This window comes from Engystomops pustulosus, chromosome 2 (genome assembly GCF_040894005.1).
Source record: "Engystomops pustulosus chromosome 2, aEngPut4.maternal, whole genome shotgun sequence".
NCBI classification, from domain to species: domain Eukaryota; kingdom Metazoa; phylum Chordata; class Amphibia; order Anura; family Leptodactylidae; genus Engystomops; species Engystomops pustulosus.
Genome location: NC_092412.1, coordinates 197,450,191 through 197,572,086, shown reverse-complemented (window position 1 = coordinate 197,572,086; position 121,896 = coordinate 197,450,191). Strand labels below are relative to the sequence as shown.

Here is a 121,896-nt window from a genome sequence, read left to right as displayed (position 1 = left end):
CCAGTATACAGCCAGCCATCCCCCAATATACAGCCAGCCAGTCCCGCAGTATAAAGCCAGCCTGCCCCTCAGTATACAGCCAGCCGACCCCCCACTATACAGCCAGCCAGTCCCCTCCAGTATACAGCCAGCCAGTCTCCCCAGTATACATCAAGCCTGTCCGCCTAGTATACAGCCAGTCTGTCCCCACCATATACAGCCAAACTGTCCCCCCAGTATATAGCCAGCCTGCCCCCCAGTATACAGCCAGCCTGCCCCCAGTATACAGCCAGCCTGCCCCTCAGTATAAAGCCAGCCTTTCCCCCAGTATACAGCCAGCCATCCCCCCAATATACAGCCAGCCAGTCCCGCAGTATAAAGCCAGCCTGCCCCTCAGTATACAGCCAGCCAACCTCCCACTATACAGCCAGCCAGTCTCCCCAGTATACATAAGCCTGTCTGCCTAGTATACAGCCAGCCCGCCCCCAGTATGCAGCTAGCCACTGCCCCAGTATACAGCCATTCTGTCCCCCCAGTATACAGCCAGCCCACCCACCCCCCTCCAGTAAACAACCAGCCACCCAGGTTATATAGCCAGTCCCCTTTATATATCCAGCCAGCCCCTGTATATGGCCAGCCAGTCTCCCTAGCATGCATCCAGTCAGTCCCCCCAATATACATCCAGCCAGTCCCCCAGTATACAGCCAGCCTGCCCCTCAGTATAAAGCCAGCCCCCCCAATATACAGCCAGCCAGTCCCCCAGTATACAGCCAGCCGACCCCCCACTATACAGCCAGCCAGTCCCCTCCAGTATACAGCCAGCCAGTCCGCCTAGTATACAGCCAGCCACAACCCTAGTATACAGCCAGTCTGTCCCCCCAGTATATAGCCAGCCTGCCCCCCAGTATATAGCCAGCCTCCCCAGTATACATCAAGCCTGTCCGCCTAGTATACAGCCAGCCCGCCCCTAGTATACAGCCAGCTTGCCTCCCCCCAGTATACAGCCAGCCCACCCCCTCCAGTAAACAACCAGCCACCCAGGTTATATAGCCAGCTTGCAACCCCCAGTATACAGCCAGTCTGTCCCGCCGGTATACAGCCAGCCAGACCCCCCTCCCCCCCGTATACAGTCAGCTAGCCTGCCCCCCCTCAGTAAACGGCCAGCAAGCCTGCCCCCTCAGTATACAACCAGCCAGCCTGCACCCTCTCAGTATACAATTAACCAGCCTGCCCCCTGAGTATACAGCCAACCAGCCTGCCCCCCTCAGTATTCAGCCAGCCAGCCTGCCCCCCTCAGTAAGCAGCCAGCCAGCATGCACCCCTCAGTATACAGCCAACCAGTCCCCTCCCCAGCACATGCATATAATAATAAATATAAATAATAATATATATAATAATATATAAATGTGTGTGTACAAATATGTATATTTTTAAGGGGGGGCAATCAGAAGGCTGCTGTGGGACCTTCTATTAACCCCTTCTGGCACCAATCGCTGGTGTTAACTTTTTTTTATTGCAGCCAGAAAAGCTGTCGGATGTATTTAACTGGTTCGCGCCCGCCCGCCCGCCGCGTATTCACGGCGGCGGACGGGTTCTGATGCATGGAGAGGGCTCACAGGCTGAGCCTTCTCCATAGCCGGTAAGTCTCTGCTGCATATTGCAGCAAAGGCTCACCGGTAACACCCGCGATCGGTGCTAGCAAACCTGCTGGCGGCTTCAAACAGTGCGCCGCCATCTTTCCGAGGATCGTCGATCCCTGTGACATCATCGGGGAGTGTCGATCCGTCACCATGGCAGCCTCAGGTCTTCCGAAGACCCGAGGCTACTTCGTTTTAACCCTTTCATTACAATGTACTATCAGTACATTGTAATGAATGAGGAGTAATATCCCCATATACTGCCATACTGAATGAAGTATGGCAGTATATGGTAGGATCGATCAGACAACCTAGGGTTAAAGTACTCTAGGGTGTCTGAAAAATAGTCAAAATAAAAATAAAAAAAAGGTAAAAAAAAAATTATAATAAAAAAACCTAAAAATTCAAATCACCCCCCTTTCCCTAGAACTGATATAAATATAAATAAACAGTAAAAATCATAAACACATTAGGTATCGCTGTGTCCAAAAATGCCCGATTTATCTAAATATAATAACGGTTTTTTACTGCGTTTAACCCCGTAACGGAAAATCGCATCCAAAGTCAAAAGTGGCACTTTCTTGCCATTTAAAAAAACATTTAAAATTCTATAAAAAGTGATCAAAAGGTCGTACAGTCCTAAAAATAATATAATTGAAAACATCATCAAAAGTCGCAAACGAAGTATGAAAAAGTTATTAGCGCAAGAAGACGGCAAAATCAAGAAAAAAATTTTGTACATGAGGTTTTAATTTTTGTAAATGTATGAAAACCTTATAAAAACTATACAAATTTGGTATCCCTGTAATCATATTGACCCAAATAATAAAGTAGACATGTCATTTGTGGCGTGAAGTGAAAGCCGTACAATCTAAGCCCACAAGAATACGGCGCAAATGCGTTTTTTCACCATTTTCACTGCATTTGGAATTTTTTTCCCGCTTCCCAGTACATGGCAGGGAATATTCAATGCGATCACTATGAAGTGCAATTTGTTACGCAGAAAACAACCCGTCACATAGCTCTTTACGTGTAAAAATTAAAAAAGTTATAGATTTTTGAAGGTGGGGAGTGAAAAATGGAAATGAAAAAACGGGAAAGGGCCCGGTCCTTAACCGGTTTAATCAACGTGGTACATGTGCACCATCACCTACATGCAAATGGTGCTGCACAACACCAATTTGTGGCGGATCATCGCTGGTGGAGGCTCTTAAGTTTAGGTTCAGCTGAAATCTCCAATCCTTCCACTTCTGACATCTGTATGTTCCCATGTATTTGCCACATCCAGCCAGTGTTAAAGGAAATCTACCATCAAAATCATAACAAACCATGGATCTATGAGTAGATCCAGTCACCATGGCTGTGGTAATTTTCTTATATTTGTTATCCATGGTCTCCTTCCTTCTAAAATCAACTTTGAAATTGATTGTAATGAGTCTGAAGGGCTTTAGGTGTTGTTACCAGGGCCCCTCAGTGTGGCAAATTCAAAGGCTTTTAGATTGTGCTAGAACATTTCCCTCTCCTACTGTGTCCTGAAACTTCCTGTGCTGCAGGAAGATTACATCAGATAGGGGGTGGGCATGCAGAGGGGGAGATAGTGTAACAGCTTCTGCAGCTGCAGCATGAAGGGGCTCTGGAAACTCCCCCAGGAGCCCTTCGGGATAATTAGCATAATTTATCAATTTGATTTTGAAATGATGGAGGCCATATATAGCAAAACATGAAAAGATTACCACAGTCACTGTGCCTGTATGTATGAGTAGATCCATGGTTTATTATGATTTTGATGGTAGTTTTCCTTCAGTGGCTGGATGTGACAAATACAAACAGAGGACAGAAGTGGAAGAAATGGCTAGACATGAGTCTATGAGTAAGTGTCCCTTGTTTATCCAGGCATGATTTTGATGTTAGATTTCCTTTCAAACTTTCCTCTGGTGGGCCGTATTAAACTATGCAAATATATGGAAATAGTGTGTAGATTTTTTTATTCAATGCATGTACATTTACATATCATGGTGCATGAGATACACGCCAAGCAGATGATAAAAGTAGAATTTGATACTTTCTCTACTCATAAAGACCTGAAGTGGGCATGCTGTAACTATTTCTGTACATGGCTCAGACAAATAGAATTTTTACCGTTTCTTTTAGAACAATTTTCTTCCCCTACAATTTTTAAACATGACACTGTGTGTAAGAGGAAGCTATGCATCACAAAAAAATCATCAAAGTGAAAGGCTGTGTATGTCCTGTAAAGGAACATCTGTGAATACACACATTTGCACATAAAAGTCACAAATACTCTCTTGGTCTGTTTAAAATCTATCTAAAAATACACCTACCAAGTCCAACTCCAAGGACAAATGAGGCGCAATATTGAAGGGGATCTCTAGTTACAGCAATTCAGTTTTATTGGTTATATGAAGAATAGTTCTACAATTTTTCTATATACTTTTTGTATCGATTCATTTACCATGGCTTATAACAGGGGTGTCAAATTTATTTTCCATGGGGGGGTGGGATTGGTAGTTCTACTTATACAACATTACCATTACAATCAGCCATTGGAGGACAACCACAAGAGACACCATCATGGCCAGTATGTGCCCCTACAATAGTAACACTGCCAACACATAGTAGTCGAATTGCTCCTCTTCATGGTAGCTAGTAGTCACAGTGCCCCATACGCTACCCAGTACTCGAATTGCCCCTCTAGATGGTAGCCAGTAGTAACATTGCCCCTCCACATGGTAGCCAGTAGTCACAGTGCAAAACTCTCACATGCCGGCTCTCAATATGGAATACACAATGTGATTACATCATCACATCTGCCGGCTTCAAAGCTGACACATACAGATGCCACACACAGGAGAGAAAAAATCTGCTAAGCTCGGAAAGGTAAGTATTTGAGTACATTATGCTCCCATCTAGCGCAGCTTAGGAGCAGGGGGAGGGGCCACACAACACAAGGCAGATTTGACTTGCGGGCAATGTGTTTGACACCCGTGGTTCAATATCTATTCATGATAATATAATGTCACACAGGTGCACAGCTCGTTATAACACACAGTTCTGATTACTTTCTGTCATACTAGGGAACTGTGCTCCTTTGTGACATAACATGACCATGGACAGATTATTGTCCAATGAAACTAACCAATATAACTATTAAATATCTGCAAGTAGGGATCTAGAAAATCATGAGCAATGTATAAGGCAGTATAAAATAACATTTCATCATACAAAACAATAACAAATATTTGAGAAAACAAGGCAACCCCACTAATCCAATGATATTCTTTATTCTGTATCTAATTCTAAAAGGAAATCTACCACCAGGATCAATGATTGTAAAACATGCATGTGTAACCCCTCTGTTTTAGCTTCTTAAGATTTAAATTTTACAAAAACAAGGCTTTTAAACTTATGCAAATGAGCCTGAGGGGCTCCAGGCTCCATAAGGGTTAATGAAGCCTGGAGCCACAAGCTCATTTGCATAATTTTTTAAGACTTTTTTTTATTAAAAGCAAGAGCACAAGAAGCTGAAAAAAGAGCAGATCCTGCCAGATGGGGCACAAACCAGCGTCTAAGTGTGCTTGGTTTACAATCCTTGATACTGGTGGTAGATTTCCTTTAAGGGGATATTCAAGAATTTTGTTATAGTGGGTGTTTGCTGTATAATACAGCAAACAACCACCACTCACATGCGCAGTTGGTTCTGACAGCAATCACAGGTATTAACCGGAGTCTCTATGAGATTACAGATGTAATGCAAAATCTCCATATACTACAATTCAGCTGGTTAAAAGTACTCTAGAGGGGCTAAAAATATAGTACAAAAAAAGTTACTTTTTTTTTTTTTTTTTTTAAACTACAACTTTAAAGCAAACCTCACACCAGGAATGTTAATTTTAGCTGGTGATGTGAAATAAAGTTGTATAAAGTATTGAAATGATTAAGAATGTTGCTGAATAGCATAGGCAACTGAAATCTATCACTGGCTAAAAATTACATTCCTGGTGACAGGTCCGCTTTAAATAAACCAACCATAAAAATGAAAAACATGTTAGTTATCGCTGCATCTCAAAAGTCCCTATCTATCAAAATATAAAAACGGTTATTTCCTGGCGGTGAACCATGTAATGTCCAAAACACCCCTTTTTTGTCATTTTGCAACTCATAAAAATTTTAATAAAAAGCAATGATTTTGTACAGGCCCACAAATGATATCAATTTAAACGTCATCACATCCTTCAAAAAATAACACCTTACACAGTTTCATACGCCAAGGTATAAAAAGTGATTAGCCAATAATTTGGCAAAATGAAGACTTTTTTTCATACAAAATGTTTTCATTTTTTGAAACCTAGTAAAACCTATATTCATTTCATATCCCTGTAATTCTACTGACTCCAAGAAAAAAGGGGAGCACACAGTGAACGCCACAAAAAGCATTTTTTTACTGCTTCCCAGTACATGGCATGGAAAATTAAATACCACCAATCTGAAATGCAATTTGTTAAACAGAAAACAAGCCATACTGGAGCGCCGTACATAGATATATAAAATAGTTATGGATTTTGAAAGAAGGGGAGCAAAAATGGAAACAAAAAAAAGGCATTGGCGGGAAGGGGTTAAAAGAATTGGACTCCAGAAATCTATATAGGCATTATGCAAGCGGTTAGGGCCATACAGCACACAGAGAAATACCATTATGAAAAACAAAATGAAAGGTTATTTACCTAGTATAAGTCTAGTCCCATCAGGTAGGGTATGAAACATGTTTTCTAGATTTCTCGTATAGTCAGGCAAATATGACTCTTCTCACATTTTCACATGTCATAAGTCAAGTTTAGTGCTTGCCCAGAGTAGTCTCTATCTTCTGTTCTATGGCACCTACAAACACGGTTTTGTCATATTAAAGATACAAGTCTCGTGTTTAAAGGACACCTGTCATCAGGTCTCTGCCACTAGTCCTGTCACCTCTACCTGTTGGAGCAGCTCACAAGGATCCCATCCCAGCCTTTATCTAGTTATTTCATACATTAATCATTATAAAATCATCTATTCTTTATCATATAAATGAGGCTGGTCACATGGTCAGAGGCAGTGATGTCACCCCTCCCCTCTCCTCCCCCTGCTCATGTCTGTGTGTAATGTACAGTAAAGCATGGCTAGTTTCTGTGCTTTATCTGCTGACATGCTGCATCCTCCTAATAAACAGGTGAGAGACACAGACATCAGTCACACATGAATCTGACATGTTCTGCTGTAACATGACTGCCTGGAGCTGCTGTATCTCTCCTAAACACACACACATGCACACACAGGCTGCAGGGGGCGTGGCCACCAGCACCAGGAAGCACAGCATTATACAGCCTCACATCATTATACAGGCTGTCAGTCAAACACTGGGGGTGTGGCTGTACCTCCCACTCATGAATAGAGTGGACAGCTTGAATATGCTAATGCTTCATTGGACATTTCACAGGTCATTTGCATACAGCTTTAGGACCTCATTGCTTAGGTTTACAGGCATGTAGAGGGACAATGAAGGGATAGAGGCAATGCTCTCTAATGGCAGTCTATGAAAATATATTTAGTTTAGGGGGGTTATTTTGCATGACGGGTTCTCTTTAAGATCAGATCTGGCTTTTGGTTCGGTGATCTACAGGCAGCTAAAGACAAAGTTGGAAATGAAAGCTGCAGATAAAGACCCAATTTCCACATCCCATATATACTTGAGTATAAGCATTCCCAAGTATAAGCCGAGGCGCCTAATTTTACAAAGAAACCTGGGAAAACATATCGACTCGAGTATAAGCCTAGGGTGGGAAATGCATTGGTCACAGCCTCCAGCCAGTATAGAGCCAGCCAGCCATCTGCTGACATCAAACCACTGGAAGAAAGAAGAAGACCTGCCAGGGGCGTCAAAAATGTGAGTATTGCTGCTAAACTCTGCTTATACTCAAGTATATACAGTGGACCACAACTATCACTTTTGTGCGCCTAAGTGTAGTAGTTGCGCCTAAATTCTGGCGCCCTGTTTTGCCAGAATTATCACAAGCTACAACCATCGGTGATAAGTTAATTTCCTGCCTCTTATTAATCACTTTACTTTAACACAGTTTAGGTGCAATTTTGGCGCAGTTTCAGCGCAATGTTAGATTCAGGCACTTACATGTGATCCTGCTACAAGCTCCTCTCTGCTTCTCCCACATCCCAGAATGAAGATAACACTCACAGCAGCACTCAGGTGTGTGACACCCAGCACCCAGTGATCTCCTCAGCAGGGGCTTCTCCTGGAGGGGATCCCCCAGTGCTGGTCTCCTGCTGCACCCCTGTAATATATCCCCCTCAGTCACACTGGTGATACTGTGCAGAATTACATTACTACTGTGCAGTAGTTTCTGCAACATTCTGCAAAGATCTGAGCTCTTGCTGTGAGCTCAGGGTTTTGCAGAATGTTTTGTAAATACAAGGTGATGAACTGTAAATAGAGTCTGCAGCTCCTGTCTGCAGAGTATCTAATGTCTGTATTAGGGTGCATTCACACAGCGGTATGCCCGCCGTGCGGGCATACCGCCGTGTGCTGGAGAGGAGGAGGCGGCCCCTCCTCCCTCCATAGAGAATAGCGGCGCACGGCCGCACACACGCCGAAAGATGGAGCATGCTCTATTTTTTTTGCGGTGTGCGGGCCGGATCGGTGCCACACTTGTATCTGCGCCGCGCCGCTATTGCCGTCTATGGGGACGTACATGCGGCCGCAAATTTGCGGACTCATGTACGTCCCTGCAGACGGCCATGTGAATGTGCCCTTATATGTTCTAGTGTCTGGCTGAGCTTTGCTGATAGAAATGAGCTGTTCTGCAAAGGGGCTCAGTGCGTTATTCTCAGTTAACGCCACCTTCGGGCTGGAGTGTTTTTGCGCCCGTTTTTGCGCCTAAATGAAAACGTTGCAAGGGATGAATATCATTAGGCGCAGCAAAACATCTGGATTGGTAAGATAGATGAGGGAAAGCTGCTTATTTTAGCTGCACGGCTAGTTTGACGTTTAGTCGCAAAAATGGCACAAAAACGGTGCGTCTGAATGAAAAGGCGCAAAAATAACAGAAAAAACAAGTGATACATGTGGGCCAGTAGTTTTTAACTGCCTGCATGTTTAGTTCTGTATTTCACAGAACCATAAGCTTGATGGGATCTAAAATTTAATATTCTTATACTTAATATAACACAATAAGCATGTAAAAATGGGAAGAGTCATGTCTGCCTGACTTTGCGGGATACTTTTTTTTAATAGGTAAACAGGAGAGATTTTACATAAAAGAGGGAATTCTAGAAAGGACATTTCATACCCTACCTGAGAGGACAAATAGTCAAGTTGGGAAAAATCTGGTGACAGATTAAACAGCAGTTGTTACTAGACAGTTGCATAGTATTACCTTAGTGGGTTTGTCATCAGTACAATGTATTTTACAAAATATTATATTTTAATGTAAGATCACATCTAGCCAAAGGTATGTTCTGTTTCATGTTTGAACATCCTGTAGTATACTGCCCTCTGGAGGAAATAATGGTATCCTTAGAAATACATCTAGAAAAAGATAACAGATAATACACACATTTCTATATGCTTTCTATATGAGCAAATGTGACTTTATGTTGTAAAATAAAAATTGACTCACAGCTTGTAATTTAATGTAGTCTTCCCTAGCAATTGTAAAAGTTGTGTTCATTGTTTTGTTCTGTTAGCATAACTATTCCTTTTCAGCAATCATCATGGAAATCTGATAGTCCCTAAGAATTGTAACATGTTTGCAGAATGTCCACAATATTAATAATTTGTACAGTGCTTTACTGGTTCCTATATTGGCTTATTTATTTTAATAGCGTAAGGTTAATATTCATTTTACAACCAATAAAGTAGGACGTGTTTTTTTCCAAATAAATGTGGTCATGTTTTATATTTTCATAAAAGTGGAATTTTCTCTCAATGTGTAAAATGAAATTTAAACATAATGAGCTTGAGAGCTGGAAGGCAGCGTCGAAACTAAAGGAGTTGGACAGCTGCGACGTTCTGAAATCAAAACAGATGTTTAGAACAAAAAGAGAGAACGTACTAGCAACAGGGGCCCTCTGCTTTCTGACTAATGGAAACACTGTTGTATAAACATGAAAGTGCACCGAATTTCAAAGGATGAGCGTGTTTTGTTACAATCACACCAATGAACACATATAGAGGGTCATGTATCAATAGTGTCTTCTGCACGACACATTAGCATTTGTGGCAATGCCAATAAAAGTTACAGCATCTATAACAAATGCTGGATATACTGTGACATCCTGAAGTACGTATGGAGGATGTGCAAGGAAAACCAGAAAGTCAAAGAGTGCTGAGTATTGGTCTCACTTCGGTTGAAAGAATAGTGAATAAATGGAGACAGGGGCTCCAACCATTGGGACCCCCAGTCATTGGCAGAATGAGAAAAACAAGTCTCCCTGAGCTACTCTTTACAGAGTAGGACTTCTGGGACGGCTTATAGGGCTGCCAATCCCACAAGCTCTAGCCCCAGCATGAAATTTAGCAGTACTTCTATGCCCCTTTTCTGACGAAAAGCACTAAAACAATCGCAAATTCCTACACAATGTAAAAAATTGCGATTATTATCATGACTACGCCACCTCCACGCCATGTGGGTGTGGAGGGGGCATGATAGGATATGGCCACCAGGGGAATACCCCAGAGGACAAGAAAAATACAGTCATTCTTTGCTGGGATCTTTACTGTAGCACTATGGAAATATTATTGTTGATCTGACATGGCATAGTTTTGATTCAAAACCTGTAAACATTCACAGCGAATGTTCACAGGTTTTTACTCAAAACTTCACCAGGTGGGACCACCATTAATATTGCCATGGTGCTATAGTAAAGATCCCAGCAAAGAATGACTGTATTTATGTTAAATATATATAATATATAAAGCTGAGTGTATGTGTGAAAGTGCGCATGTCTGCTAAAGGAATCTGCACAGTTGCATTTGCAATCACCAAATTTTGCACAGCCGCTCTCTGTGACTCAGGGAACTTCATAGACTCTGTTTTGAGCTGAAAACTCCCCCCTCCCCCCCCCCCCCGATTTCCAAAATCCACTACTTAGCCATTGTCTGCTCTGCTGCTGTGGCAGTTGGAAGCTGAGCCATGATTGGTTGCTATTCTTCCACAGATCATTAATATGAGCTCTGAGCTTCAATTGGTTATTATAGGCAATGAGTATATGATGCTTAAGTGTGAGGTAGGATGGATAGGGATACAGAGGGGGATATTTATCAGAAATGTCTGAGGTAAAACTGTTCCAGTTGCCCATGGAAACCAATCAAAGATCAGCTGACATTTTATAAACAACTGTGCAAAAATGAAACTTGAGCTCTGATTAGTTGCCATGGGCAAATAGAGCAGTTCTTCTCTCAGACACTTTTGATAAATGTCCCCATAGACAAAGTCACAGTCACTCAAAAAAATGGTCAGAGATAGTCACTTAAAGAGATGGTCCCTGAAAGAGATGGTCAGTGACAGTCACTGAAAGAGATGAGGAAGAAGAGTGAGGCTAACTGAGTATATTTGATGGTGAGCTTTTGAGAATACTAGCTCTCTTCGTCAGACATGATGTTATGTATGAAACAGAAAAGAGAGATGGTAAGAGACAGCCACTGAAAATGATAGTCAAAGACAGAGACGGTCAGAGACAGTCCCTGAAACAGATGGTACGAGACAGAGATGATCAGTGACAGAGATGGTCAGAAACCAACACTGAAAGATATGGTCAGAGAAAGCCATTCAAAGGGACGGTCAGAAACAGTCACTCAAAGAGATGGTCAGTGACAGATACAGAGGTGGTCAGTGACAGAGATGGCCAATGCCAGAGATGGTCAGAGATGGTCACTGAAAGAGACGGTCAGAGACAGAGGCGGTCAGTGACAGAGATGGTCAGAGACAGTCAGCCAGAGAGACACAGAGACACAGAGAGAGTCAGAAAGAGAGACCGTCAGAGAAAGAGATACATATAAAATATTTTTTGCTTACGCATTCTATTGACTCAGGCAATGTCGTAGACTCAGCTTTCATACAAAATTTTTGCTGTGCTTTCCAAAATCCACGTATTACGCACCATATACAGGAGCCATTGTCCGCTGCTGCTGTGGCAGTTGGAAGCTGAGCCATGATTTATTGCTATTCTGCCACAGGTCATTAATATGAGCTCTGAGTTGTGATTGGTTACTATAGGCAATATAGATCTCCCCATAGACAAAGTGACAGTTGGAGCCCGAGACAGTAGCTGGAGTGAGAGTGTCAGAGACAGACAGTCACTGGAATAAGAATGTCAGAGACAGACAGTCACTGGAATAAGAGTGTCAGAGACAGACAGTAGCTGGAATGAGGGTGTCAGAGACAGACAGTCAGTGACAGAGACCTTCAGTGACAGTCTGAGACAGTATATAGATAATAATAAAATTAAATTCCGTCGCACATTACAAATACATATAAAATATTTTTTAACCTATTCTATTTTGTTGTAGCTAAGAGCAGTTATTTACTATGATGGCCAAGCCCGGGAGCTACAGCTAGTAATATATAAATCTGAGTGTATGTGTGTGTATGTATATCCGCTAAAGTCGCGTTTAAAATCACCAAATTTTACATAGCCGCTTTCTCTGACTCCACTTATTAACCATCATATACAGGAGCCATTATCTGCTGCTGCGGCAGTTACAAGCTGAGCCGTGATTGGTTGCTTTTTTGCCACAGGTCATTAATATGACCTCTGAGCTTTGTTTGGTTACTATAGGCAAATAGTATAAGACATCTTATATGTGAGGTATTATGGATAGAGAAAGGGAGAGTAAGTGACAGAGAGGCAGGCAGAGAAAGTAAGAGACAGGCAAAATATGCAAAGTTTTCCAGGATGGGATAAAAACCACACCTCTTTTAGCTACCTTATTAGGAAACTCCCTTGACAACAAGCAGGAGTTTCAGGAAGTCTTATGATACAATGCAGGATTAAACCCAAACCAGTATATCTATTTCAGAATGAACAGACTCCCAACTGTAGACAGTACTGTGTCAACCTGGTTGGGTCTCTTCAGTACAGCATACAGAACAGGTTTGGCTGACTGAGAGGCTTGTGACTAGGGTCGGGAAGCAAGAGATCTCCTTACGGAGACTGCCAATTAAGGCCGTGTAGACGTCGATGCTCTGCTAGGGTATTCTGTAAAAATATGCAAAGTTTTCTAGGATGGGAAAAAGAAAACCACGCCTCTTTTAGCTACCTTGTAAGGCAGCTCCCTTGACATCAAGCATGACCTTCAGGAAGCCTTATGACATAATTCAGGCTTAAAAAAGAACCAGTATATCTATTCCAGAAGGAACGGATTCCCAACCGTAAACAGCACTGTTTTGACCTGGTTGGGTCTCTTCAGTACTGGGTCTCTTCAGTAGGCTTGTGACTAAGGTCAGGTAAGGTAACTAAGTAACTTATTTTTACTGTCCCATTAGGGGACTTACACTACTGTATTGCTATGTTGTATATCTGTCAGTGTTTTACTGACAGTTTGCCAATTAGACCCAGCCTTGGACTGGGCCTAGAAGGCCACTGTACATGGCAGACAGAACCCCAGAACCCTGTGATTGGGGGAGTGTCTCTGTCCTTAGCTGTTGCAATGGGCTTGATCATGGTAGTTAAGGGGTTCAACTTTTATTCAACAGCTTTTGAGTACATCAGAAATTTATGATGCTTCATTCTGCATCAGGAAAAACTGTCCATGTTAAAGAAATCTTTTGCTAAATTTTTTTTTAATCATCTATTGCTGTCATTGTCCTTGACTGTACAGTTAAATATAATATATTGTAACCTTTTCTTGAAGGTAAGAACTTACCTTTTCAGCATAGGTTTTAATAGGAAAACAGGCATTTCTGAAGTGCATACACTGATTGGCTGTAGCACTTCCCTACTGTACAAGAAAGTACAACTCTATACTGCTCATTCTTGGGATGAGCTGTTTTTGTAGACATCATGTATATGTAATCGTGAAAAAAAGCAATCTCTAGATTTCATCAGCTATTTATACCCTGTATAAGTAAAGGCTAAGTGTGTCTGGACTACTTATTTAGTCATTGTAATATTGATGCCCTATTGGACTTCAGCGCCATCTTCTGTCCATAGAGTGTGGCTGAGAATGCACTGTCACTTTGTTTCATTCTGTTCTTACTAGTCTTAAATATGGTTTACTCCTTTTCTAGCAGTATCAATTGATTTCCACTACACCGGTCTGTTTCCTGAGAACTTTGCACTGGAATTGCAAACAGTTAATCCGCTGTGATAGAAAAAATATCCCTGCACTCATGTTTCTTCCCACTCTGGATGTCAGAGAACTGATCAAATACTCTTTTGGAGTGAGCCTCTTATAAAAGGCTTGCTTCCTATGGTTTTATTTTGAAATAGATGGTGTCTATCTTGACTACTATATCTTGGATTCTTTGACCCTCTGTCTGTTTTCTGACTATCCATTTGCCTACCAATTTTGTACTGCATTTGTTCTATAGGTTCAAAACCATATCTTGTCGACTTCTTTTTGGTGTTTGCACTTTGGCACAGGAAGGGAACATTCACCTATTGCTTAGGGTAGGTTAGGCAATTAGGCAGGAATAGCTGGTAAGGGGTTCTAATCTTAGGGATTACTGTCCTTGTCTGCCTTTCTTATCCTTCCACCCTGTTCCCTAATGCTGCATAACAGTCATTATATGTAATCTCCATTTTTCCTTATTGAGAAGGGACTCCTGGAATGACTCTTTCTATTAGTTCTGATGAATTTTTAACTTCAATTACAATCATCCAGTACAAAATACGGTTGACTATGATTCACAACCTGTAGAAAAAAAAATATTTATTATGTAAGAAATGTGCATATGCCACTCTTGAATACGTTTATTGCTTGTGCCAGTCCAATAATGTATGCCAACCTGCTCTGTTCCACACAACCTACAGTCCAGTTCCAATTGTTCATCCATTATTTTCAAAAATATTAAATTTGGGAATGAAATGATTAAAAAGACATAGAGGAATAGTTTGTACAGAAAATAATGATAGTGAGCGCATGGTCCATACACCGAAACATATTCAATCTGGACCAGAAATGTAATGCAGCCTCAGAAAATCCTTAAAATAAGAGAATACTTCATTATCATTGCACACCGTATGACAATAGTATTGTATCACTTTATATTTAATTCACAAATAACACATAATAAAAATAAATCACATAATTTGATGTCCATTAGGCTTTTGCAATTCCCAATCCAGTTGTCTGTTAAATGTGTCCCTAAGAATTACATTCCTCACAGTGACAAGAAAGAATATAGCGGTATGTGGCGGTGAGCCGGATTCCTCCAGAACAGCGAAGCCTTATTGCTTTCAGCTTAGAGGTTTGTGGCCGGCAACAATGACACGTGGAGCGAAAAGGTTGTTTTAAAACTGTGCTGAAGGAAACAAGAGGGTCCGAGCGTGATGTCTGACTGCAGCGTCCTTCACACCGGGCCAGCAGTACCATCTACAGAAAAGAAAAGAATAATAAAATGAATGATAACTTTTACATTCTATCAGCTTAGTCAAGGAAATATATTTACATTCCAAAAAACTTGAGAATATATGATATTTTAGCATACTGTGTATACAGCTCCTATGCAGACTAATGTGCCTTAATGGTTACAGACTACAAATGTTGTGTATTTTGATTCTGCGTATACATATTACTCCCATGAAGCATGAAAATGTATATTATACTGTTATATTAACAGTAATTCCAAATTATAGTTCATTCTACATTCACTGCTTTTCCCTATGTAAAGTGGTGGCGGTGGTGGAATCAAGGGCCCTGGGTACTGGTTGTCAGGGGGTCAAGTCACTTGTTTGTATTCGGATACATTTGTTCTGGGTTAAGAAAGTCCAACTTCAGCTAGGACATTGCTGATCATTCATTAAGTAATCTCTTTATAGCATACAATACATTGAGAAACATTATTACAATGCATGCATTGTTCTGTAATATTCCTAAAATAAAAGTCTTCACATTGCCACCTGGTGGATACAGCTGGTTATTTACTGTGGTTTTCTGCAACATACTGTGGCATATCTAAAAAATTTTTTGGTTCTTTCTTTTCACAACTCTTTTGGCCACAGTGTTAATTTTGCATTTTTTTGCACCCAAGACAACCACCCTTTAAAGTTCACCATTTCCCTTTTTCTACATTATTGCCTAAATTACCAAATGATTCCATATTTTTTTAATGTAACAAAAAAAGTTGCAAATTGTTGTGGAAAAACACTTTAATCCCCACCAGGTGTTGGCAATAAATTATCGTTGCTTACTTCGAGCTAATTAGCATAATTTTCTATGTTGATTTTAGAAGGAAGATGGCCATGATTATCACACTAATGGTGCCTGGATCTATGAGTAAGTGTTCCTGGTTTATCATGATGGATTTCAATGGTAGATTTCCTTTAAAGGGAAACTGCCATGCAGATTTTCACTATTAAACCTGTCACAGTCTGTCTGTTAGTCCCTGTCACAGCCAGTCAGTCCTTGCCACAGCCTGTCTGTCTTTATCCATCTTACCTCACACATAAGTGTCTTATACTCATTGCCTATAGTAACCAATCAAAGCTGACCTATTGCAGAATAGCAACCAATCACGGCTCAGCTTCCAACTGCCACAGCAGCAGCAGACAATGGCTCCTGTATATGGTGGTTAATTAGTGTATTCCCATCCCACCATGCTAACTAAAAATGCATACATTTTATCACCAGAAAACAAACTTTGTAAATCTGCCTTACCAGAAGAAACAGCAAGTCATAAGGGGTGAATTACTGTGTGTTGTGACTCTGCCCATGTGTCCGGCATCACCCTCATTCCCCCCTCCCTTTGGGAGAGCAGAGCATAATGTCAGCCAAAAGGAGGGATGGATAAGAGAGATGCTGAGGCTGAGTTACACATTGAGTGACACATGAAAAACACACACCCTTTATGACTCCCTGCTCCTTCTGGCAGGGTGCCAGGTAGGCTTACACACTCACTTTCAGGGAATAAAAAGTATAAATTTTTTTAGCAAAAAAAACAGTAAGGGTAATTGTTAGTATACTGCTATAGGAACCTGTCATTAGGTTTATTAGTGAAAATCTGTTAACAGGTTCCCTTTAAAAAAGCAGATGCCTTTACTCAATTCTTGCACAAGGGCCCTCTGCTGTGTCTGCCCCTGTCCTGATACATTATACACTACTTCCAGTGTTTACAAATACTATAGTCTAGTTATTTAGCAATATTGTAACCAGAGAATCTGACATGTAAAGGACCAGCGCACAGTTCTTATCAACACCTAGTAAATACCTGGTGGGTACTTTGTAGAATTTGCCCTGATAGATAAATTATCTAGAAACTACTTTGGGTACACAAATCATAGAAGATGGGCAAAAATATTCCACCCTTCACTTCCTTAATTTTTTCCATCTCTTTGTTCCCCCCAGCACAGACAAGGAATCCCAGTAATTGCCTCCAATATTCTATTACAGGGAAGTGCTTATAATTCAACAACTTTAGAAAATTATAATAACCACATTATTTTTCCTTCTCAAAATTGCTTCTTACAATAAGATGTACCTGATTTTGTAGTACATACTAATTCATTGCGTGAAACATAAATATTTTGTCCATGATGCTAACAAACCATGTAAAATAGCACCAAGAAAGCAACATACAGGATACAGAATTCAGACCAAATATTGAATAGCAGAAAATAATGGGAAGCCGACCACCTGGTGTCCCTGTACAAACACAGCTTACAAAGCAAATTCATATGTGAATGGCTTTTATTGTGAAACCCTCTTTGCATTTAATAAGACTCGATATTAGTGTTGACTTCCAATAAATCAAATATTTTTCATATCTATCCGCTGTCATTTCTATTTGTACATGAAAGTCTTATCAGTGGAAAATGTTACAGGAAATAGTATCTTATAAAAAAATAGAGCATGTCATTAAAATAAATAGTCAAATGGAAAATTGAGAATCGCCCTATTATCTCATCCCCATTAAGAGCGGAAAATATAGATAAAAAGAGCAAAAATATACATTAACTGGATTTATCATGTCAAAGAATTTTTATATCTATAAAGCCTTACATTGAAGAAAAGATGTTCAGCAACTCAGGTTTCATTGGTGCTAATATATTCTATCCACTTGTGTACATATCAGACTCAAGTAATCATTAAAAAAATAAAAAATAGGAATAAAAATTTAAAACATTCTACTTTTTCCTATAGAACAAGCCTACAATAACTGCTGTGTAACTATCAATAGGAACTAATGTAATGTTGCCTTCTGTTAAAAGCCTCATGTACCAGGCTTTATAAAATCTCCATGTAACCTCCAGATGCCTTGGATTTCATACACAGACAGACAATTATCCTGTATGAATCTAACAAATACCACCAAAGAATCTTTTATTAAGACAAATAATAATAATCTTTCTTTATATAGCGCCATCAAATTCCGTAGCGCTTTGCAAAACAAATATCTCCTAAAGTACGATATTAATGTACAAGAATTAGAAAATGCTTTACAAGCTCCACGCACACAAGCTGCATGCCAGCGGCATTAAAGCGAGGCCCCCGACATTTTGGGAAGCCGCAGTATTTTCAATTCCACTGGCACCCACCAGCAATGATCGTGGTACAAGTGGGGGGGATCTTAGTGTTCTCTAATTTTGATCAGTGTTCTTTAAAATGATTTTATTTATATTTTTATAATGGTCTTTAGAATATTTGCAGTTTATGAAATGAGCTTAAGATACTTCTATTTTACACATGTCAGGATATATATACACGGCTGTCTATATATGGTCATCCTTGGTTCGTTTTGTGTGGCTGTGAAGGCTTTGGGGGAAGTATAACGATTAGAGATGAGCGAACATGCTCGTCCGAGCTTGATGCTCGGTCGAGCATTAGGGTACTCGAAACTGCTCGTTACTCGGACGAATACTTCGCCCGCTCGAGAAAATGGCAGCTCCCGCCGTTTTGCTTTTTGGCGGCCAGAAACAGAGCCAATCACAAGCCAGGAGACTCTGCACTCCACCCAGCATGACGTGGTACCCTTACACGTCGATAGCAGTGGTTGGCTGGCCAGATCAGGTGACCCTGGGATAGACTAGCCGCTGGCCGCGCTGCTCGGATCATTCTGTCTCTGGATGCCGCTAGGGAGAGAGCTGCTGCTGGTCAGGGAAAGCGTTAGGGTGTTCTATTAGCTTACTGTTAGGCAGGAGTGATTCTCAAAGAACCCAACAGCCCTTCTTAGGGCTACAATAACGTTCTACTTTTTTTATTTTAATTTGCATCTTTTACCATTTTGTGAGGAATTAGCAGGGGGACTTGCTACCGTTGTGTTTAGCTCTTAGTGGCACACATATCCATAGCAAAGACCGAAGTGGGAAAATTCAGTAGGGGTTGGATTTCTATTAGGCAATAACTCAGTGTCATCTCATCTGGCATAGTAGTGTGCTTCCTTTGATACTTGGCTAGAAAATAGCCATAGGAGAATACAAACAGCTTCTTGAAGCCTACAGTAGCGTTCTATATATTTGATTTCTGGTTGATCTGCTGGTGGCTGTAGTTTCTGCAGTGCATGTACTTGCCAATTCTGAGCAATTTGTAGTGAGACTTGCGACCGCTGTGTTCTGCGCTTAGTGGCGCACATATCCATAGCAAAGGCCGAAGTGGCAAAATTCAGTAGGGGTTGGATTTCTATTAGGCAATAACTCAGTGTCATCTCATCTGGCATAGTAGTGTGCTTCCTTTGATACTTGGCTAGAAAATAGCCATAGGAGAATACAAACAGCTTCTTGAAGCCTACAGTAGCGTTCTATATATTTGATTTCTGGTTGATCTGCTGGTGGCTGTAGTTTCTGCAGTGCATGTACTTGCCAATTCTGAGCAATTTGTAGTGAGACTTGCGACCGCTGTGTTCTGCGCTTAGTGGCGCACATATCCATAGCAAAGGCCGAAGTGGCAAAATTCAGTAGGGGTTGGATTTCTATTAGGCAATAACTCAGTGTCATCTCATCTGGCATAGTAGTGTGCTTCCTTTGATACTTGGCTAGAAAATAGCCATAGGAGAATACAAACAGCTTCTTGAAGCCTACAGTAGCGTTCTATATATTTGATTTCTGGTTGATCTGCTGGTGGCTGTAGTTTCTGCAGTGCATGTACTTGCCAATTCTGAGCAATTTGTAGTGAGACTTGCGACCGCTGTGTTCTGCGCTTAGTGGCGCACATATCCATAGCAAAGGCCGAAGTGGCAAAATTCAGTAGGGGTTGGATTTCTATTAGGCAATAACTCAGTGTCATCTCATCTGGCATAGTAGTGTGCTTCCTTTGATACTTGGCTAGAAAATAGCCATAGGAGAATACAAACAGCTTCTTGAAGCCTACAGTAGCGTTCTATATATTTGATTTCTGGTTGATCTGCTGGTGGCTGTAGTTTCTGCAGTGCATGTACTTGCCAATTCTGAGCAATTTGTAGTGAGACTTGCGACCGCTGTGTTCTGCGCTTAGTGGCGCACATATCCATAGCAAAGGCCGAAGTGGCAAAATTCAGTAGGGGTTGGATTTCTATTAGGCAATAACTCAGTGTCATCTCATCTGGCATAGTAGTGTGCTTCCTTTGATACTTGGCTAGAAAATAGCCATAGCAATAGGATAGGATTGTTTGGTTTTAAAAACTCAAAAAAAAACAAAAAACACAAAAAAAAAAAAAACACACAAAAAAACACCAAAAAAAACAAAAAGAAGTAAAAAAAAAAAAAAGTTATAACTCTCATTTTAAAAATGTTTAACCCGAGGGCTAGGGGTAGAGGACGAGGGCGGGGACGTGGGCGTCCAACTACTGCAGGGGTCAGAGGCCGTGGTCCTGGGCGGGGTGAGACACCACCTGCTGATGAGGGAGCAGGGGAACGCCGCAGAGCTACACTCCCTAGGTTCATGTCTGAAGTTACTGGGACTCGTGGTAGAGCACTGTTGAGGCCAGAACAGTGCGAACAGGTGATGTCGTGGATTGCTGACAATGCTTCGAGCAATTTGTCCACCACCAGTCAGTCTTCCACGCAGTCCACCCATGTCACCGAAATCCCCACTCCTCCAGCTCCTGCACCTCAGCCTCCTCCCCCCCAGTCTGCCCCCTCCCAGGAAAATTTGGCATTTGAACCGGCATACTCTGAGGAACTGTTTTTTGGACCCTTCCCACAGTCACAAACCACTTGTCCGGTTGCTGCTGAGCAATTTTCCGATGCCCAGGTTTTCCACCAGTCACAGTCTGTGGGTGATGATGACCTTCTTGACGTAGTGGAAGTGTGTAAAGAGGTGTCCGACGATGAGGAGACACGGTTGTCAGACAGTGGGGAAGTTGTTGTCAGGGCAGGAAGTCCGAGGGGGGAGCAGACTGAGGGATCGGAGGATGATGAGGTGACAGACCCAAGCTGGGTTGAGAGGCCGGGTGAACACAGTGCTTCTGAGACGGAGGAGAGTCCTCGACCTGAACAGGTTGGAAGAGGCAGTGGTGGGGCCAGACGGAGAGGCAGGGCCAGAGCTGGTGCATCAGCGCCACTGTCAACTAGTGAAGCTCCCGTGGTGAGGGCTCTTGCGGCGAGGGCTAGATCTTCAGAAGTGTGGAGGTTCTTTAAGGAAACACCGGATGACCGACGGACTGTGGTGTGCAACATTTGCCAAACCAGGCTCAGCAGGGGTTCCACCACTACTAGCTTAACTACCACCAGTATGCGCAGGCATATGAATGCTAAGCACCCCACTCAGTGGCAACAAGCCCGTTCACCTCCGGCCGTGCACACCACTGCTCCTTCCCCTGTGTCAGCTGCTAGTCAGCCCCCTGCCCAGGACCCTGGCACAAAAACCCCATCGTCGCCTCCACGATCCTCCACAGCATCCACCAGCGTTCAGCTCTCCATACCCCAGACGCTGGAGCGGAAACGCAAATATAGTGCAACCCACCCGCACGCCCAAGCCCTTAATGTGCACATCTCCAGATTGCTTAGCCTGGAGATGCTGCCCTATAGGCTAGTAGAGACCGAGGCCTTTCGCAACCTCATGGCGGCGGCCGCCCCTCGGTATTCGGTCCCCAGCCGCCACTACTTTTCCCGATGTGCCGTCCCAGCCCTGCACCAGCACGTGTCAGACAACATCATCCGTGCCCTGACCAACGCCGTTTCTGACAAGGTCCACCTGACCACGGACACGTGGACGAGTGCTGCCGGGCAGGGCCACTATATATCGCTGACGGCACATTGGGTTAACTTGGTGGAGGCTGGGACCGTGTCTGACCCTGGGGCTGCTCATATACTGCCGACGCCGAGGATTGCGGGGCCTACCTCGGTCCAGGTGTTTCAGGCCTACTATGCCTCCTCCTCCTCCCACCCCTCCTCCACCTCCTCCTCCGAACTACCATCCGTGGGCACGGCGCCATCAGTCGGTAGCTCTAGGCACAGCAGCAGTGCCGTCGCTAAGCGACAGCAGGCGGTGCTCAAACTGCTGAGCCTAGGCGACAAAAGGCACACCGCCCAAGAGCTATTACAGGGCATCACGGCGCAGACTGATCTGTGGCTGGCACCGCTGAACCTCAAGCCGGGAATGGTTGTGTGTGACAACGGCCGTAACCTGGTGGCGGCTCTGCAACTCGGCAGACTGACACATGTGCCATGCCTGGCCCATGTGTTAAATCTGATAGTGCAGCGTTTCCTCAAGACATACCCCAATCTGTCTGATTTGCTCACGAAGGTGCGCCGCATCTGTGCGCATTTCAGGAAGTCCAGCCCAGATGCTGCCACTCTCAGGGCAGCGCAGCGCCGCCTCCAACTGCCCGCTCACCGACTGTTGTGCGACGTGCCCACGAGGTGGAATTCAACACTGACCATGTTATCCAGAGTTTACCAGCAGCGCAGAGCGATTGTAGACTGCCAGATGTCAACTTCCACCAGAACTGGTAGTCAGGTCAGTCAGCTTCCTCAAGTCTACAATGAGGAGTGGACGTGGATGTCTGATATCTGTCAGGTGCTGAGTAACTTTGAGGAGTCAACACAGATGGTCAGTGGCGATGCCGCCATCATCAGCCTCACCATCCCGCTGCTTGGCCTGTTGAAAAACTCTCTGGTCAGCATGAAGTCGGAAGCTTTGCGCTCGTCACAAGAGACGGGGGAAGAATATTCCCTTGTTGATAGCCAAAGCACCCTGAGGTCTGTTTCTCAGCGCATATCGGAGGAGGTGGAGGTGGAGGAGGATGAGGAGGAAGAGGAGGAGAATGTTGGCGAGACACAAGAGGGGACCATTGTTGAGTCCTTCACTGTTCAGCGTGTATGGGCAGAAGAAGAGGAGTTGGAGGAGTTGGAGGAGGAGGAAATGGACAGTCAGGCCAGTGAGGGGAGTGAATTCTTACGCGTTGGTACTCTGGCGCATATGGCAGATTTCATGCTAGGCTGCCTATCCCGTGACCCTCGCGTTCAAAGAATTTATTCCAGCACCGATTACTGGGTGTTCACTCTCCTGGACCCACGGTACAAGCAAAATCTTCCCACTCTCATCCCTGGAGAGGAAAGGAGTGTGAGAATGCATGAATACCAGCAGGCCCTGGTGCACAAGCTGAAACAGTATTTCCCTTCTGACAGCGCTAGCGGCAGAGTGCGTAGTTCTGCGGGACAAGTAGCGAGGGAGAGTAGGCGAGCAGGCAGCTTGTCCAGCACTGGCAAGGGTACGCTTTACAAGGCTTTTGCCAGCTTTATGTCACCCCAGCAAGACACTGTCACCTGTCCCCAGTCTCGGCAGAGTAGGGCTGATCTTTACAGAAAGATGGTGAGGGAGTACGTAGCTGACCATACCATCGTCCTAAATGATCACACAGCTCCCTACAACTACTGGGTTTCAAAGCTGGACATGTGGCACGAACTGGCGCTGTACGCCTTGGAGGTTCTTGCCTGCCCTGCCGCTAGCGTCTTGTCCGAGCGGGTTTTCAGTGCAGCTGGTGGCATCATCACCGATAAGCGTACACGCCTGTCGACTGACAGCGCTGACAGGCTGACGCTTATTAAAATGAATAAAGGCTGGATTTCTCAGAATTTCCAATCTCCACCAGGTGAAGGAAGCTCAACCTGAATAATTGATCCACTCCTCCTCCTCCTCCTCCTCATTTTCCTCCTTCTCCTCCTCTTTGTACAGTAAAGCAGAGGAAAATGGCTATTTTTTGACAGGGCCCACTGGCTCTTGCTATAGTACTTCATGCATTTAATTTTTCTGGAGGGCCACCTACCCGGTCCTCTGTTTGAAACAATTTTTGTGAGTGCCACATACAGGCACTCAATCTATTCCATTTTTCTGGAGGGCCACCTACCCGGTCCTCTGTTTTAAAAAATTTTTGGGACTGCCACATACAGGCACTCAATCTATTCCATTTTACTGGAGGGCCACCTACCTGCTCCTCTGGTTTGAAACATTTTTGGGACTGCCACATACAGGCACTCAATCTATTCCATTTTACTGCAGGGCCACCTACCTGCTCCTCTGGTTTGAACAATTTTTGGGACTGCCACATACAGGCACTCAATCTATTCCATTTTACTGGAGGGCCACCTACCTGCTCCTCTGGTTTGAAACATTTTTGGGACTGCCACATACAGGCACTCAATCTATTCCATTTTACTGCAGGGCCACCTACCTGCTCCTCTGGTTTGAACAATTTTTGGGACTGCCACATACAGGCACTCAATCTATTCCATTTTACTGCAGGGCCACCTACCTGCTCCTCTGGTTTGAACAATTTTTGGGACTGCCACATACAGGCACTCAATCTATTCCATTTTACTGGAGGGCCACCTACCTGCTCCTCTGGTTTGAAACATTTTTGGGACTGCCACATACAGGCACTCAATCTATCCCATTTTACTGGAGGGCCACCTACCTGCTCCTCTGGTTTGAAAAATGTTTGGGACTGCCACATACAGGCACTATCCAAATTAAATTGTCTCCATAGCAGCCTCCACACGTTGTCTCCATTGCTACCTCCAAAAGTCGTCCATATAGCTGCCTCCATACATCGTCCCTTTATCAAACGAGGTGTGTCAGGCAGAAATTTGGGTTGTTTTCATGGATTCCACATCAAAGTTGTTAACTTTGTCGCCACCCTGCTGTGTTATCCACAAAATATACTGGCAAACTTTTACCATTTAGGGATATTATTTCAGCGCTTCTTGCGCATCTGTTTACATTCCCCTCACCCGGCATATCCTAAACTTATAAGAACGCTACTACACTTGATCTTATACAAAAGGTTCTTAGAAGTGCTGTTTGGGGAGTAGCCTAGAGACAGGGGCTTGGATTGGCGAAAGCTCGCCTGGCAGCGGAACGCCAGCTCCATGCGCATCATGCGCTTCTTGCGCATCTGTTTACATTCCCCTCACCCGCCATATCCCAAACTTATAAGAACGCTACTACACTTAACTTGGTGCAGGCTGGGACCGAGTCTGACCCTGGGGCTGGTCATATACTGCCGACGCAGAGAATTGCGGGGCCTACCTCGGTCCAGGTCTCAAAGGCCTACTATACCTCCTCCCACCCCTCCTCCACCTCCTCCTCCTCCGAATTACCATCCGTGGGCATGGCGCCATCAGTCGGTAGCTCTAGGCACAGCAGCAGTGCCATCGCTAAGCGACAGCAGGCGGTGCTGAAACTGCTGAGCCTAGGCGATAAAAGGCACACCGCCCAAGAGCTATTACAGGGCATTCCACATCAAAGTTGTTAACTTTGTCGCCACCCTGCTGTGTAATCCCCAAAATATACTTGCAAACTTTTACCATTTAGGGATATTATTTCAGCGCTTCTTGCGCATCTGTTTACATTCCCCTCACCCGCCATATCCTAAACTTATAAGAACGCTACTACACTTGATCTTATACAAAAGGTTCTTAGAAGTGCTGTTTGGGGAGTAGCCTATAGACAGGGGCTTGGATTGGCGAAAGCTCGCCTGGCAGCGGAGCGCCAGCTCCATGCCAAGATCCAACTAACATAGTTTTAACTGCAGCACCTTTAATCTACTACTAGTTCACTGCCTCCATACATGGTCCCCTTATCAAACGAGCTGTGTCAGGCAGAATTTTGGGTTGTTTTCATGGCTTCCATGTTAACTTTGTCGCCACCCTGCTGTGTAATCCACAAAATATACTGGCAAACTTTTATCATGTACCGATATTATTTGAGCGCTTCTTGCTCACCTCCTTTGGTTCCTCTCTGCCACCCATTGGTTTGAAGCCTGAGTCCATTTAGGGTATGTCGCCATGCCACTCTCTAGCCTGCCGCTGCTGCCGCTGCCTCTGCATGCCGTCCCCTATAGTGTCAGGGTCAATTATTGGATGTTTTAGATGCTATCTAGCTTCATTCTGTCACTCTGTCATGGCCATGCTGTTGGCCATAATTTTGGCATAATGGTGCGATTATGCAGCCTCAGAGGCATCCATGCATGCTGCCCCTGCTGTTTCCTGTCCATTTCCGTGGTGTTTCCATCCTTTTCTGAGGTTCCCAGGTGTTTGGCCAAGCTTCCCTGTGCAGAGCCTTGGTCCCCTTGAAAAATGCTCGAGTCTCCCATTGACTTCAATGGGGTTCGTTATTCGAGACGAGCACTCGAGCATCGGGAAAAGTTCGTCTCGAATAACGAGTACCCGAGCATTTTAGTGTTCGCTCATCTCTAATAACGATCTATCTATCTTCCAACATCAGACACAATGATTAATCTGGTGCAGCAGAGAAGTGTCTAGTTGTACTCTGAACTGTACATTTCTACACCTCCCCCACTGAGTTTACCTTTGCATGTCAGTGTGCTACTGTTTGTGTACACATGTTTCGCTTACTTGCTGTGCTACTTTGATTGTTTCAGCACCTACACCTGTTCCTGCAGTGTTAACCCTTGATGATTGACAGCTTCATACTGCTCTGTGCTCTCTGAATCTCTGAGCACAGGCCTAATCATCCTGGAGCCCAGGGCTTTGAGATCACATATTAGTCCTGCTTACAGCTAGTCCAGTGGTGGTTTTATTCTTACCTAGCTTCATTCTTTTGCTTGTGTCTGCTTTTCTTTTTTTGGCTGTTTAGACTTCTCTTCTGTATCTACATCTACAATTTTTGTACCTTTTTTTTTGGGGGGGGGGTTGTGTCACAATCTCTGTTGTAACTCAAGATAGTTTACCATACTTGTGTGTTTGTGTTATCGGTCATGTTGCACTATGGTGTAAGGGGGGAATAATGCCCACTTACAACCACTGTTTAAGGTGGACCCAGTAAGCAGGCAGGAAAAGGTAAGCAGTTTGGGGGGCTCAACAATAGGACTCATTTTAGGAGGTTTATCATCAAGTTTCTGAGGTAAAACTGTATTAGTTGTCCATGGAAACCAATCAGAGCTCAGCTTATGCTAAATCCTTCCCATTGTCTTTGTCCAGTTATTACATAAATATATAACTTTCATATATACAGTATAGCATGTGCTATATATTCAGATCTGAGGCCTAGGAGCTCCTCATGTGGTGAGAGCTGGGCCTAGAGAGATGCTCTTCTATCAAGAGCTGGGGACTAAGATGACTTGCCCCTTCCTGTCCAGGGGTTTTGATATTCCCTGGTCAGGTGGTGGCTCACTCTCCAATCACACTCCAGTTTACAGATAGGACTACAATTGGATGACAGTAAATTAAAACACATACCCTGTTAACCCTTGCTGTACAGGCAGGGTCTACCACTGCTAATTACCTTCCAATAACTGTATTACCCTAAAAGTGAGTTGATCAGACTCCTTTAGAGGGATCCTACAGATAAAGGGCCTTATTCACAAGCACTCCCTTGCCTACATATTGGCAGAGGTATTGCACATGTATATATTTATTTTCATGAAATAGAGTGGAATTTAGAGTGGATTTTTTGTGATTTGGCTGGTTTAGCCTGAAGGAGGGAAGTTTGTTGAGCCAGTTTCTTGTTATATCTAATGATGTTTGTCTAACTTGTTCTACAAGTCTACATGATGGAATAAGATGGATTCTGAAATCAAATACGCCTGATTGTTTTTTTTCTTCCTACATAGGCTGGTTCTACCAAAATAATTGGGTTTGGTTGATCCTAATCTAATTTGTGTGACTAATTGTATTAATTAGTAGAGACAGGCAGGCCTCAGGTGTTAATGGTGTGGGAAAGGGGGTGGGTTGGTGAGCCCAACGCCAAACCCAAACTTCTGTCTGAAGTCCGCTATTAATAAATTCCTAAAATACATCACATTATAGGAGAATATATTACTAGATGTAAAATTAAGGAAATATATACCAAATGCAAAATTCCAGCCTTGCAACCTAAATCATAAAGTACATTGTCTGTAACTCAATACACAGCACATCCCACAAATCAGCAACTAGAGGTTTGCTTGTCCTTTATTGTTTGGGTATAATCAGTGGAATATGTATCTATGGCCACATCCTTCTCTTGGAATTATTTAATTTTTAAATTGCATAGGGGATTTTGGGGAAACCTCGAAACCACATTTTAATTGCTTAGATTCAAGCATTACAAATGTAATCCTTAATTGCTATCATAGCAATGCTCGTCTATATTATACAGGGGATTTTGTAGGATATAATTTAGCATTTTGTATTTGAGCTCAGTTTCAAAAAAAGTTTAATCTTTTACTGGAAGCAGCTGGAATGTTTATGACAAAACTAATTATTGTGCCTCGTTGTTAGATTGGACTTTTCATTAAGTAAACTGCTGGTTTAGATTATAAATCCGCGCTTGGACAATACTCTGTAGGGCTACATGGTCTAATTCTTTAGCTGAGGATTTAATTAGGAAACTTTCACCTCTTATTTGTGTAACTATTTTTGTTTCTGAATTATTCTATTGTTTCCTCCCTAATTGAATTATTTCTTTAGATGTGATGGAGAAAGCTAGGGGATGATTTGTAGCACAGACTAATGCTGTTGTCAGCTTTTTTTATATTGTGTTTTGCCTTAGAGGAGTGTACCAGGAATCATCTTTTTGGGCCTAAAATAAAATAAAAGGTTATAAATCATATTCCGCCACAAATTTAGGTTGTAAAGATACAATGCTCTCTGTATATAGTATATAGTTGGTCACAAATTTATTCACACTTACAAGTAATATCTAAATGTATATACACCATCTATAACATAAAAAAACTCTTTGTACCATGTATATTCTCAATGAATATTTCTAGATATGTACCTGTTTTTACAAGTGGTGTAAAAACACTTCTTTTTATGGGTGCACCACAGATAGCAGGTAGTCCCAACATGGAGCACTCTGCAGGTAAGTAAAAGGACTGTGAAGCTGCTTTGTAGGACTGTGGATTGGCACCTGTACACAGTTACTTGCTGGTGCACCACAGGTTCCCGGTAGTCCCAGCAGGGTGCACTTTATAGATAAATATGGGAGCTTTAGAGCCACTTTATAGCTTACATTGCTGGTAATGGTCTCAATATATATATATAACATTAAAAGCAATTGATCCTGGTGCTGTCTATCACCAGTCTTGACACCCTGGGAACACCTGGAAAAGAAAGTTATGACAGACAGCACAGAGCGCAGGGATGAAATATCTGGTGCTAAGGGCTGCTAATTATGCAAGCCCTCAACACCTCCCCCTCCCCTCCCTTCTCCGTAGGGCCCTGCTCCCGCATCTAAAGACGTCTCTTCAGACTCTGGACCTCTGGACTTTAAACGTCAGCGGGCGGTTCGAGAAGAGTTAAGTCAAACCTCTCCTTTAAATATTGAATGCATTAATGGAAACAAAATCTGACCTTTTACACATATATAGTCAGTCTTGGGCAAATCTAATTTGTTCTTCAAATATATCACATCATAATGGAACTTATTTACTTAGGGTCGCGGAGCGCACTTTAGTCAGACTGTGCACCTTTTTCGGGGATTAAATGGCTTGCACAGGTATTTAAGAAGTGTCTGCACTTGGGTTGTGGTGCACGAGACCCTTTTGTGGCATAGCTGCGCTCACAAAATTAGGGGACGTGCCATTGGTCGGTCTGACTGATTCGGACAGAGCATGATATTTAACTTTCAAATAGTTGTCGCACTCCCTATGTTAAAGATGCACCACAAAAAAGTGGTCGGACCCTGTCGGACCTGACCGGGGAAGCGACACATTCATGATTTCAGGCGCACAATCATAGTGAATCGCCACATGCTGTATTATAGACGGACAATGCACTTTCAGTGAACTCCGGAGACCCTGTAAGTAAATGTGCCCCAATGTGTGCATCAATGGACCGCAGTTTTCTCTTGTACATTGCGCAGTGTGCTTGATAGTGCTGTCCAATTCTTGGTGCTGAATTTTGCCAAGAGAATCCACAACATCTGTGTATAGTTATTTATGACTTCAATTTAATCAATTTTGGTTTTGTCATATGTATTGTAAAATCATAATAAAATGCATGCACTTGAAGAACAGATGTTAGATGCAAAAATCAATGTAGCTATGAAAGCAAGCAAAAGTATCTGTTTTTAACAAATTTTAGTACAACATAAATCCTATATAATTAGTCTATGTTCCTTACCTAAAAGATTTATAGTATCTACGTAGATGTAATCATCATATCAAGTTGAGGGCATTAGATATATTGCATTATCTTACATCCAGGTCCAAAGCATAAAATTGTATTTAAAAAAACGTTTGTTTCTATTGGAGACACAGGGGGGAATTCATCATTACAATTTGTCTTTGGCTTGGTTGTGTATGCTCAATTCCTTTTTTGTTTTATCTGAATTCATCATTTGCGTTTATCGCAAAATCTTTTTTTTTTTTTTTTGGTGCACATGTCCCCCTAAGGAGCAATTGGTCTTGATTAATTTGGTAGTGGTTTTTCTCCTATTTCTATGCATGGTGGAGACTGGAGTTATTTTTCACCAAAACATTCACCTAAACAAAAATTAGCAATTCAGTTCAGTATTGTGAAAGATAGTTTAAGCAAATAATGAATTTGGCGCATTTTAACTGACGTGGCGCGATATAGAAAGTCACAGATTTCAGGGGGAGTGGGTTGAACAGGAGAATTTCCTAACCCTCTGTTGTAAAGATACATTGGGAATCCACTTGACATATCTTTTACTAAGGAGAGCATTAACAAAATGTATATATAGTCTTACTGTTACACACATTTTCTTTTTACCTATGGGATATAACTTGTCTTATGAAATTGCAAGGATTGTGAAATTTTATGTCAGGTTTTTTGTGATCATACCTACTTAACAAGCTCTGTTCTCTTTGTGAAATTAGTTATAGTAAAGTTGGGCATCTTTCCTCCAGCACCCTCCCTGACTGCACTATGCACTTTAGGTAAATATTCTTATCATTTTCTTCATGGCCAAGCTACTTGTATTCATATGTATGCACATTTATTAAGGTTATTTTTGACTGTTGTTAGTCTTGTGCCAAACCAGGTTTCATGGCCTGATATGTACATCATATTCACTTCTCATTTTGCATTGAGATCAGGGTTGGTTGCTGGACCACAGCACATTCAGTGCCTTTTAAGTGTTTTTATGTATTTTTTTCATTTAATAAAGGATTTGTTACAATTCATATACATCCTGTCTTGTTTCTGCAATTTACTATCTGAATTTGGGATGTTTTTGCTGGGGCCTTCTTTGCCCAGCTTTACTTTTTTAGACCCTTCTTTTGTCAAAAGTAAAGTTGAGCTTATTGACCGATATCAAGCAAGCATGTACTGTAGCTTCATTATACGGGTATTCCGGGAATGTGAACTTTTAATGCTATAAATGCTGTGTCTGATGCATAAAGTATATGTCCACAGAATTTTCTGCTAAGGGAAGCACAACTTTAAATAAATACTAATTACATATTAGCTAATATTTTAAGGACCCATTTGTGTAAGAATTATGCTGATTCCTGGAATACCCCTTTAACCTGAAGACACATTACATTGAATGATTTTGTATGGAGCGAGAGTTGAGCATACTAAATAAATGCTGCCTTAACACAGCGGTGTGGATATGATGGAATATAGAAAAGGCAAAAAACATTACAGCACTTTCTCTATCCTTCTGCCATAAACTTTTCTTCGACCTGAGATTTATTGTCCCAAACCTGTCCACCAACAGCGCAACCACAACCAGACTTGGCGCTAGCTGTCACACTAGATAAGTGGCAGCAAACTCTCCTGTGATGTTCCTGCGGGCTAAGGCTCTGCCTACAGGCAGGACAAGGGCGAACCTGCTATCAGGAACATTACTGTCCTTGAGGGTCCCTGAGTGACCCTACAATGTGCCTTGGAAGACTTACTTTGTTTGACATCTCCTGGATGGTGGAGCAAATAGGTAACAGGAGATCAGAGATAGACCAGTGTTCACACTAGTCTAAAAGTATAAAGCAGAGTTGGACAGAACCAGGTCAAAACCAAGATGGCGATAGCACAAGAAAAGGCAAGGATAATGACTGTAATAACCAGAACCTTCTCAAGGATCTAGTCAAAATATAGAGGGAACAATGGATACTGCCTCCATGACACTGGTTCAGTCATCCATCACTCAAGCCACAGCTGCAGACAAAAGAAGCTCAAACTCACACCCAACTTTTCCAAGGAAAGATCTTGAAAGGGAGCTGTCAATCACAGGCAGCTCTGGGTGTGGTTTTCATGCACGCAAGTCTTAAACCTGATCCCATTCACAGCAATTTGCGTGTTCTGACATATACATAAATACAATTAAATATCTGAGGTAAACTGTTCTAGTTGCCCATGGTTAACCAGTTAGTGCTCAGCTTTAATTTTAAAAACAGCAGTGGGAAAAGGAAAGCTTTTGCCATAAGCAAAAAGAACTGTTCTGTTCACAGAAACGTCTGATAAATCTCCCACATGGCACTTATGTGTCATAGTAGCTTAGGCATGTTCTTCTTTCTACTCCACACTTTTCTGTGTCTGTTAGATAACTGGCTAAAGCCCAAGTCCTTTTTTAAGTGGGCCTCCAAAATTTCAAAACCTTTCCGCTATGGATAACCCCAGAATTATAATAGATGAGATCTGTGGAAGATTATCTTCTGTATTCTATGTAGAATATATAACCCCACTTAATATATATATAAACATTAACTTTAGGGGTCTTTAAACTAATATATCAATTTAAAAAGAACGAAGGTTTTGAACCTTCTGCGCCCTCTCTATAGCCAGTAAGTCTATGCTGCATATCGCATCAAAGACTTACCAGTAACACCCGCTATCACCATCAGCAAAGCCGCCAGCGGCTTCAAAGAGATGGGGGGCACCCGAGCTTGTTGGAGATCGTCGATCCCCATGACATCATCCGGGAGCGGCGATTTGTTGCCATGACAGCCTCGGGTCTTCGTAAGACCCGCGGCTGTCTGGATTTAACCCATTCATTACTATGTGCTAATTGCACATTGTAATGTATGAGCATGAAAATCCCCATATAATGTTATACTGTAGTATGGCAGCATATGATAGGAGTCTGAAAAATAATATAGTATAAAAAGTATAAAAATTATAATAAAAAAACCTAAAAATTCAAATCACCCCCCCTTTCCCTAGAACTGATATAAATATAAATAAACAGTAAAAATCACAAACACATTAGGTATAGACACATCCTAAAATACCGATCTATCAAAATATACTAAGGTTTTTTCAGTGTGTTTAACTCCGTAACGGAAAATAGCACTTTTTTGCCATTTTGAAAAATATAAAAAAAATCAATAAAAAGTGATCAAAAGGTCATACAGTTCTAAAAATGATAGCATTGAAAACTTCATCAAAAGTCACCCACAGCTTCATATACCAAAGTATAAAAAAGTTATAAGCGCGAGAAGATGGTAAAATTAAAAAAAAATCTACACAAGTTTTGAATTTGTGTAGATGTATGAAAACATTATTAAAGGAAACCTGCCATTTAAAATGGCAGGGGTAAGCTGTAAGTACCGAGCACCAGCTCAGGGTGAGCTGGTGCCGGTACTTACTTTCGTTAGTGTTATAAACCGCGGTATCGCGGTTTTAACACTTTTTAAACTTTAGAGCAGGAGAGGCTTCGGCGCTGCGCGCGACCATGCGCGCGCAACATCTCCGCTGTTTCCTATGTAGGCGCGCGCACCAGCTCACCCTGAGCTGGTGCTCGGTACTTACAGCTTACCCCTGCCATTGTAAGTGGTAGGTTTCCTTTAAACCTATACAAATTTGGTATCCCTTGATCACACTGACCCAATGAATAAAGTAGACAGTGAAAGGTGTAAATTCCAAGCCCACAAGAATCTCACTGCATTTGGAATTTTTTTCCTGCTTCCCAGTACACGGCATGGAATATTCAATACCATCACTATTAAGTGCAATTTGTTATGCAGAAAACAAGCCGTCAGCTCTTTATGTGTGAAAAGAAAAAAAAAGGTTTTTGATTGTGGGGAGTGAAAAATGCAAATGAAAAAACAAAAAAGGGCGAGGTCCTTAAAGCGTTAAAGAGGACATTACAAAATAATTATTTACTTCAAATCAATCACTTTAAGTGCATCCATAAGGACATATAAAAAGCAGAAATCTCTACCCATCCTTGTTTTATGAGGTAATATACTAAACATTCTTCTAGGTGAAATCTAACAATAACAATACTTTCCTAAAGTGGAAGAACATTTATGTGTAGCGATGCCAGCATGTAGCCAACTTATTCTAACAGAACCCAGAGGAAACAGCCAAGCTTAACCCTTACAGGATGTATCTGGGGTTTTATACACGCTGATAAGTGGTTGACTGGGTACTTAGAAAAGTCGATTCACATAACAGAAAATTTGTCCATTAGGACCTTTGTACCCATTGGTCAATAAAACTTAACTTTTAATTCGGTGCTTAAAAATGGACCACCCAAAAAACCAAGATAAATGTTTAAAATTTCTCACACAGTTCTTACTGAAGGCGGTGTGTTTAGGGGCATATAGCAGTTAAAATGCCCCACGGTATTTGTGTGGCTATCGTGCTGCTCCGTATGGCTCTCCAATGTGATCACTGTGGTAGCCACGGGGCAGGGTTAGTGCTCGATGGGTGTGTGGACCTTATCCCACATAGCCTCTTCCCCTTCAAAGATCGCACCATGCAGGAGCTAGTTGAGTGCCTGTCTATCCTGACATGCGGACTAGGTGTGCTAAGGGGAGGAGGGAAGGGAGTATTCCTATACACTTGCCCTAATAGCTGAGCACTCACTGCAAAAACACACATTCAAACGTAAATTTTAAAGCTGCCAGAAAGAACTGATGATGCTAAAAACATTCACACAGACGCCCCCCCGACATGTTTCGCCACAGGCATGTGGCTTCCTCAGGGGTACCGGGGCTGTGAAGCGGCACTTCCTATCATTCTACTCTTTATAAATTTTCTGAGTATACGTCATGGTGGAGACTGCAAACGGTGTCCAATCAGTGAGAGGTAGGCTTGGTTCAAGTTACCAATCCCCTTTGGACTGTGACGTGGCGTCATTTGCCTAATTATTCGCGCATGTCCGTGAACTTACGGCCAGAGGTGTCTGTTCATGGGAAATCCTACAGCGCATGTCTGAAGACTTAGTGTGAACTCGACCAGTCCGATGGATTCACTGCGCATGTCCGAGTACTCTGTGCATTTCACGAGCAACTCTCTGCGCGTGCCCGGGGACTTTGAAGATGGACCATATGGAGTCACGATCGCACGGTGAGTATATGTGTCTATGGGTTCAATCAATGTCTCCTTGGACTTAGCCCATGTCTCACATAATATATTTCCACTATGGGACTGTATATTCTTTTAAGTCTCCGCTAGTGAAGTATGATGGAGAGGGCCAGGTTGTGGTGATCATTTGCTTCTCCCAAAAAGAGCTTGGGTCTCGGGTCGAAGTATGTATGTTTTTGTCACAGGGGACAATTCTTTGACCCGTTTACGGGCTGGGGACAGTACAGTGAATAGAGTGGCCTCTGTTCATATATTCACAAAAGATAAAAAGTATATATATACAAGTGACAGAAGTAGATGACTGATGTAAACAGGAGTGCCTGGTTTTTGTTAGGTCCTAATGATGAAGATTTTCCTTAATTTCAATGCTGATTCAATCCTCTGGTAGCTAGGTCATGGCGGGTCAAGTTAGGTGAGAGTAACGCTTTACGTAACTAGTGGAAGCAGAGTGGAAACTACAGAAAGGACGCATAGTTAAAGCCTTCATTTAATCCCTTAGGGCTAAGGGTTCCCAACTTGTAGATCCATTTGGCTTCTGTTTGTAGGAGTCTACGGTCCAGATCTCCACGTCTAACGCCCGTCCGTAGGCAATCGATGCCCCAAAAGCGTAGTTTTCCAAGGTCTCCCTTATGTACAGACCTCATATGTCTAGACAGGGGTGTATCCTTATTTGTCCTGACTGTACTCAGGTGTGAGGACAACCTCTTCCTCAACTCCTGTACTGTCTTACCTACGTATAGTTTTGGGCATGGGCATTGTGCCATATAAATGACACCAGATGTCCTACAGTTAATGTAGTGTCTAATTTGATACAAGCGATTATTATCAGAGTCTGAGAATTCTCTCATTTTGGGCATATATTTACAGAATGCACATGTCCCACATGGGAACGAGCCTAGAGTGCGGGGTGGCAGCCATGTAAGGTGGTTTGTTCTAGTTTCAGTGTAGTGGCTGTGTATGAGTAAATCCTTGATATTTTTTCCCCTACGGTATGTTATTGAGGGGTGTGCTGTGACGGCACATCACAGCACTGGAAATAGCAACTTATTTGCTTGTTGTCTTGACTGATCTTCCATGAATGGGTGAAAAACTATTGTTATGTTTTGATGCAATTTGCTGGCAGGGAGCCAGGTATACTTTTATATACTTTTAAAAGTGAATGGAACCATGCCTTTAATCATAAAGGGCGGTCCCCTACTTAAGAACACTTGACAGATGACCCCTTGTTACAAACAAACCTCTGGATATTGGTAATTTACTGTACTTTTGCCCTAGGCTACAATAAAGAGCTATAACGGTTATCAAAGGTGTCAGTTATTGAGCGTTATTGTTACTCCTGGTTCTTATGACAACCCAACATTTTTAAAATCCAATTGTCACAGAGACCAAAAAAATTCTGGCTAGGGTTACAATTTTAAAATATATAGTTGATTTACATACAAATTCAACTTAAGAACAAACCTACAGAACCTATCTTGTACGTACCCCGGGGACTGGCTGCATTTAAAAAAGTGTGTCCTTATGAGACAGGTTCACTTTAACAGCAGTATCCCAATAGTATTAGCCAAATCAGTCTCATCCATATCTTTGGTAGGCCTTATGCTTTCTGATGTTCTAAATGGATCCCAAAGTACAAATGGCTGAGGATCAAGATGCAGGGTCATGCCTCACTTCTCTTTCTTAAAAAGATGGTAATAGGGGTTATAATTTGTTATGTGTTTGTTTTGTGGACCAAGGCAAGTATAAATATTTGGGGGGGTTTTGACAGGCATGGAGAAAAAAATTAACGGTGATTTGGGACATAAAAGCACTATTCCATAACCTCCTGTGGGTGGTTTAGTGTCCCAAATTGCCCTGACAGTTTTCCTTTAAATTATTACTACTTTGTAGATCTCAAATATTTTTAGGAGGTGTGTATTTTAATGTCTGACTCCCTGTGGTTGGGACATTGGATAAAACTATTGAACAAGAAGAATACAAGAAGATACATGGCAATAATTTTGTTGTGAGACCCATCCCTGCAAGAAGGAATCTGCTTCAGGACGTTTCAGGGTAGGGTTGTGACTTGAGAATTAAATTGTAATGACAATGTTTTTTTACATCTAAAGCTAAAATATTGTTTGGTTATGATAATACAACAGAATATTATGCATACTTAGTTTCAACAGTATATTGGTTTGTTTGGTCATCTGAAGGATGATGCACTGTGAAATGCTCCTCACATGCTATAAACTTTAAGTTTGTACCAATTAAATATGATGAGAAGCCAAAAAATTAACCGCTTAACACTGCAGCCTCTTTTTTTTGCATTTTCGTTTTTCACTCCCCACCTTCAAAATGTTTTTTATTTTTCCATGTACAGAGCTGTGTTATGGCTTATTTTCAGCGTAACAAATTACACTTCAAAATGGTGGTATTTAATATTCCATGTCGTGTACTAGGAACCGCATTTGTGCAGTATTCTTGTGGGCTTGGATTTTACGGATTTCACTGTATGCCCCAAATTACATGTCTACTTTATTCATTGGGTCGGTACGATTACAGGGATACCAAATTTGTATAGGTTTTATAATGTTTTTATATATTTACAAAAATTAAAAACTCCTGCATAAAAAAATTTGAAGGGATTTTGCCGTCTTCTGGAACTAGTAACTTTTTTATACTTTGGTGTACGGAGCTTTGGGATGTGTAATTTTTTGGCGGCTTTTGATGACGTTTACAATGTTATCATTTTGAGGACTGTACAACCTTTTGATCACTTTTTATAGAATCTTTAATTTTTTTTTTAAATGGCTGAAAAGTGCCATTTTCGACTATGGGCGTGATTTTCCGTTACAGGTTAAACACAGTGAAAAACCGTTATTATATTTTGATAGATCGGGCATTTTCGGACGTGTCAATACTGAATGTGTTTATGATTTTTACTGTTTATTTATATTTATATCAGTTCTAGGGAAAGGGGGGGGATTTGAGTTTTTAGGTTTTTTTATACTACTTTTCTACTTTTCAGACTCCCTAGGGTACTTTAACCCTAGGTTGTCTGTACGATCCTATCATATACTGCCATACTACAATATGGCAGTATGTGGGGATTTTACTCCTCCTTCGTTACAATGTGTTGAAAGCACATTGTAATGAATAGGTTAACCTGAAGCAGCGTTGGGTCTTTGGAAGACGAGGCTGCCATGGAGACGGATCGCCGCTCCCCGATGACGTCACAAGGAGCGACGATCCTCGGAAAGATGGCGGCGCATGGGCTTTTTGAAGCCGCCGGCGGCGATCAGCGGGAAAACACCCGCGGAGACTTACCGGCTATGGAGAGGGCTCAGCCCGTGAGCCCTCTCCATGCACCCCGGTAAGGGGTTAAAGTAAATCATGCAACAATAATGTCCTAAAGAAGTATCCTTAACCCAATCCCCATATTAAAGGTGACTATAAATGGATTTTGAAAACGGAAAAAAAATTGGAAAAAAACATTTTGGGTAGAGTTTATTTTAAGAAAAAAGGGAAATAAATGCCATGGTGTCCTCATTTATATCATGTTTTGGGAATTTTCCTGTCTTTGCTGGTTTCTGTAAATATAAACCTTGTTTTTAGATATTATCTGAGGTTATCTAAACAGTGTATCAAAGTTGCAGTGTTTGACATCTAATGGCCCACATTTACTAAAAACAGTGCAAACTACACTATGTGCAGTCTGCCTGCATTGTGTGCAGAGGGCGCCAGATTCATGATTTGTTGTGTCCGTTCTTCTTGAATCTGCATTGCCCTGACAGAGGGAACCAACTTTATTTTGGTGCACCTTTAACAAAGGGCGTACGATACACTTCTGTTGGACTTTGGATAAATGTGGTGCACGGTCCAACTTTGCACTGGAAAGCTCCTTTCAGTGCAGAAATTTGTGTAATGCGAGGAATAATGCAGCCATGACACAAAAGGGTCTTAGGCAACATATAGTTTGCAGATGAAAGAATATGCATTGTCTGACAGATAACTGGAGCACATCCTTTAGTAAATCTGGGCCAGTATGTTGTTAAAGGAAATCTACCACCAGGATGAAGGATTGTAAACCAAATACACTGACATACTGATGTGTGCCCTCTCTTCTTGTAGCTTCGTATGCCTTTGATTTTAAGTAAAAGAGCCCCGGAGGCTCATTTGCATAATTTCTATTGCAAAACAAGTTCCTAAGAAGCTAAAAGAAAAGCAGAACCTTCCAGAGGGGGCACTCACCAGTATGTCAGTGTGCTTGGTTTATAATTCTTTATCCTGGTGGTAGATGTCCTTGAAGTGTCACATGAGAAACCCTGACCAGCTACACCATTGGGACAGCTGGTGTTGGGATAGGACTCTAATTTAGGCTGGGTTCACACCTTTTTTCTATTTGTTTTAAGAACTCGTTGAGTGGATTCCCAATGTGTCCTTACAACATACAGCACAGACATATCACACTGTATGTTTATACAGTAGGATATGTTGCCCGGTGATCCTCCTCCCCCCTGCTGAAAGACAGCAGCTGGCATTGGCTGCTGCAGATGTGGTGTTTCCCCAGTGATGTCATTGTCCTTATATGGACAGTGAGATCACCAGTGTTTTCCCTCCTTCTGAGCGATGTATCTGCTCAATAGAGGCTGGGGGACTTTGCTTTCTCTCCCCATAGGCTTCTGTTGCCTCCGCTGATCGTATTATGTCACTCAGCAGGAGGGAGCATCCTTTCTTTTACAGAATACGTCAAATACTGAGCAGATGGAGGCAACAACTAATGGGTAGGCTCACCGTGTACATTTGGAGATTTCCCAACATATACTCTGAGCTTATACTAAAAACTAAGTGTGAACCCTGCCTTAGTCACTCACCTCCACACCCCTTGTTCCTAAGCCAATAACACCCCACCCCTATGTGTTTGTTCTGGGGTAAAAGCCATTTCTAGATTTTAATTTCAATTCACTGCACAAATACTTTTAGATGGTAGTCCGAAAGAAGTTTGTTTGTAGATTAAGGGCGGCACGGTGGCTGAGTGAGTAGCACTTCTGCCTTGCAGCACTGGAGTCCTGGGTTCGAATCCCACCCAGGTCAACATCTGCAAAGAGTTTGTATGTTCTCTCCGTGTTTGCGTGGGTTTCCTCCCACACTTCAAAACATACTGTTAGGTTGTTTAGATTGTGAGCCCCATGGGGACAGGGACCAATTTGACATGCTTGTGCAGTGCTGCGTAATCTGTGTGCACTATATAAATAAAGAATTATTATTATTATTTATTAGATTATGAGAAAGGTTCCATGTTAAATGCAATTCATTACCGCAGTATATTTAATAGAATGGCTCTATCATAATTATTGTAATGTAGCATTAACGTACATAGTAAGATAAAAGTATATGGTCACTTTACCTTTGCAGTGCATTTGTGCTGTGGATGATTGATAGAATCTACATAATGGTGCCTCATACATCGGGCTGGGTCAGATTCTGTGAGGAAAGCGTTACTTTTTTTAAGATCAGCCTGAGCTAATATTGCCATCAGTGACAGTGCAGTAATCCATAAGAGTAGAACATACTTTCCCATTGTTCTTAAATTTTTTTGAAGACAGAAAATGAGGACCTTAAAAATGTAGGATCCAAAAGTACAAGTTGTGTGATGGATGAAGACTGATATCAGCTCCTTTCATTATCTTCCATGTAGCCATTGGTCTTGCTGCTTTAGTTGGATAATGAAGTGGTGATCCATGGTTGCATCTGCTGCAAGGTTTAACAAAGAAACTGTTATTATATATACATATGTATAGATATGCACATTTTTGAAAACAAAATGATTATGAAAGTATCAGAAGACAAATATTTGTATCTATGTCACATCAGCTTATGACCTAACCAAAAAATAGACATTTTACTTCCAGTGGCGGATTAATACTGCCATGGGCCCTTTTCTATATGAATATTACAGCATCTACAAGTCAGGAACTAATTTCCTACATATGATACCAGAGTCAAGCTTCTTAGGGAATGGATAATGCTGCCCTTTTGCCTAATTTCAAATCTGTGGTTTCAGGATTTTGGAGGACCTTCAAAGGTTCTGAAATGGCACTTGTGTACGTGTGTATTTAGTGTAGGAACAGATGTGTAAGAATTTCATTGGTAAAGTCACACAACAAAATTTGGTGGATGGTTTGGGTGTCCATGGGTTCCCTACCACCCAAACCACCTATATTACATATCCACTATTGTCTACTTCACTATCTAAGTTACAGGTACCAACTTTGACTCTTACTCATTGGAAATTTATCACACCTAGGATGGATTTACACGAAACGTATGCCCGTTGAGCCATAGCTGGGCGGGCATACCTCCGGCGCCATGGAGAGGAGTAGGGGTGAACCCCTCCCTTCTCCCTAGCGATCTATTGTGCACGGTGCCATAACACGGGGAGAGATAAGACATGTCCTATCTTTTCCCCATGTATGAAGCAGTATGGTGCCGCACGTGTGTGGCATTGTATTGCTCTGTGCGCCCATTGCTGGCCTATGGGGGCGTGTGTATAGTCATGTAGTCTTAGTCCTCCTGCACGCGTCCTTTGCTTTTGTTGGTGACTTTGCCACCTATTTAACACCTCCCGTAAACAGATGAAGGATCAGGAATGTTCAATGTCAATGTTTCCATACCTATTTAGAATGCAGGCACACTTGACCAAATCAAGCATGTATGTTTTTTAGAGTCCCGGTATGCTTATTAAAAGTGAATGAGCACCTTTATAACTGTACGTTAACATTGTAAGAGAACCAAGACACGTTGTAAACCAACCGTATCATAAAAACCTACTGAGATGCTATTATTGCTTACAATGGGAATATATTCATTACTAAAAATGTCAGGAAAAGTTGAAGTGTTCTTCAATATAAAGTAGATGACATTGCATATATATGATTGAAATGCTTACAAGATTGAATAACTGTGTAAAACACCAAACTCAAACACATTCTTCCTAATACCAAATCCCTTGTACAGCATATTAATATTTTTTTGTAATTTGCCCCATATGCTCTCAAAACCTATAAACTGCTTTTTATTAACTCTTGGCAAACATGTGAGTTTGGAATCTGAGAGAACAATATGGGTGTACATATGAATGAAACAAACACTACCACAAAACTCTAGGACAAAACCTTCTCCAGCTTAAAAACAGGATCGTACATGATCTTTGCCCGTTGGCACTTCCGCACTTTTGATGTGTTAAGAAGTCATGTTACAATTAGAAACAGATGAATATAAATGATTAGCTTTGCCAAGCCTTTAAAGCATAAAGATGTATTATGTAATTAACCCTTCATATGATACCAGAAGAGTTTTTTTAGTTTTACTTTTACTGAATTAAACTAGAGAAGTATTTATCTATAATTTGGGCATTTCTTGGGTTTAGGCAAGAAAAGTGTAATTATTTATACTGCTGACCCCTTTTATATGCCGCAACACAAACTTTTCTACCTGTATTAAATTAGTATTTTTTCTAAAGATTACCCAATTTCTTGGTCACCTTGACTGTATATTAGAATATAATCCTAAGTAGCTTTAAGTAGCTTAAAACCCTATGTACATTTCTGTATCTCTTTAATTCCTTCCTGATGTTGAAGCATATTGATAGATATCATAAAAGTATTTGCCTTTTAAATGTATACTCTTTCCACTGGTCTGCTGGGACCTCCACTATTGATGAGAATGGGGGAGGGGTGGCACCTGTACCTGTGTAAGTGGAGTCTAGCATGCATGTTTTCACTCCTTACATGAAATTGTCAGAGATAACCTCGCAGCACCACTAGGTTATCTCAGGTGGTCCATCATAAAATGAAAGGTGAAGATGAAGTGGCACACCCACATGACTTTTACTCCACTTAAGATGGGTTTAATATTGGGGCCAGTAGGAGTTCTATTGGTTGAACTCAAACATTCCCCAACTTAGCTCACATTCTGTACCTCTTTATTCTGACTGCGCACCAAAATAATTCCCCAGACCTGTCATGGTGGAGGTGCCAAAAATGTAAGTTCGCAAGCCACTCTCACTGGCCTCTGTGCTATATAATTCCCCCTAAGTGCCCCCCACATAGTATTATTCCTTTCTTCCTGTAAAACCACCCACTTATAATGCTTCTTTTCTGTTGCACCCACTTATAATGACCCTTTCCTAAAAGCCTCACTATATAACGCCCCATTTCTGCAGCGTCCTCCTTATAATGCATTCCTTACTCCCTTAACTTGAAATTCTTATTTTCTCTAGCCCCCACATATAATGCCCCATTTCTTTGGTCCAACAGAACCTCCCTTCTGTAACCCACTGATTCATGTCCCTTTTCCTGCAGCACCTCATCTGCAATGTCCCAGCCATATATTAATAATAAACTTTTTTGTAAATAATGTCATTACCTTATATACTCGAGTCAAAAAAATAAATATATCTAAACTCACCTTTCCGGCGACCCCTGTATATCTTCTGTGTGATCTGTCCGGCAGCGGCGGCAGGCTATGTACACTGGGGCAGGGTCTGGCAGGCTATATACACAGGGGCAGGGTCCTGTAGGCTATATACACTGGGACAGGGGCTGGCTGGCTATATACTGGGGAAGCTGTGACCAATGCATTTCCCACCCTCGGCTTATACTCGAGTCAATAGGTTTTCCCAGTATTTTGTGGTAAAATTAGGGGCCTCGGCTTATACTTGGGTCGGCTTATACTCGAGTATATACGGTATATTCCACAGCACTTTACTAAACTGCTGAAAAAGAGAGTAAAGAGAGGACTGCTGCAGAGGAACAGGGAAGGTAAGTATGTGATCATGGCCTGGAGGTTGGGAACCCTTGCTGTAGATAATAAGTTGCATTGACAAAAGAAATACTTTAAAGGATTTTTCCAGTTTTGGAGAAAGTGCAAATTGAGCTTTTGTGGGTAAAATACAAGAAAAACCTATACTTACACTGGCTCCATTATTGACCATCCACTCCTTGGCACGTATGTTGCTGACAGCTGTCAGTGAAAGGTAACATTCATTAAATGTTTAATGTCTAGGTAAATCCCTGGCCTTTACCACCACTTCTGAATCTGGGAATTGATCAAGATGTCAGCTGCCCAATGAATGTTACGTGATTACCAACACTCATCAGGTTCAGCGCCAAGGAGAAGATGGTCTCCCAACAAAGCAAGGGTAAGTATAGCTTTTTAGTTTGTTCTTAATGCTGGCCCTTAGGGGAAACTACAAAAACTGAAAACCCCTTATTTAGCTTCTAGTGAAACCAGGAAAAATGTACATTATGGTGTTAGCTTTGGTGCATTATACATGATATAAAATGTTTTCCATTGGTAAATATGAAATTTATTCATCATTTATCTGCCTACTAAAAAATTCTTTATTTGAGATGGGATGTTGCTTTATTGCTGGTTTTGTTTAATAGAATCTGCTGTCAAATGTCGAGTTGATGGGTATCAATCACTTCATAATCTACTTATCCGCTTTCTCTGAAGACAGATGACATCTCAGGTTGCCAGAATTCTGAGATTTTATTGATTATCTCTAAATAGCTGTCTACAAGCTGGAATTTTGGCTTTACACCATTAGCTGGGCTGGGCTTCAAACACAGCATGCAGTGGTCTCTCTGAATTAATTTTCTAGCAGTGCTGATAAGATTTATGCTCTGCTCAAATCTAACTTTAAAGTTGGGAGTTTTTAGTATTTTTAAGTTAGACATTAAATATGAAGTAGAATTGCATATCATTTTAAAGGGTGTTTATTGATGACATTTTTCTGTGTACAGTATAGGACCAGATTGAGAATTACCTATACCCTTATACAGTGTGTAAAGTAGGAACCTACATATGCCATTCTAAGTCTAGATGCCTTTAAGAAGTCAACTTCTGCAATTAAATTTAGTACAGATTGCACTTTAAATTTATATCTCTGGACCCAATGGTGCTAAATCCTTGGGAACTGTGATCCTGCGATGATACCGAATCCAAAAATGTAGTTGACCTTTGACTGAGATGGAACATAACCCCATAACTGTCCCTAACCAATTTATTGGTCTGATATTTTTTATGACTCATTGTCAATTGGAAAATCTGTTTAAGCCCTTAGGAGTCGCTGCGGCTGCAAAAGGTGTTAGTTAACAGCTGCCCCCTACAGAGCCAGAGTTCCTCTGCAGCCTTTGTAGTTATAGATAATACTCTAGCTAGCTCCATTAGGCTAATTACCACTGTAGAAAGAAATTGGAAAACATGTACTATGCCTTGTCCACCAGGGTTAGTGCTTAGTTGGACCAGGCACCTCAATTCTGTCTGACATGAGCCACAAATCTGCAGCATGAGCGAAGTGCACCAAATAGAAATGGTGCACACTGCCGGAGAACTGCAGGGTGTGACAGATTCATAAAGAACGTGCACCACAATTCATGAATCAGGTGCACCCTGCACTGTCTACAGGCAAACTGCAAATAGTACAGATTTAACTTTTGATAAATGTGGGCCTATTCAGTACAGACCAAAAGTTTGGACACACCTTCTCATTCAAAGAGTTTTCTGTATTTTCATGACTGTAAAAAATGTAAAAAACTATGAATTAACACATGTGGAATTATATAGTTACCAAAAAAGTGTGAAACAACTTAAAGGGAACCTGTCACTAGGAGACCCATTTTTAGCACTCCCCCAGTCCCCACAGAGCATAGTACATACACTGCCAAAGTGTTTTGTATAAAAAATAGGTTTTACAGAAAAAAAGATGTTATATTGTACCTTTCATTAGCATCTGCTGTGTGACTAGGCAGTTGCCAATTGGGAGGGTCTGGAAAGGAGCAGTTCCCCCCCACCCTTGGGAAACATGTGACCTTTTCAAATATATGAATAACTCCCCACACTCGGGATTGGCTGTAGAGGAGAAGGGGGGCGTCGCTAAGCCCAGTGATGGGTGTTTTCATATATTTGAAAAGGTCACATGGAGTAGCTGTTTCCCAAGGGTGGGGGGGGGAACTGCTCCTTTCCAGCCCCTCCCAATAGGCAACTGCCTAGTCACACAGCAGATGCTAATGAAAGGTACAATATAACATATCTTTTTTTCTGAAAAAACAATTTTTAATACAAAAACACTTTGGCAGTGTATGTACTATGCTCTGTGGGGACTGGGGGAGTGCTAAAAATGGGTCTCCTGGTGAGAGGCTCCCTTTAAAATATGTCTTATATAGGTTCTTCAAAGTAGCAACCTTTTTTCTTTGATTACTGCTTTGCACTCTCTTGGCATTCTCTTGATGAGCTTCAAGAGGTAGTTTCCTGAAATGGTCTTCCAAGAGTTTTGAAGGACTTCCCAGAGATGCTTAGAACTTGTTGACACTTTTGCCTTCACTCTGCGGTCCAGCTCACCCCAAACCATCTCAATTGGGTTCAGGTCTGGTGACTGTGGAGGCCAGGTCATCTGGCATAGCATCCCATCATTCTCTTCCTTGGTCAAATAGCCCTTACACAATCTGGAGGTGTTTTTGGGGTCATTGTCCTGTTGAAAAATAAATGATAGTCCAACTATACACAAACCGGATGGAATAGCATGCCACTGCAGAATGATGTGGTAACCATGCTGGTCCAGTATACCTTCAATTTTGAATAAATCCCCAACAGTGTCACCAGCAGAGCACCCCCGCACCATCACACCTTCTCCTCCATGCTTCAAGATGGGAACCAGGTATGTAGGGACCATTCATTCACCTTTTCTGCATCGCGCAAAGATACGGTGGTTGAAAGCAAAAATCTCAAATTTGGACTAATCAGACTAAATCACAGATATTCCACTTGTCTAATGTCCATTCCTTGTGTTCTTTAGCCCAAACAAGTCTCTTCTGCTTGTTGCCTTAGGGACACTTAAGGGAAAAACAAGTTTTTCAAATTTTTTGAACTGACTGGCCTTCTTTTCATAAAGTAATGATGGCCATTCGTTTTTCTTTGCTTAGCTTCTTTCTTCTAGCCATAATAAACATTCTAACAGTCTATTCAGTAGGACTATCAGCTGTGTATCAACCTGACTTCTGCACAACACAACTGATGGTGCCGAACCCATTTATATGGCAAGAAATCCCACTTATTTAACCTGACATGGCACACCTGTGATGTGAAAACCTTTTCTGGTGACTACCTCTTGAAGCTCATGAAGAAAACATCAAGAGTCTGCAAAGCAGTAATCAAAGCAAAAGATGGCTACTTTGAAGAACCTAGAATATAAGACATATTTTCAGTTGTTTCACACTTTTTTTTGTTAAGTTTATAATTCCACATGTGTTAATTCATAGTTTAATGGGAATCTACAATGTTATCGTCATGAAAATACAGAAAACTCTTTGAATGAGAAGGTGTTTCCAAACTTTTGGTCTGTACTGTATATCCCTGGGGATTTAAAACATAAAAAAATGCATGTAACAATATAAAAATATACTCAACTGCCATTGTGCCATTGTACACAGAACAAACAGTCATATGGAACAATAGGAGTGAGGGCCCTGCACACAAGAGCTTACAATCTATGAGGATGAGGGTGTTGACACAAGAGGTTGTATAATGGTCCAGCCATTTTTTTTTATAAGGGAACAATATTAAATAATTTATTAAATAAGTTAATAAATAAAAATTCTGCTGCTTGAACCATCCATTAGCCGCCATTTTATTTACAGGGTCCAAGGTGAAAAAGACTGCAGAGAAGCCTGGAGCTTGGTATATATCTGGTGTTTACCAGATAACAGACGGGAGATAGGACATAGGATGGATTAGTAAAGGGAGAGTTGACGTTTCATGCAGTTATCGAGTGTGATAGGCTTGCCTAAAGAGATTGGTTTTAAAAGCATGTTTGAAACTTTGGAGGGTGGGTATTAGTCTTAGAGTCCAGGGAAAGGCATTCCAGAGAATTGGAGCAACTCAGGAGAAGTCCTGAAGACATGCATGAGAGGTTCGAATTAAGGTAGAGATTAATCTAATGTCACTGGCAGATCAAAGAGCATGAGAAGGGCGAAAGACTGAGATGAGAGAAGATAGGTAGGTGCAGCATTATTCAGAGCTTTGTGGATGAGGGTTATTATTTTAAAGTGAATACGGAAGGAGATGTGCAGCCAGTGCAGTGATCGGCACAAACCAGATGAATCCGTGTAGTGTTTGGTCTGAAAGACGAGCCTGGCTGCTGCATTATAAATAGATTCTTGAGGAGAGAGTTTAGCAAGTGGAAGACTGATTAGTAGGGAGTTACAGTAGTCTAGTCCAGAACCATCTCAAGGAGTATCAGAAGGATATGGACAGCATGTTAAATATGAGTGTCACAGCAAAGGGTTTGAATACTTATGAGCATGTGATAGTTTAGTTTCTCTTGTTTAACAAATTAGCAAAAATATCGGGTGCACAGTGTACATTAATGAGCAAAAAAAATATTTTTATATCACACACTGCTCTGCTGTCATTTCATGTGGTAAAAGTGATGACTGAAGTTCCAAATGGACCACAGTTTAAGACTAACTGCACACGAACGTGTTCAGCCCGTGGAAACGAACCCTTATGTTGGTCCAATCCAACACACTGAACACAGTGATCAAGAAGGGAGTACTTGCATCATACTATCATCTAAGTAACTTTGATTTGTTGAATGCTATTGGAATCAGATAAATCTGTCAGTGTATTGTACCCTCTATTTCTTTCTAAATCAAAGACATAAAATTGAAACTTACTACTAGTAGTACTACAATGAATATTATTAATTTTACTAATTTTACTAATTTACCCCTCCTGAAGAAGTGGTAGCGAAACGTGCATTGGGGTGAGGGGAACCACAGCATGCATTGATATATTAAAAAATAATTGCCTTGAGCCATATCAGAAACCGTGCATTTGAGAGATTAGGATAAGGATTAAGTAAACCAAATGTAATTATCTATTACCGGTATACTATCTAGTATGGCTTATAAATAGGGGTGCCCAGAGAAAAACCTGGAGAGGACTTTTTAAATTCTTTTTGAATTTGTGTATTACAATTTATATTTGTGCTTCTAAAAGAGAGGTCAATATAGTCCTACATTCAGGCATGTGCAACGCTGCAATAATTTGATTTAGTACACGTTTTTACACATATTTTCCATCATACATAATATAGCTAGATTCCATCGAAATTAACTACGCACCTAGGAATCACTGCAGTGTTTGGAGAATAAAATTATAGTGGCATACCTCCTGTACGTGAGAAAGTCAGCTTTAAGAAATCTAGCTGCAATTTACATCATATACTATATAACACATGATTAATATATAACAATCAATCAAAATGCTGCATATGTGTTTTATAGAATTATATTACTTGCTTTTTCATGGTTTATTTTTTTTGGGTCATGTGGAATATAGTGGAACAGAAATGGGGTCAAAGAAAGTTCTCAAATCTTATTCTCCTAGTGATGTTTACACAATAAAGATAATTTTTTAACCCACTTACTTTAGAATTTTACTCAGTTGTTTTGCAGCTTTGGCTCCTATCACTCAGTGATGGTCAGTGTAAGATTCCAGAGTCTGAGCCGGGACTCCCTAAGTAGACACTTCATGATCCCTCTGTGCTGTAAGATGCTGTGGTTAGATTATCAGGGTACAGCGTTTATCTACAAATTCATTGAGCTTCTGAACATTCTACTAGTATTTGACATAGAAAAAGTTAGATGAGACAGATCAGAGATTAGAAATGATGAGATCCATGAAATGCATATAACACACAATGGGGGATATTTATCTTTATTTCTGGTAGTTTGTCTATTTTTTTGTTGTTTTTGCAACTTTTGCAACTTTTCACTGTGAATTTTGCGCACACAGATCACGCAGCGCTGCACAGAGCTTGCCAAATCAGTCACTGTCACCAATTTTTGTGACTTATTTCACATGCTTTCAATGTTTAAAATTTTGCACATAAACCTGTTGGGCATTGAAAGTTAGGTTTTTTTTTAATTCATACATTTTTGCATTCATATTTTATTGAAATATATTGGTTACTTCTAAGGGTGAGGTCACACGTTGAGTTAACACATACGTTTTCAAAACACATCACAACAGTTGAGCAGGGTTGCCTAATTACATTACTGTCAACATCTTGTTTACCAAACGCATGAATTAATGCAATGTTAACACATATGTATAACCGCATTTTACACTATGTTAACATATGTGTAAACATCTTGTTAACATATGTATTTTGTAAATGCCATGTTCACAGCAATGTAATAAGGCAAATCTCCCCTTCTCAGCTGTTGTGATGCGTTTGAAAACGTAATGTAGATACCAAGTGTGACCGCAGCCTCATATGGGGTAATCTCCCTGGGGTGTGACTATACCACTTAAAAATGCAGGCCATGGAGTCAAATCCAAAATTTACAGTAGTGTCCTCTCTTGTACATATCCCCCTGATATGGCTTGTGTCTATGTGGATTTGAGAAATTTAAAAAAAAAAGTCTAAAAAAAAAGGCCAAAATTTCCACCTGCCAGGATAGGAAAAACTAAAGATGTATCACAACAAAAAAGACATGATTATACATAAGGCGCAAAAAGGACCTGCCAAAATCTCAAATATACCAACACCAAAGAAAAAAAAAATAAGATACAATGACACTCTTACCGTATCTATAAAACACACAGTCGGCCCTGTTATAAAGACCTTATCTGTCTGTAGCTTGTAGAGTAAGGCCCCTTTCACACTTGCGTTTTTCACGCACGTTTTCTGCGCGTGCTTTTGACGCGCAGACCTTGCATTGCGCTCTGAACCATTGTAATCAATGGTTCTTTTTACACTTGCATTTTTTGAAAATGCAAAACGCACCATACAAGTCTATGGAGATGCATCAAAAACGCATTGCACTCTGAGACACATGCAAGTCCAATGCAAGTGCAATGCGTTTTTCACGCATCAATTGCCACAGAAAAGATAAAGCTCAGTCCTGAGTTCTTTCACGCGCATTACCTGCGCATGAAAAACGCATTGAAATTGCATTGAAAATGTGCATGAAAAACTGAGACACTGGACAAACTCTGACTGAAAACTGATTGCACTCTGATGCAAAATGCGCGTTTTTCACTGACCAAACCCTGATCGTACCCTGATCAAACTCTGATGTGATCTGCAACACAAGTGTGGAAGGGGCCTTAGTCGATGCACGCTGCTTGCTGGCAGGTAGTACCTGTGTCTGAGCTGATCTTGTAGTGCAGTGGGGGAGGGGTAGCAGTCAGAGAGCACTGCAGTGCACAGATAAAAGAATTTGATCACAGTCAGAAGATTTACGGTCGTATCCAGAGACAACCAAAATTGTAAACACGAGGACTGATAAAGACAGGTTGGATTTATATCTGTGAAATTCTGGGGTCTGCGACCCACACTGGAAAATTGTATATGTTTATACCAATCCTACAAAGTGATTGCTCCTTTATGTACTATGCTGAATAAAATATGTATTTTTGTTAATGACAGTTAATTAGAGAATGTGTTAGAGAATGACAGCCAAAAATTTTTGAAAACCCATCAGGACAAAAATGTATTTTTTTATGGAGCTACAATTTCCCACTTACATACAATTTCAACTTAAGAAGAATCTTTAAAAACCTGTACAGAATATGCTCACACATAAATAAATAGAATACCTTGACTAGCGCTGACTGTGATCACAGCCGCATAGGAACTGTTTCCGGCTATGTGTAGAGGAGTGTTGTATGGGCTAGCAAACTGGTAGTGATAGTGAAAATGGAGAAAATGCTAAAATATTGCTGTTAGTTTGGTGAAAAGAGAGGTCCACAGCACAAATACCTGAGATTCAGGCCTATTGCCCACAGGTGAGTTTGATGCAGAAGACTTGCATTGGTTGCCTGCTAGAATGTCCCGCCTGAACGCTCATAAGCCGTAACTGAGCTCAACACCACTGTTCAGTTCTGCTTTATGAGCGTTTGGACTGGACGTTCCGGCAAGCTTACCATGCAAGTTTGACGCATCAAACACACTTGTAGGCAATAGGCCATAAGATGAGATGTTTCACAAAGACATTATTTTTTTTATTGGCAGTACATTTTACATGACCATGAACTGATCTATATACCGGTGATAAGGCACACCGGACTATAAGGCACATTAAGAAAAAAGGCCAGCTAAGAAGTCTAGGTGCATACATAAAGCGCACCGGATTATAAGGCGCAGGCGGCTGATTGCGGTAGAAGGGGGCCCGGGGGCGTGGTTTGGATGCCGAGCGGAGAGGTCGCATCCAGCTCCCCACCAGCTCTGGTAAAGCGACTCTCCACAGCAGTGATCCGGCGACTGTCAGCACCCCGAGTGCATACCTATTACAGGGGACATGACGAAGACAAAGAAAGAATGCCCCAGGCCCCCGCAAACTCACGGACTTCTATTGAGAGCCGAGCCAAGATGGCGCCGATCACCTGCACACACGAGCGGCAAGGTCACAGAGAGCAGCCAGGACGGAGGAGAATATGAGCGACACCCTGAATAGCTGCAGATCGTATTCGGCACTATCCTCCCCAAGCAGCAGCAAGGACACAGGGAGAAGACGTGAGCAGTCAGACAGGGAGATGATACTGGGTTAGGTGGCAGATGAAGAAGTCCAGTGGTTCGCTCTTCCCATTTCATATATAAGGCGCACTTTAGATTTCTACGAAAATCATAGGTTTTTTTGTGCGCCTTATAGTTTGAAAAATACGGTACTGTGAATATAAAAAAACAAATATCTACTGTTAGATATTATGGTTAGCCCTTATATTTTGAACAGGTCACCAAGCACATATGTCTTTTTTATCTCAATGTGGATCTATTTATGATTTTGCGCTAATTGTGTCCCCCATGATTTAAGTAACATGTGTATGAAGAACCCCCCAACTCAACTTCAAGACTATCACTGACATAGGAGCACACAACTGCTATATATCAGCTAGTTATCCAACAGAGAAATACATCTAACAATAGTACGACAGAAATTAAATTAAGAAAACATTTAAAGTGACAGGCCTAATGTAATACTGCTGGTATATCTGTTTAAAGTCAGAGTATTGGATCATCAGAACCAATAATGTTCTGTTTTCTTCTTTTTGAGCTCTTTATCTTTAAATTGATCATAAATGGAAAAATCAACCAGAGTTACACAAACCCTTTTATGAAGTAACACAAGATCCTAGGAAATATCTGAAGTTATTTAAACATTTGCTTTAAAGGAACTGTTTTATGTTAAATCAAAATTTATTACGAATTTTCAGGGAAAGAATAAAACAAGTTAAATGAGAACAAAGATCACACAGGACCAAGAAGATGATGAAAAGGTGGGGAGGGGATACCAGGATTCTAGGTCGCCAAGAAGTTGTGTAATCAACAGCCAGGAGGGACCTAAGGTCCATAAAAGTGGTTGAGCTATTCTCCTAAAGCAGGGGTGTGCAAGCCATGGCCTATAGACTGCATGTGGTCTGCAGAGCCTCAGGTTGTGGCCCGCAACCTGCTGCCCTCACATCCCAGTACAACAGTGGGGCCTTTCTGACATGAGGCATAGCAGAGCCCTGAGGGACGCAGCAAAACCGCAATAAAACGTATGCAGTAACTGTGTGAGGATGGGGTAGCAGACCTGGGGGAATGGGGGTCTTGCAATGTGAGACCAGGGAAAAGGTGCTACCTATGTGAGGAGGTTGGACCAGACTTATATATTATCCAATAATATAGCCTGCACTGGGGTCTCCAGTATTATAGTCTGTTCTGGGGGTCTCCATTATTACAAGCATGTCTGCAGTGGGGTCTTCAGTATAATAAGTGCCTGCTCTAGTGAAGTTTCCAGTATTATAGCCTGCTCTCTGGATCTCAATTATTATATGTCTGATATGGAGTCTCCAGTATTAATTGTGCCTGCTCTAGGGGCATGGGTCTCCATTTTTATTATCTGTGTCCGACAATTTCCATAATCGTTTTTATTGTCTGGTTTGTGCCCTGTATTTGTAGTCTGCTCTGGGGTCCATTAGTTATTGTACAAATGCAGTATTATGTAGTAGTTGTTTCTGGGTTGGCATTCAGTGTTGTACTAAGATTGTAGGCGCATCTAGGGTTCTAGTTACTAGTGCAGCCCCTTGAAGTTGACAATGCAGCCCTCATACTGATACAGGTCGTGCACCCCTGTCTTAAAAGAACTGTTTAAAATCCCCTACTTGAAGGAAATCCACCACTGGTTTATAGCTGTATTCACCCTTAATGCTGCCAGATGGCTCACAGTAGTGTAAATACAACTTGAAGTTTATTATGAGCTCTGCTACTGTAGTTTGATTGAAAATTTACTTTAATCTTCATGTTATTGAAGTTAATGTATGTTAATTAACTTGTCTGACAGGGGTCTCTCCCCAATGTTGGCTTCTCCCCCTCACCACTCGGGGGTGCCAATCACTGTCATTGCAGCCTTGAGATCTGATCAGGACCCCAGGAATGTTTCATAGTTTATACGGTTGAAAAAAGACACTTGTCCATCAAGTTCAACCAAGGAAGGGAAGGGAAGGGATTGAATGAGGAAGGGATTTAGGGGAAACAATTCTATAAATGTCCTCAGGCAGTGATTGTAAGATCCTTATAAATAAGTGCAAAACCTATTAGACAAAGTTTACCACTAAATGAAGTACAACGTGTGAGGAAAAATCAGTCTCATAACAGTGTAACCAGTTATAACCATACAAATGGGGCAGAGCCTTAAGCTATAAACTGGTTACGTCCTTAAGGGGTTAAAGTTCAAATTGGGATTTTTGGCATTAAAAAGTGATTTCACGATTCCCATTTTTTTATTTCGATTTTGCCATTTGGGTGCTAATTTCCTCTACTGGGTTCCCTGCAGGGAATAAACATTTTGATAGCTCAGGTATTTTTGGATGTGGTGATATTGAACATGTTTATATTTGTTTGTTTTTTAATTTTATTTTTTACTTTTTGTAATTTTTTTTTACTGTATTTCTAGACTCTCTTAGTGTATTTGTAGTCTAGGTGGTCTCATAACTTATACAATGTACTGCAAAACTACAGTATTACTGTATATTGAAAACTCACTAGACCTTTTACAGATCCTGCCATGGAACCCTTGGTTAGGGTCCTGGCTGTCATAGCAACTGGCTGATACCCAAGAGGATATCAGTGGGTGTGCTTGCTGGATCCAAGATGATGGTGCCAATGCAGCAGGGGTGCAGAGGTTGCGGTCACACCAGGGCCCAAGAGGTTTAGGGGGCCCTCATGTTGTCTCTTTCCCATATGAGAAAACTATTCATATAAACCCACACATTATAGTTGAGGCCTGGCACAGACTTTGCACTGGGGCCTATCAGCTTCTAATTACGCCACTGCTATGCAGCACTGATCTGCATGTGTATGAGGCAGGACATTGAGCTTGATCCATACATGCTTAAAGAAAATTTACCATTCAATTTGATGCATTATGAAAAAAACATACCTTGAGAATGCTGTAGCTACATTGATGCAGAAAAATATCCTGTTAAATCCCTGAGCTGAATGGTTTTGCTGAAAATACTATTATAAAATTATGAAAATGAGGATCTGTCGCTTCTGTGCCTGGCTCCGGTGCTTCTCCTCTTACATAAGTTATGCGCTGCTCCAGAAAATGATGTAATCACTGTGTTGTGCCTGACAGGCAGAAATAATCAATCGCTGCACCATCAACCCCAGCTGCTGTGTATAAGTGAATCAGCTCAGGTTGATTAGTCTTGTCAGAACCGCTCAGGAGGCTCCATGTAATGTGTTTATGAAAGCCAGGCTGAATGCAATCCATCTTTCCCAAGATGCTAAATGTTATAATAATTTTTTCAGCAAAACCACTAATCAGGGATTTAAAAAGATATGTGCATGCATTAGTGTAGCTACAGCATTGTCAAGGAATGTTTGGTTCACAATGCTTGAAATCAAATCGTAGATTTCCTTTAACCAACATGTGATTTACAAATGCAAAGCACCATACCATGTCTAAGAGTAATTTACTGTAATCTTATTGCAAGAGGAAAAGATAAACTAAGATTAAGTTCAAGTACTTGTAACAAATCAGCTACAGGTAACACAAAAATAATAAATGACAAATATACTTTTAATGTGGTGCATAAAAAAGTGCTTTATGCCATAGTTTCTAACCCATTAGTAAAATAGCTTTCAATACCCTGTTTAGTTTATCATACATCATTTATGGTGACTTCTAGCACCACAATATGAGCACATTGGTTTACTCAATATATCATACTCTAAATTCTGAGTAAATGACTAAATACTAAGTAAATGACAGATTGTGAAAAGGGCAACCTGAACAATCTACAGAGAAAAAGTAGTGCTATTGTTTTACAAAAATGATTTATTTAGCTAGAGCTCTCATTACTCTAACTTTAATATATATGCTTACATAGATTTTTCTGGACACAAGAGACTTGGTTCAGATCCCTGAATAAAAATAAATACATGGAAGTCACTTCACCAACTGTATAGACATGTGCAGAGTCATATGGCTCCATTGACAGAACTCGTTCAAGGTATTAGCCAAATGTTACCATCTTAATACCTTGGTAAAAACAAAATGACAACAACATAAAATAACTCGAATTCTACATAAAGTTTCTTCAGAGTTATGTTTCTTATTATTTATCATCTAAAAGCATGAAAAATGTAATTCACAGCATAATTATCCAATACATATGTAAAGTGTGAAATGATGAGTTGCAGAGGTTGTCTGAGATGCTTTATGGATTTGGGTCTGTTATGATGTCTTGCGCTTTAACATGCACATAAAATCTTTGGCACGCTGGCCTATGTTTGTATCTATAAAACAAGAAAGATCATAAGATATGAAATGTTTACCCCTCTAGTACGTATTTAATATTGTGTCCATAACCATTGTAGAAAACGTGCATTCTATCTAGCGTAATTTATGTGCAATGTTTTTTGTGTTTTTGGTTCATGCTAGTTGCTTGAAGGAGTTTCCAGTTTTAGTCCTTTCTATACAGTTTGTATTCAGTCTTCCCTTGTTGGCATATTTACAATATTAGAGGTATAAAAGTATAAAAATAGCATTGGGACATGGGAGGGGGAGGATTAATACCACCATGTTTTAAATATCCAAACAATAATCGTAGAAAAGGAGAAATGAATGGTTGGCCAACAAGAAATCCTTAGGCAGACAACTGTTTTTGCATTTTATTTTTTTTTTACTCTAAATCTTTTAGAAACCATAACTTTTTGTTCTTCCAGTTCCATATAAATATAATATAGTACTTACTAAAGGCATAATTTTATGTAACTCTCATTACAATGTATTTACATTACTAATTTTAATACAGAGAAAGTAACAAATAACCTTTAGTGGACCAGTGCATTTACAGCAATTCCAAAATCATCTTATTTTTGTAATGTTTTAATACTTAACTAAACCTCAAAAATAATAACACAAGTGATAAAAATCTTGTAATATACATTACTATTATAAAAGATTATCTTTCCTGTTTTTGCTCCTCCTTTCTCAAGTAGTAAGTAGTTTTTCTGAAGCAGTTTTGAGACCACTACACCAAAGGCAGATAAGGAAATAAGGCTAGCCATTAACTCATTAAAGACCTGGATAATATTTCATTAGGAATGCAGTTCTGAAAGGAGATCTGGAAGTCTAGTGACTGTCTGTAAGGAGTTAAGACACAAGAAATGTTAACAACCACTCCTAATCTCCCAGCTGTCCATGTATGAAAAATAAAGCTGATAAAGATAAACTGCCAATTGCGGGAAAAAATAAGAAAGAAACATTGTTCTCCAATAAGGTAGATACAAGGGTTACTATTAATCATCTACATTATTGATATATATATGTAAAAAAAATATTGCATTCTCCCACCCTTTTCCATGCACAGGATATCCACAGGATGTATATATATATATATATATATATATATATATATATATATATATATATAAAACAATACAGCAGATAGAGGCAATTCAGCCTGTCTGACCCAACAGTCGAAGCCTTGTAGCAGCTTTGGGCCAAGCCAGGTTGACGCATGTTCTTTCCTTTGCACATATGGTGGTGGTGCAAAGGTTCCTGGCCAACTAAACAGACCTGCTAGAGCTGCTTCTTATAGTGAATGGCATGTGTTCACATTTTGGGGTTTCACAACTTGTTGCTGCTTGTCTGTATGCACTACAGAGGAACTTTGGACTGCCCACCCCATTCCCCTAATATGTAATGTACCAACTAGATGGGAAAGGGTGTGTGAGCATCAGGAGGCAATTGTTGAATTCCATTTCCAGAGCACCCGGTTGAGTCAAAGAAGTAACCAACAGCACTTCTCCACTAACGACTGGGCTGCCATAAGGGACATTTTTTCCAATGCTGCACTGCTTCCAATATGCTGCCAATATGCTTATAGCTGAGGATGCCATTGTTAGAGCTACCATCCCACCATCCCTGGCTATTCTGGCCTTGATGGTGGATGTAATGGTAGCACAGGATGAAGAAGAAAGGGAACAGGTGTCTGGCCAGTCTACACAACACTTGCAAGGTGGATTGCTGGACCAGGGGTCACTTACTGCACCGTCCAGCACGGGACACTTTTGGAGGAGGAAGATGAGATTTCCTTAGGGAAGGATGACCCCTGAAGCAGCTCATAGGCATCAATAGATCATTGCTGAGAAGATGTAGAGGAGGAGAAGACCCCTCCCACCAAGGACAGCTTGCTCTGGGCTGACAGCGCTTCAACATGCTCAGATATATGCAAATGCATAGATGAGCTGTTGTGTCTAGATTAAAATTCCCTCACAAAAAAGCACCTTCACAATTTAATTCCAGTCTTAACGCCCCTCCTCCCCCGCCAGTTCCCAGCTTGCCAAATACATATTTCAGATATAGTCTATGGCATAGACTATAGTTCACACCCCTGCCCTCTTTGCTCAAAAATGTTGGTAATGGAACAATAAATTGGCATACAAGACATGTTAAATTACCTTCTCTATGTGACAACTACAACAAAGGGACCTAAAGTAGAACATAAAATCCTCAAGGAAGACTGACTTGAGAACACATTTTGTTAGTTTTGTAACATCAAAGCAATCGGGAAAAGGACCAAAGAAACAGAGCTAGTGAGAAATGTTAAATGTCAATCTCACAGAGTCTGCATGTGGTCTCTAGCACTCCTGTATCCTCCACTACTTTACTGTCTGGGAAGTAGATGAGTCCGAAGGGAGTCTGTGGAATAATTCTAATTTTATAAACTTCATTGTTTGTGTATTTAGAATCATTTACTGAATAAGTAATGTTAGATTTTTGAGTCTTGTATTGAAATCTTGTGTTTTTTCTTCTTTCCTTATGTCAACATTGCAGTGTTTGAAACCACCCAGCATGTGACTTGGTAATGTTTGTGCTAGTTTTGTATAGTGGACACATGTGAAATACATTAGTATAGCACCTAAAATGGAAGCCTATCCCTTTTCCCTTTGCTCTGGAGGATCTCTTTGGGGACAGGGAAGTCAGCAGAAGGGGGCGGCGGGGGAAGCAGCTGCCTTTTCGTTTTCACGCAGTTCCAGTAAAGGTGAATGAGGCTACATCTGTAACTAACTATGATGAATTCTAGGAATGCACACATTCCAGTCTTACACATGTGTCAAGTTAAATGTACACTAATGACAATTGCTATTTGAAGGAAATCACAATGACTCGGACAACTCAATGCTGATGTCTTGTGGATTCTAGCATATACCTGTAGACATGTATAGGCTATGGGCTTCATGTGCTCATGATTTCATGCTCCAACTGATTTTTCTTTCAGCTGAAGAGAAATATATTTCTGAGTTGAATTAGATGTGACATGTAAAAACTGAAAAGCACCAATACACAAATTACTTTCAGCCTACAAGTATAGTGTATCATATTAACAGGTCAGGTTACGCAATGACCCAATGAGCCATATGTTATAAAGTAGTATTTTTATGATCAATATGGATACACTATGGAAAAGTGCATACAATTCTGAACATAGGTTTTTGGTATCAAGGAGCTTTGACAGGATTATAAAATAAATGGCTTCTTTCTTTAACCCCTTAACGACCTGGCCCTTTTTTGTTTTTTTATTTCCATTTTTACACGTACAGAGCTCTGTGAGGGCTTGTTTTCTGCGTAACAAATTACACTTCATAGTGACGGCATTTAATATTCCATGCCGTGTACTAGGAAGCGGTAAAAAAATTCCTGAAAATGGTGAAAATGGTGAAAAAACTATACCAAATTTGTATAGGTTCTATAATGTTGTCATATATTTACAGAAATTAAAACCTCCTGTACATTTTTTTAATTTTTTTAACGTTGCCATACTCTGCAACTAACAAGTTTTTAATTCTTCGGTGTACGGAGCTGCTGATGTTGGTAATTTTTTGCAACTTTTGATGATGTTTTCAATGCTACCATTTTTAAGGACTGTATGACCTTTTATTCACTTTTTATTTATTTTTTTATATTTTCAAAATGGCAAAAAAGTGCCATTTTCTACTTTGGGCGCTATTTTCTGTTACGGGGTTAAACACAGTGATTTGAATTTTTAGCTTGTGAGCCCTTTCCATGCATCCTCACCCGGTGCGCATCGGGAAGGGCTTAAAGGAAATCTACCACCAGGATGAAGGTTTGTAAACCAAGTAAACTTACATGCTGGTGTGTGCCCACCTCCAGCAGGATTTGCCCTTCTTTTAGCTTCTTAAGCCATTGTTTTTATGAAAAAAAAGGTTTCAAAATTGTATTAAACATTTGTATCATTTTTACAACCTTTTTTTCGTAAAAACAAGGGCATAAAAAGCTAAAAGAAGAGCAGATCCTGATATAGGGGGCACTTAACTGCATGTAAGTGTACTTGGTTTACAAACCTTCATCCTGGTGATAGATGTCCTTTAAAGAGGACCTATCACCTGTAAAAACGGCATTAGGAGTTGCTTACTAAAGTAAACAGCTACAACAGATGCAACAGTATTACACTGCTAGTGTTTTCGGAACCCTCCGATAACGGTAGCAGACACTGCCACGCTGTACAGAAACGCCACACCGCATTGTAAGCGATTAGGCGTATTCATAAAGGGACAGGTTTAAGGGCGGTGACTGTCAAGCTTCATGAGGCCTATGGAGTGGGAGGGGCAGTCTGGGGGAGAAGCAGCAACTTTGAACATTCCCTCATGAATACGCCCGACCGCTTCCAGTGCAGTCCGACGTTTCTATTGTACATTGCGGCAGTGTCTGCTAGTGTTATCGGAGGGTTCTGCTGCATTTTTTAGTTTAGTAAGCAGTTCCTAGTGCCGTTTTTACAGATGACAGGTGCTTTTTAAACAGTATCAGGCAATCCACAGGTTTTCTATTGTGCTCTTGTGTTAAGTCTTCAGACATATGCACTACTCTATCCATGCACCTGTATCTGTACATTCACAGAGGCTGTGGGAATCTTAAGCCCATTGTAGAGATAAAATTAGATCATAGGGGGGGATTAAATTTGCTGGTATCAAGCCTCATGTGTGTCATGAAGAGTCTGTTGTTCATAAACTTAGCAGCTATTAAACTTTGGGCCACATGTATCACTCGTTTTTTCTGTTGTTCTTGCGCCTTTTCATTCAGGCGCACCGTTTTTGCGCCATTTTTGCGACTAAACGCCAAACTAGCCGCGCAGCAAAAATAAGCAGCTTTCCCTCATCTATCTTACCAATCCAGATGTTTTGCTGCGTCTAATGATATTCATCACTTGCAACATTTTCATTTAGGCGCAAAAACACTCCAGCCCGAAGGTGGCGTTATCTGAGAAGAAAGCACTGAGCCCTTTTGCAGAACAGCTCATTTCTAGCAGCAGAGCTCAGCCAGACACTAGAACGTATAATAGATACATTAGATACATTGTAGACAGGAGCTGCAGACTCTATTTACAGTTTATCACTAGAGATGAGCGAACACTAAAATGCTCGGGTACTCGTTATTCGAGACGAACTTTTCCCGATGCTCGAGTGCTCGTCTCGAATAACGAACCCCATTGAAGTCAATGGGAGACTCGAGCATTTTTCAAGGGGACCAAGGCTCTGCACAGGGAAGCTTGGCCAAACACCTGGGAACCTCAGAAAAGGATGGAAACACCACGGAAATGGACAGGAAACAGCAGGGGCAGCATGCATGGATGCCTCTGAGGCTGCTTAATCGCACCATTATGCCGAAATTATGGGCAACAGCATGGCCATGACAGAGTGACAGAATGAAGCTAGATAGCATGTAAAACATCCAATAATTGACCCTGACACTATAGGGGACGGCATGCAGAGGCAGAGGCAGCGGCAGCAGGCTAGAGAGTGGCATGGCGACATACCCTAATTGGACTCAGGCTTCAAACCAATGGGTGTCAGAGAGGAACCAAAGGAGGTGAGCAAGAAGCGCTCAAATAATATCGGTACATGATAAAAGTTTGCCAGTATATTTTGTGGATTACACAGCAGGGTGGCGACAAAGTTAACATGGAAGCCATGAAAACAACCCAAAATTCTGCCTGACACAGCTCGTTTGATAAGGGGACCATGTATGCTTACAGTTCATGCCAGTCGCTGCACTGGCTGCCAGTCTCCTTTCGAATACAGTTTAAAATAATAATAACCCTCATCCATAAAGCTCTGTATAATGCTGCACCCCCCTACCTCTCCTCTCTTATCTCAGTCTATCGCCCAACCCGTGCTCTTAGATCCGCCAGTGATCTTAGATTAACCTCTACCCTAGTGCGGACCTCCCACTCGCGTCTCCAAGACTTCTCTAGAGCTGCACCAATTCTATGGAATGCTCTGCCCTGGACTATCAGACTAATACCTAACCTCCAAAGTTTCAAACGTGCTCTTAAAACCCATTTCTTTAGGCAAGCCTATAACACTCATTAACTGCATGAAGTTTTAACTCTTCTACTAACCCGTCCTGTGTCGTCCTCCCATCTGTTATCCAGCAACCAACAGGCACCAGACTTCTCTGCAGTCCCATTCACCCTGGACCTGGTATATAAGATGACGGCTGAGTGGTTCAAGCGACAGCAATTCCATTTATTATATTTTTTTCTATTCCCTAAGAAGAATGGCTTGACCATTAAATATTCTTTTACCTCGTGTTACCCCATCATCTTCATAAACCGTAAGCTCTGGCGAGCAGGGACCTCACTCCTGTTGTTCCATACAAATGTTGTGCTCTGTTACATTACATTTGTATTTGTTTCCTATGATTTGTAAAGCGCTACAGAATATGATGACGCTATATAAATAAAGATTATTATTATTATTATTATTATGGAGGCAGTGAACTAGTAGTAGATTAAAGGTGCTGCAACTATGTTAGTTGGATCTTGGGATGGAGCTGGCGCTCTGCAGCCAGGCGAGCTTTTGCCAATCCAAGCCCCTGTCTCTAGGCTACTCCCCAAACAGCACTTCTAAGAACCTTTTGTATAAGATCAAGTGTAGTAGCGTTCTTATAAGTTTAGGATATGGCGGGTGAGGGGAATGTAAACAGATGCGCAAGAAGCGCTGAAATAATATCCCTAAATGGTAAAAGTTTGCAAGTATATTTTGTGGATTACACAGCAGGGTGGCGACAAAGTTAACAACTTTGATGTGGAATGCCCTGTAATAGCTTTTGGGCGGTGTGTCTTTTATCGCCTAGGCTCAGCAGTTTCAGCACCGCCTGCTGTCGCTTAGCGACGGCACTGCTGCTGTGCCTAGAGCTACCGACTGATGGCGCCATGCCCACGGATGGTAATTCGGAGGAGGAGGAGGTGGAGGAGGGGTGGGAGGAGGTATAGTAGGCCTTTGAGACCTGGACCGAGGTAGGCCCCGCAATTCTCTGCGTCGGCAGTATATGACCAGCCCCAGGGTCAGACTCGGTCCCAGCCTGCACCAAGTTAAGTGTAGTAGCGTTCTTATAAGTTTGGGATATGGCGGGTGAGGGGAATGTAAACAGATGCGCAAGAAGCGCATGATGCGCATGGAGCTGGCGCTCCGCTGCCAGGCGAGCTTTCGCCAATTCAAGCCCCTGTCTCTAGGCTACTCCCCAAACAGCACTTCTAAGAACCTTTTGTATAAGATCAAGTGTAGTAGCGTTCTTATAAGTTTAGGATATGGCGGGTGAGGGGAATGTAAACAGATGCGCAAGAAGCGCTGAAATAATATCCCTAAATGGTAAAAGTTTGCCAGTATATTTTGTGGATAACACAGCAGGGTGGCGACAAAGTTAACAACTTTGATGTGTAATCCATGAAAACAACCCAAATTTCTGCCTGACACACCTCGTTTGATAAAGGGACGATGTATGGAGGCAGCTATATGGACGACTTTTGGAGGTAGCAATGGAGACAACGTGTGGAGGCTGCTATGGAGACAATTTAATTTGGATAGTGCCTGTATGTGGCAGTCCCAAACATTTTTCAAACCAGAGGAGCAGGTAGGTGGCCCTCCAGTAAAATGGAATAGATTGAGTGCCTGTATGTGGCAGTCCCAAAAATGTTTCAAACCAGAGGAGCAGGTAGGTGGCCCTGCAGTAAAATGGAATAGATTGAGTGCCTGTATGTGGCAGTCCCAAAAATTTTTCAAACCAGAGGAGCAGGTAGGTGGCCCTCCAGTAAAATGGAATAGATTGAGTGCCTGTATGTGGCAGTCCCAAAAATGTTTCAAACCAGAGGAGCAGGTAGGTGGCCCTGCAGTAAAATGGAATAGATTGAGTGCCTGTATGTGGCAGTCCCAAAAATGTTTCAAACCAGAGGAGCAGGTAGGTGGCCCTGCAGTAAAATGGAATAGATTGAGTGCCTGTATGTGGCAGTCCCAAAAATGTTTCAAACCAGAGGAGCAGGTAGGTGGCCCTGCAGTAAAATGGAATAGATTGAGTGCCTGTATGTGGCAGTCCCAAAAATTTTTCAAACCAGAGGAGCAGGTAGGTGGCCCTCCAGTAAAATGGAATAGATTGAGTGCCTGTATGTGGCAGTCCCAAAAATGTTTCAAACCAGAGGAGCAGGTAGGTGGCCCTGCAGTAAAATGGAATAGATTGAGTGCCTGTATGTGGCAGTCCCAAAAATTTTTCAAACCAGAGGAGCAGGTAGGTGGCCCTCCAGTAAAATGGAATAGATTGAGTGCCTGTATGTGGCAGTCCCAAAAATGTTTCAAACCAGAGGAGCAGGTAGGTGGCCCTGCAGTAAAATGGAATAGATTGAGTGCCTGTATGTGGCACTCACAAAAATTGTTTCAAACAGAGGACCGGGTAGGTGGCCCTCCAGAAAAATTAAATGCATGAAGTACTATAGCAAGAGCCAGTGGGCCCTGTCAAAAAATAGCCATTTTCCTCTGCTTTACTGTACAAAGAGGAGGAGAAGGAGGAAAATGAGGAGGAGGAGGAGTGGATCAATTATTCAGGTTGAGCTTCCTTCACCTGGTGGAGATTGGAAATTCTGAGAAATCCAGCCTTTATTCATTTTAATAAGCGTCAGCCTGTCAGCGCTGTCAGTCGACAGGCGTGTACGCTTATCGGTGATGATGCCACCAGCTGCACTGAAAACCCGCTCGGACAAGACGCTAGCGGCAGGGCAGGCAAGAACCTCCAAGGCGTACAGCGCCAGTTCGTGCCACATGTCCAGCTTTGAAACCCAGTAGTTGTAGGGAGCTGTGTGATCATTTAGGACGATGGTATGGTCAGCTACGTACTCCCTCACCATCTTTCTGTAAAGATCAGCCCTACTCTGCCGAGACTGGGGACAGGTGACAGTGTCTTGCTGGGGTGACATAAAGCTGGCAAAAGCCTTGTAAAGCGTACCCTTGCCAGTGCTGGACAAGCTGCCTGCTCGCCTACTCTCCCTCGCTACTTGTCCCGCAGAACTACGCACTCTGCCGCTAGCGCTGTCAGAAGGGAAATACTGTTTCAGCTTGTGCACCAGGGCCTGCTGGTATTCATGCATTCTCACACTCCTTTCCTCTGCAGGGATGAGAGTGGAAAGATTTTGCTTGTACCGTGGGTCCAGGAGAGTGAACACCCAGTAATCGGTGCTGGAATAAATTCTTTGAACGCGAGGGTCACGGGATAGGCAGCCTAGCATGAAATCTGCCATATGCGCCAGAGTACCAACGCGTAAGAATTCACTCCCCTCACTGGCCTGACTGTCCATTTCCTCCTCCTCCAACTCCTCCAACTCCTCTTCTTCTGCCCATACACGCTGAACAGTAAAGGACTCAACAATGGTCCCCTCTTGTGTCTCACCAACATTCTCCTCCTCTTCCTCCTCATCCTCCTCCACCTCCACCTCCTCCGATATGCGCTGAGAAACAGACCTGAGGGTGCTTTGGCTATCAACAAGGGAATATTCTTCCCCTGTCTCTTGTGACGAGCGCAAAGCTTCCGACTTCATGCTGACCAGAGAGTTTTTCAACAGGCCAAGCAGCGGGATGGTGAGGCTGATGATGGCGGCATCGCCACTGACCATCTGTGTTGACTCCTCAAAGTTACTCAGCACCTGACAGATATCAGACATCCACGTCCACTCCTCATTGTAGACTTGAGGAAGCTGACTGACCTGACTACCAGTTCTGGTGGAAGTTGACATCTGGCAGTCTACAATCGCTCTGCGCTGCTGGTAAACTCTGGATAACATGGTCAGTGTTGAATTCCACCTCGTGGGCACGTTGCACAACAGTCGGTGAGCGGGCAGTTGGAGGCGGCGCTGCGCTGCCCTGAGAGTGGCAGCATCTGGGCTGGACTTCCTGAAATGCGCACAGATGCGGCGCACCTTCGTGAGCAAATCAGACAGATTGGGGTATGTCTTGAGGAAACGCTGAACTATCAGATTTAACACATGGGCCAGGCATGGCACATGTGTCAGTCTGCCGAGTTGCAGAGCCGCCACCAGGTTACGGCCGTTGTCACACACAACCATTCCCGGCTTGAGGTTCAGCGGTGCCAGCCACAGATCAGTCTGCGCCGTGATGCCCTGTAATAGCTCTTGGGCGGTGTGCCTTTTGTCGCCTAGGCTCAGCAGTTTGAGCACCGCCTGCTGTCGCTTAGCGACGGCACTGCTGCTGTGCCTAGAGCTACCGACTGATGGCGCCGTGCCCACGGATGGTAGTTCGGAGGAGGAGGTGGAGGAGGGGTGGGAGGAGGAGGAGGCATAGTAGGCCTGAAACACCTGGACCGAGGTAGGCCCCGCAATCCTCGGCGTCGGCAGTATATGAGCAGCCCCAGTGTCAGGCTCGGTCCCAGCCTCCACCAAGTTAACCCAATGTGCCGTCAGCGATATATAGTGGCCCTGCCCGGCAGCACTCGTCCACGTGTCCGTGGTCAGGTGGACCTTGTCAGAAACGGCGTTGGTCAGGGCACGGATGATGTTGTCTGACACGTGCTGGTGCAGGGCTGGGACGGCACATCGGGAAAAGTAGTGGCGGCTGGGGACCGAATACCGAGGGGCGGCCGCCGCCATGAGGTTGCGAAAGGCCTCGGTCTCTACTAGCCTATAGGGCAGCATCTCCAGGCTAAGCAATCTGGAGATGTGCACATTAAGGGCTTGGGCGTGCGGGTGGGTTGCACTATATTTGCGTTTCCGCTCCAGCGTCTGGGGTATGGAGAGCTGAACGCTGGTGGATGCTGTGGAGGATCGTGGAGGCGACGATGGGGTTTTTGTGGCAGGGTCCTGGGCAGGGGGCTGACTAGCAGCTGACACAGGGGAAGGAGCAGTGGTGTGCACGGCCGGAGGTGAACGGGCTTGTTGCCACTGAGTGGGGTGTTTAGCATTCATATGCCTGCGCATACTGGTGGTAGTTAAGCTAGTAGTGGTGGAACCCCTGCTGAGCCTGGTTTGGCAAATGTTGCACACCACAGTCCGTCGGTCATCCGGTGTTTCCTTAAAGAACCTCCAGACTTCTGAAGATCTAGCCCTCGCCGCAGGAGCCCTCGCCACGGGAGCTTCACTAGTTGACACATTTGGCGCTGATGCACCAGCTCTGGCCCTGCCTCTCCGTCTGGCCCCACCACTGCCTCTTCCAACCTGTTCTGGTCGAGGACTCTCCTCCGTCTCAGAAGCACTGTGTTCACCCGGCCTCTCAACCCAGCTTGGGTCTGTCACCTCATCATCCTCCGATCCCTCAGTCTGCTCCCCCCTCGGACTTCCTGCCCTGACAACAACTTCCCCACTGTCTGACAACCGTGTCTCCTCATCGTCGGACACCTCTTTACACACTTCCACTACGTCAAGAAGGTCATCATCACCCACAGACTGTGACTGTTGGAAAACCTGGGCATCGGAAAATTGCTCAGCAGCAACCGGACAAGTGGTTTGTGACTGTGGGAAGGGTCCAGAAAACAGTTCCTCAGAGTATGCCGGTTCAAATGCCAAATTTTCCTGGGAGGGGGCAGACTGGGGGGGAGGAGGCTGAGGTGCAGGAGCTGGAGGAGTGGCGATTTCGGTGACATGGGTGGACTGCGTGGAAGACTGACTGGTGGTGGACAAATTGCTCGAAGCATTGTCAGCAATCCACGACATCACCTGTTCGCACTGTTCTGGCCTCAACAGTGCTCTACCACGAGTCCCAGTAACTTCAGACATGAACCTAGGGAGTGTAGCTCTGCGGCGTTCCCCTGCTCCCTCATCAGCAGGTGGTGTCTCACCCCGCCCAGGACCACGGCCTCTGACCCCTGCAGTAGTTGGACGCCCACGTCCCCGCCCTCGTCCTCTACCCCTAGCCCTCGGGTTAAACATTTTTAAAATGAGAGTTATAACTTTATTTTTTTTTTTACTTTTTTTTGTTTTTTTTTGTGTGTTTTTTTTTTTTTTGTGTTTTTTGTTTTTTTTTGAGTTTTTAAAACCAAACAATGCTATCCTATTGCTATGGCTATTTTCTAGCCAAGTATCAAAGCACACTACTATGCCAGATGAGATGACACTGAGTTAGTGCCTAATTGAAATCCAACCCCTACTAAATTTTCCCACTTCGGTCTTTGCTATGGATATGTGCGTCACTAAGCGCAGAACACAGCGGTCGCAAGTCTCACTACAAATTGCTCAGAATTGGCTAGTACATGCACTGCAGAAAGTACAGCCACCAGCAGATCAACCAGAAATCAAATATATAGAACGCTACTGTATGCGTAAGTAAGCTCTTTGTATTCTCCTATGGCTATTTTCTAGCCAAGTATCAAAGCACACTACTGTCAGATGAGATGACACTGAGTTAGTGCCTAATTGAAATCCAACCCCTACTAAATTTTCCCACTTCGGTCTTTGCTATGGATATGTGCGTCACTAAGCGCAGAACACAGCGGTCGCAAGTCTCACTACAAATTGCTCAGAATTGGCTAGTACATGCACTGCAGAAAGTACAGCCACCAGCAGATCAACCAGAAATCAAATATATAGAACGCTACTGTATGCGTAAGTAAGCTCTTTGTATTCTCCTATGGCTATTTTCTAGCCAAGTATCAAAGCACACTACTGTCAGATGAGATGACACTGAGTTAGTGCCTAATTGAAATCCAACCCCTACTAAATTTTCCCACTTCGGTCTTTGCTATGGATATGTGCGTCACTAAGCGCAGAACACAGCGGTCGCAAGTCTCACTACAAATTGCTCAGAATTGGCTAGTACATGCACTGCAGAAAGTACAGCCACCAGCAGATCAACCAGAAATCAAATATATAGAACGCTACTGTATGCGTAAGTAAGCTCTTTGTATTCTCCTATGGCTATTTTCTAGCCAAGTATCAAAGCACACTACTGTCAGATGAGATGACACTGAGTTAGTGCCTAATTGAAATCCAACCCCTACTAAATTTTCCCACTTCGGTCTTTGCTATGGATATGTGCGTCACTAAGCGCAGAACACAGCGGTCGCAAGTCTCACTACAAATTGCTCAGAATTGGCTAGTACATGCACTGCAGAAAGTACAGCCACCAGCAGATCAACCAGAAATCAAATATATAGAACGCTACTGTATGCGTAAGTAAGCTCTTTGTATTCTCCTATGGCTATTTTCTAGCCAAGTATCAAAGCACACTACTGTCAGATGAGATGACACTGAGTTAGTGCCTAATTGAAATCCAACCCCTACTAAATTTTCCCACTTCGGTCTTTGCTATGGATATGTGCGTCACTAAGCGCAGAACACAGCGGTCGCAAGTCTCACTACAAATTGCTCAGAATTGGCTAGTACATGCACTGCAGAAAGTACAGCCACCAGCAGATCAACCAGAAATCAAATATATAGAACGCTACTGTATGCGTAAGTAAGCTCTTTGTATTCTCCTATGGCTATTTTCTAGCCAAGTATCAAAGCACACTACTGTCAGATGAGATGACACTGAGTTAGTGCCTAATTGAAATCCAACCCCTACTAAATTTTCCCACTTCGGTCATTGCTATGGATATGTGCGTCACTAAGCGCAGAACACAGCGGTCGCAAGTCTCACTACAAATTGCTCAGAATTGGCTAGTACATGCACTGCAGAAAGTACAGCCACCAGCAGATCAACCAGAAATCAAATATATAGAACGCTACTGTATGCGTAAGTAAGCTCTTTGTATTCTCCTATGGCTATTTTCTAGCCAAGTATCAAAGCACACTACTGTCAGATGAGATGACACTGAGTTAGTGCCTAATTGAAATCCAACCCCTACTAAATTTTCCCACTTCGGTCTTTGCTATGGATATGTGCGTCACTAAGCGCAGAACACAGCGGTCGCAAGTCTCACTACAAATTGCTCAGAATTGGCTAGTACATGCACTGCAGAAAGTACAGCCACCAGCAGATCAACCAGAAATCAAATATATAGAACGCTACTGTATGCGTAAGTAAGCTCTTTGTATTCTCCTATGGCTATTTTCTAGCCAAGTATCAAAGCACACTACTGTCAGATGAGATGACACTGAGTTAGTGCCTAATTGAAATCCAACCCCTACTAAATTTTCCCACTTCGGTCTTTGCTATGGATATGTGCGTCACTAAGCGCAGAACACAGCGGTCGCAAGTCTCACTACAAATTGCTCAGAATTGGCTAGTACATGCACTGCAGAAAGTACAGCCACCAGCAGATCAACCAGAAATCAAATATATAGAACGCTACTGTATGCGTAAGTAAGCTCTTTGTATTCTCCTATGGCTATTTTCTAGCCAAGTATCAAAGCACACTACTGTCAGATGAGATGACACTGAGTTAGTGCCTAATTGAAATCCAACCCCTACTAAATTTTCCCACTTCGGTCTTTGCTATGGATATGTGCGTCACTAAGCGCAGAACACAGCGGTCGCAAGTCTCACTACAAATTGCTCAGAATTGGCTAGTACATGCACTGCAGAAAGTACAGCCACCAGCAGATCAACCAGAAATCAAATATATAGAACGCTACTGTATGCGTAAGTAAGCTCTTTGTATTCTCCTATGGCTATTTTCTAGCCAAGTATCAAAGCACACTACTGTCAGATGAGATGACACTGAGTTAGTGCCTAATTGAAATCCAACCCCTACTAAATTTTCCCACTTCGGTCTTTGCTATGGATATGTGCGTCACTAAGCGCAGAACACAGCGGTCGCAAGTCTCACTACAAATTGCTCAGAATTGGCTAGTACATGCACTGCAGAAAGTACAGCCACCAGCAGATCAACCAGAAATCAAATATATAGAACGCTACTGTATGCGTAAGTAAGCTCTTTGTATTCTCCTATGGCTATTTTCTAGCCAAGTATCAAAGCACACTACTGTCAGATGAGATGACACTGAGTTAGTGCCTAATTGAAATCCAACCCCTACTAAATTTTCCCACTTCGGTCTTTGCTATGGATATGTGCGTCACTAAGCGCAGAACACAGCGGTCGCAAGTCTCACTACAAATTGCTCAGAATTGGCTAGTACATGCACTGCAGAAAGTACAGCCACCAGCAGATCAACCAGAAATCAAATATATAGAACGCTACTGTATGCGTAAGTAAGCTCTTTGTATTCTCCTATGGCTATTTTCTAGCCAAGTATCAAAGCACACTACTGTCAGATGAGATGACACTGAGTTAGTGCCTAATTGAAATCCAACCCCTACTAAATTTTCCCACTTCGGTCTTTGCTATGGATATGTGCGTCACTAAGCGCAGAACACAGCGGTCGCAAGTCTCACTACAAATTGCTCAGAATTGGCTAGTACATGCACTGCAGAAAGTACAGCCACCAGCAGATCAACCAGAAATCAAATATATAGAACGCTACTGTATGCGTAAGTAAGCTCTTTGTATTCTCCTATGGCTATTTTCTAGCCAAGTATCAAAGCACACTACTGTCAGATGAGATGACACTGAGTTAGTGCCTAATTGAAATCCAACCCCTACTAAATTTTCCCACTTCGGTCTTTGCTATGGATATGTGCGTCACTAAGCGCAGAACACAGCGGTCGCAAGTCTCACTACAAATTGCTCAGAATTGGCTAGTACATGCACTGCAGAAAGTACAGCCACCAGCAGATCAACCAGAAATCAAATATATAGAACGCTACTGTATGCGTAAGTAAGCTCTTTGTATTCTCCTATGGCTATTTTCTAGCCAAGTATCAAAGCACACTACTGTCAGATGAGATGACACTGAGTTAGTGCCTAATTGAAATCCAACCCCTACTAAATTTTCCCACTTCGGTCTTTGCTATGGATATGTGCGTCACTAAGCGCAGAACACAGCGGTCGCAAGTCTCACTACAAATTGCTCAGAATTGGCTAGTACATGCACTGCAGAAAGTACAGCCACCAGCAGATCAACCAGAAATCAAATATATAGAACGCTACTGTATGCGTAAGTAAGCTCTTTGTATTCTCCTATGGCTATTTTCTAGCCAAGTATCAAAGCACACTACTGTCAGATGAGATGACACTGAGTTAGTGCCTAATTGAAATCCAACCCCTACTAAATTTTCCCACTTCGGTCTTTGCTATGGATATGTGCGTCACTAAGCGCAGAACACAGCGGTCGCAAGTCTCACTACAAATTGCTCAGAATTGGCTAGTACATGCACTGCAGAAAGTACAGCCACCAGCAGATCAACCAGAAATCAAATATATAGAACGCTACTGTATGCGTAAGTAAGCTCTTTGTATTCTCCTATGGCTATTTTCTAGCCAAGTATCAAAGCACACTACTGTCAGATGAGATGACACTGAGTTAGTGCCTAATTGAAATCCAACCCCTACTAAATTTTCCCACTTCGGTCTTTGCTATGGATATGTGCGTCACTAAGCGCAGAACACAGCGGTCGCAAGTCTCACTACAAATTGCTCAGAATTGGCTAGTACATGCACTGCAGAAAGTACAGCCACCAGCAGATCAACCAGAAATCAAATATATAGAACGCTACTGTATGCGTAAGTAAGCTCTTTGTATTCTCCTATGGCTATTTTCTAGCCAAGTATCAAAGCACACTACTGTCAGATGAGATGACACTGAGTTAGTGCCTAATTGAAATCCAACCCCTACTAAATTTTCCCACTTCGGTCTTTGCTATGGATATGTGCGTCACTAAGCGCAGAACACAGCGGTCGCAAGTCTCACTACAAATTGCTCAGAATTGGCTAGTACATGCACTGCAGAAAGTACAGCCACCAGCAGATCAACCAGAAATCAAATATATAGAACGCTACTGTATGCGTAAGTAAGCTCTTTGTATTCTCCTATGGCTATTTTCTAGCCAAGTATCAAAGCACACTACTGTCAGATGAGATGACACTGAGTTAGTGCCTAATTGAAATCCAACCCCTACTAAATTTTCCCACTTCGGTCTTTGCTATGGATATGTGTGCCACTAAGAGCTAAACACAACGGTAGCAAGTCCCCCTGCTAATTCCTCACAAAATGGTACTAGATGCAAATTAAAATAAAAAAAGTAGAACGTTATTGTAGCCCTAAGAAGGGCTGTTGGGTTCTTTGAGAATCACTCCTGCCTAACAGTAAGCTAATAGAACACCCTAACGCTTTCCCTGACCAGCAGCAGCTCTCTCCCTAGCGGCATCCAGACACAGAATGATCCGAGCAGCGCGGGCAGCGGCTAGTCTATCCCAGGGTCACCTGATCTGGCCAGCCAACCACTGCTATCGACGTGTAAGGGTACCACGTCATGCTGGGTGGAGTGCAGAGTCTCCTGGCTTGTGATTGGCTCTGTTTCTGGCCGCCAAAAAGCAAAACGGCGGGAGCTGCCATTTTCTCGAGCGGGCGAAGTATTCGTCCGAGCAACGAGCAGTTTCGAGTACCCTAATGCTCGACCGAGCATCAAGCTCGGACGAGCATGTTCGCTCATCTCTATTTATCACCTTCTATTTACAAAACATTCTGCAAAACCCTGAGCTCACAGCAAGAGCAAGAGAAGTTTGCAGAATGTTGCACAAAGTACTGACAAGTGTCCCCCATGTAATTCTGCACAGTATCTGAGGGGGATACTGTGCAGAATTACAGGGGTGCAGCAGGAGACCACCACTGGGGGATCCCCTCCAGGAGAAGCCCCTGCTGAGGAGGTCACTGGGTGCAGGGTGTCACACACCTGGGTGCTGCTGTGAGTGTTATCTCATTCTGGGATGTGGGAGAAGCAGAGAGGAGGCTTGTAGCAGGATCACATGTAAGTGCCTGAATCTAACATTGCGCCTAGACTGCGCCAAAATTGCGCCTAAACTGTTTTAAAGTAAAGTGATTAATAAGAGGCAGGAAATTAACTTATCACAGATGGTTGTAGCTTGTGATAATTCTGGCAAAACAGTGCGCCAGAATTTAGGCGCAACTACTACACTTAGGCGCACAAAAATGATATATGTGGCCCTTTGTGTTTTTGTGTCCTAATTTAGACCCCAACTCTTAGCAACATCTCTACCAGCAAAATATAGTATAGCTTGTATAAAAAAAAGAGATAAATGTGAGTTACTATACCAACTAGCCAAAACCAAATGTGTATCCCAATATTTAAAGAAAATTCTGGAAACAGCTTGACAGAAATAAACTAGTCATTTTGATCCAGTTTATGAATGGGACATATTGTTGAACTCATTTACAAGCTTTTTCTAGTAACTAGTAGAAATCTTAACAGCATTAAAGGCATTTATTCCTTCATTGAACATGTTTTTTATTGTTGAAGTTTAAGCTCAAAATTGGTTAATTTGTAATTGGATGCAAAAAAAGGATACTATGGCTACAGTACTCTCAAGATCAATATTATGGCCATTGCTGGTTAAGCTGTCTTCATAATTGTAAGCTGCACAATGTGCACAGGAACAGATTTTCTTGGAAATCTGTCCTAGAGTGTTAAAAGGAGGGTTCCATGCTACCCGAGATTTGGGGGACAGAGTCAAACAAAGTACAGAGTAGAGTTTATCTGCTTACCGTTCGGATCCCTAAAGCCTGCACCATAATAGATTTGTTGTCGGCTCTAGGTGGGTGCCTGATTGCCAATACAATACAGAATATAAAATACATGAAAAGTAGGCGCTACCATAAAGCAATAATTAAAAATAGTAAATGATCTATTAATCAACAGTGATGGTGATAATAATAATAATGATAATAAAGTTAATATATACTAAAAAGTTATATGCTCTATGTCACTGGTGGCGAACCTATGGCACCCAGGCCTTCACACCAACAAAGAGTTTGCCAGATACAACTCAAGGCTTCCTCCTGCGGTCCAAGACAGCCCAGGACGTGCCATGCTTAGCGCTATTTTAAAGCCACATCCTTAGCTGCCAGGACTACACAAGAAGCGAGTAGGTGTGGACAGAGATGGATTGTCATTTGAGCTTCTGCTCTGGGTCCCCTGATTCTTCCTCTTCAGAGGACCTTGGAGGGAAACTACAATCCAAATTTCTCATCTTTCATCTTTCTATTGTATTGGTGAACTCAGGACACCAATATGTTTAAAACCTGTGATATAGCAGGGATCCATAGGTTACTACTTAAATTGTCATGTTGGCACTTTGCGACATACAAGTGGGTTTTGGTTGTAGTTTGGGCACTCTGTCTCCAAAAGGTTCGCCATCACTGCTCCATGTAAAATATGTTACATAAAGTTGATAAACACAAAAACGCAGTTTAATAATATAACATTCAACTATCAGGAGGGGTTTCAGTATCCAGGTTATGAAACCTGCATTGCCAAGTCAATGTAGAATATAATGGAATTGTTCCAGAAAACTCTGTAACAAGACACAAACAACGGAAACATTTTGATTGGATCAGACTGAACAAAGTGTGAATAATACTAAAAGAGCTCATAAAAATATACAATATCTATCACAGAGTACTTTTTTCAGTGTGAATTCTGTCTACCATTGATATTAACAAATATTATATTATACTTCGAACAGATGGTGAACTGTATACATATCATCTACAACTAATAGAGCACTACAAATATCAGCAAGCATTAAAGGAACCAGTAACTCCTTGAACGACTAAATAGTGCACTACAAGTACCAACAACTTCTCAAACAGATAATGCATCTCCATCAATAAACATTTTCATTTTGATAGGAACGCCATAATGATTGTCATCTAAAACCAATTGTTTTATATAGTGATACGAATTGTTCTACATTTCATATCACAAGAGGGAAAGTGCTGATTTCTGTTTATATTTTTATACAAATCTTTGTCCATCTTGACCGCTCCATTTTTCTGGTAGTGTAAAAGTATTGTATATTCTGCCCGGGACTTGCTATGTGGGTTTGATATTTTCAATATCGAAACCCTTCCTGAGTTGAAAGTTATATTCCATATCTTCCAACCAGGGTTAGACTGGGGGACCTAGGGTGCACCTGTGAAATTGATTTTAGTTGATTAGATTGTGAGCCCCTTTGGGGACAGGGACTGATTTGGCAAGCTCTGTGCAGTGCTGTGTAGTCTGTATGTGCTATAGGAATAAAGGAATTATTATTATTAATTATTATCTTCCTCTCTGATTGCGGCCCCTCGCATACCCCCTAATTTGTGGCCCCTGTCATCTTCTCCCCTTTGCTATGTAGTAATAAAATAATAAACACCATATACTTACCTTCCCATCTTCCCCAGCAGCTCCTCTCCTTTTCTTCGCTCCTGCTGTTTACAACAGGTTGGTAGGCAATGACATCATCATATAGGGCCTGCCAGCCTGCTGCAGCTAGCAGCAGAGAACTCACAGCTCTCTATATCATCATTGATTTTAATTCTATATGTGTCCAGAGGAGGACACAGATACAGTTGAAGTCCTAAAAATATTAAGCAGGGGGCAGAGTCAGTAGCAATCATGGGTGGAGCCAGCGGGTGTAAGGGGAACTTCAATGAACCAGTCTGATCCTGCTTCCAACCATTCTGGATCCAGCAGAACAGTCCCAGATTTCAGCTCTCTCCTGCCTGAAAGCAGGTATGTCCCAGGACATCAACTCTATATGTGTAATCTGTAGAGGGCCACAATAAATGGGGAGCAGAGAAGGTGCCACAATAAGAGGGGGAGCAGAGAGGGGTTCCGAATGAGAGCGGATAAAAGAAGGGGACAACAAAGAGACAAAGAGATGGGAGGCACAATAAGAGGAGGAGGGGTAAGCTCTTTTTCCCATTTATGGTATGGTGGGCAATACATCCATTCATATGGATGGATGTATTTTCATTTGAAAAGCATGTTGCTGTATGCAACCAATACCAAAACGGTGTAGTATGGCTAGCATACATAACAGGAATTATCCAGCCGTGTGAAGGGGCCAAAAGGTCATTAAAGAAAATCTACTATCAAGGATCTGCCTGTATTTATGGACAGCCCAATGTTTTTTTTATTAAAATTTTTAGTCCCCCAGATAAATATGAAAAGTTTATTTTATAAATATGCTAATTTTCTTTGAATACTACATGAGATTAGAATAGCCTTGTGGTGAAGTGGGAGCTAAGGCTAATCCATGCTCCAGTAGCCTCTTTCAATATCTCCTAAAGGCAGCTGGCCTGTGAAGCTGCAGTTGGGCGCATGTGCATAGCTACAGCTACGTGAGCTTGTCTGCGAAGCCCAAGCTAATGCGCATGGGCAGGACTTGAAAGAGGCTACTCAGAAGTGAAGTAACTGCAGCTCCTGCTCCACAGTGTGGCTACTTCACGCCCCAGTAGCCTCCAAAGAAAATTTGCATATTTAGAAAATAAATATTACATGAACTATATGTAACATACAACAAGCATATTACTTTTTAATGCTTTCCCGTCTCCTCCCCTTCTTTAAAAATTCATAACTTTTTTGCTTTTCAATGTACAGAGCTTTATGAGGGCGTGTTTTCCATGTAACAAATTGTACTTTCTATGGGTAATATTTAATATTCCATGCCACCTACTGGGAAGTGGGGAAAAAAATCCAAATGTATGAAACTTGGCGAAAAAAATGAATTTGCAGCATTTCCTTGTGGGCCCTGTTTTTACGGCTTTCATTGTGCGCTCCGAATGATGCCTCCCCTTTATTCTTTGGGTTGGTGTGAGTATGGGGAAACCAAACTTATATAGGTTTTAAAAAATAAAACCTTTTGTAGGAAAAAAATTCTTAATTTTGCCATATTCTGAAACTGAGTTTTTCATACTTTGACATATGGAGCTTGGCAAGGTGTCATTTTTAAAGGACATGGTGATGTTTACATTGAGTTACTGTACAACCTTTTGATCAGTTACTATTTCAATTTCTGTGAGTTGCAACATGACAAAAAAGTGCATTTTGGACATTTGGACACTATTTTCTGTTAGGGGTTCACAGACGGGAATAACTGTCTTTTTATATTGATAGTTTAGGACTTATCAAGTTTATGATTTTTATTTGTTATTTTTATATCAGTTCTAGAGAAAGGGGTGATTTGAACTATTTTTACTATTTTAGTATTGTACTTTAACCCAGATAGTTCCTACAATATACTGCAATAGAGCTGTATTAGAGAACATGGTGGATTTACTGATGATCTGTTACAACGTGCCACTGACACATTGTAACAGATGATCAGAAATGACATAGCCTGCATCATTTTGAAAAGACTATTTTTGTAATAATAAGGGCATAAGAAGCTAGATGAGAAGTGGATCCTGCCAGAGGGGGCACATACAAGTATGCAAGTGTCCTTGGTTTACAAACCATGATCCTGATGGTAGATTTCCTTTAAGCCTATAATTTTGTTTTCAGTAAAAATTTAGACAAGCCTTTCTCCTGAAAAAAACGCTGTATGTCGGCAGCTTAGAAATTAAATAGTTATTGTCTGAAGCCACTGATTTCCCTGGTGCTTAACTGGGTAAAAACGTTCAGTTCAGTGGTGATCGATGAGCAGCAGCCCACGGTTTAGACTGACTGTGACAGCAGTAACAAGAAGGGATTATTAAAGGGCATAAACCCTAAGCAGTTCCACTATAAATGAATGATACAGAAATTATTAATATCTATCTCTCTCGCTACCTGCTGGCATATATCCGCATATAGCCTGTCCTGTTCTAGGATGGGTTTCTGGCATTACAGGTGGGATATTTTAAGTAAGTTACTGACTTTCTTATCCAAAATGTGAATTTATTCATTATTCGTTCATGCTTGGAACAAGTATGTAGGGATAACTTTCAGTACCAGACAGGCAACTAGGGCTTCTGCGTTGGTTGGTTGGTTGGTTAGATTGTTAGCCCCATGGGGGATAGGAAACGATTTGGCAAGCTCTGTGCAGAGCTGCTTAAGTTATGTGCACTATATAAATAAAAATGTATTATTATTATTATTAGTAGTAGTAGTAGTAGTAATACATTGTATAGATGGCTCAGGAACATCTGCCAAAATGAATATATTCATTTTAGAGGGCTAAGTTTTTTTATCAATATGTTTTAAACTATGTAATGTTTTATCAGTCATCATGGGTAAAATGAAAGTACCATATATACTTAAGTATAAGCCGACCTGGGTATAAGCCGAGGTATCTAATTTTAACACAAAAAATGGGAAAACCTATTGACTCGAGTATTAGCCAATGGTAGGAAATGCATTTGTCACAGCCTCCCACTATATAGCCAGCCAGCTCCCCTGTAGTATATAGCATGCCTGCCCCATAGTATATAGCCAGCCCTTGTAGTATACAGCCTGCCAGCCACTGTGGTATATAGCCTGCCAGACCCATAGTATATAGCTAGCCAGCCCCTGTAGTATGCAGCCTGCCAACCTCTGTAGTGTACAGCCTGCCACCCATTTAGTATATAGCCTGCCAGCCCCCTGTAGTATGTAGCCTGCCAGCCCCTAATAGTATACAGCCAGCCCCCAGTAGTATACAGCCAGCCAGCCTCCAGTAGTATATAGCCTGCCAGCCCCCAGTAGTATACAGCCTGCCAGCCGCAGTAGTAAAAAAAAAAAAGAACACTGTACTCACCTTTCCAATGTCCCCTGTAGGTCCTCTTCTGCTTCCGATGCTCCGGTGCCGCCTCGGGTCCTTCAGGTTCTTCCTCTCCTCTTCGGGTCTTTGCGCTCGGCTGGCACACAGAATGACGTCAGCCACTTGCCGACGTCATTGTTTGTGAGCCGCAGGCATCCCGAGGGGACCCGAAGAGGAGCAGAACTTCCTTCAGTAAAAATGACAATTGTTTTATGGTACTATTTCCATCATCATGATGAACAATTGTCATATGCTTTGTTGCACTGTTCACCCTCAATGACCATCATAGGTGCAATGGCTACTATTGCTGCAGTTCCTCCCATACCATAGCCAGTTATTAGATGACGTAGAAATACCACCTATAAATATAGTTGTATTTTAGCTCAAAAATGCATTTTAAAAACTGCAAGAAATATAGCTGCCATGAAGAAACAGCTTAACAGGTAACAGGTAGCTTTAATACAGTTTTCCTCTACTTTACATAACATTTATAAGAGTAGGGACATGTCTCACGATCAAAGATCACAGTAAATGAAAGTGAATGTGGTTCAGAAATCTAGCAGGGTTTCTCTTAATAGCAATGTCAATATCACCAACCTCCCAGACGCAACATGAGAGAGAGATAATTCAATCTGACTTGCAAGTATGGAGGAGTCAAGGGGATTGCTAGACTAGATTAACCTTACTCTCCGTATCATTATCTAGATAAATAATCTGACCCACACATCTCCAGTGTAAATTCTCCAGCAATGAGCAAGTATGTAGTACATATAATATTATACTGTACTCTCATTTTAGCCCTCATGTTTTTTAAAGGAAATCTACCACCAGGATCAAGAAATGTAAACCAAGCACACTGACATGCTGGTGTGTGCCCCCTCTGGCAGGATCGGTTCTTCTTTTAGTTTCTTATGCCCATGTTTTTTTACAAAAAAAGGCTTTAACAATTATGCAAATGAGATATAGGTGCTCCTGGCTCCATAGCTGTTAATTGAGCCTGGAGCCCCTCAGGTTCATTTGCATACATTTTAAAGCATTTATTTTGTAAAAACAAGGGCATAAGAAGCTAAAAGATGAGTGGAATTCTGCAACAGGTGGCACACATCAGTATCTCAGTGTGCTTGGTTTTAAAATCCTTCATCCTGATGGTAGATTTCCTTTAAGGTTTAGTACAATACTTATAGCGAGAGCTTGATTTACAAAACAAAATATAAAATGAAATGACCAGTAAACAAAAAAATATACAACAATTATGTAGCAAACATTTACAATGCAACTTTGCCTATCAATGTTTCGTAATGTAACACAAAGAATCAATGCCGTCTGCTTCTGACCTTTCAGTGTAGAATTCCTAATGCTATTTTCAATCAATGGATGTTCTGTCTTTGCTGTAACAAATAAATGACATACCACATAGAGCAATTACTATTATTGACCACAACCTTATAAATAAAACTAAGGAATATTGGGCTCATCACATGTGGACAGCATAGAAATGACATCATTTACCACATAGAAAATAAATCCTAAACCCAGAGAGATAACAAACGCGTTATTTTCTGTAATTTGTAGAATTTATTACATGCAATTTTTATTTCTCATTTATGCTTACACAGTTTTTAGCACTCATTTCTGACAGGGATTTTCAATGATTGGTTTATATCTGCTGGATAGGGAACACATGTCCTATTGGTGGTGGTCAAATGGGTGGGATTCCCAGTGATCATAAAAATGGGGGTACACATATGTCCTTGAAAGAGGAATGATCATCTATTCACTTTGCTAGGACTTCAGTGACAAATACCTTACACTGACTGTGGTGGTGACCCACCTCAACCAGTGATTGGCTGATTGGGTATTATCAAACATTTCCTGTGTGTAGTAGACACAAGGAAGTGAACAGTGGAACTGAGGCAGCATTTGATCTGGTTTGGTAAACAGGGAAAAGCATGAACACTCATTTTTTTGTAAATTTATGTTTCTCCATACTAGCAAGAAAAGACAGAATTTTTTGAAGATACATTGTTCAAAGTAAATAACGCTAGACATATTGAAGAATAGGCAATTCTCCAAATTTTAGTCCCTTAACTAGAGTGTATATATAACACTCACAGGACCCAATTCTGCAAATGTGTGGCCTCCTCAGACCTGAGGACAACAACGCAAGTGTCATTTGGTCTCCAGAAGCAGAAGTACCAGAGTGACGTAGGAACTGGGAGCCTAAGCAGGTTAAGGCTACATTCACACGAACGTATGGAGGACGTATATACGGCCGTATATACGTCCCCCATACACTCCCATACACGTGCGGCACCGTACCGTTCCGTACCCGGGAAAAAGATAGGACCTGTCCTATCTTTCCCGTAATACGGGGCCGTGCGCCATAGGTTGCTATGGAGAGGGGCGGGGGTGAGCTGCCCTCACCTCCTCCTCCTCTCCCCTTACACTGCCGTTGCCCGCTACGGTACGGTACGGGCGGGCAACGGCAGTGTGAATATAGCCTAAGTATGAATTATTTTTGTTTTGCTACCCCTATACCAGAAAAAAGTATCTTTGTTAGCAAAGTTTTTGGAGAACCTCCATAATACTCATAAACTCTTTTTTAATTTTTAGTTTAATGTAGAGTTTCTTGTTCAATTAAAGCACTTATATGCCAAATTATCTTCTAAAAGTATGTAAAAGGGCAGACAACTGCAATAATTTGGAATCAATAAAAATAAATTGACTATAAGCTTGGTCAAAGGAAAAAAACATGGTATAAGGAATATGTTAGAAAAAAAACATTGCTGTTTATGAACTGCACTTATCAATTTTACTGGGATGCATGTTGGTAGTAGATACCTTGGATAGATGACATAAAATGGAATCTGTCACCCATGGGCGCCTATGGTATCATGTGCAGCATACTTATTTTCACTGAAAGATGTTGTTTGGCACATCACACTTGTACTTCTACTATACATTTTTGGGCCCTGAATGCTATGTTATACATTTTTTGGCTGCATGCTGTTATACACTGACTAGACAGAGGCCAAAAGACTATATTTCTAGCTCCTGTATCCCCCATGGACCCATTTAGCATGCACATTTAGAACTTTCCCAGGGTATAAGCCAAATGTATGTCACAAGCCTGATATGAACATAGCCTTAAAGGAAATCAACAACATGGATTTAGTGGTTTTAACCCAAGATTACTTACACACTGTTATATGCCCCATTCTAAATTTAGCTGTGAATGACTTCATTTTTGCTCCCGTGGACATCACAGAAGCCCCTTTTGGCTCCAACTGCTGTCAGTAATTCTAAAAAATTTGTAAAAAAGTTCTTAAAAATCCTTTTTCACAGAAATAAACCAATAACAGCTAAATGAAGAACAAAACCTGCTTCAGTGGCACATGCCAGTGTGTAAGTGTAAACCGACAGGCTACATTGACAAAACAAACTGGAGGTTCTTAGTTTTATTTTGAACAAATTGTCTGAACCTATTAATAACTTCATGGTGACTTGGTTTTAGTGGGTCTTTACGCTAATAAGGTGAAACAGCACATGGCATCCTCTACCACTGTAACACAGCACCAGCAGCCCCTGTTCTTTCCCAACCGACCAACGGTTGACCAGTGGCGTATGGAGATGGTTCACAGACCAGACAGAAACAAGACCATGACATCTAACACCACTTCTCGCAGGCTCGAGAGTTTAGACAGCATTTTTTGGCTCAAATTAGACATTACATAGGTCCAAAATACTCAAGCAATAAAACCGAGCCTAACCCTACTCATATGTCTTATCTACTAGCAGATAACACCTTTTGAAAAGTCTTACTATGTGGAGTACTGGTGCTCAGTGTAATGGGTATCCAAAATAAACAATGGAAGTCGTGTTAACACTTTTTTGCAAAGCCCTGCTCTACCCACAGACATATAATATTTTAATCATTATTTATATAACCGCAACATATTCTACAGCATTTTCTACAAAATGTATTTCCTCATCTCAGTCCCCATTTTGTCTTACAAGCTCATTTCCATGTCTCAGGCACATATGTTAGGGTCAATTTCATAGGAAACAATTAATCTAAGTATAGTTTTGTAGTCTCTAGGGAGACCATGTGAATATGGGAAGGAGATACAAATTCCAAGCAGATGTTGCCATTGTCAGATTCACATCTATGCCAAGGCATCTATAGTGCAGGGCTGAAGTTCACACAACTAAAGTGTATATGCTCAAAATAATAAAGAGAAAAATAAGGAAATGTGCAAAGATGAAATTATGTCAGAAGATAGATATATAGATTCTCTAACAGCTTTGGCAAAGCTGGTGACGTCACCAGCTCTCCCTCTGCTATTCTTGCGCTATGCACAATCATAGCAATGTCTAACTTCATTCTGGTATGATCACGCATAGTGCGAGAATAGCAGAGGGACAGCTAGTGACATCAGCATTGTGTGGGTATCTCAATCGGCTATCTCGTTGTGTGGGTATCTCAATGATATGCTGCCTATTTCTTTTTGTAATAAAGAGGGCATTGGTCTATTTGGGAAAAACATGGTGCTGGGCCCATTAAGCGGGCCAAAGATAGTGTCAGTCAGCAGATTACTGACAGGGCCCACAGGACAATCATAGTCTGAGGAAATATTTGTTGGCTATATTTTGGGAATTTGTAAATTGATAATTGATAATTTTTGAATTTAGGTATAGAGTGTTGGGCCCAAAGAATTCCAGTCCAAACCTGAATATGGTTGGTAGATTGATGATAAATAGTAAGTAAGTAAGAAATTTAAAGAGAGAGACATAGAGAAATAGCACAGTATAGGCATATGCATGCTTGATCGAATGACCTAGGTAACAAAAGCCTATTAAGTGCAATATTGACCCTGTAAATTTCAATAAAGGTTTCAAAGTTCAATAATAGTCATTTAAATTGAAGTCGGCCATGTAAATAATTCCCCGTTAATACCTCTCCAAAGCTTGTAAGAGAAGCAAAGAAAATAAACAATGCCGGGAGGCACATTAAGCATGCAGCTAAAGTAGAAGTGATTGAAGTGCTGCCCATCAGAGAAATGGTTCAATGTCGGGCATGCACAGACAGCCAGCTGTTCTAAGGACTCATAACCTTCTCCTTTATTGTTCTGCTCAGTTAGAGGTGGGGCATGAGAGGGATTCCAAACATAGCGCATGTTTATACAGAAATGTTAATATGTTCCACACTCTCACATACATAAAAAGGAAATAACAGCTGATCAGAATCAAACCAGACAGCAATCTCTGACAACGCTCATTTGGAGAACTGTGGAAAATCCAGGAGAGCTGATCACCCACAGGGAGGCAAGAATAATCTAACTACAGCTGCCCTTTTATCTAGGGATCATCACAATTTAAGCATCCAATGGAAAGGCAAAAGTATTTAGCACCAATCTTGCCAGTGCCCTAATGTTAATGCCTTTGTCTGGGTTTGTGAATTCAACATTATTATTTACAAAGCATTCTACAGGCAGGTGACATTCAATACAGTTTTCCATCAACTCTGTGATATTAAGTACTATGCAGCACAATTTCTCCATAGTTGCAGACTAAAAGACTATATCAGGTAAAATGAATGGATTGAGAATGTATTGAGGATGGTTTATAGTCCCTGAATGTTGTTGCAAAAAAAAACTTTATAAATTTTGCTACATTGTAAGAATCTTCAGCTTGTTAATATTCTGATTATGGGTGCAGGATTCAGCCTTTCTAATGCAAAGGTTGAACTCTGCCTCCCTGCCCAAGCAAAAGTAAAGGTACCTGCCGTTTTATGTACAAAATGTCGACAGCAGCTATTACAGCTCATGTATCACAAGCCTAGAGGGGGTTTCTGGGCTAAAAATATTGATAAAATAGATCTACAGTATCTAAATGGTTGGTAAGAAATTAGGGACAGGTGGATGGGATCTAAATGCATGATCACACTTATCTGTTTGTTATCTGTAACCATGAAGAAACATAGATCTGCATGGAAGCTGCAGACACAAAACTGATTTTTTTTCCTCAATTGTTTTTAAACTTGCTACATATTAGGCGCATGGGTATAATAGAAACACTAAAACTGTATTTAACTGTAAATGTTTTTACCTATAATATTCATATTCTACAAAATATTATCATAGGAACACAAAGAACAGTAAGTTGGTGAAGCTCTGTTTGCTTAATATCATTTGCTACTATCATAAAATATTCAGCAATGTAATTTAATTTCTAATGCCTATGATAATAGACAGACAGAAATGTCATATGTGAGACTAGTTCATTTGCACTGGGCCCATGGACTTGCATTATAGTAAGATACTGAAGAGCTAGGGACCAATTCCTGCATTTATACAAGTATAAGAAAGCAATATACTGGTAAAGTCTAGCAAACAATGCTAAGCATAGACTCTGTCTGTATGGAAGCTTATTTATTGGCACGACATTGCAGGTTATTGCATAACCTGTGCAAAGGTGAGACAGTGGTGTAGATTAAAAAGTATTCAGCCCCCCCCCCCCCCTTCCAAATTCATGAAGGACTGCAGGGTGAGTGTATAAGTAAGCAGACTCTACACCCGGTGAACATGACATCTTATCTTAGAACCCACATTTTAATAAAATGCTATTATTCCCAATCTCAGTTATTTATTTCAAGTTTCAATTGATCCTAGAAGCCCTTAACTATTGACTCTCTCCACTTGGAGTAATACAGCATTTATCCAGTATGTCTTCTCTCAGTCCATTTTATGTACAATTAACCACTAGTGTAGTGTTATTTTACCTATACCCCATCTGACTTAGCTCACACTGTACTTACCACTAGCCAGAATACAGCTTTAACCCCTTATCTCTTATATTATAAGTTTCTGTAACTTCTCTCTTGTTTCTTTTTGCTATCTTAGAAACAATATGCTCACTATGTGTCACTTGTATTTTCTTTATCTTTTACCTGTAACATGCCGTATTGCACATCACCATACATCACCATATAGAATAATAAGTGTCAAATAAATCATAAGGTTATAAACCCTATAGTCATTTTGTATATGACCAGAGACATGTTACATGATTTACTTTTCACTCCTCTAGTATCCTCTAACTCTGTAGCAATACATACATGCTAAACATAAGCTATCAGGTATTATTATAATCATTTTTATTATTATACAGCATTATTAGATGTAGTATTTCCTATTGCAAAGCAAAATTAGCATATAAATAATAAATATATAAACCAATGAAAAAAAAAAATTATACCCATAGACTTCCATATAATTTTTACGCCCATAAATAAAATATGTGATACGTACATGCATATTTTCTTACCTTTTCAAAGAAATCCTTTATAATCCTTTTTAACGTCCATCCTTAATCCAAGTATTTGAGGGAAAAAAATTGTGCAGCCCAGAGATATTTTTTAAAACCTTGTATTAGTCCACTATAGGAAAGACAACAACAACAAAAAAAACAGAATTTGATAAATGTGATTTCTAGTACTGCGCTGATTGTCACCATCAGTGCCCTCTGCTCAGCATCTTTGCTGCCTCGTTCACACTTAGAGCATTTGTTGTGCCTCAGTAACTAAGTCCACTACTAAATATACTTGTCTGAGGTCCTGCCAACACAAACACAGTATATTTCCTCCTAGCCGGTAGCCAATCATAGACCCTCATGAAATCCTTCCTAATCCATAACCACTGCACTTCAATCCATGACAAAGCTTCTCTAACATTAATATAAATATTATTGTATAAATTAAAAGAGGTGCCGCACAGCGTGACACACGTAGCTTTAAATAAGTCTTGCCTATTGTTTCTGTCATCCCAGATATCCCAGGCAGATGCTGTGCGGGAGATCAGTGAACATATGTAATCACAAGAGAACAGGCTCATTGAAATTAGTAAGCGAAGCTTCACAGGCTGCTCTGAAAGACACTGAGGCATCCATACAACTTTATACAGAGTGAGAGGCTCAGGAGGACTGAGGTGCCTGTCTCTGGTCATGCTCACTGTAGCCACAAATGTACAGGCAGGTTGAGAATGACTTTATAATTAACAGATGTTCCAGATCCCTCACAGCCGTCTCTCCCTAAGCTCTGTGACTCCTAAGCCATGTAGTAATAGAGCAGTGGATTTTTCTCCTCTCCCTGTTTCTCTCCTTCGTTCTTCCTTGAACTTTTATGCCCATTTTCCACTCTTCTCTTTCTCGTAACTCTCTTCAGTTTCTCTATTATATCTCACCACTTACTACCTGTATAAAACAGGTATCTAACTTAGCCGTCAGGTCTCCCTGCATGCAAGCGTCGTTGCCATAGGTACACAGAGTAAAACTTTTTGAAAAGACCACCCCTTATCCAGACACATTTTCAGTTCCCCCATATATTGTATTGTATACAGTAACACAGAGTAATACAGATCATCAATACAGATGTATAACCACTGTGCTATGTACTAGTATTATGTAATATTCCATTATAAAGTTTAGTTATTATGCAGATACACTATTCTTGCATGACACTCCCTTTACCATATAGCCAAAGGTTAAACTGCACACTCACAACACTCAAGTATATAGCCTTGCCTTGTGCTTGACACTTAAGGGGTTAACATTATGTATAAAATAGCATCATATCATATGTTGCGTATACCAAATATTTTCCGTTTCTCTCTCTTCTCAACCAATATCAAATTCCCGCCCTACATACAAAACCTCTCTGATTAATTTTCTCCTCATCCTTCTTTCCTTAATTTCCTAACCCTGCCAATCTCCCCTCTCTTCCCTTTCTTCTTCATTTCCTCTCTCTGTCACTTTCTCCCTTTTCCCTTGCTCCTTAATTTCCTGCCTTTAATCTCCCTCTCCTCAGTTTATCTCTCTATTCCCCACAATCTCCTTTCCCCTGTAATCTCTATCCCTGTTCAGGTCACTCACTTTTCTCCTTCTTCCTTCCCTTGTGCTGCATGGATTGCAGACCATAAGTTGGAGCTGTAGCAGAAGAGAAGAGAGTGGGGTAACGTGAATGTCAGATGGACAAGAGCCATTACAGTCATATATCAATCAGACTAGCAGCAAATGGGAGTACCAGGGAAACATGAAGCCCTCCTTATCTGGGAAATCACTAAACACAATTTGCTGAAATAACCACAAACTAGATTCACATGTTTATAGCCTCATAATGTGCACTGGTATAAACTACAGAGGAATGCTGTTTTTAAGTGCTGTTCTCAAATAAATCTTCCCGGCTAATGTCCCAGAATTGTGATAGTTTAGGATAAAAGCAGCAAATAATTAGAAGTTCCCTGTTTCCTGTAAACAGCATATACAAGATAGTATATCGTATGTTTGTCTTTTTTCTCTTTGGTTGGTATATAAATGTTGTATTTTATAATCATACTTACCCAAAGAATAAATAAGATGCATCATTTGATAAGCACAATGTAATCTGTAGAAACAAAGTGCATTCGAAAATGGTGCATCTATATGTTTTCATCAATGGAATTTGTTCCAGCTTCCCAGTACATTGCACAGTAATAAAACAAAAACAACAAGTTGTCTCTGTAAGTATCTTAGTATATAAGATTGGAAAAAGACCCAAGTTTATGAAGTCCAACCTTTAAGAATTAAACTAATGTTTTGTTCCCATAACCAGTGATATTTCTGCTCTCCAGAAAGTCATTCACCATAATAACCTACTGCGCCAGAGAGTTCCATAGTCTCACAGCTATTACAGTAAAGAACCTTTGTCTCTGGTGATGGTAGAATTTTCTCTCCTCTAGGCGCAGAGGATGCCCCCTTGTCCTGGTCACAGGCCTAGGTATAAAAAGATCTTTGGAGAGATCCTTGTACTGTCCGTTCAGGTATTTGTACATTGTAATGAGGTCTCCCCTCAGTCTTTTTTCTAAAGCGAAAAATCTTAAATTTTGTAATCTGTCATTGTATTCTAGTCCCCCCATTCCCCTAATAATGCCCCCAGTTCTACTATGTCCTTTTTATACACTGGTGCCCAAAACTGTGCACAATATTCCATTTGTGGTCTGACCAGTGACTTGTATAAGGGCAATTCTTTGTCCTTATCATGAGAATCTATTCCTCTTTTGATACATCCCATAAATTTTACCATATATATTCTAGTATAAGCCACCCCGAGTATAAGCCGAGGTACCTAATTTTAACACAAAAAACTGGGAAAACATATTGACTTGAGTATGAGCCTAGGGTAGGAAATACATTGGTCACAATCTCCACCCAGTATATAGCTAGCCAGTCTGCCCATGCCCCCAGTATATAGCCATCAAGCCCATGCCCTCAAGTATATAGCTAGACAGCCCCCTGTCCCCCATATATAGCCAGCCCCCTGACTCCCAGTACATAACCAGCCCATGCCCCCTAGTATGTAGCCAGCCAGCACATACCCCCTAGTATATAGCCTGCCAGTCAATGCCCCCTAGTATATAGCCTGCAATCCTCCTGCCCCACCAGTATATAGTCTGCCAGCCCCCTAACTTACAGTATATAGCCAGCCAGCCCCATTCCCGCTAGTATATAACCTGCCAGCCAATGCCCCATAGTATATAGCTTGCCAGCCCCTCCCCCCTAGTATTAAGCCAGCAGCCCCTGTCCCCTAGCATATATAGCAAGATTCCTGCCCCATAGTGTATACCCTGCAGCCCCTTGCCCCCAATATATAGACAGCCAGCTAATGCCCCCAGTATATGTCCAGCAGCCAATACCCCCAGTATACAGCCAGCTAGCCAATGCCTGTAATGTATAGCCTGCCATCCCATGCCCCCTAGTATAAAGCCTGCAGCCCCTTCCCCCAGTAAATAACCTGCGGCCCCTGCCCAAGGTATGCCTAGCCTTTCAGCGCCCCAAGCAGACCCTCTTCTTTCTTGCGATGCTCTGGCTCTGTGTCCCTGTGTGGTACTGTCACACACACCGTGATGGCAGACGCTTGCTGAAATCATAGTGTGAGCAGATGGTGGTAAACCCACTTTGATATCAGAAAGCGGCCACCAGTGCCACATTAAAGGTCTGTACATGAAATGAGACTGCTGGGGCTAAGGGAAAATGTGTGTATTTTGGTAAGCAATTGGCTTAGTGATAGAAAACAGAGGGTTGTCATTAATGGCACATTCTTTTTAATATTTTTATCAATGACCTTGTAGTCAACTTTCAATATTTGCAGATGATACTAAGCTGTGTAAAGTAATTAATACTGAGGCCGATGGTATAGCATTACAGAGGGATTTGTGGAAGCTGCAGGAATGGGCGGAGACATGGCTGATAAGGTTTAATGTAGATAAATGTAAAGTTATGCACTTGTTTAATAGAAACAAAAAGTATAATTATTCTAAACAGTCAATTACTTGTTAAAACTGCAGCTTAAAATACTTGGGGGTATTGGTGGATGGTAAACTTAATTTGAGTGACCAGAGCCAGGAGGCTGCTGCTAAAGCAAATAAAATTATGGAAAATATCAAGATAGGAATAGATTTTTATGATAAGGACATAGTTTTGCCCTTATACAAATCCCTGGTCAGACCACACATGGAATATTGTGTACAGTTTTGGGCACCAGTGTATTAAAAGCTGGAACGTATGCAGAGGAGAGCAACCAAAATTATTAGGGGAATGGAGCGGCTAAAATAAATGGCCCATTTATTTTACATTTATTTACATTAACCATTTCTCTGACCATTCCTTCAGCTTCCACAAATCCCTCTATAGCTATACAATCGGCCTCAGTATTAATTACTTTACACAGCTCAGTATCATCTGCAAATATTGAAACTTGATTGTGTGAGTGGAAAACTAGAAAAGTTATGGGTTTTGAAAGGTGGGGAATAAATAAAAAGGAACTGAAAAAGGAAAAGAGCCTCCAATGGTTAATACTTTTATTATAATACCATGGTATTTAATTCCATCATATAAACACTCATAAATACTTTTGTTGCTCCAAAGTTACATAAAAACTGCATTTGTAATATCCCACTGGATAGGTCATTGCTAAAGTGAGCTCCAGTTAATCTATTGATTGGCTGGAAGGAGTTTGGCCAGCTCTTCCATGTTACAGTTACTCTTTATTTCTGGAGTTCCCCTTATGTTACACCTTACCAATGGTGATCTCTTGATGATACCTACTACCATAATGTATTAATGACACCTGCTGTAGAATATGCCTATTATTGAAGGGTTGATGTTTTTGTTATATTGAAATTTGTTATCTTGGTTGAGCCAACTTGGGATGCTTTGGAATTAGCTCTGCTGAAGTTTATAAATAGGAGCTCATTACAAGGTGTGGGATATTTCTGCTGATCCATTTAGAGAGATACCTATATTCCATGAGAAGTGTGCACCTCTGTGTGCTAATTCCATGGACAATGCCACCCTGACACCCAAAAAGCAAAGCCAATATGGTTCCTATAAACCAGCCCTCTGAATACTGGACTAGGGCTGAGGTACTTGACTACAATCCGCTGGCCTCGCCTTCTCTATCTGAGCAAGACTCTATTACTACACACACTCTGGGATTGCCCCAGAGAATCCCTTCACTATTCTGTGGCCTCCCCTCTTCTTGAATCTCCCCACTGACCTTGAAGGGTGTGGACGAGGCCTGTTCTCATGGACCTAGACACCTTGACATATCCTGACGCTAGGCTGCACTATAAGCCAGCTCTGTGGTTCCCGGGAATACCACTACCCCCACACGAAGGTCAGACCCCTGTGGGATAATGTTGCATTTTAAAAGCTTTTTGTGTAGCTCTAGCCTTAGATAAAAGTTACTGAGTACATTGGGTATTCAAATCCTCCCCCCCCACCACCCCTCCCATCTTTATTAGCAGCAGCAAAGTCACATACAGTACAGTTCTTGGCACTAGGACAAATCAGTTTCATCCACTGTACATTATGAGGACTCATGGTTTATTGGGTGCTGACAAATGGGTACACTTGATTAATGGATTTATAGAAGTGTATATTTTACATAACATATACTGTACTCAGAGTAATTATTAACTCTGGTTTTGATCATGATTTACACCATTGATGCTGGGAATGAGGATGCAGAGGCCTGGTTCTGAAAGTGCTCCAGAATAAAGATTGTAGGTGATTGTAGATTAGACCATGTGAATGACACATCAGTGTGTACAGGTATATAGTGCTTGCAGCCTCCTGCAAATGTATACAGTGGGGGTTATTTATCAGGGCTTCTGTGACAAATTGCTAGCACTTGCTAGCATGGAAGGGTGGTAAGGGGGTGTGGCCAGTGGGGGAGTGGGACATTGTGGGGTGTTCCTGTGGCCTGGGGCTTACCTGACTATTCATATGTGAAATAAATGCTGCAGAGCCTCCTGCCGTAAACATCAAGAGACTGGAGGTGGCGGGATTAAAACTTTGTGTTAACAATAAAAAATAGATGGGAAGTAGACTAGAAAAGAAAGAAGCTAAAAATTACTTTGTTGCAAACTTTGCAGGTTTGACTCATAGGTAAAAAGGTTGTCATGGTTATCAAAGGAAAATGAAAAGGTAAAAAGGGGTTTAAAAGGAGTTTTCTGTAAGTTATTGGATTTACTTCTATTGTATTTACTTGTCTGCAGAATAACTGCCTATAGCTCATATCTACCATAATATGGTAACTGTATTGTTGTTTTGTAAAGGGTTTTGTTTATTTTATAAGTGCATGATGGTAATATTGGGTCCTGTTATAGTGGTATAACTGTACCCTGTACAATACAGCAAACTCTTTAGATCATAAATAGCAGCTGTCTTTCTTCCAGAACATCAGCAGTCACATCTTCTGTGTACAAAGCCTGTTGACTATTCACCCAAATATTCGTCAGCTTCATCCTTGTCTCATGTGACAGTATAAGACTATATAACTATAACTGTTGATACTTTGATAAATACTCACAATTAGGACGTCACAAGGGTGAGGCCTGGCCAAATAACAGTAATTTTCCAGGTTGCGCCTCTATTTTTAGTTTGACACAAATGAGACATCCCTCAAAAATAGGGCAGCACGGTGGCTTAGTGGTTAGCACTACAGCCTTGCAGCACTGGGGTCCTGGGTTCATGTCCCATCCAGGTCAACATCTGAAAGAGTTTATATGTTGGCTCTATGTTTGTATAGGTTTCCTCCGGTTTCCTCCCGCATTGCGAGACATACTGGGAGGTGGAGACAGGGACTGAATTGAGCTGGGTAATTTGTGTGGTCTTATTTTTAATTCCTTTATTTATACATCACAAATGGCTGTCATTGCTACAGCCTCCCCATTCCCATATATTAGTAGTAATTAGATAATTTAGATACTGCAAGAAGTTGTGACATGGGTGATAAACTCATGTAAGAAAATCAATAACTGTAGCGGTGCAAATGCGCTACAAGCAGCTACCTGGACAAGAAGTGCACATTTTAGGAAAGTGCATGAGAAATGATTCTAATAGAAATGGAGTCACAAGAAATTCAGCATGAAATTCCGGGTTTGGAAAGTTATGATGAGGTTCCAGAAGATGATTATATGACTTAAAATTCCAGGATTGGAAAATGCACCATAGACTATTGTACATGGAAATAGGGTCACAAGAAATTTTTGATGAAAGAGTTTGGCTTCTTACTTTGATGTTTGTGGTGACATGACTACAGTAAACTAATAAATATAAATCTTTTGTTTAACATTAAAAGTGAAAGTTTGTTAATCAAAAATTAATACATCTTATGGAAAAAAGACCTAATGCATATTTAGGGGCAAAAAATGAATATCAGACACAGGCCCACGTTATCAATAATAGTGCAAAATGCAGTTTCCAATGCAGTGTAGTGTCTGCCAGATTCATGAATTTTGGCGTCCGTTCTTCGTGAATCTGGCGCCCCCTGCACTGCTCTGAGAGAGGGTACCAACTTATTTTTGGTGCACCTTTAACATAGGGTATGTGACACATTTCTGTTGGACACTGCATGATAAATGTGTCGTACGGTCCGACTGTGCACTTTTAGTGCAGTATAGTGCAGTATAGCGCAGCTGCGACACAAATGGATCTCGGACACTTCTTAAATACATGTGCAAGTAGTTTTTACTGAAAAGAACGTGCAAAGTCCGACAGAAAACGGGTGCAGGGGCTTTAATAAATCTGGGCCACTGTCTTATTTTTGGGAAAACAGGGCGGCAGGTTCAAGTTTAAACTTAGCCATTACAGTTCTCAGCCATCACATGTCCTAAATGTTGGGCCACTAATTTACTTGCATTATCCCCTTAACGCCATTTTTTTGTGAATACGTTTTTATCTCACTGCGTATAAAAATCCTATGTATCACCCGTAAATTTTTTATACTGCAGTGTAAGAAAGTGTGTATTTTTATAGGGTACAAGGTCATGTTTTCGTTAAGTTTTACGATAAAGTGCGGTTTGGACATTTCTACTTTTTTCTGTTTTGTTTGATAAAAGATAATTATTTTGAATATATAACATTTGTGATCGGTGAAACAGACCCCATTATCATTTATAAGCAGACGTCTCCCCTTTAGGGAGAAAATGCAATTTCTGCACATTTATGTATTTGCACGATAATTGATAAAAGATTGTAGTACTATAGATTACATTGTGAAAGAGGAAGTGAGCACCTCTAGTGGTCTTCAGAGGGACAGCAAGGAGATCAATATGAGAAGTTCTGTTGTAATCCGCATTACAGAATAATATACCATTTGCTTGCTATGAACATATTGGGAAAATGTCTTGTTAATTGACATTAATCATTATCCCAGAACAGAACACAAACACTTAACTTAACATCAATGTATAAATTTAGCAGTGATTTTTTGGAAAAGTTGTCCTTAACAGCATGGGTATTCAAGGTAGAGTGTAGAAAAGCTGTTTTTAACCCTTTATGTTACTGAGATGATGGGAATGTACATAGGAACTTGGGTAATTTAAGCAAGATTATGGTTTACATTTTGTGAAAGTCATGTGGAACTTTGGCTTTTATTCTGTCTTTTATTAGGCATTAAGTATGGGAGAAAAACTTGCATCTTGAATTCATTTGTTTCTGAAACATTTGTTCTGCCCATTTTTTCTTACCGAGAGCTAAATAAATTAAATAAATTTTAAAATATACACACATGTACACAGTTTAGTGATGGGACAGCTCTGCTGTTAATGAGCAGGTTGGCTAAGAAAACAGCAACATATGTTTTTATTGTGCTGCGGGTCGAGTTGATGGGGTTGTCTGAGTTAATTACATTTTAAAACAGGACAAAAAGGTAATAAACAGTATTCATCATTTTTCCTCTAAGAATGCAATGTTGTATCTCACCCCTCCCCCGCACAGCTCTGCATCTGTGTGGTCATGCTTCCAGCACATAACCACTGCAGCCAATCAATGCCACAGACAGAAAGGCTGTATGTATCCTGGCCAGTATGTGGCACACAACTTCTGGCTGCAGGACAACTCCAAGTAGGAACTGCACAGGAGGTCTTAAGGTGGATTGCCAGGACAAAAAACAAAGAATGAACCATACTGTGTGTTCTTGGCCTCCATCAGAGGGAAAAAAATTATGCACTTGGACAACCGCTATACAGTACATTTGAATAACCCCTGTCCACATCTGAAAGCCAGACTGTAAAATATAGATTTAAATTCATGGATTGTAGCTTCCCAAGTACAATAGGCTGTGTCCTCACGACTCCTCCCCGCTGCTCTGAGGAAAAGCTGGTTGGATACTACAGCTTTCATTCACAGAAGAAAATGTGGTGTACCTTGGTTCGCTAGGCTAAAAGCACAGCACTGCGAAGAAGCAATATTAACTTGTACATGTAGTACAGCTCCAGGTCATCCACTATTGGGAAGTATGGAAACGACAAGGAGGAGTGCTAAAGTGGGAGATATCCAAGAAGATAGATAACTACAGCAGTAGCAGCATTGACCTGCAGTACACATCTGACTTGCACACTGGTCTAATAGCTCCATAGCTCACAGCTCCTTTCTCCTTTGCTACATGGCTCCAAGGGTGCGCAATTCAATTTATACTCCCAGAAAGTCATTCAGTGCACCTGAGATCAAGGCTGGAAGAGACTTGATCCATACTTTATGACTTGACCTATGTGCACCTCTTCTGACAGTCTCCAATATACTCCTATATGCTTTGATCCAGGCCGTCTTGGCAACCATTTCTCTATGACTACTGTCTAAAGGCAGCACCTAAGGGTACCGTCGCCCCCAACCAAACAAGGTAAAAATAGGGTAGTGCCTAATTTATCACAACCACATCTGATGAGCCTCATTCCAATTGCTTCTCCTAAATACTTATATTTTTTATCACAATAATGCTACTCTATGAGCACTATTCGGTCTCTCCTTGTCTGCTTTTCTGTACTATGTCTATAGAGGCTGCATGAGCTCACATCTAATCTCCCTTTTTGTAGTTAAACAGCTGTGAGATGGGAGGATTAACCCCTTCACTCTTAGCTGGATCTTTGAAAATAATGTTCATAGCATACTACAGCCAAGGAGAGAGCAGAAAGGGTTAACCCTCACAGCTGTTTAACAAACAGAAGAGGAGGGGGAGACCCATCTTCAGTCCCATAGACAGATTTGCCTTAGCATTGTAGATAACATTGTAACTAAGGGTCCCTGTTTCTTTACAAACTAAGCAGAATTTCTCAATTAAGTATGTTAGAAAAATGTTTACAACACTGCCCCACACAATATCAAAAATTATCTGAAATGATAGTTACTCTCAAGCTCAATTATCAAGAGAAGTATGCTCTAGGTATGAAAGAGGTAATCTTTCCTCATCCATCTGTTGTGTAGGGGCTTGAGAAGGCTCTCGGAAGCACACTGCTCACTGAAGGAGAATATTTCCTTAAAAAAATATATTGGGGCACATTTACTGAGAATGTAGGAAACTGCACTTAAAGTGCTCTGCCCGTGTATAATGCTTTTTTGTTGTGCACCTTTAACATGGGGCATGCAACAGACTTTGCATGTTAAATCAGGCGCACGGTACGGCTGAGTGCCGAAATGCCCCCTAATTTGTGACGCATGATGACTAGTGCGGCTGTGTCACAAAACAGTTGCGTGCGACACAATAGTGGTGCGGACACTTCTTAAATACCTGTGCAAGCAGTTTCCACCTAAAAGAAAGTGCAAAGTCCGTCAGAAAACTGGCGCAAAGCCCTTAGTAAATCTGCCCCAATGTGGAGTGTACTGTTATTAGCTGTACTTTCCGGATTTAAATTAAAAGCTACAAAATTTTAGCTACTGTATACTTTAAAAAAATATATGTAGAATGGCGGTTGACCTGCTTGGTTATGGGTCTCTTCACTTGGATGGGAATTGTAGAGATGGCTATTATAGAAGATTTCTACAAGCCTCATCAATGCACCGTGGCAGGTTTTAACGCAAGTTATGGACATTTTTGTGCGGTAAAATAAGATGCACTTAGCTGTGTTTTGCACTGAGCTTTTCTCTACACACATTCATAAATCCTTGATTACCAGATTGCAGCCTCTTCTATATCAGACCTCTGGCTGTGGCTCATCCTAAGCACTGGTCACATGTTCTCTGCTGCCTATCTACTGTATATCAGAAGCCTGCTCTACTCTGTCCCCTGCACACTTCACGGCTACCATGTCAATATATGATGCCAGGAGTTTCTGTACACCAAATGTTGCTGCATGAAACAAATCTTTACTCTTAAGTTGGACGTGTTGCCTGCCTTTTCACGTTTAGATATGTATGTATATAGATAAATTAAAAATACTATTTTCTGGATATGAGTGCATAGAACATGTCATAATGCCAAATGCAATGACAAAACTGATAGGTACTCCAAAATGAAACTATAATTCAACCTGACAGGACGGAATGCTATGGGGCCTAGGAACTAGAGCAAATATAACCCAATGCCCTGGAACGTATCTGTTATTTAAATATGGATCTGGATCTACTGCAGCTTAGAGCAAGTTTTGTTAGTTTGGGTACATGCTATATTAGTATGTATATATATATATATATACATATATATATATATATATATATATATATATGTATATATATATATATATATACATATATATATATATACAATATACTGTATATGTATTCTGTATATATGCACAATTGAAGCCAGGCGTTTACATGCACTATATAAAGAGCCACATATGTATGTTTTTCCACTATTTGACTTGAAATCAGAATAAACCTTTCCTGTTTTAGGTTCGTAAGGATTACCAAAATTATTTATATTATGAGAGATAATATGATATTATAAATACTATATTATAAATGCCAAAATAATGCCATGTTCATCTGTACAAATAATTATACACAGGTACAAACAAGATGTTAATGTACAGACATAATACCACTCAGGTAGAAGATGGGTTGATATGCACATTTCGTGCTAAAGCATGTTCATCGCTGGGACACAGAAACCAAGAACAAAAGCAAAACAACCTTGTGAAGATGCTGGCGGAAGCTGGTAAGAAAGTGCCATTATCCAGAGTGATAAAAGTACTGTATCAACATGGGCGGAAAAGGCACTCATTCATGAAGGAGCCATTACTCCTAAAGAATAAAAAGCCTGATTGATGTTGGAAAATGCACATAGGAACAAAGGCCTTAAGTTTTGGAGACCTGTTCTGTGGTCTAATGAAACTAAAATTGAACTGTTTGGTCATAATGACGATTGTTACGTTTGTAAACCTGAGAACACCATCTCAACTGTGAAACGTAAGGCGGCATGATGTTATGGGGTTGTTTTGCTGTAGTTGGGACTAGTGCACTGTAAAAAATAGACAGCATCATGAGGAAAGAACATTATACTGTAAAACTGAACATCTCAAGACATCAGGCAGGAGGTTAAAGCTTAGGCGCAAATGGGTCATCCAAATGGACAATGACTTGAAGCTTACTGCCAGACAGGTTACAAAGTGTATTAAGGATAACAAGTCAATGGCTTGCAGTGACCATCACAAAGTCCTGATCTCAATCCTATTGAAAATGTAAGGGGAAAGCTGAAAAGGCAGGTGAAGCAAAACATGTGCAACATCCCCCACCGGGGCCTAGCCCTTGAGGTGAGGCCTGGAGACAGCCGGGGCCCGCGATACCGGAGTGGCTGGCGGTTGCGGCCTAAGCACGCTATTGTCACGGTGCTTGGTACGGGGGAACCGGAGGGCTGTCCTACAGCCTGGCAGGTCTCCAGCAGGGTGGTGTTGGCAAGAAAAGATGAGGGAGAGGCTGCTATAGCGGATCTCCCTGGGGCAACCCCTTAATGTCCCGAGTGTGAGTCTCTGGGTGATAGACAGGGTGCCGGTGATGAAGGCAGCCGTATTAGCAGGGACCAGACGGAGACAGAAGTTGAAGAAAACAACTTACAGTTCTTTATTTGAACCGGCAGGAACCGCAGCAAACGTGCCTTTAACAGGTAGATGGAGTGCTGAGATGTGAGTTGGAGGGAGCCTCAGGAGATAGTTCACCAGCCTGGATGTAGAGGGCAGGCTGGGAGGCAGCTGTGTCCTGGTAGGAAGCTTCAGCTTGTCCTGCAGGGCTTCAGGTATCACCTTTAAAGGTAAGATGATACCCCTTTTCCTCACTACACTAACTCTAGTCTGATGCTCCACTCTTCAGAGGCAGGGGCTAGGCTCTTCCTGCTCTGGTATGGGCTAGACAGAGATTACTCACTCACTCACTGATCTCTAAGATTCTCCTCTTCTCATGAATCTCTCTGAGAGAACTCCAGAACATTCCTGGCCAGAGGTTTTATTACCTCCCTTTGGTCAGGTGGTGGCTGCTCCTCCAATTACCTCTCAGCTCACAGAGTCAGGATGTAACACAGATATTGATTGACATTATTACATCACAGATTAACATCTGCCTTGCCAGGCAGGATTAACCACTGCAATTTCCCCTATGTCCTATCAGGACCATGTAGTGTGATGTGGGTATATGCAGGTGGGACGTATTCGCAAACACTACCTCGCCATTGCATCGGCGAGGGTGTTGCATACCCCGGGGGCAATTGAAAGAGCCGCCCTCGGCTCGACTACAGATGGTTTGGGGCACGGAGGGGGCTAAAGGCACTTCTAGGAAGTGCAGGCTATGTGAGGTGTAGGGACAAACCGCCCATGGTCCTGGAGACAGGCACCTGGGTTGGTGTCGGACTAAGACAAAACATGTAGCTGTATGACAGTTGGTCGCTGACGCCATTAAACCGAACTGTACAGTAGGAAAGGTGTGGTGTCATGTCCTGTAATCCACTCCTTGCACCAAGGCCTGTATATTTGTTTGATCAACGCTTCTTCCCTGGCGGCAATTATATAGTGTCTATCTGCATTGCGTTAGCATATGCGACACGAGTACCTCCTGACTGACAACCTTACCCATGTATGAGTGGCATCCAGGTGCTATCTCTGTAACACCCCCGGTCCCCTAAAGACCCGCAGTTTACGGACTACCCCCATGTGTAAACCTCAGTTTGAGGGATCAGGTAGCGGTCAGTGTTTTACAAGAAAGACGGTCCGACACAGCCACACTACAACCTGAAAAGCCTATGAAAGGGTTAATGCAGACTACTGGCAGATATGACAGTGTGCAACAGGTTAACAAAATCACATTGGCTTAGCAGCCCAATGGGTACACATCTTATAACTTTGCAAACGTTACAGAGGTGGATAGGCTACTCAGGGTAGCACGATAGTAAATGTCTCTTTTCCTGCAAAGGAAAGGCATAAAGAGTGCAAGCAGAATGTCCGTACCTAAAAAGGAAGGCATTAAGTGCAAAATGACAATCAATAGCAATAGCAACTTTTCCCTGGAGTATCTGGCAAAAGTCTCTCAGAAGGTCTCTAGTAACAAAGTCCATCTTCTGGGTACAGCCCTTGATGTGGGGAAAAGTGCACTGAGAAGCAAAGGGTCTCCTCTTTGTGTAGAGGGACAGAATCCTTTGATAGAATCTCTGCTGTGGCAGAGGAAGGGGTGCTATCATAGCACATGACAGTAGGCAGTTCAAGGAGAGTCTCTTGACTGAGATAAATAAGGGTGAGAGTCTCAGGAAAGTCTCTGGCTCTTTGGGGTAAGGACAGAAATATACAATATGTACAGTACCTGAAGTGGGCTACAGCCCTTCAGGGGTTAATCTTACTGCACAAGAGCAATGGCTGCAGGCATGGGAGCAGGAACTGCAGCAGGGACATCATCAGCCTGGGTGAAGAAAGCAGTGTTGAGATCTGTCACCTGAAGACATCTGGTGGTAGAAACTGGAACTGCTGACATGGGACACCCAGAAGCTGGAGCAGGAACAGCAGGGAGGTCATCTGCGGCGGCAGGCATCTCAGCAAAGGAAGGAGACAGGCACTTCTCTGGCTGACCTTTTGTAGCTGGGGGCGCTGTGGAGCGCATGATGATGACCGCAGGAGCTGTAACTTCTCCATTGCTGACAGCTGAAGGATTGTTGTTCCTGGACTGACCTGTAGCTCTTGGGGGCGCTGTTGCGCTGGCGGTGGTAACCTCTGTAGCTGGCAGGGCGTTCTCACCAGACAGCCTGGGCCTCTTAGCAGGTGGTCCTGGATACTCCGCAGGACGATCAGCAGCATTAGATAAGGGGTCAGGCCCCTTTAAGAGAGTCCCTTTTGTAGCCGGGCCTCCTATGAGGAGATGTTGACCCTCTGCAGGGAGGCCGGACTGTACCCCAGCCGGGGCTAAGGGAGATATAGTCACAGTCACTGTGATATAGGCCCTGGGGGCCATGGTACTCACATCCGCGGTGGTGCTCAGGAGGTCCGTCATCGGAGGAGGCAGCCGCTGTGGAGAATCCGCCATTGAAGACTGCATACGGGAGACAGCAGTAAGCGGTGCAGCAGAGGAAGGTGCCCGAGACTTGTGGGCAGGCCATGCGACACTTGGTTCTTCATCTCGGAGGCTGTGCGGCATGTCGGCAGGACAGGAGACAGCACGTGGAGAAATCCAAGATGGCCGATTAACCTCTTTGATGCTGGATGGCGGCTGCGCTGACTCTGAGGTACCTTGTGGGCTCTCACTGGCGTTGCAGCGCGGGAGAGTTTCGCGCCAGAGGGCGGAGCTTGAGTCTTTCCCGCCAGGAGTTGTGGCGGGCTGAATTTTCTGCTGCGCCACAGCGCTGTGAGGCAGGATTCGCGCCATACGCGCAGGGGGCGGAGCTTAGCGATGTCTCTGGGTTTCCCGCCAGTGAAAGTTTTGGCGGGCTGGAATTATTTGCTGCGCCACAGTTTCTGAGGTAAAAATCTTCAGGCGCGGCAGCGCCGGATGTAGCAGAGCTGACACAGTTCTTGCAGAGATTAACCTCTTGAGTGCTGGAGCGGCGCTCGACAGCACGTGGCAGCAGTATAAAGTTCAATGTAGAAACACACAAATACTTGGGCCTAAACCCGGATGGCAGCAGGGTTAGGCAGCACAATCTTTTTCTTAATAAAGTACAGTCTTTAGTGCCAGGATAAGGCACAGAAGTATATATCCTGTTCGTGACGCCACTTGCAACATCCCCCACCGGGGCCTAGCCCTTGAGGTGAGGCCTGGAGACAGCCGGGGCCCGCGATACCGGAGTGGCTGGCGGTTGCGGCCTAAGCACGCTATTGTCACGGTGCTTGGTACGGGGGAACCGGAGGGCTGTCCTACAGCCTGGCAGGTCTCCAGCAGGGTGGTGTTGGCAAGAAAAGATGAGGGAGAGGCTGCTATAGCGGATCTCCCTGGGGCAACCCCTTAATGTCCCGAGTGTGAGTCTCTGGGTGATAGACAGGGTGCCGGTGATGAAGGCAGCCGTATTAGCAGGGACCAGACGGAGACAGAAGTTGAAGAAAACAACTTACAGTTCTTTATTTGAACCGGCAGGAACCGCAGCAAACGTGCCTTTAACAGGTAGATGGAGTGCTGAGATGTGAGTTGGAGGGAGCCTCAGGAGATAGTTCACCAGCCTGGATGTAGAGGGCAGGCTGGGAGGCAGCTGTGTCCTGGTAGGAAGCTTCAGCTTGTCCTGCAGGGCTTCAGGTATCACCTTTAAAGGTAAGATGATACCCCTTTTCCTCACTACACTAACTCTAGTCTGATGCTCCACTCTTCAGAGGCAGGGGCTAGGCTCTTCCTGCTCTGGTATGGGCTAGACAGAGATTACTCACTCACTCACTGATCTCTAAGATTCTCCTCTTCTCATGAATCTCTCTGAGAGAACTCCAGAACATTCCTGGCCAGAGGTTTTATTACCTCCCTTTGGTCAGGTGGTGGCTGCTCCTCCAATTACCTCTCAGCTCACAGAGTCAGGATGTAACACAGATATTGATTGACATTATTACATCACAGATTAACATCTGCCTTGCCAGGCAGGATTAACCACTGCAATTTCCCCTATGTCCTATCAGGACCATGTAGTGTGATGTGGGTATATGCAGGTGGGACGTATTCGCAAACACTACCTCGCCATTGCATCGGCGAGGGTGTTGCACATGGCTCAGTTACACCAGTTCTACCAGGATGAATGGGCCCAAATTACTATAAACTATAGTGAGAAGCTTGTTGAATGATATCCAAAATGTTTGAAAGTCATACAGTCTAAGGCTACATTCACACGATGTATGCCCGCCTCACGGGCCCGCCGCATGTGTGCTGCACCGTACCGCTCCCGTACAGGGCCGTGAGCCCATAGGAGTGTATGGGGACGTATATCGGCCGTATATACGTCCCCCATACATGTGTGTGAATGTAGCCTAAGGGCATTTCTACCAAATACTAATGAAGTGTATATAAACTTTTGACTTTTCAGAAAGTAATATAAATGCCTTAATAACTCTCTCTATTGGCATTTAACAAATCTAAATATTTTTGATAATCCTAATGGACCTAGAATGAGATATTGAGAAAAACATTCATATGTGTCCTTTTATATTCTGTATGTAAACTTTTGGTTTCAACTTTAAATATACTCAATAACAATAGGGCAGGGCCACATCTACCATGAGGTGGGATAAAAATTCCACCTCAGGTGGCAGATGTAGGGTCCTGAAGGGGGCAGCAGAACAGCTGTGTGGTAAAGTGAGTGATTCAGGAAGCTGCTGGCAAGTCCATACTGTCCAACTACTATCATTTGCCTCTGTGTCTCTAAGTCTGTTTGTCTGCGTTATTCTGTGATGACATCAGGCTGCCAACGTTCATGCACGACACCGCAGCCCAGTAGAAGAGTTGGGAGGAAAAAATAATGGGAGGATGTAAGTAGCTTTTATTATTTTTAAACTGGCCACATTATTAAAAATAAAATGTGGGACTGTATATAATAAAAAAAATTGGGTGGGGCTTATGAGGCGCTTTGTATATCTTAAACAGGGAAGAGGGGATGAATATAGTGCCCATGATTAAAATAGCGGTGGAGGCTCTCTATAAGTACTTTATATAACTAAACTGGGAGTGGATGGGTCTGTTTATAGGGTATGGATATTAAATTAACTTGGGATGAGATAATGGGGTGGTGTATAATACTTAACTGGGGGGTTGTATATGGGGGCCAGATCTTAAATAATAAGGATTGGGCTGTTATGGTGTATATATTAAAACTGGGTGGGCTGTTATGGGATAGTGTATATAATAAATCTGGGGGTCTGTATTTAATTTAATTGGGGACTGTATATAAGTTCACTAGGGTGGTGTATAATAAATTATTTGGGTAGCACTATTTATTAATTTTTTTTAGGGGGCTGTATATTATATTTGTAAATTAGAGATGGGGCTATATATCTATTTAGTGAGTGTACTCTATGGCAATCTATTCAGGCGGAATATAGTATATTTTATAACACAATGGTATGGGCACACAGTGTATGTTTTATATATGTTGGTATGTTTTAATATTGTGTAGTTGGGGATATATTTTTATTTAGGATGTTATTCACAGTGATATCCAGGTGACATTATACTCTAAGTGACTGTGATATTTTTATGGACGTAGTATGGAAATGTGCTTGCAACACTGAAGACATTTGGTGGTGAATTCAACAGTGATAAACCATGGCCAAGAGAAGTCTGATTCCAAGAGGTTCTGATGCTGATGGAGCAGATTGTCACCTGTAAGGTACTACATGCCACTCATTTCTGTGTCATTGACTGACCTACTAGTGTGCGTAGCATGTGTAGAGTCAGTCACAGAGTGCCTGTGATCCAGAGAGGATGTTGTCAGTAATGTTGTCGGCATACTTTAATCAGGTTTTGAATTCTTTTTAAAGATGCGATTCAGTGGGCTGAATATAGGAGTAGATAAGAGCTAGGATTTTTTTTTTTTTTACAGGGGATGGCAATTCAGGCTAGAATTGGCCCTGCGATAGGATATTGACATAAGGTTTGTTGGTCTCTCTATGTATGATTATAATTACCATTAGAAGCAATGGTAAATTCATTGTATCATATCATATTTGTCCATATACGTAAATGGAGGTGAAGTTTAGAGTTTATTCACTTTTATGAGAGCAAATGCTTAAATAATATAGCAGAGAAATATGCAAGGTGCTTGTACATATGCGCCTGAGATCTATATGGATCTTGTGTTGCATGGTAAAGTCATGCAATTCTCCAAACTGTAACAGAGCTATTTCCCCCATAACTAATACTAGGGAAGAAGACTTCCACATATGACCAGACTCAGCAACCTTTGCAATTGCTTGAAGTTTTGAAGATCAAATAGAGGGTGGCACTATTTGATGGGATACAATTGATTCTCCAAGATCAGTTGTTTAAAAAGCAGTGTTTGTGGAAACTGAGAAGAAGAATGGTATCCCACATTTTTTTCAACCTTTAATTTCTATGAACTACTTCTTGGGTGACACGGTGGCTTACTGGTTAGCATTACAGCCTTGCAGCACTTGAGACCTGGGCTCAAGTCACAGGGTCAACATCTGTAAAGAGTTTGTATGTTCTCTCCGTGTTTGCGTGGGTTTCCTTCAAGTCCTCCGGTTTCCTCCCACACTCGAAAACATACTGGTACGGTTGTCCTACGGCTCATCCAAAATGTCGGTACGGCTGTCCTATGGCTTATACGTAATAATGAAGAATTTTCAGTGAGTGCCACAGACGTTTTGTCATTTATGATTATATATAATATATAAATGCTGGGAGACATGTCCCTTTGTGCTATTAGTTACAAGTTTCCTTCCAGATATATTGTTGCATTCCGTATCAATGGTTTATACATCTTCTAGGAAGTCAACATTAGCATCTATTATTATACTGTATGAACTATGCAGAGCTACTGTAGTAGCTGCTAATCCATAATAAGACATAAATAGCTGATGACTGTAAATACTTATCACCTGTCACACGTCTTATCGAGAATCCTAACCCACTAATCAAGGACGATGGGTTTTAAGAAAGTCTAACACATCTTGAAGACTGTCCTGAATAACCCCTTGCCACTATCATAATCCTTACATTGTACTTTAGTGATAGCCAATAATCCTGTCCATTTCTAACTCCGGATATAGACAGTAAATAAAATCTGTTAAAATTTGTTACTTGAATTGTCTATGACAGATTTCATCACATGGAAGGTGATCTTTAATGAGACTTTGTCTTAATTGTGAAAGGAATGTTAGAAAACTGAAGGTCTATAAAGTAAAGGGTTATGTTTATTGATTTTTTACAGTTTACGGTTTTATTACTGTACTTTATGACAGGGATTTAAATAATGTTTTACATCTGTTTCTTACCTCTGCCTATATTGGTAGCACATTTTTCAGTTTCTGCGGGTTTGTTTTTTTTTTCAAGCTTTTATGTCCTTAGGACATACCATAAATACCCAAAAGATGCGGGATCTATCTCGGGGGCACCTATTGAGAAGTGGGAACAACTAGCACAAGATACAATGTTGAGAAAACTGAATAAAATAGGAAATAATGTTATTCACCTTCTGTTTTATGGTTTTAGTTCACATTTTATTCTTATGAGGTGTAGGTCTGTGAGATATATAAAAAAAATATTGCTCTGGTTGCTCTGGTGCTGCTCTATTATCCATAACTGCGCCCCTGCACCACAGTAAATGGGAGTGAGCAGTATTTCTAAAACTCCTATACTATTAAATAGATCTGCAGAATGTATACTGCATCTGCTGCTGCATCACTTAGTGTGAACAGGACATCCATTCTCGAGATCTATGTGAATCCCTTGTACAAATAGGTACAATAGGCAACTATCGTAATGGGTCATCGATATCAGACATGTAATGGATCACATCCAGCGCTAGAACTAACAAAAGGAGTACAGTTCTATTCTTCCATTCTAGTTAAGATTTACTTATCTCAAACCCTTTTACTTGTGCTTGAGCATATATTCTTATATATCAATTTATAGAACAACAATAAACACGTCAGGTTTAGGGAAAAAAGCCGTGATTTCCTGTGTGCTGAGTGAGGATGCTCGTCTGTGGCCTTTAGGTGCTAGTTTTATCTCCTGCATAACATTCCATGAACCTAGATCAGCCATTGCATGGATTCCAGGCTGTAATTCTTCACAAGAAGAGATATCACAAAATAGATTTGACATATTCACCAAATGGTAATGTGGCGCAAATGTTTTATTTAGTCTATTTAATACGGCTATATACCACAGGCAGCGCTGGTCACAACTACAATTTACCTACAACAACAAGAATTGTTGTTATGACATTCCATACATTCGGCATTATATAGGAAAATAGAGACACAGACGTGTACTAGACATCCATCAATTATAAAGATAGATAGTTTTGTGTCGTGGCTGCACTGTGTCTGCTGCGACACAATACTGTGCACCTAAATGGGCATTCCGGTGCTGATTTGCATTGGCTACCATATTTACGTCGGAAGCCCTGACATAATTTTGGCGCACGCCCATTAAACTCAGTTTAAGCACTATTGGTGTGAGTAGGGTGCCGGTCTTCAATAATCCGGCACACTTTGTACGTTAGTGAGGCAAACTTCACTACATGAAGTTTACCTCACTATTGATAAATGTGGGCCAATATATGTTGTGGGTGCAGTTTTGTTTTTTTGCAATATATATTGCAATAAATAAATATCACATTTGCACATACATATTTATTTTTTGAATATAACTTAAAATAAAAAAATGTTTGTGTCCAGCTAAATACAACCTTTGTGTTGTTTAGTCCTGAAAAGCCTTATTTCTGAGTTTTTACTTTATATCTGCACAATAGGGACGGATAAGTGCTTCTGCTTAATTCCTACTATAAATCCAAAAAGCATCAGGGTTCCAAATTCTAAGAAAACAAATGTAATGAGTTAAAGGTTTTTTTGAGTTGTAAGAAATTTTGAACACATGTAACCTGTAAGTATTGACATTAGACAGTCACTAAGAAAATACGTACATCTAAAAATACATATGAAAAAAAATTTCATAAACTTGTGTATACAGTTTCTATACAGAACTATGTGTCCCTGTGATAACAGACTACAAACTGCATCATGTAATATGATCTTCTGGTTATGTTTTCTATCATGTTTCCTAATTCCTGCTCACATTGTTTTATTACAGCCATTTCATTAAATACATTAAATACCTAAAATAAATAGGTTTTATCAATCCACAAAGCCACAGCCCTGCCACTACTAGTGCTTGCACTGATCGACTCAAATGAAAACTAAAACTAAAAACAGTTTAAAAGGAACCTGTCACCAGGCAAATCCTACCCCCCTGACTAGGAATGGACCATGGATACAAGTTAATATTTATGGCTGCAGGCAGCGTTCTCACTTTATAAAGAAATGTCCAGCAGACAGGCAACCGGCCATATAAGGTACCTTTTTGTGGTTTAATAGTGATTCACCTGGTGACAGGTTCTCTTTAAAGGAAATGAACCACTGGTTTTGAACAGCGATCACTTACATATAGCCCAGGAACATTGTCTTTGTGGAGTAAAAGACTTTTAAAATTCTTGGACACGGCAGCCCTGGAGTGCCCGATGGAGGCGGAGAACAGCTCGGGCACTCCTAATATGCATAATTATGCACGCCTCTCGCCTACAGCAAAATGGGAGGGAGGCCAATATACTTGTTTTCACTGAACCAAGGAGTGATGTAACTGAAGGTGGAAGAATGAGCTAATAAGGGGAAAATTTATTAAGGGCTTTGCGCCAGTTTTATGAAGGACTTTGCACATTCTTTTAGATTTAAACTGTTTGCCTGGGAATTTAAAAACTGTCTGCACCACAAATGTGTCGCATGCGACCACAAATTGGGGGCATTCTGATGTTCTTAATGAATATGTTGCACCCAGCAATATACACAGGCAGAACACTTAGTGCAGCTTCCCGAATTCTTAGTAAATGTGCCCCAATGTGCTGGGTGGAGGAAGTGTAGCAGTGGGTGTCCTGATAATCTGCCCTTCTCCCCAAAAGCACTTCAGCCTCATTTGTATATTTATAAAATAGAGTTTTGGCATGGAAGGAGCAGCTGGAGAAAAAGATTATAGGTGGCAAGCGGACATAGGCCTATGTAATTATTTCAGGTCGGTAAATCGAGATGACGGATTTCCTTTCAAAGAAAGTAGCAGATTTAAATGCCACCACAGTCAATTATTTAGCCCCCATCCACATCAAATTTAAAATGGGCAAATGCACTATTCAGCTTCACCTGAACATCTAGCATGAATTGTGTTCTCCCATGGCAGATATTGCACAAGAAAAAGTTTTGGCTACTTGGACTCTGGAGAACAGGAGAACAGCAATTTGCTTGATGCACTACACATACAATTTCAGACTGCAAACAAGAATGTGTATGAGGGAATAAAGATATATAGGGGGGAACAATATCTACAGGGGGCTTTAATTGGTCTGCAACATTTTCTGAATAAACAACACATGAGCTGGAGAACTTCTAAAAAATAAATGAATGAATCTGCTGTTGACATTTTCCATCTTTGACTGGAGACAGGCAGGATTGAGGGGGTTACTAAAGGGGACACAATAATAATCTCTTTGTGCTATTGCAGAAATTCTGCGAAAAGAATCGTCTGGGCCAGGTACTTATTTTAGTCTGTCAGGTTCTCTTGGTTGTAGATAACAAAGAAAAGGAGGCAGATGGAGGGGTAGAATCGGATTGCACATAAAGAGATAGCAGTCCAGATTCTTGCTGGACAAATATACTGTAACTCTGATGGCACTTATTTAACGCATATAATGCATTAATAATGCAATACTCCACTGATCCCTATCATAAGTGCAGGTGTAACATCTTATTCAACCTTCTTCAGGCATTTATCAAGACTGTAGTCATTGGTGGTTATTTCTCTTAGAGTTTTCTCTTATTTATGCTACTTTTGGGTTACATTTACTATATTTGTGATTTTTGGTAAACTTGCGACTTTTCCACTCGCCTAGCAAAATTAGCCGTGCAAGAATTATCGTTGCCCCTGATATATCTTTAAAATTAAGATGTGAATGTATGAAAAAGTATCAATTTGGGTGCAAATCGAGGTTAAAAAGTTGCAAATAAACTGCAGTCCAGATATAGGAAAACCTTTAGAAGGAGCTGCAGAAGAGTTTAAGACCTTTGTGCAACTTGTTAATAAAAAGTTGAAAAATCCCATTGACTCAGCTGCCTGATATATTAACTTCTAAGACAAGTCCAAAACCTGGAAAAAGCAAGAAAAGACACGCACAAAGGTCCTGACTAAAGATAAATGACCCCCATTGTTCTCACACAATCTATGCACTATCCTGACTTCTGGTTTTGTTGTTGGTTCCCAGCTTGACTGCTTCTGGCTTACCACCTTCACACCAAATTGTTTGTTTCCTTGCTTATCCTCATCTATTTACTGGCAAAATCAATGTAAATCTCCCATTAAAGCGGCTGTAACATTCACTTTCACAGGATGAGTTAATATGACGGTAAACCATGGAAGTTTATCGATTGTAAGCATTCATATAGATCACTACAAGTGATCCAGTTCGTCACAGCATAAGCCAATAAATGTTCAGAGAACCTCTTTACTGCAGAAATGTGTATAAACATTTGACAATATTTAGAACATCGCACATTAACTCATTTGTAACCAGAACTAGTACTGAAATGAACAAACACATCAAAGTCTGTGACGTTTTCTAATCTGTTCAGCCATACACATCTACATATCCTCTCAGATCTTTTTAATCTTCGAAAAATTGGCAAAACTTTAAACAAGTGAAATAACAAATTATTAGAGAAAGCCTTTTTTCTACGCATCAATTGAGCACTCAATGAAGCCAACATGAAGTTGTGACCTTTAGTGTGATATTTCTATCAAACTGAATTAAACGTAACATTGTATTTTCATTACAGTTTCATCATATGACAAGCAGATGTCTTTTCTGGATGTTCTGAAAACTTCAAACAAACGTTTATGCTGACATTAACCATATAACGTAGAAAACCAATCTTGGATTTACAGAATAGTTTCAAAACTATTTTTATATAATTGATGCAATTGGCAAGAAAGAGATCACAATTAAAAATGGAAGTGAATATAATTGATTGTTACCAAAGTTTGCATTAGTCAATTGCTCTGGTCCAGCAATGGTTAACAGTTGTTTTAACTGTTGTGACTGACATAGCTCTGCTCCAATTGTCCTAGAGCAGGGGTTCTGGTCTTCTATAAGTGTTATGTTCACATTGAGCGCAGTGCCAGTTTAAGTTTATCTTAATGCGCTTCTTAACTTCAGAGAGTGTTCTATGTATTTCTGGTATTTCTTGGCTATGGTTCAGACTATTCTACTACATTTGTGATGTGTACTTTGTTGCGCTCTCTGTTGTGACCTGGGTATTTGACTACTGTTCTCTGTTTAGGTTGTTTCTCCCACATGATTATCTCCATAGACTTATATGGTGCGTAAAAAAAAAAAACACACGTGTGTGTGAAAAAGAAAGCAAGTTTGAAAAAAAACATTGATTACAATGGGTCAGAGTGCAATGCAAGTTCTGCGCGTCTAAAGCACGCAAGTGTGAAAGGGGTTTATGGGTTAATAACGATTTTTTAATTATTATTATTATGTGGACAATTATTATTATGAAAGGGGACAATTAGAGACAACACACTATAGGAGTGAGGAACCTGTTTGCAAGTTCTTACAATCTGTTTAATAGTGTAACACAGGCAAGACTGTATGTACAATTTACACTATAAACAATAAAACTATGCTTAACTCCTTAGTGACGAGGCCTGAAAAGGCTCTAGTGACCGGGCATTTGTATCAAATTTTCATTTAAGTGCCATAACATTTTTTTTTTTGCATGTTACCTTAAAATTTTTCTGTGTTTTTTGTTTAGGACACATGGAACTAGTTAAAAAGGTAATAAAAGTTTAAACTTTTTTCATTTTTAACCTTATTTTGGGTTAAAAGTAGAAAAAAGGAATTTTTTTGTATTTTATATTACTTTTTTAAAAATTTTCAAATTAACTCAAAATGAACATTATTAATGAATTCCCTATTTTGTTTAGGTCGTTTTGATATTTTGATATATAATACGTGTAGTCTTGGGGAAACGGGCCAACTATGGTGATGCTTTTTGTAGTGTAGTGGGGGATTTTTTTGATTACATGGGGAAATGTCATTGTATTTTTTTGCGTGTGTTTTTACTTTATATGTCCCCCATTAGATCATAAAACACCCCAGGGGGACATTTTCACTTTTTTTTTTTTTTTACAAGTTTTCCCCTGTAACTGAGGGTGCGGTCACACGTCCCGTTTGTTAACACAATGTTAACGTAAAGAGGTAACGTAAGTGTTAACATTTGCACTTTGTAAACATAAGTGTTAACAGCTGTTTAATTAGGCAAATCTATCTTCAGCTTTTGCAATGCGTTTTTAAAGGCATGCATTAAACGCGACATGTGACCGCACCCTCAGGCATTTCTAAAAGCCTCAGTCACAGGGGAAATGACCAGCTGTGACTCGGGATTCTGATCAGAGCTGTGCTGGCTGTATTTAGACCCAGCAGCTCTAATTAACCCCTTTCAACCCAGTGGTCACGTGACCACCAAGACTATGGAGCTGGCGGCAGGCCTACTCTATGCTCATTCAGCGCGATGCTGTGAGGAGCGGAGAAGGGAGAAGCAATAGCATCTTTCGTCTCCCTAGTGTCTCCGGGTGTCTTGGAGTAATAACTATTTAATGTTACAAACTTGGCTCACTTATAGGCACGTAGGTCAATAGATCTCAAAACATTAACGGGAAATATGTGTTTCAAACCCTTACCAGGTCCATCATCAGTCCATAACTTAATAATTATTAAAGGCACAAACGGAGGGATTCAACCTACGTCATCCTCCTACTGTATATTATGCATGAGACATCAATAGTTAAAAACTCAGTACTCTGCTTTATTTGATCATTGCTCACACATACACTTAACTTTCCTTTAAAGAAGAGACATTTAATTCTTTTCTCGCAAATTTTACTCCATTAAAGTCACACAACACATTCAATTGCACAAAAATAACCATGGAAATTCAGCTCATTACTTAATTGGTTGGAACAGTGGAAGATCACAGATAATTTGCACATCATTAACTTACATAAACATTCCTAACTTTGTGCCCTTTATAGCAATGTGGGAAATAAAACATCTCCGTTTCTCCAAGGGATTGTAAAAGCTAGTGGCCATAGATGCTTGCTGTGAAGCTTGAAAGCTTGGCTAGATAAGTCATGCAAAGCCACTTTGTGGAGAGATGCATCGTATATGACTCATGCAGAACATAGTAAAGATGAGCTAAGACTAGAATGCTTTTAAAAGTTATGGTCACTAAACTCAGAAAACCCATTTAAAGGAAATCTACCATTTGCTTTTATGCATTATGAACTAAACATACCTTAAGAATATTAAGTAGTGTGACCGGAGCTCTATATAATCTTCTAGTTCCTCAGTTTTATTCCAGGAGAAGGACTAACATTTAAGCGGTTCCGTGTCTGGATCGTGCCTTATTGGTTATTGGCGTTAATGGTTCAACAGGTCAAGGGACTCCATTGGAAGATATACGTGTATGAATTTGAAATAAAACTGAGGGACTAAAAGATTATATGGAGCTCTGGTCACACTACTCAATATTTTTCATCAAAATCTTCGGATGTTCTGGAACCATCCGGGACCGTCGGATGCTGCATTCTTTTGAACTTGTATACTTTAAGAATGCTCTAGCTACACTGATGCAGCATCACATCTTGTTTAATTCCTGAATTGAGTGGTTTAAAAAAAATATATTATAAAATTATGATAATGAGGCTCACCTTAATTATGCACTGCCCGAGCCTCTCCTGCCCAGCATAAACTGAGAATATGTCATCACTGTGTTATCAGTGACAGGTAGAAGTAATCAATTGTCTACATCTGGATCACAGCTCTCAAGTATATGCCAATGTTTACATATAATTTGGCTATATCGGGACTCTCATTTGTCTTTCGGGGGCGGGGGGGAGTTTTCTCAATCATATTGGGTTAATTTAGCTCTACTCTTCATAATAGTAGTTTTGGGGTATCCGCTATCTCTAAATGTATTAGCCATATGATCCAATTGATCATTCAATTGTTCTTCACAATTTACTATTCTTTTTACTCTCAGTAGCTAGCTGAAGAGGTCTAGGACTAGATCATAGGACTAGTTCATAGGTCTAGGATGGTGGCTCTCATATCTCAACAACTGATTTCTATAGTAAGGCTTAGTAAAAAGATCAGTTTTTAATACAGCATTTTCTATCTTAATCTCATATATATATATATATATAGGCAAAAGAAGATGGCAGCACTCCAAAAGTCAGTGAAGAAGTCTTCACTGACTTTTGGAGTGCTGCCATCTTCTTTTGCCTACGATTGAGAGGGACTCGTGGTCGTCGTCCTGGGATGTGCACCCAACCTATATTCTCTATATTGAGTGCTGCTACAACACTTTTTGTTTTTTTATATATATATATATATATATATAGATAGATAGCAGTCCCCGGGTTACATACAAGATAGGGTCTGTAGGTTTGTTCTTAAGTTGAATTTGTATGTAAGTCAGAACTGTATATTTTATCATTGTAATCCCAGCCAGAACTTTTTTGGTCTCTGTGACAATTGGATTTTAAAAATGTTGGGTTGTCATAAGAACCAGGATTAACACTAAAGCTTCACTACAGACACCTGTGATAACTGATATGGCTGATCATTGTAGCCTAGGACTAAAGTAGGATAAATTACCAATTACCAGAGGTCCATTTGTAACTAGGGGTCGTATGTAAGTCGAGTGTTCTTAAGTAGGGGACCACCTGTATATATAAAACTCAGTAGAGGGATTTAATCATGCACAACCAATGACCTGATTTGCCTTATTATCATTAATCATACTAAAAACAAGAATAAGCATCAGCTAAAGTCTAACAAATCCATCAGCCTAGCTATTCTTTTATTTGTCTGTTTGACTATTATTCTAATAGTCTGCTTTCCCACATTGCTCCATAGAATCATAAAGAAACAGCTATAATGAATTCTTTCATCGTGTCCATCATTGTAATATAGATCATGCCTTACATTCTCAGCAATCGCTCATTAACGCATGAGGTAATGCTAAAATATAAGGCAGTTTATGTGATACAGATGCAGAGAAATGTTTCAGAATTGGTGTTTAGATTTTGACATTTGACTGGGACCATGGGGCCAACTCCATCACCAAACCTTGGGGACAGTAAATATATTCCATATATATGACTGCTGAGTGGAAGAAGAGGTAATTTGCCAGCATTGGCAGTATTTCGGTTTGCAGTCAAGGATGTAGCCAAATTATAGCTTAAGGCTCAGCCCCATTTTTTGTATTCTGACTTGCATCGCTTATATGGTTATAACTTTTGAACACTGTTACTTATCAAAGCTGAGAAGTTTTGCATTTATTCATAAAAAAAAGAAAAACGTATGAATTTTTAGAAAAATTTGCCATTTTTGAAATTCAAAATCATCGTGTTTTCAGGCAGATAGATTTACCATTCAAATAAGTTGCTGAATAACATTTCCCACATTTTGAAATGTCTGGATAATTTATTTTGATGTCACACGGCTTACAAATCGAATATTGATTTTCTGTATTTTCAGAATTTACTATTTTGGGGATAATTACTGTTTTGAATGCAATTTTAAATATTTAGCATTAAAACCACCCTATGTATCAACCCATTTTCAAATCTGCACCCCTCAAACTATCAGAAACAGCTTTTAGGAAGATTGTTAACCCCTTGAGATTTTCATAGTAATTGAATCAAAAGTTCATGAGTTTTCTCATTGGCTCATTTTTTAACATTTTAGATTTTTAATTATTGGGGCATTGTGAGTCCATTTTTTGTGAGATGAGATGCTTTTTCAAGCATTACCATTTTGGGGTTGGTGTGCCCTATTGTTGAAAATTTATTAACTTTTTTTTGAGGCCAGGAGTAGAAAAGCATCAGTTCTGCTAATCGTGGGAGCGCTAAGTGGTTAAAGGTAATAAATTATATGTGACGAGGACATGGCATGGGCAGAAGCTAGACAAATTATGTAGTGTGCCCCCAACTACCATGTGGGATTACAAGTACCACTGTTTTTATGAGGCCCACTTAATTTTCAGGACCTGGCATTGATCACTACATGTAGTTACGCCCCTTACAGAAGAAAATATTTACTGCAACCCTGAAACAACAAAAATGTTGTACCTTTTGTTTAGGCAATGAATATTTATATTTGCTGAAATTATAACACTCCTTCAGGCAGGGATGAATCTAAACTTTCTGATGCCTGAGGTATTAGGGTAGCATCCCCTCCACCCCATCAAGAAGTAATATTTGTATTCTGTTTAGTAAATGGGGTAGTCTCACACACATGCTGACATCTGGTGTGAGGAGACACTATTTTTAGGCTTTATAGCAGATGACTGCACCCCTAATGCTGCCTCCCATCTTGCTATAGGTGTTGCTGCCTGGGGCCAGAGACTCGATTTGCCTCATGGATGGTGTACACCTGCCTTCAAGCTGACGATAAGCGAACTCCTCTGGCTTACTTTCTAAGATCAATAAAAAATAAAGTTAGGTGAAAAATTTCATTTACATAAAATTGTAATTTTAAAATTGCTTTTTTTCTTCTTAAAAGCACCATCTATCTTCATTTCTCAAATATGATGAAAATGGCTTCTTTCTACCCTCACTTCACATATTCAAGCTCCTTCTTTTTTTACTACAATGGAGGTCACTCCGCAATCTATGCAAAAAAACTGTAGTGCTTTTAAGGCTTAAGGCCCCTTTTACACTTGCGTTTTTTATGCTTGTGTTTTGCACATGTTTTTGATGCACAGAACTTGCATTGCACTCTGACCCATTGTAATCAAGGGTTTTTTTCAGACTTGCTTTATTTTTCTTTCCCACGTGCACATTTTTTTTAACATGTGTTAAAATCTCAGCATGCTCTACTTTTCCAAGTTACGCATGTGAAAAACGCACCATACAAGTCTATGGAGATGCATCAAAAACGCATTGCACTCTGAGACACATGCAAGTCCAATGCAAGTGCAATGCGTTTTTCACTGATCAATTGCCATAGAAAAGATACAGCTCAGTCCTGAGTCCTTTTCACGCCCGTTATCTGCGCATGAAAAATGCATTGAAAATAGATTGAAAACTACAAAACGTGCATGAAAAACTGAAACACTGAACAAACTCTGACTGAAAACTGATTGAACTCTAAGGAAAAATGTGCGTTTTTCACTGACCAAACCCTGATCGCACCCTGATCAGACTCTGACGGGATCTGCAATGCAAGTGTGGAAGGGGCCTAAGATGGACAGCAGCTCACTGAGGGATCAGATTACAAATGTTTCAATGCAGAGGTGGGAGCATGAGTCACAGCAGTTAGGTCTCTGCCCATTAGAGAGCATATGTTAGATAGAGGCCACAATTGTGTATAGTATGACACATACACACACTGCACAACTGATTTATGTACAATAGACTCTGCACTACTCTACTTAGGCTAGAATTTCAATCCCTCGTTTATAAGTAGATGACTGTTGCTAGAGCCAGAGACTGAAATTTGGCAAAATTTAAGGAAACTGCAAAAGATAAAAATAGATTTAAAGATAGTTGTAAAAATAAATTAAAAGATCTTTGAGACAGTTATGATAAACCTGCACCACTTTACTTTTTTTCCATTTTACATAATGCAAGCAAAATTGTCATCACAGTAAAAACCATAAATCTCCTTGTTTATGAAAACTTAAACAATGACTAGAAATGACTAACTCCTTGATTTATTGTGTAAATGCAATTTTTTTTATATGTGTAAATAAATGGAATTTTTCCCAGTCTCTGTTATAATCTCAGTTCCCAGATTCCAAATGGGTTTCTGATGCTCGAAATTGTAATCTGCTAATTGAGGTCTCATGACTGGAGAAGGTGCTTATTTAGTAGTAACCGTCTAATATGGTGTTCTCATTGAATAAAGAGAAGTTCTATCTTGTGCTTATTGGCATAAAAAACTGTTCCTGTTCATTCAGTTAATTTTCTATTAAATCAAACCTTTAGTCCAAAGCAAAAATAGTCATAGTATAGTATAGCCGGTGCCTTTCTTTTGAAAGTTGTTGTCTCCATTTTTTGTCCCATTTGCAGTTAACAAACTGGCTACTAGTGTCATAGAATACAGGCAGTCCCCAGGTAACATACAAGATAGGGTCTGTAGGTTTGTTCTTAAGTTGAATTTGTATGTAAGTCGGAACTGTATACTTTATCATTGTAATCTCAGCCAGAACTTTTTTGGTCTCTGCAACAATTGGATTTTAAAAATGTTGGGTTGTCATAAGAATGAATATTAACACTAAAGCTTCATTACAGACACCTGTGATAACTGTTACAGATGATCATTGTAGCCTAGGACTAAAGTAGAATAAATTACCAATATCCAGAGGTCCATTTGTAACTAGGGGTCGTATGTAAGTCGAGTGTTCTTAAGTAGGGGACCGCCTGTATTCAGAATGTGAATTTCAAGTCACCCAGTAGGTGCTTGATTCTACACAGCTAAAGAGTCTGTGATGATGGTATGAAAAGGTGATCAGCCTCCTCCAACACATGAGGCTGTACACATGGTGGTGATACCACCCATAGCCAGGGCCGACACTGGGTATACCGAGGCAAGTGCCAGGGGCCCAGAGCTGCTGGGGAAGGGGTCCACATAAGGCTGTACATAAGGAATCCATGGGGTGAGTAGGGCTGTATCTAATGAATCTATAGAGTGTGTGGGGGGCTTTATATAAAATAACCATGAGGGGGCTGTATATAAAGTAACAATGAACACCGCGTGCACTTCTATATAAACCGCATACTGCATGTACTTCTACAACCTCTGCATACAGCGTGCACTGCTGCATCCTCCACACACCACGTGCACTACTCCTACTTCTACTATCACAATGCACTTACAAGTGGAGTTGGGAGGGAAGGGAAATTTGGACAATAGGGAGTATAACGGAAGGGAAAACGGACAGTGGTGGAAATAACGCAAGAAAAACAGAGGCGCCTAGGGGCCCATAACCACCTGAACCAATCCCTAAGTTTCATACTGCCCTGTAGAGATAATAAATAGAAGGACCTCCAGCCATGAAATCATCAAGCTCTCAACACATATGTAGAAAAAAGTCCTTCCAGGACCTTTGAAGGACCTCCAAAGGTCCTCAAAGTGCACAACAGAATGGCTCCTGCTCTGTTCTCGAGCTTGATTTTAGTACCATATGACGAAAGTAAATTAGACTTGTAATGGCCCACAATCTTATACAACCCAGGGCACATTGTCGTCTTAATCCGCCCCTGGGATGGAGAATAGTTGCTACAATATCTATCTAGGAGATTCAGCTTCTTAAAGGGGTTTTCCCATGAAAAAAAGTTAGGCCCTATCCACGGGATTGGGCCTTCCTTGCTGATCAGTGGGGGTCTAGTGATGAGACCACCACAGATCACAAAAACGAGGGGTCCCATGGGGTCCCATGTACATCTGTCGG

The 121,896-nt window shown here is 41.3% G+C and overlaps 1 protein-coding gene across 11 annotated transcripts; it reads right to left on the bottom strand.

Moving 5' to 3' along the window:
- Positions 1-14,557: 14,557 nt before the first annotated feature.
- On the bottom strand, positions 14,558-89,946 carry NDP (norrin cystine knot growth factor NDP). 11 transcript variants are annotated; one of them, XM_072133147.1, is made up of 6 exons: positions 89,822-89,946; positions 88,220-88,331; positions 82,228-82,281; positions 49,963-50,090; positions 40,876-41,222; positions 14,558-15,219 (listed from the first exon to the last, which is right to left on the bottom strand). In XM_072133147.1, exons 5-6 carry the CDS (start codon positions 41,047-41,049, stop codon positions 14,992-14,994), a joined length of 402 nt encoding a protein of 133 aa, XP_071989248.1. In that variant the 5' UTR covers positions 41,050-41,222; positions 49,963-50,090; positions 82,228-82,281; positions 88,220-88,331; positions 89,822-89,946; the 3' UTR covers positions 14,558-14,991. The 11 variants fall into 11 exon arrangements, with proteins under 11 accessions (XP_071989248.1, XP_071989249.1, XP_071989250.1 ...); XM_072133148.1 differs by lacking the exon at positions 82,228-82,281; XM_072133149.1 differs by lacking the exons at positions 82,228-82,281; positions 89,822-89,946 and adding an exon at positions 88,700-88,894 and having other exon boundaries at positions 49,963-50,080.
- Positions 89,947-121,896: the final 31,950 nt, after the last annotated feature.

What these genes read in the sequence shown, in the direction of transcription:
- NDP (XM_072133147.1), bottom strand. Translation starts at nt 41,049, where the DNA reads ATGGGAAAGTATGTTCTACTCTTATGGATTACTGCACTGTCACTGATG. An exon ending in AGCACAAATGCACTGCAAAG is followed by an intron (nt 15,220 to 40,875) that starts GTAAAGTGACCA and finishes TCTTTTCTGTAG; the next exon opens with ATGGTACTGCTGGCCCGGTG.